The 112,245-nt window shown below is 40.8% G+C and overlaps 11 protein-coding genes across 15 annotated transcripts; 7 read left to right on the top strand and 4 right to left on the bottom strand.

Moving 5' to 3' along the window:
- Positions 1-1,534: 1,534 nt before the first annotated feature.
- Positions 1,535-3,003, bottom strand: cfap300 (cilia and flagella associated protein 300). Its single transcript, XM_072447109.1, has 7 exons — positions 2,861-3,003; positions 2,711-2,792; positions 2,575-2,644; positions 2,320-2,477; positions 2,075-2,247; positions 1,857-1,923; positions 1,535-1,672 (listed from the first exon to the last, which is right to left on the bottom strand). The coding sequence occupies exons 1-7, from the start codon at positions 2,962-2,964 to the stop codon at positions 1,541-1,543; spliced, it is 786 nt and encodes a 261-aa protein (XP_072303210.1). The 5' UTR covers positions 2,965-3,003; the 3' UTR covers positions 1,535-1,540.
- Positions 3,004-18,368: 15,365 nt separating this feature from the next.
- On the top strand, positions 18,369-34,456 carry tinagl1 (tubulointerstitial nephritis antigen-like 1). The gene is made up of 12 exons (XM_072447484.1): positions 18,369-18,410; positions 18,801-19,110; positions 21,213-21,279; positions 24,064-24,156; positions 24,241-24,355; positions 25,901-26,027; positions 26,218-26,368; positions 26,445-26,631; positions 27,472-27,517; positions 28,057-28,180; positions 33,025-33,070; positions 33,510-34,456. The coding sequence occupies exons 1-12, from the start codon at positions 18,384-18,386 to the stop codon at positions 33,666-33,668; spliced, it is 1,452 nt and encodes a 483-aa protein (XP_072303585.1). The 5' UTR covers positions 18,369-18,383; the 3' UTR covers positions 33,669-34,456.
- Positions 34,457-38,392: 3,936 nt separating this feature from the next.
- LOC140361700 (lens fiber membrane intrinsic protein-like) lies at positions 38,393-40,868 on the bottom strand. The gene is made up of 5 exons (XM_072447483.1): positions 40,671-40,868; positions 40,266-40,474; positions 39,372-39,521; positions 39,157-39,291; positions 38,393-38,812 (listed from the first exon to the last, which is right to left on the bottom strand). The coding sequence occupies exons 2-5, from the start codon at positions 40,438-40,440 to the stop codon at positions 38,751-38,753; spliced, it is 522 nt and encodes a 173-aa protein (XP_072303584.1). The 5' UTR covers positions 40,441-40,474; positions 40,671-40,868; the 3' UTR covers positions 38,393-38,750.
- Positions 40,869-44,057: 3,189 nt separating this feature from the next.
- ubqln4 (ubiquilin 4) lies at positions 44,058-49,293 on the top strand. Its single transcript, XM_072447481.1, has 11 exons — positions 44,058-44,267; positions 45,267-45,418; positions 45,515-45,660; positions 45,737-45,999; positions 46,110-46,268; positions 46,352-46,568; positions 46,645-46,784; positions 47,041-47,124; positions 47,426-47,541; positions 47,615-47,870; positions 47,953-49,293. Exons 1-11 carry the CDS (start codon positions 44,124-44,126, stop codon positions 48,103-48,105), a joined length of 1,830 nt encoding a protein of 609 aa, XP_072303582.1. The 5' UTR covers positions 44,058-44,123; the 3' UTR covers positions 48,106-49,293.
- A 673-nt stretch (positions 49,294-49,966) lies between these two features.
- Positions 49,967-51,675, top strand: LOC140361699 (ras-related protein Rab-25-like). Its single transcript, XM_072447482.1, has 5 exons — positions 49,967-50,228; positions 50,610-50,805; positions 50,875-51,068; positions 51,146-51,226; positions 51,287-51,675. The coding sequence occupies exons 1-5, from the start codon at positions 50,192-50,194 to the stop codon at positions 51,412-51,414; spliced, it is 636 nt and encodes a 211-aa protein (XP_072303583.1). The 5' UTR covers positions 49,967-50,191; the 3' UTR covers positions 51,415-51,675.
- A 7,563-nt stretch (positions 51,676-59,238) lies between these two features.
- LOC140361696 (zinc finger protein 385D-like) lies at positions 59,239-75,194 on the top strand. Of its 2 annotated transcripts, none has more exons than XM_072447479.1 (8): positions 59,239-59,711; positions 61,268-61,379; positions 68,127-68,234; positions 69,364-69,520; positions 70,618-70,857; positions 70,932-71,116; positions 72,165-72,266; positions 73,496-75,194. In XM_072447479.1, the coding sequence occupies exons 1-8, from the start codon at positions 59,665-59,667 to the stop codon at positions 73,745-73,747; spliced, it is 1,203 nt and encodes a 400-aa protein (XP_072303580.1). In that variant the 5' UTR covers positions 59,239-59,664; the 3' UTR covers positions 73,748-75,194. The 2 variants fall into 2 exon arrangements, with proteins under 2 accessions (XP_072303580.1, XP_072303581.1); XM_072447480.1 differs by having other exon boundaries at positions 59,240-59,711; positions 61,264-61,379.
- A 4,843-nt stretch (positions 75,195-80,037) lies between these two features.
- On the top strand, positions 80,038-83,158 carry sgo1 (shugoshin 1). Of its 2 annotated transcripts, none has more exons than XM_072447478.1 (9): positions 80,038-80,159; positions 80,325-80,479; positions 80,580-80,788; positions 80,878-80,924; positions 81,014-81,099; positions 81,190-82,071; positions 82,220-82,390; positions 82,593-82,719; positions 82,793-83,158. In XM_072447478.1, the coding sequence occupies exons 2-9, from the start codon at positions 80,335-80,337 to the stop codon at positions 82,950-82,952; spliced, it is 1,827 nt and encodes a 608-aa protein (XP_072303579.1). In that variant the 5' UTR covers positions 80,038-80,159; positions 80,325-80,334; the 3' UTR covers positions 82,953-83,158. The 2 variants fall into 2 exon arrangements, with proteins under 2 accessions (XP_072303579.1, XP_072303578.1); XM_072447477.1 differs by having other exon boundaries at positions 80,042-80,159; positions 82,524-82,719.
- Positions 83,159-83,685: 527 nt separating this feature from the next.
- Positions 83,686-91,171, bottom strand: kat2b (K(lysine) acetyltransferase 2B). Of its 2 annotated transcripts, none has more exons than XM_072447475.1 (18): positions 90,842-91,171; positions 89,939-90,065; positions 89,453-89,598; positions 89,278-89,364; positions 89,014-89,195; positions 88,749-88,940; positions 87,978-88,081; positions 87,734-87,859; positions 86,829-86,962; positions 86,538-86,746; positions 86,332-86,458; positions 86,126-86,236; positions 85,794-85,937; positions 85,611-85,725; positions 85,495-85,525; positions 85,363-85,426; positions 85,201-85,285; positions 83,686-84,758 (listed from the first exon to the last, which is right to left on the bottom strand). In XM_072447475.1, the coding sequence occupies exons 1-18, from the start codon at positions 91,049-91,051 to the stop codon at positions 84,565-84,567; spliced, it is 2,388 nt and encodes a 795-aa protein (XP_072303576.1). In that variant the 5' UTR covers positions 91,052-91,171; the 3' UTR covers positions 83,686-84,564. The 2 variants fall into 2 exon arrangements, with proteins under 2 accessions (XP_072303576.1, XP_072303577.1); XM_072447476.1 differs by lacking the exon at positions 90,842-91,171 and adding an exon at positions 90,246-90,620.
- Positions 91,172-91,529: 358 nt separating this feature from the next.
- Positions 91,530-95,556, bottom strand: LOC140361692 (ras-related protein Rab-5A). The gene is made up of 6 exons (XM_072447472.1): positions 95,359-95,556; positions 94,279-94,488; positions 94,040-94,191; positions 93,554-93,676; positions 93,386-93,479; positions 91,530-93,291 (listed from the first exon to the last, which is right to left on the bottom strand). Exons 2-6 carry the CDS (start codon positions 94,442-94,444, stop codon positions 93,176-93,178), a joined length of 651 nt encoding a protein of 216 aa, XP_072303573.1. The 5' UTR covers positions 94,445-94,488; positions 95,359-95,556; the 3' UTR covers positions 91,530-93,175.
- A 2,459-nt stretch (positions 95,557-98,015) lies between these two features.
- Positions 98,016-100,529, top strand: otud6b (OTU deubiquitinase 6B). Of its 2 annotated transcripts, none has more exons than XM_072447471.1 (8): positions 98,016-98,273; positions 98,386-98,531; positions 98,605-98,703; positions 98,810-99,010; positions 99,083-99,203; positions 99,698-99,759; positions 99,837-99,943; positions 100,105-100,529. In XM_072447471.1, exons 2-8 carry the CDS (start codon positions 98,400-98,402, stop codon positions 100,181-100,183), a joined length of 801 nt encoding a protein of 266 aa, XP_072303572.1. In that variant the 5' UTR covers positions 98,016-98,273; positions 98,386-98,399; the 3' UTR covers positions 100,184-100,529. The 2 variants fall into 2 exon arrangements, with proteins under 2 accessions (XP_072303572.1, XP_072303571.1); XM_072447470.1 differs by having other exon boundaries at positions 98,018-98,269; positions 100,105-100,525.
- A 748-nt stretch (positions 100,530-101,277) lies between these two features.
- On the top strand, positions 101,278-102,995 carry lrrc69 (leucine rich repeat containing 69). The gene is made up of 8 exons (XM_072447474.1): positions 101,278-101,514; positions 101,624-101,750; positions 101,833-101,905; positions 101,979-102,174; positions 102,248-102,319; positions 102,401-102,502; positions 102,569-102,748; positions 102,850-102,995. The coding sequence occupies exons 1-8, from the start codon at positions 101,341-101,343 to the stop codon at positions 102,955-102,957; spliced, it is 1,032 nt and encodes a 343-aa protein (XP_072303575.1). The 5' UTR covers positions 101,278-101,340; the 3' UTR covers positions 102,958-102,995.
- Positions 102,996-112,245: the final 9,250 nt, after the last annotated feature.

Genomic DNA, 112,245 nt, shown 5'->3' with positions numbered 1-112,245 from the left:
GGGTCAGAAGGTGCAGTCAGGGGTCAGAGGGTGTGGTCAGGGGTCAGAGGGTGCAGTCAGGGGTCAGAGGGTGCAGTCAGGGGTCGGAGGGTGTGGTCAGGGGTTAGAGGGTGCAGTCAGGGGTTAGAGGGTGTGGTCAGGGGTTAGAGGGTGCAGTTAGGGGTCGGAGGGTGTGGTCAGGGGTCAGAGGGTGCAGTCAGGGGTCGGAGGGTGTGGTCAGGGGTCAGAGGGTGCAGTCAGGGGTCGGAGGGTGTGGTCAGGGGTCAGAAGGTGCAGTCAGGGGTCGGAAGGTGTGGTCAGGGGTCAGAGGGTGCAGTCAGGGGTCGGAGAGTGTGGTCAGGGGTCAGAAGGTGCAGTCAGGGGTCAGAGGGTGCAGGCAGGGGTCAGAAGGTGCAGTCAGGGGTCGGAGGGTGTGGTCAGGGGTCAGAAGGTGCAGTCAGGGGTCGGAGGGTGTGGTCAGGGGTCAGAGGGTGCAGTCAGGGGTCAGAGGGTGCAGTCAGGGGTCGGAGGGTGTGGTCAGGGGTTAGAGGGTGCAGTCAGGGGTTAGAGGGTGTGGTCAGGGGTTAGAGGGTGCAGTTAGGGGTCGGAGGGTGTGGTCAGGGGTCAGAGGGTGCAGTCAGGGGTCGGAGGGTGTGGTCAGGGGTCAGAAGGTGCAGTCAGGGGTCAGAGGGTGTGGTCACGGGTCAGAGGGTGCAGTCAGGGGTCAGAGGGTGTGGTCAGGGGTCAGAGGGTGCAGTCAGGGGTCAGAGGGTGCAGTCAGGGGTCAGAGGGTGCAGTCAGGGGTCAGAGGGTGCAGTCAAGGGTCAGAAGGCGCAGTCAGGGGTCGGAGGGTGTGGTCAGGGGTCAGAAGGTGCAGTCAGGGGTCGGAGGGTGTGGTCAGGGGTCAGAGGGTGCAGTCAGGGGTCAGAGGGTGCAGTCAGGGGTCAGAGGGTGCAGTCAGGGGTCAGAGGGTGCAGTCAGGGGTCAGAGGGTGCAGTAAGGGGTCGGAGGGTTTGGTCAGGGGTCAGAGGGTGCAGTCAGGGGTCGGAGGGTGCGGTCAGGGGTCAGAGGGTGTGGTCAGGGGTCAGAGGGTGTGGTCAGGGGTCAGAGGGTGCAGTCAGGGGTCGGAGGGTGTGGTCAGGGGTCAGAGGGTGTGGTCAGGAGTCAGAGGGTGCAGTCAGGGATCAGAGGGTGCAGTCAGGGGTCAGAGGGTGCGGTCAGGGGTCAGAGGGTGCGGTCAGGGGTCAGAGGGTGTCCGGTTTGAGGACCACAGGATCTCATCTCTGCTGTTTGCAGACGATGTTGTCCTGATGGCTCCATCTACCAGGGAAGACCCAGGACACGCTGGTCCCTGGACACGCTGGAGGGACTATGTCCCTCGGCTGGCCTGGGAACGCCTCGGGATCCCCCCGGAGGAGGGGGAAGAAGTGTCTGGGGAGAGGGAAGTCTGAGAGTCCCTGCTTAGACTGCTGCCCCCGCGACCAGGCCCCGGATAAGCGGAAGAAGATGGATGGATGGACATTATACAACGCATCAATCGAACGTTATGATTTTCAACAAATCAAAATGAAAAATCTCCAATTCCATAAATGTGGTAAATCAATGTCACATGCTTTTTTAAAGGGTCCACAATCAAGTAGGCAAAGTTTTGCTCATCTTCACGTCGTCCAGGGAAAAAAGGCTCAGACTCATCCTAGACAAAATAAACATTTTATCATTTACGCTACAATATTTTTTATCATGTCCCATTTAATGACAACAATAAAGACCACATTCATTCATTAAGTGGCTCCATATGACTGAAAAATGACCCACAAATAATGAATAATTGACCCATGACGATAAAATATTACAATATGAAGGTATTTGGCACTTACAAAAGCAGTTACTTTGAGGACTGTTGACACGACACTGATCTTTTTTGTTTCTGGATCTTTCTGAACACTTGAAAATAGGAAAAAGAGGAGGGTAAAACATCACATCACTTTGATGTAAATCTCTACATACATATTGATGATAATAATCCTAACCCCGAAAGGGAACAAGCGGTAGAAAATGGATGAATGGATCTTAATGACATAATGAAACAGTCCACCTGATTAGATCTTTGTAAATTTGCTTTGTGGTGCTGATGTAAGGCTCAATCGTTTCTTCGTTCTGACACAGCTCTCCTCCAAGACACAGATGCTTGAATAGTCGGAACAGAAACTCCTGGCGCTCCTCTCGGCCGATCCCAGAGTAGTGCTCGGACTCCTCATCAAGCAGCATCTGCAGAAACATACAGTGAAGGTCATGCACTGACAAGTCGACAGGTGCATGTGTTTAAAACCAGATACTGACTTGTCTTAGTTCATCATAGTCAGGGTGGACGTCATGGAAACACTTGACTATATGTCCACTGGGCCTCAGGATGCCACAAGAGTAAATGGGGTCAAACAAATCCATGGAGACCTTCGAGCAAGGCACCATCTCCACTTTAACAGACTCTATGGGTTTCTCTGCACAAACACACGAAACACACATCAAAAACATTCCACGATGGTAGTACAATATCCTACTATCAATACGGCGGGATTTGTAAAGCATGCCTCATACCAAGAGGCCCCCAGGCTCTTGACTCTGCCTTCTTCAGACTGGACATCACATTAGAGTCAGTGAAAAAACACTGGAAATACAATAAAAGATAAGCTGTGATGAGCTGTTAATATAAATATGTTATAGACTCACTCACAAGGGCAAATCCTTCACTGTTGTAGGGAAAGAAGCTCTGGTCAAAACTAAATGTCAGAGCAGACAATCTCCCCAGCATCGACCTGTGAACATGAACATATTAGCCTCAAACATCAGGGTGAATATAACTTAGCCCTTTGCAGTACTTTACCATTTCATCAACAGTGAAAGCGTCTCTCTGTTTTGTAGAAATGTAAACTTCTTGGACGGAAGAGATCTGAAAGTGAAAGTCTTCTCGAACTCGCATCCTGCCATGTTCAGTTTAGCTAGTTTTTTGTCACAGAAGTTAGCAAACACTTTAAGAAAAACACTGACAGTGAATTTACAATTAGGACTGACAGAGGAATCAGTAGCTAGTTCGTCCAAAAACATAAGTTTTGAAACGAAATCTAAAAGAGCAGTTCCTGTGTAAAGCAAAAGAGAAGAACACTCTTTGTACACGTACTATACTGTGTATGCCTGTTACCATGACAACACCGTAGTCTTGAAGTCTTGAAGTAGTCGGCTAATGCTAGGTTAGCTAACGCTGGTTTATTTTTAAAACATGCATATTGTTGTGTAGGTTTCTAACAGGTTACCTTAGATATTCCCACATTATACTGTATTATTCTGCTGTATTTGAATATCACGTGTTCATGGATATAGTTGACGGTCTCTAAACAATATAATTTTCTGCCACTTGAGGGCGACAACACGCTTTGGGGGAGAGAAACCCAAAATAAAGTCTTGTTTCCTTGTTTGTATTTGCCAAGGTAAAACTGTATTATTGAATTATTGTACCCGTGATTCCTGAAATTTCTTGGTTCCTCGTGCTACCCTTATGAAAGTATAGTAGAAGAACTCATTCTCCAAGAATATACGGTGAGTGGATAATTATTTTATTTTTACATAATCAGTTTCAGTTTTTTTGCTTTTTTCTTGTTTTTATTTCTCTCGCTCCCTATTTTCGATTTTCATAGGTTATCATCAGTAAGAAGACACCCTAAACATTAAAATATTATATCACATTAAATGTTTTTGCTCTCTTAAAGGATCTCTAGACAAATTCAGAGACAATTCAGAGGCCACTTATTTTACTTGGATATTTATGATTTTTATATATACATATTATTCTTCATATATGTAGAATTTAACCACACAGTGTCCACAATCCCCACTAGTGGTGCCAAAATTTGGGAATTTCATATCAGGTCATCTCCTAAGAGACATTTAAATAACCATGTTATTATTGTTTTGATTAACATAGTGACATAATAGACTTATTAAAGCGAGGTGTTTGCATTCTACATAGATTGCCGTGTGGTACATTAGCAAAACTGTAACCTGGTGAGCACGGAGTCTCGGCAGGTGAGAAGATGTTAGAGGGGAGGAATTTGTGGGCGTAGATAGTTTCATTATAATATCTTTCCATGACACATCTATTACCAAACTGTAGATTTTCCAAACAATGGCTGGTACACATGCCTTTTACCACTTCAAGTTCCAAGAATCCTTTTTGTGCAGAAATTTGAAACTGAATAATAACACAAATCAAATTCCTTTCTTGTAATGATTTGTTCCAAGTAAAACATAGCTTGTAGAACTTCTAAACGTGTCTTGTTTAGCTCCCCCTGAAACGACATAAGCCTTGTAAGATCAACAGTTATGCAGGCATGTATTTTTTCCGGTTTTATGCCACTTTGACGATGCACAGGTACTTTTTATATTAAAATGCGGTTCATTTAATCTTCCATGAGTTGAGCTTTATTCAGGAATGTTTCACAATATTGCATTCAACTTAATCTATCTTGCATTTATTCAATTACAGGTGTTGCTCAAAATTACCTTGAAAAACTTGCATTCTGACAGTGAGCAGGGGCGCCTCTCCACAGATCTGACCTGCAACTATGCCTGGTGCCGTCACATGCTTGCCTTTATTAAACTACATAGGTTTGCTGCCAGACAACATCTCATGGAGCAATTGACAGACCTTCACCAGAAACGTTACATAGTGCCATTTTAACATAAAGGAACAATAGTCAATGTGGACCTGGCAAACTTAGGAAAAGGCTGCTTTTTTTACACAATGAATGAATCAATCTCTGAACAGTTGCCCAATGATGTAATGACTTCCTGTACAATTCTGTTCAGGTCAAACCCAGTATGAACTCACGGTGCTTGAATGGGCCTTAAGTTGTGATAACTTTGATCTGTCTGATTCATGGCGTCCGCTTTGAATAGCCATAGCCAAGAAAATAGTGCCAGTATTTTCTTTTTCTTTATTTCAGTGTCCTTCATTTTTATAGTACGCTTTTGCAGAGGCGCTGCATCCCATTAGGCATACCAGGCAATTGCCTGTGGCCCCAGGCCACTAGGGGGCCCCCGCGAAGCCACCCGTGCGCTTAATATATGGTTTATTTCTGGTTGTGCTTACTGACCGCGAAGATTTTTTGTGTGGTACACCGTGGTAGGGCCCCCTAAGAATTTCTGCCTAGGGCCCCCACACTCCCTAGAATCGCCCCTGCGCTTTTGTACTTTTTACTTTGGGAGTGTCTACAGAGCCGCGGCGCGCGGCCGAAACTGCCATGTTATTTTGTGCCGCGGCTCCTGAAACTGCTGCGCTATTTGACCGCACCGTTTTAGACCGCGCCGGGTTAAGGTTAGGGTTATGGTTATGGTTATGGTTAGGGTCAGGGTCAGGGTTAGGGTTAGGGTTAGGGTTAGGGTTAGGGTTAGGGTCAGGGTTAGGGTTAAGGTTAGGGTTAAGGTTAGGGTTAGGGTTAGGGTTAGGGTTAAGGTTAGGGTTAGGGTCAGGGTTAGGGTTAAGGTTAGGGTTAGGGTTAAGGTTAGGGTTAGCCATGAGGCTATATGGCAGTGCCGCAGTTCCTGAAACTGCTGGGCCATTTGCACGGCCTTTTCACTTCCACTTTTTCACATGTTTTACATCAAATAGACAAAATACCCCCTCTCTCTTAACATTAAATGGAAACAATTTTGTTGTGTCTCCATCAACTCTTGCAGCTTTCCAATTCTCTCTGCTTTTCCGGTATTGTTTAATTTTGATCCTTGCTCTCTGTGATAGTGTATCTGAAAAACAACAGAGTAACCTTGTAGTAGCACGTCACAGCACAGGCGTTTGGATGAGGGAGGCTGAAGACCAGAGTGATAGGAGAGGACCAGGAATAGTTCATTATGTACATGCGAATGACCTCTTCCAGATGCTATCAGGCAGGAAAGGCACTGATGATGGCTTTTGAAAGGTCAAAGGTCATGACCAAAATCAGCACATTATTTTCACAACGTTCACTGAGATGTAATTGGCTATGCCATGGGTCAAATGCAGACCACACATTTCCTTAATGGGACAGCAAATTGTACCTTAACCTTAACGTGTTGTTAACTCAGTTTGCCATCTTAATAAAAATTGACATCCCTATTTTTCAATGCCTGATCTTGTCAGCTAAGCAGGGATGGGCCTGGTTAGTACTTGGATGGGTGACGACTGGATTGCCAGGTGCCACAGGGGGCGTCAGACACTTTCCCCACCTTCAGAGAATGCTGTGGATGAAAGCGTCTTGTGAGAGTGACTGTGGCACAACGTATGCTCATCAGCCCATGGCTACAATCTGGTGTGTTTCCAGCATTTATACTATGTATGTTCATTAACTGTCCCCACCAAGTAAGCAAATACTAATACCAAATGTCTGACGGTAATTCTAGAATAAATCTGTGTGGACAAATGCACATCCTGTCCTATCCTACTCCTCAGTCATGACCTTTTTAGACTATAGCCTTCGTTCCATCCTCACTAACACTGTCTCATCTCAGTCTGAGACTCTTCTGTTCTGTTTGGTATGGTTTGGTCTCGGTCTCTGTGGTAACACTGTGTACACTACAGTAACATGGTGCTGGATGTTCCACATGTGCAAGGGAATGTGACTGTCACCCTCTGCCAACCTCCTGCAACACTGATAGACACAGCAGTGCTCTTGTGACAGTTTAGGAGACTCAACATGTGCCTGTGCTCTCACTCTCTCTCACTCTCTCTCACTGGTTGAAAAGCTTCTACAGTCACAAGTGAACCTGGGCTGCAGGTGTCGGCGATAGAGGACACAAGCCATGCCTCATGTGAAAGCTCAGAACCTCCAGGATTCTGCAGTGAACTGGTGAGGCTTTGACACAAAAGTCTGCTGTAGGTGCTGGGGTTTTAATAGTGAGTGTTAAGGTTATAGATCAATTATAGAAAGGTTTTTAGGTTTATTTTCTGATGGTTTTACTCAAAGTCTGACTGGATATTTATCTTTAAAACCAAAACACCAAATGAAAACATGAACACTTTTACATCATGTTAAATGTTTTTGTAAGTACATAAAAGATGAAAGTTTTGAGTCATCCAGGCAAATAATTACTTCTAAAGAGAATTGAATAAACACAGCCGGACTTACTTTTTTTTTTAGTTTTTAGCAGCCAACAGTTTTGCTCCCAACCAGGAGGCTTCTTCAGGGTTAATGTTGGCGACTGTGACTCCCCACGTCTACATCAAGTGGAGAGTTTCTTAGGTCCCAAGTCCTTGTGTGTCTAACCAATGATAAACAGAGCGTAGGTGAGGAGAGTGCTGATGCTGCCGCCCCCTTAGTTTCAGGGGACGCTCTCAAATCTGCCTTCTGCTCCAAACCAAACAAATCTCTTCCTCTTGGCCTTGATGAACTCTCGATATATTTATGGAAAAGGGTTTATTTAGGAAGTAATTCAGCATGCTTTAACGCTACTGATAAAAAAAACTAAAAAAAACACAATTTGAGTTTTCTAATGTTTTTGTGTGTAACTTTCCACAGAGGTCATTTGAAAATGTAGTCTTTTGAATTATCGACCTGGTAAATGGATGCGAAAAGTGTGCGGAGTGGGTTGACAGGTATTGACTGATGACTGGATCCTTTGGGGATGGACTCAGAGTGCAGAGGATGGGACCACCTGAGACCCTTTATGTGTTTCTAAGTAAACAGCGGGGGTCGGTCTAGATTCAGAAGACTGTGGAAAATCCTACGCTTGTCGCCCACCGGACATTTGCACATCGATGTTTCTGGCAGGTACGGGATGTACAAGGAGGAGAGTTGTTGTTTTGTTCATTTTTAAAAACAAGAAACCGCGCGATGTTGTTGCTCCACACATTTCGACAGAGCAGTGTAGCATGGGACCAGCATCAGGAAAACCCTAAACAGCTACAAGTCTCCACACGCCACACCCTCCACTCACAATGCAATGCAGCCAGAACTGACTATGTACTACAGTTGTACAGTGTTCCAAGAAATCACTATGTAAAAACATGCACTTACTGACAACAGGTAAATGCAGTGATACAACAAACCATTTGAGGTGTTCTATAGGTTATAAAGATCAGCTGTGTGCCAGGGAGTGAGAAATGATTCATATTTATTAAGCTGGTGCAAAAAGAAAGAAGAAAAGAAGTGCTGAGTTTAAGTTTCCAAAACAACCTTGCGCAAATGCAATGCTGACCTTATTGATAATTGTTGAGATTTCTCATTTTATGCTGACAAATGAATGATTCAGAATTCATCACAGTCTTCCGGAAGTCACTGGTTTCACAGTCAGTATGTCTGTGTTGGCAGACGTATTGATTTTGTGCATATCTGGGGTTATAGTATTTGAATAATATGGTGGATGTGTTTGCTTTCTGCCAATAAAGGCTCAATTATTACCAGTAATTTGGCATTTACTACTTGTATTATAATCAAACCAGCAGACAGACCTTTTCTGTAACATAATGCTTTTCCACATTTAGGGTACATCCCTAAACTAGAGCTTGAGCGAGACTCTGATCCGAGCAGAGGATTACGCCGAGAAAGACAGTTGTTTAAATGCATCTCACATTCCTCCTGGCTGTCTCTGCGGAGATTATGGGTGTCCTGAACAAAAAGAAAATTGTGTTCTCAAAAACAAGTGCTGTGTGTCGTATTTCCTGCTGCAAAAGGAGAAAACAAGTATTACATCGATGGGAATGTGTCCCACACGTCTGTGCCGATCATCAACAAAAGCGTGTGGGTGATTTTCCACACACTCCAATGATCCTGCTCAGCAGTCGTGAGTAGAGTAGCCAAAATTCCTAGTCAGTAAGAGTAAAGTTACTTTTCCGGCTGAAGTCGGATCTCAAATCTATTAAATATAGATCTTCAGCACTAGTTTCTTTAAAACTATATTCCTCAAGTTAAGTAGAAGTGAAATGTAGAGTCCAAAATAATTACTCAAGTATAAGGGTAAGAAAGTATTTAGAAAAAAATTACAGTATGGGCATTTGGATTTAAACTGATTTAATGCAATCAACACAGACAAAACATGAAATAATGGACATATTCTGATATTTCCAAAAACAGAAACAATAATTCCAAAAAACAGTTCATATCTGAGTGTGAGGAGAGCAACATTCAATGATTCAAATAACCTTTTTGTCACTAATAATGACTTCACACTAAATATGACTGAAGTAGAAGTAAATGTATATGGTCATAAAACTACTCAAGAGATCTACAATGTCTTCAAGTCACTAAATAAAACTGCATTCTTGCTGCCTTTGCATGTCACTTCACTTGTTGTTGTTTTCCAGGAAGAGCCCTGTCCACTCCTTCAGAGGGTCAGTCCCCAGCAGACCTCTCCCGCCTGACCCGCTCCAGCTGAGGAGCATCATGGGAGAGTATGATGTCACGGCCTGGAGACAGAGCCGGATTGTGTACGTACATCCCACACGGTGTCCATCAACGAACCATTTCCTGATGAATCCCACTGCTGATATGTGCATGCAAGGCTTTTTTCTGTAGACCCTTTAAAGCTTTATAAACAAATACATTCTAAATTCAAGAATGGAAAAAAATGGAGTCACAAGGGAAGTAGAACATCATGTGATTTCAGTGCAGAAACTGGGATTAGCCACAGAATATCACAAAATACGAAATATTTATGTGGTTTTGGCAAATGAAAACCTCTCACTATCTGTGCCTGGTTGTGGTTTACATAATTTCTTTATTTAAATAGAGTATTAAAGGCAGCTTTTTCGATGAGACTGAACAAATTGTTCCCACAATCATTTATCATTTATCTACAGATATTACATACTTCACCCAGTGGTGGAAAGTAACAAAAAGTAAAATTTTACTCAAGTCATTTTCACAGTGGATAATTTTGACTTTTACTTCACTACAGTGAGGCCAGGTATCTGTACTTTCTACTCTACTACATTTTGAATTTTGAATAGGACTGAAAAGTAGAAAGTACTTCCATATGAATTAAAGGGTTATTTGTTGCACATTCATGGTGATGTTCTACATAAACACGGCTTAGAACAAACAAAACTGTACACAAAAATTAAGAAACTGATTTGAATTGCTACTGTTGTTAAACATCAACACAATTATTTATCCAAATCCCCACATTTAATGCATTTACAGTTCTCAGTTACATTTTGTTTTACTCATAATGTACATTTTTAAACTGGTGCTTCAAAACGTTTTCTTAAGTAGACTTTTTATGTGTTCTTACTTTTCTTGAGTATTCTTTATTTCCTGTATCTGTACTTTTCCTCAAATAATACAATTTGAACCTCTTGTGTTATGAGGGGTTTGAGTGCCCAAATGATCCCGGGAGCTATGTTGTCGGGGGCTTCAAGCCCCTGGTAGGGTCTCCCAAGGCAAACAGGTCCTAGGTGACGGGTCAGACAAAGATCGGTTCAGAAGGCCTTTATGATGAGTTCACGAACAAGGCCGTTTACGTCGCCCGGATCGGCGTCACCGGGGCCCCATCCTGGAGCCAGGCCTGGGATGGGTGCTCGATGGCGAGCGCCTGGTGGCCGGGTCTTACCCCACGGGGCCCGGCCGGGCACAGCCCGAAAGAGCGACGTGGGGCCGCCCTCCCGTGGGCCCACCACCCGCAGGAGGATCCATAAGGGGCCGGTGCAGAGAGATCTGGGCGGCAGTCGACGGCAGGGGCCTCGGCGACCAGATCTCCAGACACAGAGAATAACTCTGGGGACATGGAATGTCACCTCGCTGGGGGGGAAAGAGCCTGAGCTTGTGTGGGAGGTTGAGCGATACCGACTAGATATAGTCGGCCTCACCTCCACGCACAGTTTGGGCTCTGGAACCCATCTCCTCGAGAGGGGCTGGACGCTCCACTTCTCTGGTGTTGCCCGCGGGGAGAGGCGGTGGGCTGGTGTGGGCTTGCTTATAGCCCCTCAGCTCAGCCGCCACGTGCTGGAGTTTACCCCAGTGAACGAGAGGGTCGCGTCCCTCCGCCTTCGGGTGGGGGACAGGTCTCTCACTGTTGTGGCGGCCTACGGGCCGAACAGCAGTGCAGAGTACCCAGCCTTCTTGTAGTCCTTGGGAGGGGTACTGGACAGTGCACCTCTGGACTTGCAGACCGGGGTGGTGGTCACTCTGTTTAAGAAGGGGGGACGGAGGGTGTGTTCCAACTACAGAGGGATCACGCTCCTCAGCCTCCCGGGTAAGGTCTATTCCAAGGTACTGGAGAGGAGAATCCGACCGATAGTCAAACCTCGGATTCAGGAGGAGCAGAGTGGTTTTAGTCCCGGTCGTGGAACACTGGACCAGCTCTATACTCTCCATCGGGTGCTTGAGGGTTCATGGGAGTTTGCCCAACCAGTCCACATGTGCTTTGTGGATCTGGAGAAGGCTTTCGACCGTGTCCCTCGGGGTGTCCTTTGGGGGGTGCTCCGGGAGTACGGGGTCCGGGGCCCGGGGCCCTTTGCTCAGGGCTCGCATTGTTCATGTGTTCGCATTGCCGGCAGTAAGTCAGACCTGTTCCCAGTGCATGTTGGACTCCGCCAGGGCTGCCCTTTGTCACCGGTTCTGTTCATAGTTTTTATGGACAGAATTTCTAGGCGCAGTCAGGGGTCGGAGGGTGTCCGGTTTGGGGACCACAGGATTCCATCTCTGCTGTTTGCAGACGATGTTGTCCTGATGGCTCCATCAAACCCGGACCTGCAACATGCACTGGGACGGTTTGCAGCCGAGTGTGAAGCGGCTGGGATGAGAATCAGCACCTCCAAATCCGAGGCCATGGTTCTCGACCGGAAAAAGGTGGCTTGCCCTCTCCAGGTGGGTGGGGTGTCCTTGCCCCAAGTGGAGGAGTTCAAGTATCTCGGGGTCTTGTTCACGAGTGAGGGAAGGATGGAGGGTGAGATTGACAGGCGGATCGGTGCAGCGGCTGCAGTGATGCAGTCGCTGCATCGGACCGTTGTGGTAAAGAGGGAGCTGAGCCAAAAGGCAAAGCTCTCGATTTACCGGTCGGTCTACGTTCCTACCCTCACCTATGGTCATGAGCTTTGGGTAGTGACCGAAAGAACAAGATCGCGGATACAAGCGGTCGAAATGAGTTTCCTCCGCCGTGTGGCTGGGCGCTCCCTTAGAAATAAGGTGAGGAGCTCGGCCACACGGGGGGAGCTCGGAGTAGAGCCGCTGCTCCTCCACGTCGAGAGGAGCCAGCTGAGATGGCTCGGGCATCTGTTCCGGATGCCTCCTGGGCGCCTCCCTCGGGAGGTGTTTCAGGCATGTCCCACCGGGAAGAGGCCCCGGGGAAGACCCAAGACACGCTGGAGAGACTATGTCTCTCGGCTGGCCTGGGAACGCCTCGGGATCCCCCCAGAGGAGTTAGAGGAAGTGTCTGGGGAGAAGGAAGCCTGTGAGTCCCTGCTCAGACTGCTGCCCCCGCGACCCGGCCCCGGATAAAGCGGCAGAAGATGGATGGATGGATGGAACACAATTTGATATTTATTTATTTTATTTGACCACGAACAAAAACCTTTTCTGAAGCACAAATACAATTCTACGGCTAGAAAAAAGTTGATTAATTAACATTCATACTCTGTAAATAATAATAATAAAAAAAAAAAAATACAAATAATTAGTATTTAGATCTGGTATGTCAGTTAATCGTTGAAAATGTCGTTTTGCCTCCAGTCGCCTCCATTCAGTAAGCTAGAACATTTTGACATCGTATTTTAAAGGATCAACTCAAGGACCATACTGTGACGAAGCAAATACAAATACATCTCTTTTCATACAAAATATAGTGCTAGTGTCAAACTTGGCATCACAATTTAGGCCAGGGGCAAATGTACGAACCAGACACACCAGAAATGATTCAGGCCATCACAAACATTACTATATCAATGGTAATATAATCATATGTGTGGATTGGGAGTCTCTAAAAATATCCCATTTTGTCCCATGCTCACCAAAAGATCTATAGTTTATTTTACTAAGCTCATCTTGTTTGTCATTCCTTAAGTTTAGGATTAAAAAAAAACACCTTCATTTTGTGTCACAACTTCCATAGAATAATGTATGGCTCTCTCCTTGAGTTGGACAAATCTGCTTTTGATCTCATTTGTATGGCCTCTGTTGTTTCCACGTGCGCTGTCGGCCCCCAGACTTGAGTTTATTTTCGGGAAGTGACCCCCTAAAACAGAAGCGGCAGTGAGTATCTTGTATCTGGTTCCTTGTTCTGTTCTTTGTCACCAGCGTCACTCTTCAAACATCTGCAGGGCTTGTGAAGGCCTGAGTCACCGCGTGCGATGTAATGTACAGCCAAAGTGTGCGGATTGCAAAAGAACACTTGACTAAAAAACTGACTCACTTTTGGGATTACTCATGATTTGCGGTAATCATGTGACTTTTTCTGAATCAGGGGGTCTTTAACAGAAGGGTCCTCAGACGTAAACACCTACATACACATGGCGACAATCAAACAGTTATGCATTTACTGTTAACAAATGAACCCAAACTCCAGTGATCGTAACTAGGTAGTTATAGGTATATTATTATTTTACTGAGTAACATTTTGGATTGAATACATTGTATATTTAGTGTTGATTCATATTCAGAAACAGAAGTGTGTAGTACTCAGTTACTTTTGCTTTTTGAAGGAATTGTCCTTTTCAAAGTCGTTTTCGGACTGTATAGTTTTACTCCTCTTTGAGTAATCGATTGTTTGAAGGAACAGTCTCTTATTGAGTAAAGGTTTTGGTTCCTCGTTCAAATGTTGAGTAAATATAAGTGACAAAAGGTCTATGTTGACATAATGATTTGAACATTTGTGGTTCTTGGACTGCTCCTTCAGGTATGATGTAGTTTTTCTAATTTTTGTGTCTTTCCTTTTTAAAATACCAGATTCTTTGCATTATTTAATGTTTCTTACAGTTACATAAACTTCAAATCATTGGCTAAATCAAATGTTATGGCCGTACAGTTAGCCTTAAACTTACTAAATACACTTTTACTAATTTTATCTATTTTACCCAGCTCTGTTCGGAAATATATCTCTTAAGTGCATTTACAGGCGATCCACCTTGGCCACTATGCAAAATGACATTCTTTACATGTCAGTGCAACAGAGTGGGTCTTTAGGTAAACAACTCGTAGGTTAAAACTGTAATAAACATTGAGAAGGTGGTGACAATAAAACAGTAAACACAGCTTGAAGCGCTGGTGTTCAGGTGGTTGTGTAAGACGAGGGAAACCCATAATCATACCTTCATTGTTACCCAGAAAACACTTTCAATTTGCTCACTGAAAGAATCTGTCTGAGGACGTGTGTTCTGTCACGTCAGAAGTCACTGTTACAACCAAAGAAAAGGAGCTCAGTTTGTACTAAGTTTTTTAACAGTGTCACATTGCTACAGTTTGAACCTTGGTTTGTTGGTTGCTGTTTACAGATTCAAATTTATTGGTTCCGTTTCCCAACATCTCACAAGTGTTGCGCAATTCCATCTTTTTGACTTTATCAAGAGCATCTCATTATCTTGACAGTATTGCACATTCCATACATACTTATCTGCTTTAACATATTTCCTGTATCATGTTTGTAGCATGATAAATCATTCCTTAAAAATAAAAGTAATCAGCTTACTGTATTTAGCACTGAACGAAGCTGGTACATTTTGAAACAAGACCATTTGTCTGTCATTAATGAATCGGAAACAAACACTGAGCTTTTTTTTGTGATTGTTCTGACACCCGCTGTGTTACAGTTATTGATTCAGGCATCAGCTTATTGATCGTCTCAGCGGGAGGTCATTCAGAAGGGCAGCTGTGACTTCTGAACACCACCACGTCTGACTCCTAAAGTCTCTTAATAAAGGTCACATTTTATATTTACTTATTTTTGAGAGCGAGTAATATCCCTGTCGAATCTGGAAAACTCAGACTGCGGAAACATATCCAAACAACTGTCCAGGGATTCCATAACATTTCAAATATTTTCCCCATGCGCTTGCCAAAACCTCACCTCCAGAACCTTCTTCCAGTTTCTAGTGATTATAAACCTCTTATTTTCAAGGTGACGTTATGCAATCAGTAACCACTAGAGGGCCGGCCAGTGTCTCAATCATTTACAACGCAGGAAAATAAGTTTAAGTTTGTGAAGAGGGAAAGGTTGTGTGCTGCTCCTGCTTTGAGAATGGCAGTAGATAGTAGTATTTCTTAAGGGAAGTGTGGGTGAATTTGTGAGACAGGCAGACATTGTAGCTGCCAGGAACAGGACAAGTGTGTAGGGGTGTCAAGGGAAGGGGGGAGTGGTTAGTGCGCACTATAAAGAGAGAGTGACAGAGCAGACTGAAGGACACTCTGAGAAAGACCTTTTACCCTGGGACTTCACCTGGCTGTGACGTCTGGAACAACACACAGGGATTATAACACATACATTACATCAATTCAAGGTAAACTTTGGACTTTTCCCTGCTCTCTTCCCTCTGTTAGTTTGTGGGGCAGGTGCAGGCACTTCCCCACAGTCTCTATTCTCATGTTACCTCAATTATATTTCCCAAATCTGCTGCATTCTTGTCCTACTTTCATTGTTCAAACCTCAGTAAAGCTTTTACGGCTGCAACATTTTTACTTCGTGGGTGTGGAATATGAAATGTATTAAATATGTGCAGCTACAGATTGGAAGGTTACTGGGTTCAGACTTTTCAGCTTGTCCAGTTTGAAGAGCAGAATGAAGCTCACCTGCGTTTATTATTAGTTCATTGTTATACACGTTGAAATGGAAACTGTTGCTGAAATCCACTAAAAGGTGCTCTGTACATTTTCATCCCTTGTTGGCAAAAGGTGCCATGCTTTGTTTAGACTCGCCGAGACTTAATTCAAGACAATGTGATATTGAACGACATTGGAAAGAAATGTTATATTGATTCTTGCTATATTTGATTCTTGTTTTGTGCTTGTTGTTGGCACTGTATGCCAGAGCTGGAGTATTCTCTCTGTTTTCTAACACTTGTACATCCTGAGTGGTCATCTGTCTGGGACCACTGATATGACTACAGCTGCTCCATACATTGATGGGCCGTATGGTGGTCTGGCTTCGGGACACAGGAGGAGAAAATTAGATAAAATATCAAAGTATCATCTTTACAAAGTAGTCCTTAGATGGTGTGCTTCTACTGTAGTCGGGTTATTGAATGGTTGGGTATCTTAGTCAGATACTTACACACAATATTATTGCAAATGTCATGTTTGGGACAAGAGAAAGCTGTAGTTTGTTGTGCTCTGATGTGGATTGGATTTTCATGAATATATCAAATAAATACATCCCAACAATAGGTAAATGGAAATGCTGCTGTTTTTGTTGTTCAAACTCCTTGCTTGTAACACATGAGGAGGTATTAACTAAACCTTTAGCTGCAGTGTTTTGATCACCACGTGGGTTCATTTTGACCCGAAGGCCTCCGCATCTCAGCAACAGACTGGTGGGTGGTTTATTGCATGGCTGCTACGGCAAAACACTTGTTGTAAAAGGAAGAGACCTGCTCATCCCCGCTGCCATATGCCTGTTTGTGCATCAGTGTGAAGCCGTGTGTGTGTGTGGCTCTGGACTAAAGGCACAGTCATGCAGAAAACAGTCCGGCAAAGATCCCTTTTCCGGAGAACTGCTTTATGTGCGAGGTGCCTATTGTGCTCTGGGATCTGATTGGATAATTAATGATTTGATTTATGTAAGCAGTGGCCAACCTCTATTCATTGTTTGACCCTGCCCATAGGATCTGTATTTAGTGACAGGCCAGCACACACACAAACACACGTGTCCTTTGTTAAGGCTAAGTGGACAGAGATGGGCTTAAGCAAAGGACAGACACAAAAGAGACGTGATACCAAAAAAAAATCTGATATATTTGCAGTTCCGGCTGTAACAATGAATCAACTAATTGCAACTAGTCGACTATAAAGACTAATTGTATCGTTTTTTTCAGAAGAGTCATTGTTATCTGGACTATACAAACTCTAAAATACATACAAAAAGACCTTTTAATAACAAAGACAGTGATAAAGTTAACTCAAAATGTCAAGAAAAACAATAAACTATTATTCATAAATGTATCTATCTATAGCTAGAAACCTTCAATTTCCACATTTATTTGGTTGATAATTTATTTAGACAAATCTAAATGTACATCCATCCATCCATTTTCTACCGCTTGTTCCCTTTCGGGGTCGCGGGTGACTGGAGCCTATCCCAGTGACTTCGGGCCTTAGGCGGGGTACACCCTGGACAGTGGCCAACTTGTCGCAGGGCCAACACAGAGACACAGACATTACAGACAGTTCACGCTCACATTCATTCACTAGGGCCAATTTAGAGTCACCAATTTTTACCTAACACATGCATGTCTTTGGACGGTGGGAGGAAGCCGGAGAACCCGGAGAGAACCCACGGTAACACGGGGAGAACATGCAGACTCCACCCAGAGAGATCATGTGATGTTGGTCTGGTCCGGGAATTGAACCCATGATCTCCTTCTTGGGAGGCAAGAGCGCTAACCGCCTTTGCCACCGTGCACTAAATGTACAATAGTTGTTAATTAAAGCCCTATTTGCGGTTCTTATTTCAGCATTTTTCCTACTTTCCAACCAGGTTAGTGGTGTCAAGTGAATATATTGATGAATAAATTCATAATTGTGCACGATTAAAGAGTCCTTTCCACCAATAAGATAAGAAAAGATAACGGGACCTTTATTTGTCCCACAAGGGGGGAAATTTGAATGTTGCGACGCACAGTTCAAGAACAGCCAGATAATTGAAACATGCATTCAAAAATAACTATAGATAACTAATAATAAATAACAATTTAAATAAATAAATTCAATACAACATATGCTGCTCAGTGGAGTGGATAGAGTGGATTGCACATGTGCACTCCATGTGAACAATCCACAGCGTCGTGAGTTCGAATCCAGCTTCTGTCAGTTTGCTGCAATGCCCTTCCCTCTCTCATCCACATTTCATGCCATACAATCCTGTCTAATAAAGCCCACATGCCAATAAATACTTAAAAAAGAAATATAACACAACACTGTAAAAGTAGAATAAAAAAACAAAAAGACTGCTGCTTACTATTGTCAATTCCTGTTACAAGAAGCACAATCTTTTTCCGTTCAAATCTTTAATAAAGGTTATTTTGGACATCCCTTGACTGGCTAAGAACAGCTTGATGCAAAAATGGTTTATGGGGAGGAGTGTGTTTTCTTATAAAGCTACTGTTTGTTTTGGCTTCATTAAAGGAAACTTGGGGGGATAGCCCAGTTGATTATTTGGTCTCATTACTGCCAGCTTAGTTTAGGCTTATCTTGTGTTTGTGTATGTGTACTACCAGGCTACCATTTGAGTTGGTGTTTATGAAACTGCAAAGAATAAACTTGATGGTACGCTGGCAAAAGTCACGTCTATGCACCTACACAAAGCCTTTTCACATGCGGTTGTGGCAAGATCGTCATCCTGATTCTGGAGAGATTTTCTGTCTCGCAGCAAACAGTCTACAAAACGTGTTGGCCCAGCGGTTAGAGACGCGGACTCACATGTGTGAAGTCCTGAGATCAACTCCCGTTTTTGGCACAATACATTTTTTTTCAGGTTTAAACATTAAGGTTTAGGCGTTAGGGTTAAGGTTAGGATTAGGGTTAAGGTTAGGGTTAAGGTTAGGGTTAGTTCTGGGCTCCAGAATCGGAATGACGGTCTCGCCACAATCGCATGTAGCCTTTTCTATGGGAGAAAAGCCTCTTTACCACATTTAATATTATTTCTCTTCTTTACAGCTCACCATGAAAGCCGCCTTGTTGCCTGTGTTTGCGCTGCTGCTAGTGGCCGGAGAGGGTACTGTAGATAGAATTTTGTCCAGTAGGACCAAGAGGGAGCTGGCGAGCCCGCTGCACACGGGGGGCATCAGGGACCGCTATGGCTCCTACTGTCAGAGGAGAGGAGGCTGCTGCCCGGGCAGAGACGACATGTGCACTGTCCCATATCTGGACACCATCTGCTACTGTGACCTCTTCTGTAACCGGACCGTGTCCGACTGCTGCCCCGACTTCTGGGGACACTGTCTAGGTGTGCAGCCTCCTTTTATTGGTAAGAAGTGACAATATATAATCAGTCATTTTTCAGGGTGACATTGTATGTAAAATAGATGTTTTTATATGCTTTTAACCTTGTTGAAATTGAATAACCGTAACCTTGTTACAACCGTGTTCCTTCATCATATTCTTACTCAAAGTTGTAGTTCGATAGAATCATGTATGTTTGAGTCATCCTGTGTTGTCCCACAACTGAGGCTCGAGTGCTCAGAAAATTTTGATTGTGTGATTGTGTTGTGACTCTGAGTCATACACATTAAAAATAAAAACACATAAATCAAAGTCTGTTGCTTGCTGCGGTGAAATGTCCCGATGAAAAGGCTGTCAGTGAACCAAATAATTGTACTACATTTTAGAGCAACATGGATACAATTTAAAATGGTGATATGCCTCCTTGGTCCAGACCACTACAACTGAGTATTTTTCTACAATGGAACACTCCTTGACAAATGAGGTATTACACTGACTCCTGAGAAAAATATTTAAAATACACAAGTCTGGGCTTCGGAAGTATCTACTGTTGTTCTTCAGGGGCAATTCACTTTTTTTCTGTAACCAGAACCATTTCAATTGAAAGATAACATATTCTACCGGAGAATGGAGTGGAAGCCTCGAAGAGCTCTACCTCACAAAGGCAAACATAATTGTTGAACCAAGATCCTTTTGTCTTGGAGTTACAGTGTACAAAATACTTGCAAAAATTAAATAAAATTTTTTTCTTCGCCTGTTACTGACACTGTTCCTAAAAAATCTTAATGCCAACCACTGCCAATGAATACATTTTTTGGGTCCTGTGGTGGATGTAATAAAACCCTTTAAAACAATGTCCAGGTGCTCAGAGTTACTTTATGAAACACCTCCACCTTATGTGGATTCAAATTGTTGAGCGTAAAAGTGCCAGATTTTTTTAAATTTTAAAACAAATAAGAATATAATTAAATTGACCTCTCTGTTAAAAAGACCCAACATCTCTGCAGCAATAATTAATTTTATTCTGCAAACTTTCATTGTAATGGTTAACATGCAAAGGTGTAAAATGTGAGCTCCACCTGAGCAGGGAGAAGGAACAGTGAGTTTCTTATTAACCCAGGACAAGGGGAGGGGGGTACAGAGGGATGAATAGAGGTCAAGCTAAAGAATTTGGGCTATGTGGAGGCAGAGACACCAGGCCTGGGACGGGTGACACCGAGGTCCCGGCAGGTATGTGCTTCTATAGACGACAAAGAGGTTCAAAAGGCGACACTTTCAATGAGCATATTGCACATCATGTCCAGCTTTGAAGAGAGACAGGGAGATGGTGCTGACCTACACAATAAGTCCTTCTTACAAAGACTGACCACATTATTATTATTCACCCATGTGTAATTGTGTATTCATAGTGTGATTGATTTAACTGCTTATTACCATTGTGAGAAATGAAACAGTTACCATCATATCAAATCACCTGTTGAGTGCCAGAGAATTATATGTCTACAGACTCTATCTGGCACTCTAGTATTTTACAGTGAGTTGTGATTGTCCATGACAGCTGTACGCCATAAATCCCACTTTGCCCGGCCTTATGTTATGGGCTAATCATATATGCTGTCTGTAAATTCACACTGTAACAGCATGCACTGAATTCTTTAACAAATTTACACCGGCTGCAGCCCAGACTATAATTCATTTCATAGATAAAAGTCTGTCACCAAGTCTCTGCTGTTTAGCCAACTTATATGTGTGAATCAGATAGAGTGTCACAGGTCAAATTCCCTCCAAAGGAATGTCTATAGCTGAGTCACAGCCGCCACGTCACGTTCTGAGGTGAAAATGGACTTAATCAACAGGAGGCGAACATTTCCCAGTTTAATTATTGATGCATTTGGAGAGCTACATTCTTGCTCTTCTCAATAGTCAAAGGTGAGCATAAGCTGGTTAAAGCATGGAGGAAGCCTGGGAAGGCAGGAAAGACCCTAACGCCACATTCCTACTGAGGATTATGGAGCTCAGAGCTTCTTAGAGCTCATATATTTTGTGTGTACACTCACACTCAGGCCAACACATTCACATACAGAAGAAGAGCTATTAAAATTCAATTGCTTTTTTTTGTCTCGTCAGGCACCTGCGAACGAAATGGAAACAAGTTCTCATCAGGACAAACTTACAAAAAGAACTGCAATTTATGGTAGGTAAATACACCTTTCCCCTTCATGTCTCTTAATGCACATAAAACCTAAATGTTCCCACAAGTGAATATAGGTCCAGACAAACACAGTAACCTACATGACATATTCTGGATTTGACATATGACCGGTCTAACATGTGAAAAACTCTATTACTATTACTCTATTCTCCGCCAGCTGCAGGCGTCTGTGTAATAAAAAAAAAAAAGCTATGAATAAACAAAATAACTTGTCCCTGATCTCTTTTTATTCTTACATATCCCTTTTTGAAAAATGCAACTATCAATATAAGTATACTTATTATAGTAGTATTACATTCAAAGCACATAGCATGACACACAGGACAAACAACGCTGTCTATTGAAAAATGGAAGCTAAAATAAAAACCTGTAATTGTTGAATTATGATTCTTCTAAGTGGCTATAAACAATAAATGATACCTTTATAATTCCCCAACAACAGTGTACCATCATTTTCTAATTAGTTGTCCGTGCAGTCAGGTCAGGAGAATCTTCTAACCATTTCTTATGTCTGTCTAAAAGGAAAGCTAAATGTTCCTCTAGTGAACGTTCAAAAGGACGAGAGATGAAGTTAAGAGTTAGGACAGACAAATTGCATTCCTCACCTGTTTTCTCGGTTTTCTGCGGTTTTCTCATTACAGTGTCACCGAGTCTATGTCTTTGATTTCAAACGGTAGTTTCTTGTTGGCTTAGTATGTATTCGTACGCATTAGCAGTATTCAAACAGAAGCAGAGTAAGGCTGTTTGCCAGGGCATGTCTAAACTAAACTGTATTGACCCTCAGCTCTTCAGCTCCTCACACGGTTCAGCTGTCGGACTGTTGTAGCTGCCCTGTGTCAAGCTAAAGGCTGGAGACATTTTGAAACAGATTTGAGTGAAAGGCCCTGATGGTTGTGCAGATAAGAGACAGATTGGAAGTGGCTCTCATAGCGATTTGATGGACTGCAGGGCACCAGCTGTAGTGCTGGAGGATAGACTTGTCAAGATATTCGCAGGTTAGCGGAAGGAAAAATCTGTTTATGTGCCAACTCCCCTTTTGACTTGCCGACAAAGAGGTCCCTGCACAAGCGCTTTCACACAGACTTACTAAAGCAGTACACATGGACACTTGAAGAATAGCACCCTGCCATTGGCACAAGGGGAGACATTTGCACTCCTACACTTCTTATTTCCCAAAAGGCTTCTCCTTTTCCTCTCATTAACTGGACAGAAACACACACGCTCCCATCTGCACTTCTGACACAATCCGACTGTCCAACAGTCTCGACAACAAAATATTCACCATGGATGTCAAGATTATTTGGTTAATTGATAATCATGAATATTCAGGACACATTATAATTGTAAGAGCAAAACATATTATAATCATGATTCTAATATGGCCCTCGGAGGAAAATAATTGCCCACCGCTGCTCTAAAGTGAACTTGAATATAAAAGGTTTTATATCTGACTGTTTATGTCAAATTAACTTGAATAAATCCTTCATAAAGTTTCACATACTGAAGATGGAGAATTTTACTGTTATTTGGTCATGGTATCAATAATTCCCACAATAATTGTAACACTAAAATTGGATATTGTGACATTGATGATAGATTTAAAGTTGTTAAATAGCCGGATGGCTGTTGATTTCTTTATGTACTTTTCACTGTTATTAAGCTTAAATTATTTGGGTTAGTAGCTGCTCAATGCATGAGGACTATTATTGCTCTTGCAGATGGATTTACCTTTAACAAAAATGTGATGAGGCATCACCTGATGATATTCCCTGAGATAGCATAAACAGTAGCATTCATAAAATACAAAAATGTTCTCTTCTGCTGGAACATTCCTGTCGCCTTTTCCATCATTATATTGATAGTGTGTGCTTACTTTTAAACTCAAACATGTGTTGCCATGTGAGCAGATACACCTTGTGTATCTGTGTATTATTTAAGTGAAATCCCCTGTATGTATTTCCCCATGTCCCAGAGGTGAAGTCATTGGGATGATCAAGCGTGACCTGGAATGTAAAATATGGCCTCCCGTTGTCCACATAGGCCTCATTACTCAAATTGCGGGCGCACTCTGTCCGTGTGCCTCTGTGAGTCTGTCATTACGCCTGCGCTCGTGTTAATTTATTATGCTTTCTGACCCGGTGGCGCTTTGCTGTGTGCATGCCTGCGATCTTCTGACGGGAGGGAGAGGTCAGGGGTCACTGTCTGTACCCTCTGTGCTACGGGAGTTACAGGGAGGTTTTGTGTGCAAACACACACGAGATAATGGATTTAGTGTGCCTGAAAAGGAAATTAGATCTGAGTGTGTGGAACGATTGATAAAATATGTCTGAGCGACGTTCTATAATGTAACAGGTGTAACAACAATGAACGTAATTGTTAACATGTGCTCACAGATGCCAAACTTGTAAACTGGAACCGTGCATTCATTGTAACAAAGTCAGCTGTTGAGGCACTCACATCACTTCTTGCTATTTTTAAATACACCCAATAAAAACAAGTAAATGTCATTGTTAATATCCGGCTCCCTTATCCACTTTGTCATCTCCCTGACTTCAGAATTTAGAGAGCTTTCTCTTGGCTAAAAATGGAGCGAGTGCTGCTGCCTTAAAAGGTTTCTTGTGGCCTTTATCCTCCTCATCTCCGTCTCACTCTCTTTCCATTATTCCTTCATTTTGGAGGCAAACTTGGCTCATATTTAAAGTTGAATATCCCCTGGGTGTTTGCATGAATTTAACCCATCACAATGTTTTTGTGTGTCTTTTGTAGTACGTGCGGTACGACTGGACGCTGGGAGTGTGAGCAGAACTCCTGTTTGATGGAGGCGGACATGATCCAAGCAGTAAACAGAGGGAAATATGGGTATGGGCCATACAGCACTTACAGTGATAAGATCTATTGTACACAGAAATATTATTTCCTGACTTCAATGTCCTCCTCTTTCAGGTGGAGGGCTTCTAACTACACTCAGTTTCATGGCATGACACTGGATGAGGGCATTCGCTACAGACTGGGCACACAGAGACCCTCCAGGACTGTACTAAACATGAACGAGATCCAGGTATTTCACATTTGAGTATTATATTCTATTTACTTTAATACTTCCCAAATATGTGCAATTTTGGAAATCCGCTATGAACAGAATTGCAACCTTTAAGAAACAACTAGAGAATTTGTCTCTCCACAAAATGAAGCACATTCCACAAAGATGTATGCAACTGCAATGCAATTTACTTTAGGGGTCAGTTGCAACATAAAATAATATTAGTGCAGCCAGGAGGCATTGCCTGCTTGAGTCAAGGAAGACAATATCCTTCCCTCCTTAGGAAATCACAGTTCAAGTATTTCCCTTGACTAAATTTCTCCATAGGAAACACCCTGTACATCACAAACACACCCATTTCTCCAACACTCTTCACTCATGCAGGATTATTTACGGCATTTTGTAGAATTGAATCAAGCAGACTTTATGTATTCTGGGCCCTTAACCATGTACATAAAACACATACATTTTAGCACTATATGTCCTGGTACAGCATGGTATTAACGATGATGTGCTGTCATAGTCAAACTTGGAACTGGCCTCTATATATGAGTAACTTGTACACAGTTGTTGACCTAATTCTAAAAGAGAGCAACATTTTTCACTTAATTATGGTGGCTCCTGAGCAGGTGACTGCCTCTGTGTCTGGGCCCTCAGTCCACTGTGATCCATGGCGTCTCTGTTTACATTGCGCCCAGACAGATTACATAAGACAGACACGGAACAGCAGACAGAAGATAGAGGGGATGGTGGCAGGCATAAAGAGCAGCCTCCTCCTATGTCTGCACCTCCATCTCTGCGTCGCACATGCTCCTGACTCTCATGACACACCGCGGCCTCATCCTTACTTCCCAGAACTCCCCTTTTTTACTTTCCGACGTCTACAAGTCCCTGTGTAACTACATCTCAATCCATTCTCCTTCCTGCGCACCTCTTTTGAAATGGCCCCACTTTGGATCATTTCATAAGACTCCTTGCTGTTTCGTCGTTAGCTTTTGTATGCTTTGAGGCTGTGTTGTAAGACTAAGACTTCGACCTTTCACCTTTTGGATAGTGGCACATTCCTTTGTCATGTATCAGCTGTCCGTCTGGCCTCGGCATACTTCAGAAGGGGACGTCCGTTTTACAGAAGCGTGCGCTCTGTTATCACACATAACTGAGAGATTAGAGTTCACCCAACCTTAAGCGGAGATTAATGAACAGAGTACGTTTGGCATTTCTAGAGTCATGTGAGCCATATCATAATGAGGATTTATCTTCACTGCATATATAATAGAGACATTCTCCCCATCTTTGAATAGAGTCTCCAAAAATGGTAGCAACTATGGAGATATCTGGGTTCAAAGGTTGCTGTCAATTCCACTTGCTCACAGATTGACAGAAGGCCAAATGTTCCTAATTGCCTGTGAATAACCCCTTTCTGCTCACGGCTTGATTAACATGCTTATGCAATCAGCCCATGAGCCAACCGATGTGGCGCAAAGAAAAGGACCAAATAGTCCATGGTAATCCAAGCTTAAACTCTGACATAGAAATTAATAAATGTCATGGTTTATCTTTTAGATGAACATGGATCCCCAGAGTGAACAACTTCCGCTTTATTTCAACTCAGTTGAGAAATGGCCCGGAAAGATTCATGAGCCACTGGACCAAGGCAACTGTGCAGCCTCCTGGGCCTTCTCCACTGCAGGCAAGTTATGAAACAGTGAATTTAAAATGGGGACAATGAAGCACTTACCAGTACGTGGATTATCAAGCACTAACTTCTTTTGGTCAGACGGGAGTGTTTTGTTTTCCACCACAGACTTAATGAATATGGATTGTCTGACAAAACATTTAAATTAAGATGATGCCATTAAAATACTTCTGCTCTTCATTAGCTGTGGCCTCAGATCGAATCTCAATCCAGTCCATGGGTCACATGACGCCGCAGCTCTCTCCACAGAACCTGATTTCCTGCGACACTCGTAATCAGGGGGGCTGTGCAGGAGGACGCATCGACGGGGCCTGGTGGTACCTCCGTCGCAGAGGGTACACTTCACTATTAGCCATCCAAATCTGGGCTTATTGCACAGACAATTTTCTGACTTTTGCTCATGTTTTACAGAGTAGTCACTGAAGACTGCTACCCCTACAGCCCACCTCAGCTGTTGCCCGCTGAGGTGGTCCGCTGCATGATGCAGAGCCGCTCGGTGGGACGAGGGAAGAGACAGGCCACACAGCGCTGTCCCAACACACACAACTACCACAACGACATCTACCAGTCCACTCCTCCATACAGGCTCTCCTCCAATGTGAGTAATGCATCCAGCACTTGCTCTGCCACATCCTAAACACTGTAAACACTGTAAACACTGTAAACAATGTAAACAATGTAAACAATGTAAACACTGTGGTGTAACGCTGCATTCATTAGACACTGTGCTCAACTACAATGTCATTCCCCTCACATGTTTTTCCAGTGTGGATGTTAGTCATACATTTTTAGTCTGTGAAAGAAAATGGGAACTTGTTAATGCAGCTCCAAAAGGCTCACATACATACATAGATACATAAGATACATAAGATTTAATGGACAGCAAATATAGACTATATAACTGTATTCTCTCGATTATAAATTCTTGTTTTATTCACGGCAATTGTTTCATTCTAAATTAGATTATTGCTGTTTAGCCTATCTACTGTTTGCATCTTGAATACTAATGCAATCTGCAGGTCGATAATCAGTTTATTCTTGTATCAAATCACTTTAATTTTGTCTTGCATTGTTATTGATAGACACTATTACTGACAACATTATTTCAGTAATACTTTTCCAACAATATTCATCCCCCTAGATTAATGATCTATCTATCTACAGTATCTTCCTCATTTAACTCACAGACACATCAATGTGCTATTGCTGACATGTCTTTTATCAGGCTGAATCCATCAAAGCTAATTGACGCTAACACTAATGCTCCTCACAGTCATTACTGCATATTGTTTGTGTGTCCCATAGCTCTGAGTCAATATACCGGGCATTAAAGGCAGGGGAGGCCCAATCTATTTTACAGTTAACATCTTCAGAGGCTGTTTTACTCCGCTCCACCTGTCTGCCATATACCTGTAATGAGCTTTATCTTGTCTCACAGGACATGGAGATCATGAAGGAGATTATGGATAATGGCCCGGTGCAAGGTAAGATGATCTGTTTGAGTGGATGCCTCCTCAAATATAATCGTATCTTAGTCCAAACAGCGCTCCCTCATGTAGTAGTGAGACTTGAAACGCTTGTAACTTTGAGGGTTGGGTTACAGGTCTGACCCTTGACGTTACGTTTGACCTTTGCTGTTCTAGTAGAACTGGCCTCATTTTAAACTTTTGACTCTTGACACCTGGTCAGAAGCCATGGAAGCATCAGGTGTGCAGGGTCAAACTGACTTTCCTCCACGGCCCGCCTCATTGTCTGCTGCCCATCTGGACCATTGTCAAGTCCACTTAAAATGCTGCGCAGCATTCATGTGTGTGTGCTCTGTGGGCCTTATTGTTATGCCGTGCAGAAAAACTTACTGGCTTCATGTCAAGTTCCTTTTTGACAAAGATGTGTGTGCATTGTGTGTTTAGTGGAAAGTATAAATGAGTTTTCGCTTCGGTACACTGTATTCAGATTGCTTTTCAGTGTGTTCTGTAATGAGTCGTTCCAATGTAGTACTGACTTTAACATTATGCTTTTCTAGCTATTATGGAGGTGCATGAAGACTTCTTTGTGTACAAGAGTGGAATTTACAAGCACACAGACGTCAGCTTCACAAAACCTCCTCATTATCGCAAGCATGGGACACACTCAGTCAGGATCATTGGGTAAGTTTGCTACAGAACAAGCAATTCATGACTTTACAGCCATTACATCCAACTAACCGGTTAATTTATATACTGTTTATTGGGCTACACACTATATATATTGTTAAAGATCGCAATAATCAATACCAAAACAAACTTGAAACACACAATATCACACCAAGTCCTTCGTCTGACAGAAATTATTAATGATTTTCCTCATTCAGTCTAAATTAGCCTTTATGTAATAGTTTGGTCTCTGTTGCATGACAGAGATTGACTTTATGTATTATATTTGTTTTAATATAACTGAAACAAATGTGTTGAAAGTATATTCAAAATTTGGAATCATTTCCAATATTTATCCTGTTCATGCCTTTCTACAAAGTCAATGTTTTGGGTTAATGAAATATAAATTTGTTTTCAGCTCCGTATTGTTGAGCCCTGAATGCACTTGTTCTTCCTGGAACAATTTATGTTTCTTCTTTGCAACTATGTTTATATGAATCGGGCAGTAATTGTGTCAACTTGACTACTTCTTACACTGTCATGACCAAGTACATAAATACGCCTCCTCCCCTCCAATTGTTTTTGGAGACACACCTTGTCTCCGCTCCTTTGTGGGCCCAGACAAACCCCTACTTCCCCCTGTCCTCCTCCAACAACCACAAAAACCACAAATATGCAGTCGGCAGACGTCTGACACACCTGGAGACCTCGGCCCCTCCTGTACACTCCTTTAATCTCACCTGCAGATGTTTAGTCAAGCTTACACTTTCTGGAGTCCAAAGAATGTAACAACATGTTTAACTTATTTATTTGTAGTTGCAGTTAAATCATAGAAATTGCATCAGAAATGAGCAGAAAAGCAGAAAAGTGTCTAAATGGTAGTCAAATAGCCGTGTGTTTGCTTACTCTGTCGCTGCCTGTCTTCTTGTGTTCACTAGAAAATCACATCTAATGACTTGAAATTCCTCGATGTTATGACTAAGTGCTTTTATCTGATTTGTCATTGATCAAGACAAAACACAGCCTTTTTAACCCTGCGTCTGTGTGATGTATATTTTATGGCATTCATTTGATGATAACGAGTCTTGCACAGGCTTGTTCAGCGTAAACACCGCAACTTTTATCCACAGACCTGTACTTACCTCGTTCAAATGACATGCTCCACAGCTCACAGTACTCCCAAAAATGTTTTCATGTAAAATTGTTTGTACATTCCCAATGTCTTTGAAAACTGCGGTCATAAAGCCTCTCCTAAAGAAGAGCAGTCTTGATGCCGCAGTACTGAGTCATTACCGGCCCATCTCTAATCTACCATTTTGGGGCAAAGTCCTTGAAAAGGTTGTTTACCAACAGCTCACAGATTTCCTCTTAATAAACAACTCATTTGATGTTTTTCAGTCAGGTTTTGGACCTCATCACAGCACTGAGACTGCTCTTGTCAAGGTGACAAATGACATCCGCCTGAACACTGACACGGGCAAAGCCTCAGTCTTAATTCTGTTAGATCTGAGTGCTGCTTTTGACACTGTCGATCATGGGATCCTCTTACAGAGACTAGAGGACTGGGTGGGCATCACTGGCACTGCCCTAAACTGGTTAAGGTCCTATCTGGAAGACAGGAAGTACTTTGTTGAAATTGGTAGCTGTGTCTCAGACCACATGACCCTGACCTGTGGAGTGCCCCAAGGGTCAGTCCTGGGTCCCCTTCTGTTCAACCTCTACATGCTGCCGTTAGGTCAGTTGATACGCAGTGAAAATGTGTCCTATCACAATGATGCAGACGACACTCAGATCTATGTTTCACTATCGGCAGGTGACTATGGACCAGTAGATTCACTCTGTCACTGCATCCAACAGATCAGTTTGTGGATGCAAAACAACTTTCTCCAGCTGAACTCAGACAAGACTGAAATAATCGTTTTTGGCCCACAGAAACAAAGAGAAAGTGTTAGCGGTCACCTCCAGAGTCTCGCTCTAAAACCTACAAACCAAATTAGAAATCTGGGGGTAATAATGGACTCAGACTTTAACTTTAATAGCCACGTCAAATCAATAACATCAGCAGCTTTTTACCATCTAAAAAACATTGCCAAAATCAAAAATATACTGTCAAAACCAGATTTAGAGAGACTTATCCACGCGTTTGTCTCCAGTAGATTAGACTACTGTAACGGCCTGCTCACTGGCCTCTCCAAACGAGTTGTAAAACAGCTGCAGTACATCCAGAACGCTGCTGCTCGGGTCCTAACTAGAACCAGGAAGTATGATCACATTAGTCCTGTTCTCAGGTCTCTGCACTGGCTCCTGTGGCTCAGAGAATAGACTTTAAAGCAGCTCTGCTTGTGTACAAGTCTCTCCGTGGCCTAGCACCAAAGTACATCTTGGATATGTTAGTGCCATATGAACCATCAACTCTGAGGACCTCAGGGACCGGCCTCCTGCTGGTGCCAGAGTCAGGACAAAACATGGGGAATCTGCGTTTCAGTTTAATGCAGCTAAAATCTGGAACAGTCTTCCTGAAGATGTGAGACAGGTTCTACTCTGACAATGTTCAAATCTAAGCTAAAAACACTTTTGTTTAGCTGCGCATACGACTGAAAGGATTTTTTTCTTTGCACTCTTCTCTTTTGTTTGTGATTTTATTAGTTTAGAAAATCAGTTGGATTGATAATTTTTAATTTAGTTAATTTTATTGAAGTTAATTTTTATCTTTGCACTCTTCTCTTTTGTTTGTGATTTTATTAGTTTAGAAAATCAGTTGGATTGATAATTTTTAATTTAGTTAATTTTATTGTATTTCTGTAATTTCTTTGTGATTTGAATGCATTTTTCCTGCTGTGTGAAGCACTTTGAATTGCCTTGTGTATGAAATGTGCTCTACAAATAAACTTGCCTTGCCTTGCCATTGTAGCAACGTCACCGGTATGTCTGTAAAAATTTAATGTACGGTTTCAAGTAGAGGGTTGCACAACAAAAGTATGATTCTAGGAATATTGTCACAATATCCATAATTCAAATTATAATTTGTCCTCTTGATGTGACTGACATCTAGTCTTTAGTCTTCCTAAGGAACACATCTCAGCAATTGCTGTAGTAATATCAAATTGTGATTTGAAAAAAAAAAACATTTTAAACAAGAATTATGAGCCTAAATATAAACTAAAGTAATACAATTATCACAGGTATTTCAGAACACATTTGCAGAGGTGTAAACCACAGGATTGGCAGAATTTGTACAAAATATCACCTATATGAAGAATATTTAGTTGGATGGAAACACAGTAATTGCAGCAATATGCTATTTTTAAAATTGCAACAAAATTTTTGTTTTGATTTGATTCCAAATCTGTCAACTCTAAATCCCTAAACCATATCTAGTGGTATGTTAACTTCAATTTATTGTTAATTTCACTTACAACAAAAAACAATAAAAGTGTTTGCTCAGACACATGCACTGGTTTAATTATTATATTATATTGTTAATTGCAATAATTTTGGTCACAATAATTGAGAGTTTAATATTTAATATGTTCCCAGGCCTAATGTTAAGTCCCAACATGCAACCTTTAATACAGTTAGCCTTCTGCTTCTTGCTCTTTGGGACAGTTGGCTGTAGACAGCCGTTTGAGCTCCAACCTGCCAACCACAAGCACCAGTTTGTTTGCTCAAAGTAAATCCCACAGCGGTGAATTCACTTAAGCCTGGGCCCTGGGAAAGTTTGTTAAAACTGTATTGAGGCGCAGTGTGGTGGAAAGAATATTGTCTGCCGTGCTGATCCCGTCCTGAACGCACCGGACAGAGACGGGGATCAGTGCCCCGGAGGAGAGGTCACAGGCCCACAGTCCGGTCTCCAGCTCCTGTTGTGGGCATGTGCCGTGATTGGAGGGTAGATCACCAATGAAGAGCCTATTCTGTCTGGCCTCACATGTGATTGCAGGTGCCTTTTTGAGTGAAACTAAAATTGATGTTTGATTGAAATTACAAGTTTTCCTGATTGACTGACATCATCTGTTTCTCTAGTCTGTTTCATATGATGTCAGACTGGAATAAAGTCACTTGATGGGTATAAAGTCACTTGATGGGTAGATGATTCGCTCATGTGCTGTGGTCCTTGGACTTGGCAAAACACCAAAACCAGGCTCACAATTCTCCCAGCATTCCTTTCTCTTATAAAAGATAACAAATGATTGGGCACCAGAAGTATCTTGGGAAAGTGAAGGACTCGAGTGTAAAAACAGGATGGCTTTGGGAGGTGGTTTTGATTATGGCAAGTAAAGAAATTGAGGCGTCTAAAAGTTGGCTACAGTTTACAAGAGTTATGACTTGAGAGCAAGGTATGATGGGAATGAATGGTCTTTTTTTGTTTTGAGGAGGGGATGCTGTTCTTGATGAGGGCAGAGGGGACACTGATACTATGTTGGCTTTTACACATTCCATATTAGGCGGTCAGATGTTGACAAGACTGAAGTAACTTCCGTGAGACCTCCTCCTTGCTTCCTGTTTCTTTCCGGAGCACGGAAACGGCACAGGAAAAGGGGAATTCCGTGTTCTTTGGAATGGAATTATGTGCAAGTGCAGCTCAGTGTTGTCCAGCCATAAATATCATGTTTTCAGGATGTCGATGAAGCTTTTTCCCAATCTCGGACATAATCGGACGCCCTTCCTGCTTTTATCTGTCAATAGTGCCAGCGTGTCCAAGGTGAACACATTCCAGGAGTGTCAACCAAGATGACGTTCCCTGGAAATCTTCTGAAGTTTAAAATAGGGCCCTAACTCTGACAGCTGTTTGATATTGACATGTTTCCTTCCTGATGTTTGTTCTGTTAATGTATTTAAACATGTTGTTTTTTTGTTTTCAGGTGGGGAGAGGAGAGAAAAGTTGATGGAACAGTACAGAAATATTGGGTAAGGATTCTATTTCCTTTTAGCAGTTTTCCCATTGTGGGACATACAGATGTTTTCTTAATTGTTTTATATGGGGCAATGAAAATCAAAATGTTTAATTATTCTACCTCTAAATGTTGTGAGGTTCAAGTATTGTGCAAAATTCGCCTCATATCTGCGGAGATTTCACCATATATAAAAATCAAATCAAATCAAATCAATTTATTTTTGTAAGGCCCAAAATCACAACAACAGTTGCCTCTGAGGGCCACAGGGAGAAATGAATCAACAATGTCTGTGGTGGCGATGGAGTCAGACAATGTTTGTGGTGGCGAGGGAGTCAGACAATGTCTGATAAAATAAAAATAAAAATAATATACTCTAGTTATATATTTACGTATTTTCAAAAGAACAACTCTGATATTGCCCACTTCTAACCCTGTATGCATTATCCTTTCAGATTGCAGCCAACTCTTGGGGAAAGAACTGGGGTGAAAATGGCTACTTTCGCATTGTCCGAGGTGAAAATGAGTGTGAAATCGAGGCATTTGTGATCGGCGTTTGGGGCAGAATTACAATGGAGGACATGCACAACCACCACCATCGCAAGCGTAAATAAGGACATTTTAAAAGCTCCATGAGACATTTACCTTCCGCCACACTGACTGAGGAGAACTTTAACAGGACAGTGGATGCGCCATGTTGCCCGGGATACAAGATCAACCCTCTTCACACCGTATTACACTCTGGGGTTACGAACAACTTCTCTTTCCACTTTAACATGTCAATCTTCCCTGCTTCCTCTGTAACTCAATGTTTATTGCTCCACAAACAACGCTTTTCTTTTCATCCAGAGTCCTCCACAGGAACATCCATCTCCCAAGACCAGAGTTTTAACTGGTAAAAAAACACCCTTACCTGACAAAAAAGCCAATTTAAGAAGGTCTGTTATGGGCCGTTGAGCTTTTCGGACTAAATCTATAAACCAGACAGAGGTGAAATCCGGGGGGGACAGTTCAGAGAGGAGGAAATCTGAGAGGCAGATTGTTAGACGTGAGACATAAAGCTATTAGGCACACCTAGGTCTAGAGAGTAACGCGATACTATGTCAGATATGACCTTTGTGGCATCAGCTGTCATTCAAACACAAGCACAGTTGTCTCTTTTGCTCAATTTAACACTCTCCGTTCAGTTAACTGTAGCTCGAGGCAACGCTTTCTGACACTATATCGGAGAAACACAGAACCTCAGTGCATTTGAGTGCAAGATTTTCACTTTTGACCAATAACCCAACGGGAAGTCTTAAATGTTTTTACTCAATTCAATTTAATGTATATTATATGGCACAGTTTTGACAAATTGACTGATCATTTAGGCAAAAAACATCAAAATAAATTCATAAAATGCCAGGCTGTTTCATTCTGAACATGTTTTGGACCACAACTTGATCTGGCCTAATTCCAACTCATTTGAATATATTTAGGACAAGATGCAAGATTTTCATGTTAAAAAAAACATTCAATTTATTGCTGTTCGCTTGTTAACAGAGTTATTTTGTATATATTGTTGTTTTTGGTATCACAGGAGAGCTTTTTATCTGTCTTTGACCACTGCTGCTAAAGTCAGTCTATCTTCATGTGTCCTAATATTTCAAACATGTTAAATCTTAGATGAACTAGTTTGTTTGCAAACACGCGCTCCCGCTATAACTGTTATTGCTGGAAACATTTCTTCCCTTTCACAGATACTTGTTTCGTTTTTATTGGAGGCTAATTGAAGTCTCACCTGGCGTATCATTACCACTCACTATAAATTACACATTCGCTTTATAAGTTCAAAACGCCTTGTAATTTCTGTTAAAAACTGCCTGTTCCTTAAAGCTTTTTAATAGTTTTTCGAGATACTGTGCACAATCGTGTGTGATCAATTTTGAATGTTGTAGCTTTAGCGGTCACACATTTCCAAACCATTTCATGTCAATACTGTCTGATAATATAGCTTTGTGGTGTTTATTTATATATAAAGGTAATTGTATGGTATGACCTATAGCAGAAATCATTACAGACTCAGACCAAAGCTGCATCCTCCATCTTTTCATCCAAATGCAATGTAACACAGTGACATTTCCATTATACTGGTATGTTATTATATTGCGATGATGACAACAGGATCAGTAGCACAGTTACATTACAGCGTAGCCTTTCGCTCGCTACAGTTTTTATTTTTCCATAAACCGTAATGTGAAACAAACCACTTCATATCCACTGACTTATTTATAAAAGATGTAAATTATATGCTTTTTGTCTTATTTCTGTTCATATATTTGTCAGTGATTGCGAAACACACAAAATAAACTCAAAACCCTGTAAAATGTAATATACTTCTCATGCAATACAAAATGTTCTTCTATTTTCTATTTGCTAATATTTTTGGGTCGGTGAGGCAAAATGGGCGACGTGTGGAGGATAAACCGATTCGATGTGGCGGGCCGGACACAGTTTGTACAAGAGTCTGCTTTGTCAGCTTTTCCTCTAGTGAGAGCAATAATTCAAAACATTCGTCTGTGGATGTCTATTACAGCCTAAGATGGAGAAGATGCTATTAAGGTTTTCTATTCTAAGTGGCAATTTTATAATAAATATCAAAAGGAAAAAGCACAAATATAACCTGATTTATTTGAGTTACTGGACACTGGAACGTTCTACAATCTATCAAAATCAGCACATTAGAAATAATACTTTCACCTGACCCATCGCTATTAAACATTATAGGCCAATGTTGTGATGTCGTTTGAAGGATACATGCTTTGTAAGTCCTTGGAGAGAATTTGAGTTTTAATCCCGGTTTGCATGCCGTTACAATCTTTCAGATGAAAACAAATGTTTCAGCTTTTTGGTACATGCAACATTTGAGGACTTTTTCCCATTAAAAAAAAAATGTTTTACTACTGCAAGGGCCCTAAATCTTAGCATTCTGAAAGGATACAAAAATAACAAACACATCCAAAACAATGTGATGTCACGTCCAAATCACGCCCAGTTATGCTTCTCAACAATTATTTGAAAAAGAAAATTGTGCCCAACATTGAAATTATATTGAATTACAGTTGTTTTTTATCTCTTTGGAGACAAGTGCTACTTTCCAATACTTGCTACCATTGAAGTGCTCCAGTTTTGAGTTTCAAGAGTGTTTTATGTGTATTTTAGCGTTTGTTCAGTTGTTCAGTTCCACACCTGGCTGCACATATGTCCAGAAGGTGAGAGTGGACTGGAGACTCCTCTGCGCCTGTTTGAAGCCAAATACAGGTTACTTTAATGGGCCTTATTAGGAGCAAGTCTGAGGGTGAAAACTACCAGGTCCGTTCCAGAGCTGCTCCTGCTCGGGGGACTGACCTTCACCTTGCATTCCTGCATCTGGTAAACCTTTAATGAGCACTGGGCATGTACTCTCCAAAACAATGGCACAAATATTTTCCACCGTGAATCTGAAGTAGACTCTAGTTAAAGCGGTTATGAGCACATGTCCCACAATTAAAAATTCCAGGTGGATCTCAAATGCAGGGGTGGAAAAAGCACTTTGAAGTTTGACATTTGGGACCAAAAAGATAACTTTTTACAACATGAAAATGTGTTTGTATGTTGGATCAGTGGCTACATTTACATGGTAAAAAAAAAAAAAAACTAGGAGTAATGAAATATCTGTTACATCGGGTCTATAATCTTTGTCTTTGCTATTGTAGTTTGCCCCTGCTGTATTTTTCTCATAAACACGTAAGCATCAGTGTGACAGATCACAAAGAAATCTCTCCTCAGATTTAGCTGTTCACGAGTCATTAAATACGTTTGATAACTCCAGAAAATAGATAAAGATCAGATGTATGTGTGCATAAACATATCCATGGTTACTTCAATAGTACAATATGGTTCTTCAGTACACTGCCTCATTGTTTGGTGTACTTACCACCACGGTTACAAGGACTATAATAATAAAAAATCAAAGTAAGGTTTCTTCTTCCCAACTACTTTTTTCCTTGCAAACAATGTTTGAAAGCACTACTTCTCATTCACAAGAAAGTAGAGCGAAATGCTGGGTTACAGTATTTTAGTTGGACAGGATGGATGTGAATGAAATGGGGGCTGAGAGAGAAGGGAGGACATGCAATAAATAGTTGCAATTGGGAATCGAACTCTAAGAGGGAATCGAACATTAAGGCCTCAGTGTGATAGAAATATTAAATACTAGGTTCTGGCAAAAGCTCCACTGCTCAACTTATCTCACACAGTAGTTGTGTTGGATCCACTTCATACACTTGAAGCCGGGAGCAGGTCCAGTGCAGTCTGTTCTGTTTACATTTCCCTCATTGTTTTTGCGTCATGCACAAAGCAGATAATTTATTACTACGGCCACTGCCTCCTTAGTCCATTCCTCTCAGATGATCACCCAGAGGAAGTGCTTATTAAAGTGAAACAATCAATGTCCAACACTCCACCCAGGAAGTGCCCCGGTCCAACAAAGTCTTTATATGCACTTTGCTTTTCTCATAGGGGACTTCAACAAACATTATGTGAAACTAGAGGTGGGAATTGAAAGTTAAAACTAAATAAACAAAACAAATTAGTGAAGCATAATATTCTTGACTCGATTGAAAGGTCGTTTTATTACGCCATATTACTGTGACCACAATGTAGTAACAAGGATACTTATACTGCCACCTCTGACTCGACACCGTCTAGAATAAATAACTATTTTCATATATTAGAACAACAAACTGAATTACCAACAAAGGAAAATGGCGTCAGCACACACATTTCCTTTTACAAAGTACTTCAGTAGACCTATTTAGTTACTCTTTTACCACTGTCTATTTCTGGAGGCAATGCACCCTAATCCAGCGCAGCAGCCCACATATGGATCCTAGATCCCTGAAGGCCCCTTATCAATATGTCATGTTTTTCCTTTAACTTTTAGACCAAAATATATTAATATAATTGATCTATTTTAAGTAGAATTTACAGTTTCAAACCAAATATAATTTAAATCTCAATTATTTGTTGTGGACAACCTTTAAGGTCACTATATCTCTGAGGTCCACTTTGAGAACCACTGCATAATCTAATCAAATGTGTAGCTTTTTTGCATCAGGGCAGACATAGTAACAGTGTATTACCTTTGATGTGTGCTCCCAACTGTGTAAACAATAGTCCAACTCTCACAAGACTTCCTGCATGTATTTTTCATAACACAATAAAGCCCATTCCTCAGGGAAAATAGCTTGTTTGCAGTGACTCAAATTATTCTTCCTGTTTATAACTATAGCAAGAGTTATAGTAATAGAAAACAGCATCCATATCTTATCCTTTTATTGATATACAATCCTAATATTAATATTATTTTCATGTTATACCAATTATTATTAAACAAACCTTTCAGCGAAATACACGTTTTTACATTGGTAAGTGCTGCCACCTACTGGTGACTTATTTAAATAACACAGTAAACTTCATGGAATAGAATTGCCTCCAAAAAATACTGAAATAAATAGATAAAAACAAAGCAGAAAATATTATGAATGTCAGATACTTTGGTCGTCGGCAAACACACACTTCATCTCTCATTCTCTGTCGATCAGTGCATGCTTTTGTGTTTGCCCATTCTTTGGCAATGTCCAGTTTCAAATACAAATTACGCACTTCATCTTGACTCAGCGTGGGCTATTTCCTCTTCTGCACTCACGCATTCTGTAGGCACAAATGTAGAAAATACCTGCCAAAGAAAACAGGAAACTTCATTCAAATCGACGAGACCAAAGGCACATGTCATGGGCAAAATGTGTTACTTTGGTTTAAATCCAGATCATTGTTTGAATCCAGTAAAAGGTGAGGTTTTTAAATAAATCAATTAATTAAATAAATTGGTAAATGGACAACCAGCATAAGTGATTCAAAATGCATGTTTAATAATTAAACTTTGTGTCCAGGTCTAAGCTTATCCTTATCGTTCCAAAATTGCTTCTACTTTTCATTGTTTCTTCTTAGTAATTTAGGGAACACTTGTCTATGACTTTTGCACAGCAGCGTTGTTGTTGTTGTTATTGTTGTTGTTGTTACCTGCAAAGAAGGTCATGAGCATGGCCACCCAGCCCAATATGTAGGACCAGGAGAAACGCCAGTCACCAAAACGTCTTCCCAGGAAGTTCACTGTCACTCCGGTGTAGATAGCCATACCCAGCAGAACAAAGAAAGCTGGAAACAAAAGAGGAAAAGGTGATGCAAAGTGAACTGTAGATTATGTACCGGTATACTGGTGGTAATATGTGACTTACTAGAGACAAAAAACATGATTCCTGCAGCAAAGGAACGGTTGAATCTCTCGAAGGAGGAGAAGTGTGAGAAGGACATGATGCCAGCGATGATCCCAGTGAAACATGTTATTCCTGAGAGGATCATGAAGGCCCTGGTGGCATTCCAGTACGCTGTCAGAGCAATGCAAAGGTTTGGTGCAATTATAACAACAGTAATCTCTGCTATTGTCTTATAACGTTTTATCATTTTGTGACACTACACACACAAGGGCAACTAAACTGCATTTTGATGTTAACACCAACTCCAAATGACCAAAAGACTATTCATAGACCTCATAAATTAGGTAGAATAAAAACGAATATATTTTAAATGTTAAACACAAAAAGTACAAAAAAGAAAAAAAAAAAAGACTTTCAGATAGGGCTGTATACCTTTAGTTGGTTATCAAGCAATTAATCAGTCAGTCGATGGCATATGGGTCAACATAAACTTGCATTAGTCAATAATCATTGGGGGGGATTAAAAAGATTTATATTCAGTAGCAGAAAGTAAAAGGCATGGAGTTAGTTATCTTGAGATTTGGGTGTACGTTTTAAAGTTTAAACTGACTTTTACACTGTTCACTAATAGTCCTGTGGTCTTGTCAGGGCACTTTCAAATCATAGAGATATTTAACAGGTTTATGCCAGCGCCCCATGGCCGTTTTGATCGACCAATCAAAGGAACGAGCATATCTTTAGTCGACCAAGCATTTCTTTAGTTGACTACAGTCCGATTTCAAATCCTGGTACAACCTAGGGTTCTAATACATTTGAAGACAAACTAATGGATAACAGAGACAATGACCCTAAGGAGACTGTGGCTAATCGTCATGATAAGTGCATCTCCATGATTCTGCCTGGACAGTGGCTTACCTATGCTGTCCGTCTGCATGTAGCACTTGTTGGCCATGCAGTACCTCCACAGCCCCTGATGCGCATAGTTCCCTGAGACACGGTACTGCATCCAGTAGTCTGTCGCTGTGCAAACCACCAGCAGGATGTTCCCCACTATGGCACAGAACAGGCCCCCTCCCATGAAGCTGTACATCTTGAGCTGAGACAACTGGCCCACCGCAGAGCAACTGTTCAATACATAAAGGTGTAGTTAGTCTTAGTTTTTTTTTTTTTTTTCAGTCAAAAATAGCAGAAGAACAAAGAATTGGCATATAATTGTACCTTTTCCCTGATTGGTGCATTAGTCCAAATGTAAAACTCTTCTTACAGTTTTAAACTTTCCAACCGAGCACCAAACAAACACAGTGATTTGTTGTGCCTTACCTTGAATATGAAGCGCACCTCTCTGCTGTCCACCTTTCTGAGGCAAACACACACAGTGGAGTGTCAAAAGAGCAGTTTCTCACTTGGACAATACTATGACCAGAAGTTGTCCTCCGAGCGTTTCTGTTGATCACAGCAAAATCCTTTGGGGTGTGAGCTGTGCCTGAATGAAGCAGCCCGGGGGCCAGTGCATGTGATCTATGGGAACACAGAGCAACACTGGTCTATGTGACGTTATGCTGTGTTTTGTTTGTTTGTTAACAGTGTGCTCCAGAACTGGGGATGTGCAGAGGTTTGCACTGCATGAGTTTCAATGCATAATGCTGAAATAGACACTATGCATTGAGTGCTCTCTGAGCAGGGACTCAACGCTACCCCCTACCTTTACTCTTATAATTTGTATAGTTTTTCCGATTAAATACTTAACAAATATAGCCTAAAACAATTAACAGTGAAACAGTGATATCGGGACAGACAAACAATATGCAAATACATAACTATCTAAACAACAGAAAAAGGTGCATTATATAACTTTCTGGGGGGGGGGGGGGGTGTTCCACAGTATTATATACATATGTATAATATTTATTAATTCGATTATTTTACATTTAGACTTTTATTGAGGCTACATTGATTTGTATTGGCATGCAAATACAATTTGGCATTTTAATCTTCTGGCTCATTTTGATCCTTGAGGCATAATTATGCACAAAAAGACTCTGATCATTAAGCAACTATGAGCTGTCTACTGTCTTTGATGAAGTCTGGAGTCAATCCCGATTTTTTAAAGCTGTCCCTGTAGCGAGGACTGTAATAACTTGATATTTAGATGTTTGGATACTGGTTAGCTATTACTGGGTGCCGGGTCAGGACAGCATCTTATGTTCGGATGAGTGAAAAGAATGAGGAGACACAGCGACGGGTCAGGAGATTTATTGAACCTCGCAGGTACACCCACAGATTTCTTCTTGTCTTTCTCCTTCTCGGATTCTGCTCTGATTCCTCCCTGATCCGATTGTTGTTGTTGTTGTTGTTGTTTTTGTGTTACTTTTAATGGTGATTGGTAGCCAACTGAAAAGGTGCATTTACTGCCACCGAGTGTAGTTGTATTCTTTATTCTTAATTCGTGTGTGTGCGTGTGTGTGGGTGTGTGTTTAATTCTTAATTCTTTGGACTTTGGACTTTGGACTTTAACGCCAAAGCAATGGGAGGAGTACTTTTACGGACTACGACAGAGTCTGAGGACTACGAAACGTCTGAGGAATAAAGTCTGGCGGTAATGCAACACTCGGATGCCAACCGCCATAAAACAACAACAACAACAACAACAACAACAACTTTGGACTTTATTCTTTAGACTAGAGATCTACTGGATTGAGTGTGGACGACACTACAACAACGCTCTTAACTCAATAATCTTCCAATTAATCCTGTGTTGTATAAGTAAGTAACTATAGCCTTACATGATCCTTGTGACTAGATTGTAAGAAGATTCAGCAGATTGAATTCCTGTTTATTATTTTGAAATCATAAAACTAATTCAGTTCTCTTTCATATGCTGTACAGTGAATCAGCACATGCTCAACAGTTTCTGGCTCTTGTCAGTGACCACACAAACCGGTAGGATGTTTGCCTATCCTTCTCAGCAACCAATTGAGTCTCTCTTCCCCCGCATTCCTGCCCATGGATCTTGCATGGACCAATACTACTTTGTATCTGATACAGATGCCGTCCAGTATCACAGATTCCAATAGACCTGCGAATGTTTATACACATGACTCTTAATAATAGGCTTGATTTGAGGTTTGCTTATTTCAGCACATCAATTGATGGCCGCCCCGACATGGGCAGGAACCCAAATGAAGGAGACCTTCACATCCTTCCTGGACAGAGAGAGCGTCAGATGGAAGATAGAATATCCTGTCTGCAATCAGAATTTCCAGATTTAATGCTTTGCAGCGCAGAGAGGCTGTCAGAAGCTATCACAATGTTGTGACACTGTAAAGAAGATTCAGCCCATTCCATCACTAATCGTATCGCTATGAGTTCTGTGATGAAGACGGAGATGATCTGTTATCCTCTTCTTGACTGCTATCTCTAGGTCAGGTAAGAAATAAGCAGCGCCTGTTCGCTCTCTCAGGATCCTTAGATCCAACGATATAAATAAACACATCATCAGAATACTTATCAATGAGCTCTTGAACAATGAACAGTAGTGTCTTTTTAGTTTTTCCTTTAAATTTGTGATGCAAACTAGTATCAACAGAAGGATCTATGGTTGACAAAGCCACCAAAGGGTTCAAGTTAAGATCACTTGTGCTGTTGTATTTCCTACCCAGCTAAAACAATGACATCCTAATGATGTTTCCCACATATTCTAAGAATTTCCTTCACTGGGTGTGTACTTGTATGACCTTGCACATTTACCCAGAAAGCTAACATAAGCTTTAACTTCCTGATCCGTAGTGGCATTTCTCCCAATTCAACCTGCATTGAAGCGACAGGGGAAGTCTTATAAGTCTTACAGCAGATATGCAAGGCTTGGGCTTGCTATACATCAAGTTTCTTAAATTTAGTTTCAGCTAAAGACATGTAAGCAATACAGCCATAATCAATAGTTGCTCTCATAATAGCTCCCCAGTCCTGGCCACATAGACAACGCAGCAGATTATTCATCTTTTTGACTTTATCTCTCACCTTATCAATGTGCTGTTGCCATTTCAGCTTCTCATCAAAGATAAGTCCTAAGAACCCCACTTCCCTTACCCGTTCAAATACTTGCTGACGTAGTTTAAGAGTCATCCTTATGCCGATTAAAGAAACAAATCGCTTGAGATTTCTGTACAGACAACTTAAATCCCAAATTCAGAGTCCACTGCTCAACCTGCTGTATTGCTCTTTGCATTCTCTTCTCAATAAATCAAATATCTATACGCATAAAGGCTTCTTCCAACAGATTGATCTACATCTTTAAGGGTGTCATTAATCATGACATTGAACAAGATAGGGCCGCTAACACTTCCTTGTGGAATTCCATTTTCTATCTCATAAACCTCAGAGTAAACTGCCATATCTGGTTTGAATTCGTCAGCCGGACTCCTTACCCAGTTAAATAACTTTCACTTCACTTCACACCACACTTACACAATTTGATAAGAAGCCCTCCCTTCCAAACTATATCGAAAGCTTTATCCACATCAAAGAATACTTCAATCACTTTTTCTCTTTTAGTCTTGGCAATTTGGATTTCAGATTCTAAACATAATACAAAATCCAGGGAATTTCTGCCCTTGCAGAAGACACTCTGGTAAGTGGAAAGCAAATTCTGATTTTCCAATAAAAACACACTAGTGCATGTTTGTCTGATGTTGGGAAAAAGGAAAGAATAAGTCGTGTGAACTTTTCTGACCCGGAAGCTGACGCAGACCGAGCTGTTCCATCGGCGGAGTAAAGATGGCTGACCAAAGCGCCGCAGATCCTGGAAATAACAACAATAATAAACCTGAAGCTTCAGAAGGAACTATCATCAAGGTCACAGTAAAAACCCCAAAAGATAAAGAAGAAATCGCCATCGCCGAAGATGCCTCCGTCACGCAGGTTTGTTTGTTTCACCGCTGCGCCTCCGACGTGCTCAACGTCATGCTGCTGCCCACAACTTCACAGCTCTGCTAACTAGCGTGTTAGCATCTTTCATCACTATTACCGGCTTACTAAGACTACTTGGGGTTACGAAGATCGCGTCTTGTGAAAGTATTATTACTTGTATTATTAATCTCTGGCACTCTATAACACTGATTGTATCAAATACAAAGTTACAACGATGAGTATATTTTAGTGGCTAGCTAACGTTATGTGGCTACATAGCTATAGTGCTAACATTAGCTTTTTAACGAGCCAGACTGCGAAATCCGCTAAAGCCAGAATGCTACAAGCTAATATGTGTCTAAAAGGAGTGTCAGCTGATGAGCGGCATATTTGTGGCTCGTGGTTTTGCAGATCGTCTGAACTGAAAGAAGAAACGTTAGTGATTGTGGTTATGTAGTTGATCTGCGATTAGTATTGGGCAAATGCACCGTCAAAGCTTGTTCAGTCTAGAACATTCTAACTGAGTCATACCATTTTTCAACATGGAATAAACTCCCCAGGGTCACTGTCAGTATGACAACCAAGTACAGCCTCATAGTAAGAATAATGCCACTGCAGTCTGGTGTACATTGGATGTACGCTTATATGAGATCACTTGCTGTTACGCATTAGTTATTGTATTAGAAGAAGAGTGCAGTTGTAACACACGTGCCATAAAGTTGATGTTGAGAAACTGGGCCTCTGTTTATTGTCACAAAAGAGGCCCATGTCAGCCCCCGTAGAGTCCTTCAGGACGCCTTGAGTGTGCTGTAAAAACTACACAAAGCTGTTTCCATTCAGACCAGTGAAATATGTCTTACATACATAACAAATGTAAAATGAGCGTGTTGATAAATTATTTACATCTTAGATTATTTTTTTGAGATGTACTGTTTGACACAAAATTTTGAGTATTGTCTTATCTGTGTTTGTTGAAGTTACTAATTAACGAGAACAAATCTGTTTTTGTAGTTCAAAGAAGAGATCTCAAAGCGGTTCAAAGCCAAACAGGACCAGTTGGTGCTGATTTTTGCAGGGAAGATCTTGAAAGACGGTGACACTCTGAGCCAACATGGTATCAAGGATGGCTTGACTGTTCATCTAGTTATCAAAACAGCCCACAAGTAAGTGTAATACATGTTTGCAGGAATTTAAGAACTTTCTCTATATATATATAAGCAAAACTGTTGAACAACTTTGTTTCTAATAACCCTTTGAAGGTCTGGAGAAAGTAGTACATCAACTTCAAGCTCTTCTACCACCCTGGCAGGCAGCACCTCAACCTCCAGTCCAGGAACAAACCCCTCTCCTACAACAGGATCTACAGGCTCTGCCCCTCCACCAACACAGACTCCCAACATACTGAGTGAGACACACTCAATGGTCTCATTGGACTTTCCTAGAAAGTACATTGAAGTGATTATCCATTACTTCTTTTGTAGGTGGCTTTGGAGATCTTTCTAATTTGGCTGGACTGGGAATGGGTTCGGCTAATTTCATGGAGCTGCAACAGCAAATGCAGAGGCAGCTTATGTCCAACCCAGAAATGCTGTCCCAAATTATGGAGAACCCCCTGGTCCAAAACATGATGTCCAACCCAGACCTGATGAGACAAATGATAATGGCCAATCCACAGATGCAGCAGCTCATGGAGCGCAACCCAGAGATTTCACACATGCTCAACAACCCTGAACTCATGAGACAGGTACTAAACAATCTGCCCACTTTCAGCTTCCTTACTTTGAGACTTGGTTCTACAGTTTTTTGGTGATTGAAGCTGTTTGTCTATGTTTTTATTTAATATTGTCATTGTAGACTATGGAGTTGGCCAGAAATCCAGCCATGATGCAAGAAATGATGCGGAACCAGGATCGAGCTCTTAGTAACTTGGAGAGCATCCCTGGCGGCTACAACGCACTGCGCAGGATGTACACTGACATTCAGGAGCCCATGTTCAGTGCTGCCAGGGAACAGGTAGATGTGAGATTTTTTTTATTTTTTATGGTACATAGAAAAGGTTAATTTTCATTCATATCTCATCAATTTTTTTCTTTTAGTTTGGGAATAACCCCTTTTCAGCTCTAAGTGGAGGCTCTGACTCTGGAGTTCAGCCATCAAGAACGGAGAACCGCGAGCCTCTGCCGAACCCTTGGGGGCCGCCAAATGCGTCGACCACCACTGAGAGTGGTACTTCAACAGGAAGTACAAGCTCAACTGGTACCAACCCTTCTGTGTCCAACCCTCTGGGTATTAACGCTGCAAGTCTTGGCAATGGTTCGTTAAGAGACTGTTATGAGTTTTTTTTTTAGGTCATTAAAGGTCATTAAATTGTTATGTTTGTGATTTGCAGGGATGTTTAACAGCCCAGGGATGCAGAGCTTACTGCAACAGATCTCTGAAAATCCACAACTCATGCAAAACATGATGTCTGCCCCTTACATGCGCTCCATGATGCAGTCACTGTCTCAAAACCCAGAGGTGGCCTCTCAGGTGGGGGAAAAAACACACACAAATTAACCAGTATTTGTCCCTGTTATGTAACTCACAAGCAAACAAACCAACCAAACAAGGTCATTTCAAACATTTGTATTCTTCAGTTGAACAGTTTTCAACAAAAACCTCACACCGCTAATGTGAAAATTTAGCCAACCTTTACTATGAATATTTGCATTTTATTACCATTCTTGACACAATTAGTAACAACTTTTTATTTTCTCTTTCTTAACTACTTTTGATGAACCTTCAGGTATTGATGAATAACCCCTTGTTTGCTGGAAACCCGCAGCTGCAGGAACAGCTTAGAGCTCAGCTGCCCATCTTTCTTCAGCAGGTACTGCACACATTGGAGTCAACGAAAACACAAAGCAACAAAGCGTTGCTATCTAGTGCCACTTCCCTTTTCACAGTGAAGGAATTTGAATCCGGTTTCAGATTTGCACATTTTGAAGAATATATATATAAAAAATATAAATATAATATTTTTTTTACATGTCGCCTTCCTGGATTAAGACTTTACTTTAATTTTGACACAAAGTTTATTTGGTCCATAGTTACAATAATCGTTATTTAAATTTTTGCACACACAAAGAATATTGTTTTTACTGGCCATTATTCACATGACTGTATTTCAGATGCAGAATCCTGAAGCCCTGTCAGTGATGACTAACCCTCGGGCCATGCAGGCTTTAATGCAGATCCAGCAGGGTCTACAGACGCTTCAGACAGAGGCTCCTGGACTTATGCCCAGGTAAGAGCTGAGGCTCCAATGTTTAACAGAGAAGATGAAGTATAAAGATCCTAACATTGTTGTTTTGGTTCAGTTTAATGACCGGTGGGATTCCTGGTGTTCCGTCCGGTGTTCCGTCCGGTGTTCCGTCCGGTGTTCCGCCTGGTGTTCCGCCTGGTGTCCCGCCTGTTGCCACGCCTGTTGTCCCTCCAGTCCCATCAGGAGGCGGCATGGCCACAGAAAACCCCGCCTCTTCTCCCAGCAGTGCAGGAACGAACAGTGCCCAGCAGCAGCTGATGCAACAGATGCTCCAGATGTTTGCTGGAGGTGGTGGAGGCACAAACCCAATGGTATGTTTCCTCACAAACACAATGTGTGCACTGGTTGCTTTCATGTGTCTCTGTTTAATCTTGTTTTGTAATTTCTGTGCAGAGTGTGACCCCGGAGGTTCGGTTTCAGTCCCAATTGGACCAGTTAAGTGCTATGGGATTCATCAACCGTGAGGCCAATCTGCAGGCCCTTATTGCTACTGGTGGAGACATCAATGCCGCTATTGAGAGACTGCTGGGCTCACAGCCTTCATAAAGATTCACAGCCCATACTGACGCACATGCATACATACACATTCAGCATCGACAGAGAAATCAAGAGAAAAATCAGCCTAATCCCCTAATCATTACAGAAGAAACGGGCAGGATCTTAACCCTCCTCATTCTGGTCTCCTTACAACATTCTTGTTTCCTCTTTGGAATCATAAAAAAAAAACTGTCCCAGAGATGTAGAGCCGGACTGAACCACTGTCACATCGAGAGGTGTGAATGGAGCCAACTCATCTCCTGTCTTTGGACCATAACCATTTCTTCTTTACTTTGTTCCCATTTCCAAACAGAGTGGAGTTTTGTACAAGTGCTGAGCTGATAGAGATTTGGTAGATGTGATTGACTGTGTTGATTACTGCACCTAACCAGTGTGAGGCAGTAGTTGGCATAGATGCAGATATACTGTAGCAAGCTGCAGTGTGGAGGTCTGCTTGTATGAAAGGAGAAATTAAACATACACAGGTGACATTTTCAGACATTACTGACCTAACCCCTTCATTTATGACATAATTTTCCCTCTTCTCTTGAGATTCTGCAAACCGTTCCCTATTTATTATAAATGCTCTGGAAATGACACCCCACACTTTCTTTGAGTTGTAATCTGTCATTCCATACAATGTGCCCCCTCAAGGGCACCCAGTGTCTTTCTCTTCTTGGGCACTTTGCCTGTGCCTTTTGTCCTCCCTGCCCATAGACAACTTTCATGATTGGCATTCCCTACTTGATTTTGAAAACATAACATGTTCCTAAAGAGTTCACAAGTTATTTGTGATGTCCAAAATCAAAGAATGCTTTGAGAATGACCACAGAAAAAAGAAGCTTCCTTTTAATTTTAATCTGATTCTTTATTTTATTTTTGTGAGGTGCAGTTGGTACCTATTACCTAGCAATTATTTACAATTTGTCCTGCTTAAGATAAATGTTAAAATCAACAAAGTATAATATTAATGGAAAATTGAAAGGCTTGAACAATTCTGTTTTTCAGTATCAATTTCTAGTTTGGTTTTACTTTTTTCTTTTCAATTTCAGCAATGTAGTTGTGGTAACCTTGGCAACTGCTTCTATAGCTTTGCTTTGTCTGTTGACCTCAGCTGAACAGACCATCTCCCAGTTGAACATGTTGAAACTAACTTTTAACAGTACTGTACTAAAAATAAAACATGATCAGAAATGGTGTAAGCTTGTGTGTTTTTGGGTGATGATTTGAAAATTACATTTAATCAGCAGTGATTTTTAAATTGGCAGTAGCCAGACTGAAATGTCTCAATGCTGTTTATGGATTACAACTTTTTTTAAAAAACATAGGTAGTTTTATTTGTTGTTTCTCACTTGTGTCCTGTGCTCCTATCATTAATTTATTTTGAATGATTTCTAAAAGTGCAAAATGTAAATGGAATGGTTATATGAGGGTTAAGGATTAACCCAGGATTACTTCTATACTAGACCTATATGTATGTTTATGTATAGTTTACTGTATCTTCTATATCGCTTTTCCCCTTTGTCCGTTTGGCCCTCAAAATGGCTAGAACATTTATGAGTGTTCCCTAGTAAATGTGTCTCTAAACCAGGAAACAAAATATTTGTTCAACCTGTTCATCATTTTCAAACCTTAAAAAATACATTGAACCTTCATACAAACATGTTTTTGTGCCGGTTATTGTAAGCTCAAAATGGCTGCACAACACTCCATTGCACCTGCTTGGCGAGCTCTATTGTCATACTACTGAATAGAGGCTGTAGGCAGAGTGCAGAGGGTGGATCACTGTGGTTTTACCTGTTGTACCTGCTCTCTCTCTCGCTCCTCCCCGTCCTGCAGGTGTCAGCTGATGAGGGCTCGGCCACAGCTCTCTGCCTTTACCTGCCTGTACACTTTCCTGTCCCGAATCCACGCACAAGGAAGCAACGAGTCGCGCTGGTGGTGGGTGCAGCCCAACCTGTTTTTAGAACTCCATTTTCACCTTGCCTCTCTCCAGGCCAAAGGGGGGACGAGGACGAGGACCCACCGGTCCTATTTTTAATTTGGGATAACTCAAAGTGGCCAACATTCTTGGGCCTTATTCTAGGAATACAACATGAGTTCAGATGAGTCATACAACTTTGTCTTCAAAGGTAAGTTTAACTCATTACTGGCACAAAGAGCATTTTAAACTTACACATTTCACTTTAGTTAGTTAAGGCTTTGCTGCAAAGTTTAGAGGAATATAAGGAAGTGTTCATTGTGTGGCCCTTTAAGTGAAACACTACCTGTTGCTACAGGAATGTTTTTAATAAAACATCTCTTATGTATAGCTAGACTTGTTCTTTCCTCCACGATAACAATAGTAATTCCTATCATTCCAAAGTGTCAATGCTGGCTACACGTGCCACTGAATCTGATGTCGAGTTAAACGCAGCACTCCTAATCCCCACCTCCATTGTAATCTTCTTCATTCCAACATGCAATAATGTAATAGTCTGGACATGTTAATCATGTCTGGTGTTCTCTTTCAGTGGTTTTGATTGGAGAATCAGGTGTGGGCAAAAGCAACATCCTGTCTCGCTTCACCAAGAATGAATTCAATCACGACAGCCGCACGACCATTGGAGTGGAGTTCAGCACCCGCACCGTGCAACTGGACAACTTCACCATCAAGGCACAAATATGGGACACAGCGGGACTGGAGCGATACAGGGCCATCACCTCCGCGTGGGTATTTACCAAAACACACCCATCACCCTCTACAAACACAAGGTCATAAATGTTGTCTCTGTCCAGGTATTATCGAGGAGCAGTGGGGGCCCTTTTAGTCTACGACATAAGCAAGCATTTGACCTATGAAAGTGCTGAGAGGTGGTTGAAGGAGTTGTACGACCACGCAGACCCGCACATTGTGGTGATGTTGGTGGGGAACAAAAGAGATCTGGAAAATCTCAGGACAGTCCCGCTTGAAGAGGCGCGGGACTTTGCAGGTCAGTGGAGCTACCTTTTTAGGAATCTTAATGCACTCCCATATTTGCTCAAACACTCCTTGTTTCACCCACTGCAGAGAAAAGAGGCATTATGTTTATGGAGACCTCGGCACTGGACTCCACAAACGTTGAAGCTGCGTTTCATGAAGTTCTCTCAGGTACATGTTTATGAGTCTAAAACTATAATGCAACTTAAATTAACACATTTTTCTCCATAGCTATCCATAAAAAGGTAGCCAGCAGAGAGGTCACCCGTGGTTCAATCAGCGCAGTAACTCTCTCCAGCCCGATCCGATCAACAAGCCAAGGTCAAGAGGAGAGGAAGCCTTGCTGCAATAGCTCCTGATGAACGGAACAAGCAAAAGTAACGCTTCAGTTCAAAGTGTCTTCACCTGTAAAGTGTCTAACGGGACAGTATGTTATGTGTAAGGGAGATGAAGAGAGACCAGATGGAAACCACTGTTTGAATGTACAATAGAACAGTAGAGGCACAGCTAGTCAGATAGACATCGATTTTTATGGTTTTATATTTTTAAACATAATTTGTGGATTTATAAAAGCATGCATAAAAGCACTGGGATTTACTTGCAATAAATTATTTATAATACTTTTTTGTACGTGATTCAATGTAAAATGCAGATCCAGTCCCTTGTTCCATACAGCCGCCACATAAATCAGTGCAAAGAACTAAACCAAAATGTTTGGGATTTTATTGTGTCAAATTAGATTTACCTTTCACCTACAGTCAATGGAATGACAAACATGTTACATTTCACATTCAGGCTGAAACAGTTTTCCTTTTTAGCTTTTCTAAGCAAGTTCTGTTTTTATTAAAGACATTTTCACTACATTTGGTATGGTAGTAAGAAGTTCTGATTCAATGTCTATTTTCAAATAGATAAAGTTGTGGAAATATTGCTATATGATATATTTCTATTCATAATAACTATAATAAAAATGAATTTTTGAATTGTTTCGTTTTGATGGAAGACTTGCGACCTTTTAGTAACAATCTGATGGAATAGAATCAATCTCTTGCACACGATGTTGTGCTTATGGTTATTGTCTTTAAACAAGGAATTTCACAATTGGCCCTATTTTTTCTTAAACACTAGCAATAAATATGACATAAAAAGATTATAATATTTGGTTTTGATAATAACAGATGTATTAAAGGAGTAACCTGGACCTCTGCTAACTCTTTCACTGCTTGTCCTGTAGATGGCAGTGTTTGTTTGTCACATTATTGTGAGTTTGACAATAACATGAATATGATTTGATTCTCGATATAAACACACTTAAGTACTAATCCTTTTATATGGTCTGGTAGTTTGATCTTGTGAGACAATCGGACATATGGCTGTGGCAGACAGAGGATCAATCTGAAACACTGGAGGTTAAAGTCAGTCTGGACAATGATGCTCCACAGATGTGCACTCAGCGTTTCTGCTGGATATCACAGCGCGAATTAAAAGAGCCCCCCTTATAAAATTATAACAAAAGCCAGAGAATAGGCTTTGCTCACTGGCTCAATAAATGTTTTATTATTTCACTAATAAGAATATATGAGCCGACCTGAGAATTTGACTCAATCATCCACAGTGCCTGATACAGGACTATCTTATTTTCTTTAATTAAAAAAGTTGTTTTAAAGATTGTTGCCCGTGGCCTTTACTGGACAGGAAAGGACAGAGTGAAATGGGGGGTGAAAGAGAAGGGAGGACATGCAGCAAACTGTCAAAGCCGTAATTTGATCTCATGACATGCAGCACCTGGAGCCTGGCATATGTGCTGTGCCTTAACCACTCAACCCCTGGGCAGCACCGGTTACTATTATTTTAATAAGCAAATACTCTATGATGCAAACAATATAGAGTTTGCCTTTCGATGTAGCAGGCCGACATTGTGAGTTAAGGGTCAGACACAGTCACAGTAAAACGAGAATATCAGCCCTTTGCAAGTATTTTTAACTAACTTTTTTTGTCCACCTGACAATCAGTGGCTGAGGCTATAGCCTGCACATAGCCTAAGAATATGTTTCTTTCTGCATTATTGTTGCAAATCTAAGGCTCTAAACATTTGTCCAGCAACTAAGAGCAAGTAAAAGATCAACTGACTACTTTTGAGCCTTAACCAGATCACCAGAATATTTTAAAGCGTGAGTTGAGCTAAATATAGGCTTCTCTGTGCTGCACAATATGCAGATACAGGGCTAAATGCCTTAGCGTGTGGCCTGTGTTCCTCAAATGCATCTATTACTTATTATTCAGGAGAATTCTCATAGTCCTTTTAAATCTGTGTCTAGTCCTTGTTTTGACCTTTAGTGTCCATGTGGAGAGCATTTCCCCCCTGTGCTGACATGTGGCGCCTGTAAAATGTGTCGACAGCTCTGTAGTTTTAAGTGGAGAGTGCCATTACTCCTTTGCCCCTGCACCATGAAGCTGTTTACGATTCCTCTTCTTTCTCCTTTTGTGGGTCAGTGGGACGTCCTGTCTTCCAAAAGTATACATTCACATAACATCTGTTTGTTTTACCATCATTGAGTGTTTGTGACCGTGACATCAATAAGTCTTGCTTTAAAGTCTTTTTCACCAACATATTTGTATGCTGCATTTTTTTTTCTCCTGGATTTCTGCTCACAGACCTTTTTCCACTTTTCTGATGTGGCTTTGGGGCTTTGGGTGCTTGTTTTTGGTGTTGATCTTCACTTCCTCAGTTTGTTTGTGGTGTTGTCCAGCATATGTGATCATCAAAGCCATGCCAGGCCTGCAGAAAGCTGCTTCCTGTTCATATGAATCTCATTGGTATGCCACACATTGCACTGCATTTAATAAAGAATTAAAGTTTAATATGAATAAATAATGACTAAAGAAATGTATCTGTTCACAAGCTGACCAGAATGTGGACTGTAATTTATGATATAACCTATAATTATAATAATAATGATTATATAATAAAACATTTTTAAAATAAATAAAACTCACTCCATGCCTTTTTCTTTCAACCCAGATGCCATCGACCGATTAATTGACTAAACGTCTAAAGGTCTACAGCCATTTTGATCTTATTATCAAACAAACCACAGTACTGGTTTGTAGCTGTAATTGTACCAAATAATGCAAGTGGGGCTGTTGTATTACTATTATTATTAATTTTAACGATATAATAACAATAATAATAATTATGATGATGATTATTAGGAATAAAACATTTTCTTACGCCCAAAATAGTTCTGAAGTCAAGTGGGATGGTGGTGTCTGTAACACTTTACTGAACTCAGTCTCAGTATTGAGCAACAGGACGAGCCCAAAAACATGGTAATGTTGGGCGTCCTGGCAATTTCTCCAGCAGCTAAAATTTCCTTGTGAATAATGAGCCCTTTGACGTGGTCTTATGAAGAAACTTGTTCAACAAAACTCCCTCCAAACATGATTGTGGTTCTCCATTGAGATGTACATACACTTTCCCACTCTTTGTCTGTCTAAACAAAGATCCTTCTCTTTCCCATTTACCTTTGGTATATATAGTAGAATGACTGTCCAGATGAGTAATTCCTTTACCATCAAATAATGGCGATATTTAATATACTTGAGAGCTTGTGCCAGCAGCCCCATTCCCCTTTTGGTCGACTAATTGAAGCACAGAACGTGTCTCCAGTCGACTAGCATTACTTTAGTTGATTAAATCATTGTCTTGGTCTGCATGGTTCAGTAAATACATTTCCAGTTCAGTTGGCAACATTCATTTTCACAAACCCCAAAATATACGTCAAGTATTTCTAACCCTTTCTTTCTTTGTGTGGACGATTGTTCTAAAGCACAAATGCAAAGGTTTTCTTGAGAAAACTCTGGCTCACGGAGCCATTTTCCTCAAAAACATAATTTCTTCAGATATTTCACCATTTTATTTCACATCTTATTCTCCTAGCGCTGAGGATAACAACGATGATATTTCCATGTGAACCGGCATCATTACATAAATAGACTGAAGTCAATGCACGCTGATTACCATGGTGATGTTGTTATGGTAACTAATCAAATAAAGGGGTGAGCCATCAGTGAGTCGACAATCTGGACTCCCTAAAATGTGAAGTGGAGCTACTGGAAAATGCATTTATCAATCTACTCCCTGTATCTTTGTGGATTCTTGTGTTCAACTGCATCTCTGACTTACTTTTGTACAACATCCTGTGGTGCTGCCTGTTGACACTCTGTTGGAGTCACTACATTTCCTTCCCGCTGAAGTAATTATACAGGTAAAGGCCTGGGCCAAGAACCTGAGAGGCTCAGCGTCAGTCCAACTAACATAATATTACATATCTCAGTTTCCATGGCAGCTTTGTGTTTGTCCGTCTGCCCGGCTCCAATCCACAGGTGTAAAGTAACTCAGTGGGCCATTGTTTAAGTGTTGCAACTCGAGGAAGAGAAGTGTAATGAAGATTGTCATTAGTGTGTTATGGGATCCGCGGAATAGGATCAAGTTTGGAAACTGTGCATTAGGATAATTTGAACCACTTTGAATTGTACAGTATTAACATGAACCAAGAAACACTTCTTAGACCTGGAGTGTGTATGTGTATGACATGTATGGACTCTTTTTCAAACTTACTTCCAAAAACCTCTTTGTAAACTTTGTCAGTCAGTTTTTGGTAAGTCGATCTAGGAATGATGTTTTAAAAGGTATTTTTGTTGTTGAATAATTAATACGTATAAAAAAGGTGTAAAAGACAAACAAACAAACAAACAAACAAACAAACAAACAAACAAACAAACAAATAAGCATATAAATACACACAATACATGTGCGTAATAATTTAAAATGTAACTCAAGACCATTTGCAAGAATTTGGGTTAAGGATAACAGATTCCATAATTAGATCATCATTTTCATTCCTGGTCAAACCTCTGTAACTTTTTAGTACAGGTTTTCATTTACAATGTTTTAATTTGTGACATTTTGACATGCATCACACAGTGTCGTCATTTTTCAAATAACCCCACAAAAAGTACAGGGATGTGAGCGAGGGATAGAGGGTAGGTGAAAACAGTCATTTCACTCAAACATGCAAGAATAAATCAAAGTACAACTACTGGTAATGATGGGGAAACAGGAGGTTAAAATTAGTCCCCTTTAAAAATGATCAGTGCAGAAGAGATTGATTCTTTATTTGAACAAATTTAGAACATTCAGGATCTGGAATTAGAGATTTGTTTAACCTCCTCAAAGTGCTGCCTGTTACTACAATACAGTGGGTTCAATTCTTTGTTCAGTCATGTGTGAAATTGGCTTTTAGTGTGTTTGAAAAAAAATCTTGCTTGTTGACCCGTTTGTGCAAAATTGACCTTAAATTTCACCTTTGAGACATTTTTCTCCCTTGTGACATGACGTGATTCGTCTTTGGCATGTAATGCACCTGACTGCGTAGCTCAGAGCTCAGGAATTCAAACAAAGTCTCCTCTGTGGCACTGGAGAGATGTCAGTGCTGATAGAAGTAAAGCAAAGAAAAGCCCAAAAATAATACCACCGGGCCCTCCAAAGGGATCTGCTCTTTCTCACTGAGACTCAAAATGTCTGACAATTCAGAAAGTGACAAAAGCGGCGTTAAATTGGGTTCATGAGTCGATCTTTCCATGTGGTCTACAGTCTTTGGTTCCATGACTGAGGGTGGAGGATAAGACCGTGTGAAATATAAGCCAGCACTAACACTGTAGATGCTCTTCTCATGCCGAGCTGCTTCATTGGACCAACTCATCATCACCCCCTTTTTACCCACTGGACCTCACTCTGCAACCAATTTCCTTCCCAAATTACTCTGAATTACTGGCAGCTTCACTGGCCTCATTATACCATATTGAATCTCTGTAATGTATATTAACAGAGAATGTTTTTACAGCATAAAATGGTTGTCATATTTTACACTGTGCCAACTGTGGACTATTAAATGTACTTTATATTTGGAACTAAAGTGGCTTTTATATTGTGATTGGAAACCTAGTCATTGGTCGCTGAGAGAAGATAACAAGCTTGTTCTGGACTGGCCTGAATATTATTTTATCTAAACAATTTATTAACATCCATGTATGAATCCATGAACTCAAATTAGATTTTTGAGACATGTGGCGTATATAAAGGCACACTATATTATCTCAGTATTCAACACACTGGTTGAATATTGAAGGAGCAGGGAGAGCACATTTTGAGGCAGAGAGAAAGAGCTAAAGTCTAAGTTAACAATGCTTGATCGCAAGTTGATTTGTTCATGTGACTGAGCTAAACCATTGAGTGTTAGTGCAGATCAATACAAGAAACTATATATGTAGATAGTGCATGTAAGAAAATGTAAAATGGTTGCTCCTTTTTGCGCGTGCTTGGAAAATTGACAGATTGCATCAATATGATATAGAGTTGAGTCAAACCATCATTCAAATTACTGCATACTTGCTTTGGAAAATGTGACAACAAAATAGTCTGTGATAACTTGGACCAGAGCCACTGCTTCATCTTATTTTCTGTCACCGTGCCACGTGATGTACCAACATTTTCCTTGCCTTCCTAGAGTTAATTGTATATTTTTGCCTGCTCTATATTTACTTCAACCACACGTTTTTCTCTACTTGAAAAAGTTTAACAAAGAAGTCACGTGTTTTGAAGACAGGTGCATGAAAAAGGAGAAAATGTGAGCCGGTGTGAAGACTCTGCACTTCGTCTTTGGCAAACCTAACCTTGGCAGTGTCTGACCACAAGCATGTTTCCACTACGGCGTGGTCCAGAGAATTTGGCTGCATTAGGACTTTGCGTAATGCAGGTTTTAGGTTGCACTGCTGGATACAGTGGCTGACTGTGTTAAATGACAACGGTTTTACACCCAAGCCAATATGTAGTCATCACAGTGCAGTTTCTCAGGCAATTATGTCACTAGGTTTTTAAGAATGCAAACGATTGGCTGACGTTTGTACGTTTGCAGCTGTTGCAAACTTCAAAATTCTGACTTCTCTCACATTAATAATAACTGACTTTGTATGGTTGACTATATTTTTTGTAAAACACTCTAAACACTGTAAACACTACATTTTTGCAGTTTAAAAGACTATTGCCATTCAAAATTTAAAATGTGAATACTTAATTTTTTACACATATATGAAACACCATCATCAAGAACAATTGGCAAAAGAAGCCGGTAGGAAATCTCATGTTACTAAGTGTAACCAGTGGAATCGGATCTCTGACACATGGATCCGGCACAATGATACACAAGTAAGTCAGTTGTATTCTTGTCCTTTAGAGGAAATTACACAGCTCTCTGCCCTTGACCCATCTGAACAGCTCTGAAACAAGCGGTCTGGAGCGTTGGGCAGGTTAGATCTCCAAAACCTCAGGATCAGGAGGATTCTGGCCTGGAGAGCTGAAGAGATTCGATTGGCACCTGGAGTGTACCCTTCTGTTCTACAAACTAAAACAACGGCAAGGTTCAAACTATCCAATTAAATTGTGAGTATCTGCTGCATTTCTAGTTTTTTTTGTTAAACCATACTTTTCTGTACACAAACCTAGTTAACCAAAGGAACATTTGCTCTTCTGTCTGAAGCTACAGCGAGAAGAAGCTGATTGAGATGCATTTTAGGCGTAAATCTCTGAGGAGCTGTAGTTTGTGTGGGAAAGCATGTTATCCAGTCTCACGATGAGAGGGAGAGCATGCAGAACTCTCCAAGTGTGTGCAAAAAATGGACTGATATGAGCGCGCGCGAACCACTTTCAAGTATGAATACGCACGCGCCTGTAAAAATAAAGTGTGTGCGTGCACGTATTTGGATGGAGTTTGGATCTAAAAATACAGCGGACGCGAGAGGAAAGGGGAGAGGATGGCAGAGCCTTTAAAGAAACACATAGCCGTTTGCCCTGGGAGAATATTATGGGCAAACGGCTCATCTGTGAAGCATTCAAGTCACTTTAAAGGAGAAAAAAAAGCTAACCGCGGCATCGGCCACGCGCTAATCTGTGGCGGCACGGTCCGCTCATTAAGACCACTTCCGTCTCTTTGGTAAATTAAAGTCACGTTGCTGTTTAACTCCAGGCAGAATTACGGGAAAGTCGGTACGAGGCAGTGGTTTGGAGGGTGTGTGTGCGCGCGGGGCGGGGGTCCAGATGTGAGCGCGCGCGCCTGCAGTCTGCGCTCCTGAAGAAGCAGAGGAGGGACGCACGCGGCAGGACCTGAGCAGGACCTGAGCAGGATCAGAGCAGGATCAGAGCAGGACCTGAGCAGGACCTGAGCAGGATCAGAGCAGGATCAGAGCAGGATCAGAGCAGGATCAGAGCAGGACCAGAGCAGGATCAGAGCAGGACCAGAGCAGGATCAGAGCAGGACCAGAGCAGGATCAGAGCAGGACCAGAGCAGGATCAGAGCAGGACCAGAGCAGGACCAGAGCAGGATCAGAGCAGGACCAGAGCAGGATCAGAGCAGGACCAGAGCAGGATCAGAGCACGACCTGAGCAGGATCAGAGCAGGATCAGAGCAGGACCTGAGCAGGATCAGAGCAGGACCAGAGCAGGACCAGAACAGGACGCACAGCTCCAGCCCCTGCGGAACGGAACGCACTTTATGGCACATGAAGCGGGATTCTCCAGCTGCCGCCGTCATGTATTTAGGTACGTAAGACCGTCTAATAGCCGTAGGTAGATCATTTGCTATGGCACAACCGCAGTGGAGACACTTGTTGATATGTTGGCTGTTTTAAGTCACCTGCTCCTCTCTCCGTGCGAAACCACGACCGCATCTTTCCTCACAACACAACGCCCACGTCGTTTATTTTCATGCCGGGATAGAAATGCTGTTCTCCGTTCAACTGCAAAACTAACGACACGTAAACAAACCAGGTTGTTTGTTGCTCCAAATAGCCTTCTTCATTTGAGGACAATTGCGGACAAATTGCTTGCATCAGTTTGAAGCTTGTGCAAGTTTGGGGTTCAAATTTGGCCTCACATCAGGATCAACTAATGGTTAGTCACGTGATTGCGCCCCCCACTTTCGAGCAATAACTTCTTTCTTTTCCAAAAGCAACCTAAACATTGCTCGGTCAAATAAGGTAACGGGCAATCAGTGTAATGGCATGGAGGATGGGCGTGTAGTCGGTCTGATTAGGCTGATTACACGCGCACTGGTCCCGAATCAAACTGTAATCAAGCTTTTCGCAAACCAACAAGCCTCTGCAATCAGGACATGAGCAAGTAAACAGCACTAATCGCACTTGGGTTAGTAATGAGCTGTCTTTGGCAATTGAGTATTTTGCCACAACAGCAAGTGTCTGGGTCCTTTGATGTCCCATAGTTCCATAGTACAGTCCATTTGCAGCGTGTTCATGGGGTTCAGCTTCCCTTTAGAGAGCATTTTCCCACTCAAAAAGCTATCACCTACAGTATGTTTTTTTTTTTTTTTTACATTGTTAATTGCTATGGCAACAGTTCTGATTTTTCATCATTCTGAAACCCATTAGACAAGCCTAATGCCTGTGATCTGATAATTTACAGATATTTCAATGACGCATACAGTATAGTCCACCATCGGCGCTCTACAGACTGTGGAAACTTTGATTGCGTCTAGTCTTGTAAATTGTTTATTCCTGTGGAGTAGTCAGTAATGAGCTGCAATAATTGACAAGCAAATAAACCAGGGATTTCCCACAAATGTTTGTTTGAAATATAATGTACGTGATGGATGTCGCTAAGACCCTTAGTTATATTGAGTACGATTTATTTGATGAGAACTGCAGCCCTGGGCCACGTTTGGAGTGTTTTTATTCCATACACACGCTGAAAATATTAGAGAGAGTTTAGTGAATTATAAACCATGTTTTACATCTTATGCGATGCTGAAAATAATGAAAAACATGTGACCAAAGATGCGTTGGAGGTACTGGGCTATATAAAGAGGCTATGATGGAAATAATCAACTTTTGCATGTGGAGTATGAGTTCAACTTGAAAACAAAAACTTGAAAAGTAAAACTAAATATTGACTGAAGAATTAAAGGGTAATATTTGCATTTATGAGACATCTTGGATGTATAAAGATCCTAATATTTATTTTTCTGTTTCTTCACAAGTCCCGAAAATGTTTCTCAGGTTTATTTCTGTTTTGCGGTTCATTAGCACATCCTGTCGTTCACCATCTGGGCTTGTCTCTTTACCTGTGTTGTCTCCAGGTAGTGTGTGCCACAGCGCTCTGCCCCAGCTGCTCCGTCCCGCTGTGGGCAGGACCCAAGCCCCGGACCCCCTCAAACATCTCCTTCCCTTCCACCTGCTGCCAGCTTTCACCGATGTGAGTCTGTGATGCCAATGAAATCACACTTTGTTTTCACATACCAGTATGTCACACCATTCTTTTCAACGTGCAGATGTCATAGCTCTGCACACATCTTTAGCTATATATGGATGTATATGGAAATGCATATAGCGGCGTGGCATTTCGGTGCACACAGTGGGGTGGGGTCCTGAATATTCACACAGAGGTTTTGTGGGCGCTGTCTGCCTCTGTGTTTGCGAAGGGTTGAAGGTGCAGACAACTAAAAGCCCAAAGGAGAATTAATATGTCAGACATGGCTAAGGGGCCACTGCCTGTTTTGGAAAAAGCTACAGAAATGTAAAGAAGTGGAAAAAACTGCACTTTCACCGGGAAATATGGAGTCTCTCATACTAAAGCAGAACTAACCAGGATTGTTAGTGGATTTTCCAGGCAAGGAAAGTATATGAGTAGCGCATAATTCATACACAAAGTAATTCAAAGTGCTGTACAGAACAGCAAAAGATGCATCAAATCACAGTGCAATGAGATAAACATAAATAACACTCTTTTTTCACCATCGTTTTTAATTTCCTGTGATCTACTTTAGTTTTGCAACTTTGGCTAAGGATGGCCCAGTCCCACTGTTATATCAATTTGTATTTGCCATGCTTTGTTTGATGACAACCTTATATTAAGATGGAGCTCTGCAGCACTCAGATGCCATTAGATGGAGAAAAGTTGTTATTTTCATGTGGATCTGTAATGTTCAATGGGACCGTTCAACCAGTTTTCCAATCACACAAGTCAACAAATGCCCAGAGTGTATAATTGCAACTTTAGAAACTACATATTTTTCTATAATAAAACCTTCTCTTGTCAAGATGAAGTACTCTGTAAGAGCCACTCACTCAAACTCTGAAGAACACTCGAAGTGAAACTGAGGATTTGTTCTGCCTTCTCTTTTTATTTTCATCTCATCTATAAACCATGACTTGGACCATTTTAGTACAAAAACATCAAGATACAAATTGCTGGTCTTGAAAAAGGGATAACGATTGATATATATGCGTTTAAATAGCAAGTCTTTCTTTGTGAACTTTTTTGATCCTTGTCAAAAAACACTTTCTCACCCGAAACACAGGTCTCTCTCTCTCTCTCTCTCTCTCTCCCTCTCTCTCTCTCTCGCTCTCTCTCTCTCTCTCTCTCTCTCTCTCTCTCTCTCTCTCTCTCTCTCTCTCTCTCTCTCTCTCTCTCTCTCTCTCTCTCTCTTTCTTTCTTTCTTTCTTTCTTTCTTTCTTTCTCTCTATCGCTCTCTCTCGCTCTTTCTCTCTCTCTCTCTCTCTCTCTCTTTCTCTCTCCCTCTCTCTCTCTCTCTCTCTCTCTCAGTCCATCTTTCTTTTTCACCTTGGTGCTTGATCCTTGATCCTTTTCCAACAAATATTTCTTATACTGCTTTTTTCTCACTTTACGACTTTAAGACGTCCATATTTGATCAGAAAAAATAAGCACAAAACACATGATATAAATTACAACTTTCTCTCATGTTCAAGTCTGTCCATGCACATTTTTGCACTCCTGTCTTATTTATAACCACCGTCTCCAACATATTATTTGGTTTGTTACTTCTAAAAACAACAGGCATTAAAGATATAATCACTGAATGTTTGTACTCAAGTGAATGTACAGTTACATAACTAAAAGTTGTGAAAAAATGTAAATATATGATTATATTTCTGTGATGTATTTTATCTGCATAATAGTGATATGACCATATTTGTATATTATCTGCATCATTAGTCTAAGAGAAAAACAGCATATGTGACAAACTGCATTCGTGAAGGTGTCGGGTAATGTTTACCCAAGGCTTTATCTCTACAGACTGTAAAAGACAAGTGCCTTGATGTGAAGCTGACCAATGCATGCCACACAAACGTCTGATATTTCTGTGTCGTTTCCTATTCTAAGTTGAATTGTGTTATCTGTGTGTTAAGGAATAGCATTGGTGTATGTCTAATTCCCTGACAAAAGTTAAGTACGCAGTCAAATATTACTATATTTACTAGTTCAATTGAACCGTTTCAGTATAGTTTTAGTTCAACCTGTTTAACCCAAACTTGATTAAATACTCAGTGAAATAAAGTTGTTTTAAACATCAATTTGCATATTCCTTGAGCTCTGGTCGATCAGAGCAGGCGATGCAGTTTCTTGAAATGTTTCTAGGCAACATTGAATCAGGGAAGTCATCTAAAAAATCCATGCCAGACCAAAAATGAACGACTTGTTAAAATGTCGGCATGTACTGTAGCCGAGCTGCTGTACTTTGAGCAGTGCATTAGCTCTGGTGGAGTTCAGTGCAGTAAGTGGGCACACGTCTGAACTCTGGCCCTCTACTCTCTCTAAAAATGTGTTGCTCTGTTTTGTTTGTGTGATTGCTGTTGTGTTGTTGTGTGCGCTCCACCTCTGTAAAGAAAATAAATATAAAATACTTTGTTTGGTGCCCGCATTTTGGGGTTACTATGGTTACAGTGTAGGACTGTAATCTTGACGTGTCTGAAACAATCCGTGTGTGTGCTTTTCAGTTGTTGTTAAATTGACTCAATGTTCATACGTTATTAATTATAATACAATTGTTGACACATTTGACAGGTAGAAATTCTTCACTTAATCACGTCAAAGGAAATTACTGACGGACGGTTGATTACACTTCATTGAGATGTGGGTTTTCAGTTACATGTTAATTGCCAAATAGTCAACTCTTGTCGTGTATATTCTTCACATTTTCTAAAGAATGTGTTTTAGGCAGTGTATTATAAATAGCAGTTGTAGAGTAGAAACTGTAGTGCAGTGTTTTATATTTCAGCATTTGGTGGTGGAATTAGAATGGAGCAATAATATTGCATCAAACAAACTTCTAGGAATCCTCATCTTCATTCAGGGGAGAAATCTTTCTACAATGATATTTGAAATGTCACGTTTAAAGAGTGGTTACAGTGGGAATAATTCAGTCGAGTGAAATTGTGTCAGGCTGACTTTGCCCGAGTCTGTCCCACGGAAGAGGGGGGCTGTAGTCGTGTGGTGTGCGTCTACAGGGGGCGCGTCTACAGGGGGCGCTGAAGGTGACTTTGATGAGCGAGAGCAAACTGGGGGTTGAGAGCAGCATATGGAGAGGTGAGAGAGCTGTCTCTGAAGGGAGACGCAGAGGCACCGCCTGGACCTGAATGTGAAGAGGAATGTCTACAAAAGCTCTTTAGATGTCCATATATGGAAGTGGAAAAGCATGCACATATTTACAATGCACTCAAAATCTCTTCAGTACAAAGGATTGGTCCTATGTAATGTCCTTCATGATATGGATACTTTGGCCTTGACCCTTTACGACAGCACTGACAATTAGTAAAAATAGAGCAGCAAGTTCTTACCATATTGAAAATGTCTTATTTTTCACCAGGATATAAATCATTGATTAGTGTATTTTTTAAAAGCTGTTGAACGTTGTTTTGAAATCTGTGTAATGCACATCTGTTTAGCAAGAATCATTACTTTAAAATGATAATTGAATTGCTGATACACTCTTCTTTTAGGGCAATACTGGCAATATCTCTTTTGGATTTTTGTAAAAAAGATATTTGAGGTTGACACAAATGTAAATAGATTAAAAATAACCACAATATACTCAATAGTCCAATTTTGCACATTTTCCAAACATCTATTTCAACCTTTCATATGACTCATTGCTTACCCCTACAACTAACAAAATATTTTTACTTGACCTGTGTCTACTCAGCTTTAAAAGGCTCACTTCTGTTGCTTCAGAATTCAAAAGTACTTTTAAAAATTGTAGCGAAGAGATCATTGTGTACTTGTCATCACTTTGAATTGCACATGTATTGTTTACCTTCCTTTTGCTTCTCTGTTTGACTCCAGAACATGTCACACGTGAGATGTAGTCTTATTTTGTTCTCAAAGCCGCTCTACATGTTTCTCACAAGACTAGTGAAATGAAACATATCATTATTCTGCACACTTCTTTCTGATTTGCTCTTAGCTCTTGCAGACCAACCCGTAATTGCACATAATATAGTACATTGCCAGCTGCTGCATTTCAATACAGTGCAAGTCTGATTATTGGAGCCTGCATTTGTTTTCTTTCACCGCTTTTGTTAGCTGAGCGTGCATGGTTATTGTCATTAAAGACTCGGGCAGGTAGTCGTTAATGCTGTTGGAGTTGAAACAGGAATTACATTTGAAAAGTGAGATTTATCGCCATCGAATTGTAACTATCAGAATAGTCGTCATCAGCAAATCACAAACACTGCAAATATTGAATCAACATGATTTCTTCTGCAAACAACACAAATCCAGTCTTATCACGTGCCAAACCTGCTAACCTTGTAGTTCAGACCTCTGCTAGTGCTTGTATTAGCTCAGAAGTCTTCTCTCAAATGTTAATGCTCCTGGACGTGCTTAAAATGTGCTCTGAACAAAATTCTTTTAGTCTTTATACATCTTGTTTAAGGCCTAACGAACCATTTAACGTGGTGACTGTGTTTAAAGGTGTTTGTGCCGCATGTGTTGTTATTGGGCTCTTTCTTAACTCCGCCTTTCATTACCAACTGGAAACACCATTAGAAGGATTAGTGTCTTTACTGGAACCACTGTAAATGTTAGCTGTGTGTCGGTGATTGGTTACAGGGGCTACAGCCACACCAGGGTGGGCTCAACAAACCACAGTTAATGTTTTGGCCAAATACCTGCCGGTTCTTCTTCGGGCACTTTATTTTTCCACTTCTGATGGTGTAAACAAGAACCGACTTTCAAACAGCAAACATGACTTCCATAAGCTTTTTAAACACCTACATCAAAGCCAAAATAATTAGGATCTTGTGCTTAGATGTAGAAGGCAGGCTCACTTAAGCACAGCTACATAGACACAAATTGAAATAACCTGGGTTATTAATATAATATACCAAAAAAGACTCCTGCAGTGTCATGTGAATTTAAATATTTGTGTGTAGATATTTAAAGGGACTATATTAAGCAAAACTGACTTGTAAGAGCAAAAAAACCAAGTGTTTTCGCTTCTAATTTCCCTTCTAGAGGGTTTATCTAGAGGGATTCATGCATGTTTAAGTAATTGCTCTAAAAATCCCCATTTTCTCATATGCTTTAATTTACTTAACTGTCATCAGATTTTTAAAATTGGTGGTAGACAAAGGATTCAGCCGTGGGATTCAGCAGCGTCATGTAGCCATTTTGTAGCCAACAGCAGTATTCACCTGGATCTGACCGCTCTACCAGATCCATGTGTTGATGTCGAGAGCAGGATTCAGACTGCCGACCTTCAGATCAGAAGACGAGCACTCTCAGCTACTGTCGCCCAGCTCAAAGTTGAGCTTCAGTATCATTCAAATGTGAAAAGGATTGTAGAGTTTGGGCGGCACAGGACCTTTCTGTGTCTGCATAGGTTTCCTCCAGGTGCTCTGGTTTCCTAACCAGGCAGATTGATCTCTGTCTCACTCTGATTGATCTCTGTCTCACTCTGTCTCACTCTGAATTGAGTTCTACTGGGAAGGCTCCCGCCAAAAGCTGATAGGTTGAAGCATCACAACTGTAGAAGTTGGTATTTATTGCTGCATTTATTGCACGTAGCCTAAGGTGCTGTACTTTTTGCAAAAACCTTCAATGCTCTTTGTCATGCACATAAAGTGCTGTATGCATTGTATTAAATGCTAAATGAGTTCTTATAGATTGTGCTCACAGGTTTGTGTTGATCTGAGCCACTCCTTTAAGTGACTTTCAAAGATTGTGAAGTTGGGCGCCTCCCACACAGAAGTCGGCAGATGTACAACAGAACGTTTTGACCTAAAGTAGTTTTTCCATTTGACAAATTTCAACATGATCTTATTGACGATAACTGACTCGAGAGTGGAGATTTATAGACAGCTTATGCTGAAATAGTTCCCACTGTGGTTATCAGTGTCCTTCTGCAGCTATCAGCAGGAACAGCAGCAGAGTTTGGCTGCGAGTGCACAGTGGGCGGAGTCCGTCTGGGTCAGTTAAGGTCGAGCTCTGGGGCACTTCAGTGTTTGCACTGACTTGTAGATACTTGATCAAGTGGATCACACCTCTCACCACCAGCTCCATAAATCTGTGCTGTTCATTTCATCAGTTTGACTATTGGCTCTCACTCCTCTCTTCTCTTTCGCCTTTCCCCAAAATTGTTATTGGAGCATTCACTTAGTTTGTTGGTTAAGATTGATCCAAATGTGGTTTACTTTTGCTCTTTCTGTTTGTATAATTTAGTTTTAGGTAAGATATCTGTTTAACATAATACATTTATGGGGAAAATGCATGACATGGTGTTATATTGTTTATAGTTATATACAAAATCATTAATAAAACTATTGCAATATGTGATATGGCTGTTACTGCAATATTGATATTATTCAGATATTTAAATTTACTCTTCAGTTATAATGAAACAAATATGTTTATGCCGTAATGTTTGTCAATCTCTGTCAAACTAAAAACTTAGAGACAAAAACAAGATCAAATCAAGGCTAATTTAGACTTTTTCAAGGTTTTAATTTCAAAAACTGTACATTTCTGTCGGAAGGAGGACTTTGTTGCAATATTGATTATTGCAATAGCCAATATTGTGACATCATTACTTTTGCGATACATTGTGCAGCTCTAATGAACAACAATTCAACTGGTAAAAGCATAACTTGTTTGTTTCTGGTTCGGACAATGTTTTTGAATCTGTGTTTAATTTGATTTCAGATGGACTCGGTGCACAAAGCCCTGCTCGGCCCCAGCAGGGCCCTGAGCTCGCCCCTGAAGAGGAGGCACAGCTCGTGTGGAGTGTGTCGGCTAAAGTTCTACTCAGAGGTGGGCGGGGCTCTCTCACACACACCTTTAAAGACACTTAAAGAGACTTCACCAATGCTCTTTGTTGTTTTACTGGTTCTGTGAAATTAGAACAGGTTTATGTAATGATTTGTTTCAACAACATAATTATTGTACTACTATGTACTACGGCCTCACCCAGAAACTGAAATACACAGCAGTAGTGTGTCTGCTCTCTGTCTCCAGACTTGTCACGTTTTAGAAGAGTGAATACTACTCTGCCTTGTGTGGTACTAAGTTCATATCTGAGCTTATACAACTTGAACATCACATTGATTATGTTGATGAAATTGAGCAAAAAAAGCAACTCATCATAATAATCATAATTAAAGATCTTTCATGTAAAAAACAAAAAAAAACAATTTATTTTCTGCTATTATTTTTCAGATGTTTATTACAATTTTATTTGCTTTGATATTAAGAATTTGTGTATTGTGTTTTGAAATTTTATATATGTATCCATGGAATTTCCCTTGGATCAATAACGTTTGTCTAAGTTGTAGCTAATCTAATACAATTCTTAACATTTAGCCAAAAAATAGACTAAAATAAATGCATGTTTTTTCCTCTTGATTGTTTTTATTGCTTTGAAAAACTTGCTGTGTTCTTAAACTTGCTGTGTTCTTGCTATGAGCGAGCTACATCTCCACAAACCTGACTCATATTTGGCCTGGAAAATGTGGTTTTAACTTCATGCAGGTGACGTGCCACCTCCATAAAGTCACATACTGTTTCTTTGACAAATATTTCTGTACAAAATCCTATAGGTTATAATGAATAACTTATTATATTTTTCACTAATCACACAGGCAGATCTGACGTGAATTGCCATATAAATCCTAATATCCCATTTAACAGACTCTACATCCATTGCTTTACGTAAGACGGCCTTTTTTTTCCACAAACCTTTTATCTCCAAATATTTGAATTTCAAATGTACCCAAATGTTATTTCAGGGCAAAAATTCAATACAGCGTAATAGGATTTTGTGTGTTCCCTCTGATATTATGTAAGCCTTAAGGATGGCCCGCGCTGCAGATCGTTGTGTTGCATTCTTCAAAAGTGTCTTCATCCAATACCTCCGTGTGTATTCCCTGTTGTTTGCTCACAGGGACAGGCGTCTTCTCATTACAGTGGCACCAGACATGCAAAGCGGATAAAAGCGCTGGATACCCCCGACACTAAGATTGGGACCTCTGAACCTGTCGCCAAGGAAACCGCATCCCAAATCCTGTCGTGGCCCTCCAGCTCCGTCACGGCGTCAGGAGGTGTGTGCGTGTGACAGCCAAGGCATCACAAACATACACAGCTCAGACAAAGTCACGACTGTTAACTCTTTGAAGTGTTAAATCGCCCGCTGCGCTGCGTTTCGCCGTGGAGAGATTAAAGCAGGGCGCATCATCTCCTCGCCCGCTCATGTCTCTATTTACTGACCCCATTCACTGCCTCCTCAAGATCAAACACTTCCAAACACTATATTCTGCTGTTGAGCGCGCCAATGTGTGAGCAGCGTGTTCTGTCTTAAGCCACTGGAATACACATAAGCCAAAGCATAATGTCCGTGGGGTTTAGAGTGATCAAAAAGAAAAAAAAGGACCGCCAAGTAAAATATCCAATATTGTAAGTCATAAAAAAGTTTAAAGAAGAAACAGGAAGAGTCATGCTAACTGAAACTAACCCCAGAATTCAAGACACCAGGTAAACATTTTTCCTAAAGTGGCTTTTTTGATTTGAGCTAAATTGTAATGGCTGAACAGTATGGTATCTCCTTTTGCTGAGCAGGGTCCTCTATAAGTATGCATTATTTTTAGTCAGTTTTATTCTTCTTCTTGTTCTACTTTTTGTTTGTCCTCGTTTAAAGAACAGAACTACTTTTATCTTAAAAGAGACATAATATATGATTCATGCATGTTTGAGTGATCGTGACTGTCCTGCATTCACCCATTCCCTATTCCTCGTACACTGCTTATTACTTACTTTGTTCAACATTTTTTGTGTATTGTGAAAGCAAATACAAGAGATGTATTTTAGAAAACAAAGGGTTCAAAAATGCTTTGAGGTGTTTTCTCAAAGTATGAAAGAAACAAAACAAATAACATTTTTCTTACTGCTTTATTTTTTAAAATGTATTTTTGCAGTGGAAATCACACAAACATAAGGCGTGCCTGTTTCTAGTTTTCAATTATACCAGCCTTTTTTCTTTTTTTTTCTTTTTACTTATCGTGGACATCATTTTGAGTTCCTTCAGTTGACAATCACTGCTTTCAGATTAACAACAAATGTACACAATACCATTGTACCATTGTACCATCACATCTCAGACAATAAATTATAAATTGTTAGTTTTTTTGGGGTGTAATTGCAGAGCCATCCTCCCCAGCCCGCTCCTCAGATGCAGCGCCCTCAAGCTGTGGCTCCTCAGACATTTTAACCTCCACACCATCACTTTGTCCTGGAGCACAAGACAAGGAAGCTCAGAAAAATGAAGAACTGGACGCGGCCCCGGACGACGAGACAGAGGAGGAGAAGGCCAAACGTCTCCTTTACTGCTCGCTATGCAAAGTGGCTGTCAACTCTGCCTCTCAGCTTCAGGCTCACAACAGCGGTACGAGATTTACAAGCGCGTAGAATCACAGAGAAATGTTAACTGCTTGTGATTGACTTCTGGTCTCACTCAAGGCACAAAGCACAAGACGATGTTGGAGGCCAGGAGCGGTGCCGGAGCAATCAAGTCCTTCCCGAGATCAGGGGTCAAGGCAAAGTTAGCAGCTGCGGCCACAGAAGCTTCGACGGGACTGCAGAACAAAACTTTCCACTGTGAGATCTGTGATGTACACGTCAACTCCGAAACTCAGCTCAAACAGGTGAGAGACGAAGGCATTTTTAATCATGCAAAAGCAAATTCTGAGAGTTATTAAAAGACAGTTCCTTCGTACAAATGTCAAGCAAAATGAACAGGATATTTTCAGCTATCAATCATATTTCAAATAATATTCTTGCCTGAATGAATTGTTTGCCAGTACAGTTGTTTTGTTTTGGGTTTGACTATTTCTTATTATAACCCAATAAAAAGGTAGATGACGCCAAAAAATACTGTTGCTCATCCTAATGTCATTTTTATATTTGTTTGCCAACTTTATGAATATGTGTACTTTAAAACATCTGGGTCTCGTTGCTCCCAGTCACAGTTATTTGGCCGGCAGAGGATTCCATTCCTGATGCAACCAACCATATACTGTGAAGCAATGTGTATAGTCTACTTCTTTAACAATATTAACTCAAAGGGATGATGATTTTCTCATGGTTGCTGCTATTTCTTCACACGTTTACTCAACACGGTAGACAGTTAACACACAATACGAGAGGAACAAACAACCAAACAGACTTGGCTTTGATTAATTCGCAGTCTGGTGACTCAAAAGCATTAATATACCCATAGTCACTTTATCCACCAGGCATCAGCATGTGCAAATCAGACCCGCCACGATTTTATGCCAAATTACATGGCAAAGATCTCGCACCTGTCGCGGTAACCGAGTTCAAACCACATATCCCTCAAGATAATGAGCTCAAAGCCACTGTAAGCCAGGCCTCTTTCTGAATATGATGTTCCTGCCCGTGACGGGAATGCATACATCTCTCCCTGTTTAAAAGTTAACTTTGACCAGGTGCTCATGAATATTTAGGAGTTTGCTTTTGCCTCGTGTGTGCCGCCATCTGCTTGTGCCCATCAATCAAATCAGAAAACATCTCCCGAACACGCCCACATGCATTTTTGCAACCCTACAGAATGACGCATATTACAGCAAATAGAAACTGTTATTACACTTGTCTAAATTTGTCTTGTGATTATGCAGATTTGATATTGTGAATTAAAATGTTCTGGTTTTCGCTCTCTCTCTCCCTCACCAGCACATCAGCAGCAGGAGGCATAAAGACCGGGCCGCGGGTAAACCAGGCAAACCCAAGTTCACTCCGTATTCTCCCGGCCACAGGAACCAGCAATTTCAGACTGTGAGTAACCTGTGACCTTTCACCCAACACCCGCTTGCAAAGACAGATTCTGCTCTCAATGGTCCGTTCCAAGATTTGTCTGAAGATGTACTGTTTGGATTTTCATTTTGGCATTGGGGTAATAAGCATGATTTATGTTTGCTTGGCTGGACTAGCTTTTGGGAATAAGTTGGAGATATTTACTCCAGCCACAAGGGGGCATGACACAACTTTTCCATTATGTTGTTTGGCTTAGTGGCTCAATCACAGACTATGTATAAAGTGGATACTAGTTCCAAATAGGAAGTGAGTCTGGCTTCCATTCACTTTCTACTGAAACATCTGCACTTCTCCCTTGCTGCTGCTGTCAGGCTCAACATTCTGGCTTTAAAATGTTTGTATTAAAAAACCTCTTCATGATCCAGGTGTTTCAATTTTGCTATTGCTTTTTTGTAACTCAAGATATGAACAATAATGGCCGCTCCAGCTGCCATTATTGTGATTGACAGCTTGCACGGCTTGTTGCTGAATGCCCAAATAAGGGGCTAATTTGCGAGCATTGATTTTGGTTTAATTAGCTCCTACCGATTAGTTTGACAATATTACATCCAGTTCAGTCTATGGGCTCGATGTATCTAGCATTTCCCCCTGAACTAATTTAGGCGTACAGACTGAAGATGTCTGGATCTAACTGTTTTCAAAAGATTATGATAGATTAAAGTTATACTAGATACTAACTCCAGCCAGAAGAGGTAGGGATGGTAGGATAAGATTTTTACAGTTTGAATATATAAAATCTTGACTGTTTAGTGTTCAACTGGGCATTATGTTGTGACGATTGCGAGATAAGCCCAGTGCAGAATGTTCTGTCTCCTACATGCTTTCACACATCATTTGTCAGGGAACTAGAAACAGAACCAAGCTGTCCAACACATATTTGCAAAGACAGATGCAATCCCCTACGGTCCATTCTAACAGTGGATAAAATACTTTCACTGCTCTATCTTCACCGTCCTCCTCTGAACTCTAGACATATGCTATTGTTCCAGCATTTTTTGAAATCGAAATGTCAGATAAACAACTTCTGATTATAATAAATTCATAAATATTCTCTCTCCTCAAATCTACAGTCACCATATTCGGTTGGTAATGTATTTTAAAAGTCTCAATGCACAATAGGAATAAAAATGTGACTAGTTTACTCCTAAAATTATGATAAAATATAATAAACTTGTCCTTTCTCCTTTTAGATCCAATTGGCGCTGAGGAAGAACCAGGACCTGACCAAGCCCCTGACGTCATGTCTCCTCCAGCGGCAGATCTCAGTCGCCGCGGCTGCCATGGCGACCACGATGCATCCATTCCCTCTCCGTCCCACTCCAAACTCTGCCCCTGCGCTGTTCCAGACCGCGGCCCTCCCCCACCAGGCCGTCCTGCACCCCGCTCCGCCCCCCGGGACCATGTGCTCCACGCACGGGCCGGTGCTGTTCGCTCCATTCTGACAAAAGCAATAAACCACTGCTCCGGACCCTCTGCCTGCCACTGCTCCGGACCCTCCGGACCCTCCGGACCCTATGCCTGCCACTGCTCCTGCCACTGCTCCTGCCACTGCTCCTGCCACTGCTCCTGCCACTGCTCTGGACCCTCTGCCGTCACGAGAGCGGACACGTGCGGACCCAGAGTGGAGGGACGGCAAGGTCACCAGATGCAACAAGGAGAGTGTTTTAGGAACAAATAAAATACACAGGTTGTAGACATCATAATAACTCTACTTGTCAATAATGCAGCTAATGTGAAAGAACAACATTTAAACTATGAATTTCCAAGTTTAGTTGGAAATGTGTTGCTTAATTTATCCAAACAAATGCCATGAGGAAGTTAAGTTAAGCAAAAAGAAAACAGATCCTGTATCTAATAGTAAAAAGTCAACATTTCAGTGCTGTTATTATTATTATTATTTTGTTTTGTTTTATTCTTTTCTATAATCTCATGAACGATTTTTTAAGAAAACATGGTATTCACTGTAATGAGCTTTTAAACATTTTTATAACAGTCATTGGTCTACTCTTGACGGATTGATCTGTGCGTGGTTGAGGCTTGAGTGCTCAGAAGATTCCTGTTTTCACCTACCCCCTATTCCCGCCCACATCCCTGTACTTAGTTGTGATTAGTGGAATAGTTAAGACTTCAAGAGATACATGTTCTAAAATGTCCCGTGGCCGCTTTTCAAAAATAAAAACAAGTCATCTGCTGTTTGCTATGATCAAATTTCACTTTTGCTGCATCTTAAATCTACACACTTTTGAACACTTTCTATTATGAAGTTGTTGTAGAGCAATGTTGCAGTTTACAATGAACAAAATGCTAAATGATGATCTACTTATGTGACAGTTCTAATACTAAATATGTTACTGTTCCCTCAATAGGGTTTCACTGGTTGGATTGATTTATTTATAGATCTGCTGGTTAAGGTTTTCCATCAACATCTGTGGATTCTTTGGAAACCATAGTAAAATCATGTAACTATTTTTTCTTTATTGTATTCTGATGTTCTCAGTGAGTCATGTTGCCTCTAAATAAACATGTGCATCACAGTTCAGGTGGGTGTGTAAAAACCTTGTAAATTCAGTATGTGTAATTATAATGTATTTCTTTATTACCTGAACATCTCTGAGTGCGTTGGCTGGCCACGGAAGCTGAATTACAGTCCATAATCATAATAATTGATTGTTTGCTAAAGAACGCATATAAGGAGCTTTAAAGTGTGTCACCATATCATATTCTAAAGGTTCTGATGATGTCTTTACCTGTGTATTTTAAACCCTTCTCTGCACATGACTATCAGTGGTAAAGAGAGCATGGCTGACTTCTGATTCAAGAAGTTTATTTTACAATCAAATGTTTTAAAATATATCTATATTCTATAAACATTTAAATAAACATGGAATACTGAGGTGATGTGGGTCCCATTTTAATTCTTGCCTAATGCAGTTAAAGGAGTTCGACTGTTGCACTTCTGCTGCGGCTCTGCCAAAACAGCGTGGCTTCAGTCAGACTTAATCTCATTTCAATCCTCCTTCTGAAACACCAGATAAAAAACTGTAAGCTTATTTGATTTCATGCTATTCATTTTCAGGACGAGATTATCTGTTGCCTCTAGCTTTTCCAGATAGAAACCAGATGCACCAGAATTATTTATCCCATAAAGGTGAGGATGGTTTATCAGTCACACTTCACTTGATGACAACATCCATCCATCCATCCATCCATCCATTTTCTACTGCTTCCATCCATTTGTTCCCTTTCGGGGTCGCGGGTGACTGGAGCCTATCCCAGTGACTTTGGGCCTTAGGCGGGGTACACCCTGGACAGTGGCCAACTCGTCGCAGGACCAACACAGAAACATAGACATTACAGACAGCCATTCACTCTCACAACATATTTCTTTAAATGTGTTAAAAATATAAAATATGTTTAAATGTACATTATTTGAGAGCCTCTACTCTTACAATGATTATAGTTTTGATCTTTCCGTGACCTCTAGATCTCTGCTCCTCCGTAGTCAATGCCCCGACACTAAACTGTATTAATACATTTTATATTTTGGTCTTTGCTCCATGCTGCCGTTCCAGAGTAAATATTTCCAGCAGAACCCTATTACCAATCAATCAGTGCACAAGGATTCTCCCTCTGTCACAGTTGTCTTCATTATTATTATTATGAATGGGGTGTTGATTAAGAACATCTGTGTGTGGGACGTCCCGTCTCATTCACTGTCAGGGTCCAGGCCTCCCTCTGTGGGTCTTTTTCCACTGTAACATGGACACAGATAAATAGACATCCATCTCAATGGTGGTCCATGAGCTCCATGTTTAGGCGGCCCATGATCTCCATGTTTAGTGCTGACTCTGGCACCAGCAGGAGGCCGGCCCATGAGCTCCATGTTTAGTCCTGACTCTGGCATCAACAGGAGGGTGGTCCATGAGCTCCATGTTTAGTCCTGACTCTGGCACCAACAGGAGGCGGCCCATGAGCTCCATGTTTAGTCCTGACTCTGGCACCAGCAGGAGGCTGGCCCATGAGCTTCTCAGAGTCCGAGAAGGTTCATAACATGTAATTTTGTCATAATAGACATCTTGTATGATAAACATAGATTTCTTTGTCCATTTATTTTGGGTGTTTGAGTTTCATAAGAGTTTGTTATCGAATGACATTTGTGTTCTTGACCAAGGAAGTTCGGTTTTTGCCATTGTTGCAATACATACATTTTACGAGGAAACCACATCAGGATCAGATCCGAAATATATGCACAAGGGGATGAAAAGCCTTTGTGCTTCAATGAAGCGAGAGAGAATTTACACCTGAACTAGAATTTGAGCTGCCCGGACGTTCCTAACTTTGCATTTGAAATGGTGTCTATATCCACTATGTTTCCTTTCCCCTCCCACAGACTTGGCTTGTTTGAGAGTGCAGCAGTTCAGTGAAGACAAAGATGGGTGGGCACAGCCAGTGATGCACTGGTGTAAACAGCAGCTGTGCCGGAAGCCTAAGTTAAAAGTTCAAATTGTGGTCCATCATTTCCAGCTCCCTCCGCGCTCTGCTGCAAAAGCTGTGGAGATTTTGTCTGTTCTGTAAAAGGCTCAATGGGGCGTTCAAGTGCAGCATGTAAGACACAAAGTAGAACGCACAAGCCCCACTGAGAGACCATTTCAATCCTGCTAAACTATGATGCATTGTGTTTTCTAACAACTCACATCATCAGGACCAGGGCTTCAACAACACTGTTCCTCGCACTCTGTATCTAAAGCTATTTCAGTCCAGTTGAACCTATACAGCCAAAAACACTTCCTTTCCCCATTTTATTATTCTATGTTGCTCCAAAGCAAATCGTTTTGATATATGATCTATACATTCAATTAACTACATTTTACAGTAAACATTCATTTTTCTTTTGGAGTGCAGCTATGATAATCTGATCTTTTATATGTTTGTTGTTGATTGTTTTTCATGCACATTTTGAATAGAAAATAGTTTATATTAAAAAAATGCTGCAAAATGAGCTGATCAAAAATTGAAATGGACCAAAATGTATGTTTTAAACTTAAGCAATCAGATCTAAAATCTAAACAAAGAATTAAATAATACTTTGCATTAGACATGTTTTAACACATTTTTGTTTTATTTGACATATATCGTTATCGGGATACTCCAAAAAAATTGGAGAAATGTATTCTTATCAATATTGCTCCAAGTTTCACTGTCTTTCTGCTGCAGTTACACCAATCAAGGCAGTGGAAGTTAAGACTAAATATAGCTTGCTTTAATTAGAAGATTTGCAGCGGAATAATGTAGGTTAGCGAGAGAACCAGAAACATTTTCTCACACTTCTCAATCAGACAAGACATCTCTGATCATAATAAGAATGTACTGCTATACATGTAACACATGTATATATACACATATATATTCACCCAACCAGAGCATAGGAACAGTTCTCTCATGCTGCTTCCATGAGTGTTTGGATGGTAACACCAGTGTTATGGTTTCATTAAGATACATTGTGGCACTAAACACACGAGATTTTCCATATTTAAAAGTGTAGCTGTGTATGAATCTGGCACAGAGGAGACGAGGGTGGATTAGAGTTAATACTTTTCATCTGGAAGGGAAAATAAATGAGCTGGTGAGCAGAGAAAAAGATGAGTAATGATGTGATTAATATTATATTTAATGAAAACCACAATAGTTAGAGACAATGCTGTTCATCTTTATGCAAGTCCTTCAATACAACAGATCCCAGTGACAGAGACATTAAAAATCAGTCTATTTAGCAGCACCAGATGGTAAGCTTAATATGAACGCATTTATTCCCAAAATGTCAGCTCAGTGGCAAAACACACAGTTGATGTTATGTAAATTCATTAAGTATATTTCGGTTCAGTGTTGGACACGCCCGAACAGGGTGAGAACAGAGAAAGATCTCTGCCAAGGCACTGGTGCTGCTCGAATGGCAATAATGGGTCATAGTCTAAGAAAATATCAGATCTCTTATGTCCTATCCAAGGAATACTCTTTGGTCACATAAGAATACTGCTATAAATTTTGACGTAACTTATAGAATGTTTGTTTTTAATACAGAAAACTCCACCTCTATAGACAATAATATTGCTTTTGCCACTAAACTGCCTAATCTTGTAACACAGCTCACTCTTTGTCATCTTGCTTGATTTGGCGATGATAACATTCCTACCTGGAAGCACTCAAGTGTCTCAAAAGCATTCATTTGAAACTGTACTCAAAAAGCTACTGTTAAATCTGAGAAAAATAAAACGTTGCAAATGACTGAAGACATGACTAATATGTTTCCATGCTGGGCAGTAACACTTCTCCCTGTGACTGTAGAGAGAATAATAGCCTGGGCAAACAAAATTGATCTTATAATTGAAAACGTGAGTCATAATGTGCTGCTGTAGCTCACTTAAAACAGACCACTAAAACACTCACTCACACCCTGACCTATTCTGAGTGCAGAGCACGTCTGTTGTGTGAAGAGAAAGAAAAAATAATATTCTAATTGTTAAAGTTTTACTGAATCTGCCACATCTTATGGTACAGAGGCCTAATGCCTCTGTACCATAAGATACCTGTGTAGTGGTAGATTCATTTGGTTGCTGGTGAATAATTAACTGATTTGGTTATTTTATTTTGAATGTGACGCATGTCATTCCCACTAATGAAAGATTACCAACCCTTAATAATTCAACGGTTAATATAGATATTATGGAACAGTAATGCAGTATATTTTAGCCATTAAAATGCAATGCCTTTATTATAAATGGATTATTCCTGTTTGGTCCTCTTGGAACGCTTTGGGGATCCCGACCCCTAACACTGCTCAAAGGATGTTCTAATCTAGGCTATTGGGCCTATATAAAATGGCATACTCCATACACACCAATTGTATGTTAGTTTTTATACGCTTGTATGTTTTGAGATAAATTAAACCACTGATTGTAGAAAAAGCTTCAGTTGTAGTCATCTGGACTCAGTTTGAAAAAGTAGACGTTTCGACTCTCATTCAAACTGAGTCCAGATGACTACAACTGAAGCTTTTTCTACTATGGAACACGCCTGGACGAATGAGGGATTACACCGACATAAACCACTGATTATTATTCAGGAATTATTTTTAGATGCAGCAACAACTGTAGTACTATGTGAGCCTGAGGTATGATTGACGTTTAGACTTCAGACCTGGTTGTGCTGTTGGGCAGATCTAAACTGTCGTGTGCTTCCAGCTGATGACAGTGTGGACACAGCTCTCTAACACACTCCACTGGATGTTGCATAGCAGTGCACTGTGCTGTGCAGGGACGTTGGACTTTGACTCAGGAAAAAAGAGATCACAACGAATTGGTTAGTTTTTGTGGAAAGGAATAACGTTACCTTTGAACCCTTGCCTACCATTTATGCAGGTATGCATAAATGCATGATGGCTAGCAGGACCAGTCAGGGCTTTAAATGTGTCCTTGAGTGTGCTTCACAACCTTTTTGGCAAGATTCACAAACTTTTTCAGAAAGGCCACTTATTAACAAGGTAAACATATGGACTGACTGCTTTTGTTTCATTGACTTGACCACAATGACGAAGTAAAAACTACATGTTTATTACCGCCCTCTAGCGACATGTATTTATTTATTTTGCCCTCTGGCGACAGCTAGGAGTAATGCATACGGAAATGACGTGTCAGTTTCCACCAATCAGCTGCCGCGTCCTACAATTCGAACGTCAACTGATCGAGAGAGGCGGATGTGCTCCGAAATAGTACGTTTGTTTTGGGTCTTTAAAAATCCCAGAGACGCATTTCCTTTGACGGGTTTAATATTTCTACAGTTGGACTAATAACAACCAAAGTGAGTGCTATTAGTAATCCAGTAATAAAGTCTATAGACGGTCTAATTTAGGGGTAAGTTATACTTTTGGTCTGTCCCAGCATGAAACATCCTGCTAATCATGCTTTAGCATGTTCACTTTTGCAGTGTGGATGGTTATGTTCACATGAATTATGTCTGTTACAGATTCAGAAAAATGGTTAGAGAACGGGTGATGAAAAAGTCTTTCCAGGAAAGTCTGGAAGAAATAAAAGAGAAAATGAAAGAGAAGCGGAACAAGCGTTTAGCCAGCGTCTCGGCACCAAACCGAGGACGATCACGAATGATCACCAAATGCAACAGTGAGACCAAACACACCTTTATGATTATACGGATTATATGAATGTAGGGATCAGACAGATGATGATGGACAGAATATGTGACATGCATGTGTTCCCACAGGTAGCAGCTCCACAAACACAATCTTGAAGGGAGTCCAAGAGAACAACCAAGCTCTGGCTGTGGCTTTGCAGGCCGAGAAAGAAAAAGTGAGACTGGCTAATGCCGTGATTCTGCAGCTGAAGAGGGAACAGCAGGCTCTGTTTCTTCACCTGCTTCTGCTTAAAAAGAAACTCAAAGAGCGGGAAGCTCTTGCTGCAAACTCCTCAGGGGTACTGTATTACTCTCAAATATGAACAGTTTATTCCATAATGATACATTAATTTAGTAGGTCATCAAACTGTTCACGTTATTTTCACAGAACGCTTCTTCAAACAACATTGTCCCAACCATAAAAGAATCACAAAGGTAACTTCTTTATATATACTTTTCAATTGCAAATAATTTCCTTCATGACCGGTTTTTATTGTAAGAATCTGAATTTTAACTCATTTAAGGGTCAGTGATGGTTACCATGACAGGACGAAACATAATAAGAGCATTGTTGAGACCCCTCCTCAAAAAAGCTCCCCTTTGTGTGCAGGTACATCTATAGGTTTACGATGTTTTACTCTTGCTTTTTAACATTACTCTTGTTTTTAATTATTATTCCTGTTTATTTTTTTAAAACAAGAAGGCAAACCAGCAAGGCTGCCATCGACTGTGGGAGTCAGACGCTGTCAAACAGGCAGAAGCAGGAGACGATCTGACCATGTGCAGGAACTTAAGATGATGAGTGAGGACTCTGGTGCTTGTTTAGAGATTCTAACAGCCAGTCCTATTTGTAGTGAGAAGGCAAACCAAACACAAACTCCTCTGTCTGAAGAGCCAGTGTTAAAAGAGCCTAATGAAGAGTTCCAGCACTCAACACCTGAACCTGCTCCAGCTAAAAGCATCAAGCAATCACAACCTGGCAGGAAACTGCAGACCAGGGCCAAAGCAGAAGTGGCTCAGAAGAAACCGGATCGTGGGCGTAAAGCAGAGCGAGGTCCTTTAAAGAAACCATGGGAAAATTCCAAACCAAGAACCCGCTCAAAGAGTCGGGATCGTTCTGCCACACGCTCGAAAACTGCCCCTGCACAACAAAACAAGCTGAACACTTCACTGGGATTCAATGACACGTTTGATTTTGAATTTGAGGAGGCTGTTCACGTTACACCCTTTAGAGCAAAAGCAGAAGATGAAGAGCCAGAAATACATATTTGTAAAGAACCGGCTAAAGAGTCACCAGTTGTGTCCACAGGGAAAGATTCACTGTCACTACCATCTTCTGAATCTGAGGACAGTCTGTATGTCCCACAGAAAAGCAGGAAAAAACAGGTGTCACCTGAAAACGCAAAGGCCATGAACACACGCAGAGGCAGACCATCAAAGAAAGTCCGAGGGAAAGATGAAAACGCATCGCCACACAAGGAGTTAAATGGTGAGAGCCCTAAGGTTGAGCGGTCTCATACTGAAGAAATCCCCCAGTTGAAGTCTCTTGAGAAGGAAAGAATTTATGAAGGAAATCACGCTGGTGAGTAAATTAGCATTGTAGTGATTGTTTGTAGTTCTTTTCAATTCTTATGCTATAAAATAAATCTCACACATGGCATTTTTGTTTGTAAATACCATATATTCAACACTGTGCTTCATATGATTCCACTTTTTCCTTTACTCTTTAGATCCCATAGAAGTGGGCATTGAGGACCACTGCCTTCCCCCTGTCAGTCCTTTGGTTGAAGCTGAAATAAAGAGAATTGATGAAGTCCTTTCAAATTTTGGAGAATCTTCTAATGACAACTCTGCACTCCTAACTGACCAGACGCCACAGAGAGTGAAGTCATGCAAAAGACGTGAGTCATTTTTGAATCTTTCTCCTTTACAATCCCACCAGGTTTCCTCAGTCATCCACTGCTCTGCACACTGTTCACTTTTAAGTTCACCCGTGCCATAACTTTACCGCACATATTCTTCACATTTTCACAGGTGGGCTTGGTGTAAGGCCTGTTGGGCGGGGCTTTAGTCTGTGTGATGTGACAAATCTGTCGCCTGCAGCCTATCGGAAGATCCAGCGTGGGGGATCTCGACTCTCGGACGTGCGCTGCTCCACTCCAACTCAGGGCCCGGCTCGCAAACGCCGCTGCACCATGACTGTGGACTACAAGGAGCCCTCACTCAACGCGTCAGTCTGCCTTTTGTACTGCTACTGTCTTAACAACCTTCAAAATATCACCAACACATTTCTATCTTTACAGGAAACTTAGGCGAGGGGACAAGCACACGGATGTGGAGTTCCTACGCTCGCCTATTTTCAAGCAGAAGTCTGGAAGAAGGTCCATTCAGTCATCAAGAAGCTCCATGAAAATGCAGCAGCCTTTTGAAAAATATAACGAGTCATTTGTTGGCTGTCGATAAAGGCAGCTACTTCCTCCATGGACTAGATTTAGCATCAGTGGTTTTAATGTTTTTAATGTTTTTTATTTCACTCTCTAATGTGACAACTTTTTATAAACTTACCTGTACGCTTAGTAATATGCTTAAATTCAGCAGGTAGTCTCGTCTGATCTGAGGTCGTAGTCGAATGGAGCGGGGCCGCGAGGGTTAGGGTTAGGCGTGGCCGCACCGGCATGTATTTAATGCTGTGTATTATCGACGCCAGTGTTACGATTACTGTGAGAAAAATCATGATTTAACAATTATTCACGATTATTGAAACTTTGGCTAAACAACAGTGAAATCTTTAATTTTCTTTCATTCTCATGGTCTTATTTTACTGTTTGTGAATGGCTTTATGAACTCTCTGAAAGATAATAAATGTTAAATGTGCTGAAAATACCAGATAAATATTTTATTTTTAAAAAGACATAAATAACTAACAAGTTTTTTTGGTTCTAACGATTATATTATGATTATATCGATTCACCTGATACTCTTGCCATCCCTAGTGTGCATTTGTCTTAGTGTTTTGATGCTTTTATGACATCCTGATAATCAGAACATGTCATATATAAATGTAGTTTTGAGTGATTGCAATATTTGGTTTTTATGTGTATTTCTGAATCACAATTACCGGTAGATGTATAGTAATTTCAGAAAAGTGTACTTAATTCATAAAAAAGCTGTATTCGTTCTAAAAAAATGGCACACATAGCTGCACTTGTGTTTTATTCAGTCTACAAAAGAGGCTAACATTATGCCAGTAAAACTACTTGTACAAAGAGGATGAAATATTTTTTCCTCGACAAACATTCTAAATGTCTTTCAAACGTACAAACAGATTTTGTCCTCATTATAAAACAGCAAAACTACATTGTATTGCACAATGTATAAAGTTCAATCTCCTTCTGCAGAACAAAAGACAGAAAAATAAATTAAGACCATGTCTTAATCATAGTTAAATTACAGCGCATAAATAATAAACTAGTCTATTAAATTAGCATTTAGTCAATAGTGATTAGTCTTAATCAACAAATTTAGCAAAAAGTAAAAGACAGTTAAGTAATTCTTGAAAAAATAAAAGTGCTTTATATGCAAACTGCCCTATGCGGTTTACTGAGAATAATTTTAATATCTGGAACTAAAAATATATTATATACACCTTTCAAATATACAAGGGAATATTCATTTCTGTCAATAAAATCTGTACAAATTTAAAATATGTATATCTTCTTTTTGGCAGGATGAACTCACCACTGACAAATATGATCTTTTTACACAAACAGAACATCTCAGCCAGGCCAGATCTGTTTTAACACAAACAGTTTAAGATGGGCTAACGACATGTATCCTGAGTCAACTGAGACTTCTATAAAGGGCTGGAGACTGAACTACTCAAGTGAAATGATTATTACCAGTGTTTCCAATACTGTCAAAATGGACTTGAAACAAGAAACATCTTCTTTTGACATCTACAGTCTGCTGGTCATCTGGGAGGCCTTACCTCGTGGCAGGTGCTTTAAACAGTTATTCATCCTCTCCAGATCTCCTTAGGCACCTTCAAGCTTATTATGTCCCATTGTAAAACATGCTACTTCTCAATGAGTCCTGCCTCTTTGATCTTGGTGTAGAAGAATTTCTCCAGTAAGTTGGCGCACTTGTAGTACTCGCTCTCCGGGGGATTGTACTCTCGACAGTTGGTGAAGATTCGCTGCATGTCCGCCATGAACAACTTACGCGTAGTGTAATATCTGCTTTTTAGGCGCTCGCTCATAGTCTTGAGATCTGAAAAAAAGTGATTATATATGACTTTGTTTACTCGTTAGTATCTCTGTCATGACTGGATCGATTAGCATGAAAGTTCAATGTTCAATGTCTTCTCTGAAAAAAGACAATCAACTAAAATAATCTTTTTTTTGGCCAGTAGGTTTTATTAGACAGGACAGCTGAGCATGAGATGAGGATGAGAGAGAAGGGAGGACATTCAGTAAAACTCAAACTCACAACACTGTGGCCGGCTGCACTGGCATGTGTGCTGCTGCTTAATCACTCCACCACCGGGCAGCACAAGGTAATAAACTGAAGTATTAAAAAGTAAGCCCTTACTATAACGGCCACCCTTGTGGATTTCTAATATTTTTGATTTTTGCATAAAGGTTGCCATGAATATAAACGGCTCACAGTAACTTATCCAGCTCATTTTCAGAGGTTCGGGACTCTAACGTACCCATGGGAAAGCGGATGACTTGGTAGTACCCAGGTGCTTCTGTTTTCTTCACAGGCTCCATGAAAGGCCAGGCATTTTGGTGACTCTAGGAGTTAAAAGACAAATGTAAGACTTATAAGCATATAGTTAATGAACAGTCTAATGTCCCCTATAATATCAGACCTTTACGTGCTGGAGGATGGTCTTTAACGTGCTGTACAGTTGATCCGGGTCCTTCAGTTCCTTCCTATGTCAAACAAGAACATTTGTAAATCTTGTCTCTAGAGCTGCTTAATGGGCTTAAGTAAAACAAACCCTTTTACAAGTGGCTTCCAGCCAGTGTCACCTGTTGAAGAAAAACAAAATATAAAATATGGATGTTGTATTTTAATCTATTAGAGAAATATTAAACTGTGAGTAATGAATCTTACGTATGCCAGGTATGCTTTCAATGGGAATTTGTCGCACACCTTCCTTAAAGCAGGAAAGTCCGGGGTAAACTTTTCTGATCTGGGCCTGTTTCCTTTCAATCAGTTTCTTTATTATCTGAAGACAGAGAAGTTGGATATTCAGACAATGGCATTTATATGTATATTGTTAATAGAATAATATACCTCTTTTTGCTTTTTAATGATAACAGAGAACTCAGTGTAAGGGATGCTGGGGTTGAGCTCACAGCCCATTAAAGTGGCACCCTCATAGTCTTTGATATACCCCACGTATTTGGCCTTAGGAACCTTTATGTCTTTTGAGAAACCCTAAAGGAATGGGAGAGAAAGAAAGGAAGGAAAGGATTGATTAGATTGGCACAAGAACACAGCTTCTTTTCTTTACAAGTCATGGGAGATATCTAATTATAATTTTCATCAATATGGTTAAAGCGAGGGATCTAAAATGGCTCTTTGGAGAACAAGGCCATTTATAAAACAAATTAATTCTTTTAAACCTGTTTTTTGAAATAGCCAATTGCATATTCATCAGCATAGGTGAGGAAGTTGAGGATTTCGTGCTTGATGTGGTATTCTTTCAAATGGTTCATCAAATGGGTCCCATATCCCTATAAGACAAAAAAAAATAATGATAAAAATAATAATAACTGATGGTGTCATTTCTATAAAAAACAAAACATCACTTGAACTAGGGATGTCTTACTTTGACTTGTTCGTTTGACGTGACGGCACAGAAGACAATTTCTGTAAAACCCTGTGAGGGAAACATCCGGAAGCAGATCCCACCAATGACCCGACCATCTTTAATTAAGGACAGCGTCTTGTGCTTTCTGTCAGAACATACATAACTGAGAAAACAGCAGTAAAATCAGTGGTAAAATCGTCTGCCAAAACAGCGGCTCTACTCACGGGTCAAAGACGAGCCGTGTGATGTACTCCTTGGGCATTCGGGGCAGCTGGTGCGAGAACACATTCTGCAGGCCCACCAGCCACATCAGAATCCTCTTGTTGGGTTTTTGGTTCAGCGAATTCCCAATGACGTGGAACTCGATCACACCGCGGCGCTCCTCCAGACGGGCCGCCTCATCTCGCGCCGAATGAGCAGACAGTAAAGTGGTCTACAACAAATAACACACATTTAAGCCCTACACCAGTCAATAGTACATATGAAGGTTTACAGTTAGATGAATGGTAATTTACCTCAGGAATAGCAGCAGGGTCTGTGATGGTTGCCATGACTTCGTTGATTAGCTCCACGGGGATGTCTCCCATCACTCTGAGCCTCTTGTTTTCCTCATGAATGAGCGGCTCTGAAGCTTTGCGTTTCTCGCCAACTGTGGTTAAAACACAGATAATGCATGACTACGGTAGGTAAATATACTAATATACTACAAATGGTTATAACAATAGCATTATATAGCTAATAGTGTTTTTCTTTCATTGAAAATAATGAAAGGTCAGGAAGCTGAATCTGGATGAACCTAATCACATGTTATGCCATGCTGTACATTGAATTACACACATTCAGAGGCTGTGTGGCCTTATTTGGGTTCCAGGAGGTTCACACATTAGCTGTTTTTGTGTATAAAGTCATATGTAAATGTGCCCCTTGCTACTTAAATGCGCTGACGCAGAGAGCAGAGGGTCATTTTGCCCTGCGCTCATGTTATTCATCTTGGGATTAAGAACTCACTGGGGAAAGAAAGCATTTTGCTCCTGCAGCTTCAAGTGGACTTGAGGTTGGTAGAACTGGTCTCACTTAAGGTTTTTTTGAGTGAGTTTAAAAAATAGAGAAATCTCAGCTTTTAACTGTAAACTTATTTGTTCTTAAACGTCTCTTAATTGTGTAAATGTTTTTTATGATTTGTGTGCTGTCGTCTTTTTTACTTTGCCCTAGGCACCCCTTGAAAAAGAGGTCTCAGTCTTAATGGGTGATCACCTGGTAAAATAAAGGTTAAAAAAAATAATAATAATAGATATTAAGTAGAGGACAGAGGCCACAGTGAGTAAATACCAGTTACACCTCCCTTTATGGACACTGTATGCTTTGTGTTACTATGTTACTGTCATTACATTCTTTGAAAACGAAGGGCTAAAATTGATACCTGGGTTTGGCTCCAGAGCAGATGCTGGCTTACTGGCTGGACTCACACTGCCCCCGGTGGACAGATCTACAGAGACAGGGCTGGTGCTGTAGTACAATGGTCTGGTGACTGGGGGTGCACTAATCACTGTACAAATACAAAACAAACCATGTATTTCTCCATTACATAATGTTAGGACTGCATTAAGTTTACAGAAGAGTGTGTATCCATGGCTGTGTTTCAGATAAGCTCGTGTGTGCAGTACCTGTGTGGACAGGTATCTGCCCTCCTGAGGCTCCTGCCAGGAAATCTTGGCTCCAAATTGGAGAGTTATGACTGTACACCTCCTCCTCCAGCATTGACAAGAACCTTGAAACACACAGAACTCATGACTATATTCATGCGGACCACAAAAAGTTGAAAATAGGTTGTGTTAATGTGAGATTAACACTGAGTAGAGGATAATTCTGTTAAATGTCAATTTCCACTTCACTTCATTATGCCTGTCCACACAGATTTTGTATTAATTTTCTTCACTTAAGCTATCTAATGCATCTTCAAAACATAAAAAGATCATTTTAAATTGTTTGGGATGGTCCAAATTTATTCCACCCTTCCCTAAAGCATTCCAAGCATACTAATCATTTATGATATATGTACATTTATGATTTTTTCACAACTTTCAGAGGTCAGATTCAGGGTTTTGCCATCACAGCCACAGCTAGCATAAAAAGGTCTATAAAAAGATGCCGACAACACAGAGGCCTCATTTTGACCCTACAACATATTGTACTGTGGCAAAACAAACTTGACTTTAATGAAAAAAGATAGGACACAAGTACATCCACTTTTTTTGCTACTTAACTGTGTATGTGGTGTTTTAATAGCACTCTCTACTGTGCAAAGCCTAAAACAGAGTGTGTGCTACTGCCTGTGGCCAATACATTTCATAAGGTCTCAGGTCTGTCACATCACTCGCCTCTGCTCTGATTAGATTCTTGTGAAATTAAGTCCTGGTGGATGTCACTGTTCTTACTTAGGGAAATGTGTGAGAATAAGTGTGCGTTTCTCTGGGGGATGCTTGTCTTTCTCCTGCCGCGCCTGCTCCAGCAGCTGCTTCCTCATCACAGTGAACACCGAGCGCAACAGTGTCCGGCCGAAGATCTGCGTCGTCTCGTACCGGGGCAGACTGTCACAAAATTGAGGCACGTTGCAGTAGCATAGCCACCTGAGCAGACAGAGCAAATATAATGCCAACGTTTCACAAAAAGTTGTGATGTGGTTTCTGAGAGTGGACATACCTGGTGTAGTTTGCCTTGTATCCAGCTGCGTCATCATTGGGCACCCGCTGACGCCTCTGGGATGGGGTCTCCAGCTGCCAGTAGTTGATTTGGTTCAGGAACATCTTTGCCAGCTCCACAATAGTCTGACGCTCCTTAGAAGGAAGATGGCTGAATTTGTATTGGACAAAATTGTTTACTCCCTACAGCATGAGAAAAGAAGAGAAGAAAAAGGTTATATTCTTCATTGAGTTGTGTCTTCATTAAGTAATATGTTTCTGTTACCTGCTCTATACTAGGCCTTTCAAATGGAGGACTTTCCTGTGCTTCCAACATAGGCTTTCCCATCAACAGGATGGATTTCCTAAGCAACTGACATATAAACAAATAGACTTTAATCAACCTTATTAGATATTATGCACAGAATGTCATGTTATTTAAAGTAAAGATCAAAACTTACTTTGAAAAGGGAAAAGTAGACTTGTTTGGTGTCAGCATCCTCTTCTTTGTGAACACAGGTGTAAAGATACTCCACATCCATAACAATACCTAACAATCTGTTCATCTCCTCCTCGGAAACATTTTCAAGATGAGTGACGTGGTCACCTAAGCAAAGGCGAGAGCACACTATTTATTCAAATCAAATCAAATCAATTTATTTTTGTAAGGCCCAAAATTTATTGAAACCCAAGGAGAAGTTGAAAGGCCCATAAACAGTTTAGGGCTGTAGACAACTAAAGAGATTAAACTTAAATAATCTGTTTCTGTATATTTGTATAAAGAAAATCACTGGTAAACTGCGTGTTCATCTCAAGATATATCACTACGTCCCTTCTCCTTTCTGCTGTTAATAATAAAATCCTTAAATAAAACATTTTGGTCAGTTGACCAGTTAATCGACTAAAGGACTGAAGGTGAATAGTGAACAGTGAATCAGGTGATGTACCCAGTGTGTGCGAGCAGCTACGGCAGGGCTCCTGGAGGTTGACAGCGTTGGACTGCTGATCAGTGCGAGGGGGCGTGGGGGGTGGGTTCTGACTTTTCCAACCATTACACTTACAGGCTCCTTCAGCCTGAAACACAGTAAAACACAAATACATATAATAACTTAATAAAAATAATATCATTATTGTTATTAATAATAACAATAATATTAATATTAAAAAAATGCACAATCTTTACATTTTTATAAATCATTTGTGCACTGGTAATTTGAGTGACCACAGATATGCGAGGTATCTAGGGATATTTACTTTATTAATAATAGCCTTCTGCATCACGATTTATCTGCGTGACAGCAAATGACAAGAGGCTGTCACCGTCAGCTGAGGGCGCCTCTGCGCATGCGCCAAGAAGAACAACAAACTCCGCCCCTCGCAGCAGCTGTCACCATTGTGCTGTCCCCTGTCAAAACAAAGAGTCTGTGTCGCATCGGCTGCACACAGCCTCACAAATGTGCTTCTGGCTGCACTGTGCATTGACACAGCTGACAGAGGCGCTAAGGCCCCCCAGGGGAGAACTACACGCCCTCTCTGTCACGTACACTGCCAAATCCCCCCCGAGAACAAGCAGCGGTGAACCAATGTTTACGTCCACCAACCCCCACCACGACACAAACAGGAACATATCATCTGGGATGGTCTGCAACCAACACCCCACCGCCCAAAAGTGGCACGTAAATACGCTGTTATTAACTTGTTTAGCTTGCGTTACCCAAATTCAAATATCTAAGCGCTATGGCTTCCATTGCTTTGCTTGCGTTGAGAAAAGTCTTGCAGCTTATCCCGCATCAAAGCTCCCTTCATAAAGCAGAGGTAGTAACAACTGTCCTCTGGGGACCAATGCGTACTTTGCAGGATGAATAAACTCCGAGTTTTTCCAGTTTCTTGGGTCGGGGCGATGAGCGGAGCTGCGCCTTCTTCACGGCGATACGAGCGGATCCTCCAGCGGCGCCGGGGCCCTCGGTGCTGCCTGTTCCCCCGGCCCCCGGAGCCGCCGGCACTGAGCCCGCGGCCCCTATGGCCGGAGAGCCCTGCTGAAAGCCCGCACTGTCGGCCATGGTGTCCCCAGTGCAGACTGAGGGGCCGGGCCGTGTAGATCCGATTTGCAGCCCGCTCTAGTCCAATACTGGAGGATCAGACATGGCGCTCATCCTTGTTTTCAGTTTCTCATTGTAGGCCCATTTTCAGCCGCTAGGGGGCTGAGAAGGAGAGGGCCACAGGATATCACAAAGCAATAGAATTCAGAGGTCTAAATACTGTAATTCCATGGTCCCAAGGTCCATGTGAAAAACACAATTCAATTAAATCATCAAAACAGATTGTGAAGGCAAAATTAAGTTTGAATTGATTAATAGCATATATATAAATAGCACACGTCATATTTAGCAAATTGGAATAAGTAAATAAAATACAACCAGAAATTATAAGCAGTCACATTTCCAGAATTAATTTGGTAGTAATGACCAAATTATATCAACAATTATCTTGTAAAATTGAAATGTCCACAGATTCACACAAAATTAAACATTGCATGTCTTTATAATGTGTTAATAAATTTATTTACGAATCATAGTTGTGCCGGTTTCTACAACAGTCACAAATATTAAGGAACACTGGAGATCTTACAAGCAGTGTTCAGGTCCACATGTGCTGGGCACCAGAATACGACTAGAAAAAACTTGTGAGATGCAAGAAAGATATCGGGTTAAAAAAAAGAAAAATGAAAAACTGATTTTTTTTCTTTTCAGAAAAGTGTACAATACAGACCACTAAATAAATGCTATTTCATTTGTTATATCACTACATACAGTTATAATACAGACCACCACCATTTGTGGAAAAAAGAAAGCGCAACAGAAATCAAATCTGTCTAGCCAGTTTCCAATCACTATACATTTTTTTTCTTTGGACATGTCCCGAGCAAGCATTAGTTCTGTTACAGGAAAATTAAAAAAGCAGAGTACACTGCAACACCTTATTTACAGTAGATTATTTATATATTTATATTTATTTATATATATATACTTATTTCACACTGGCTGTAAATATGACAAGATATATTCATGAGCATTGTTGGTGCAAGGCATGAGTAAAACATGTATTGTGTGAATACATGTAAACCTTTTGTGATGGTGCAAAAATATGTTATAATCAAAGTACAAGAGAATGGGCCCAACAGTTTAAAGATGCTGTAACAGACGTTTATGCAGCAATGCAAAGACAGTTAGGTTGAATCATAGTTCAATGAGACTTGATAATGTGCAAATGATTGTGTCATAAATTTGATCTAATAACAGCCAGTGCCACTTTAAACAGAGTCAGCTTGCAACAAATAACAGTTTTTGCTACAGGACAGGACATTGAGCCATTTGAATTCAATGTATATTGCAACTCCCCAACTGTCACTACTCTACCATCCTCTCGTCATACGCAACACACCGCTTTGTCCAAAAGGCAGAAACCAGGAGTGAACAGGAGTGAACTGAGAACGGATTTTTTAGAGTCCAGCAGATGCATCGGTCCAGAAGACTTTCAGACCTTAATACTGTGAGTGATTGCACAATGCTATAAAGATGGAAATGAAAGACTGTCCTTGGAGGGATCTGGATGAAAAGAAGTCCTACTAATGATCAAGAGAAACCAAGGATTTAGACTTGAGAATCTTCATGTTTCAGTAAAAACAACTTGAAAAAGTCTAGGTTAACAGCGTTCACTCCATTCTCTACTCTGGATCTGTGCACATCTTTCTAACTTATGTTAGTTAATAAAAAGTAAGTTTATAATATCACAAGAAATTAGCATACTATAACTGTCAAATCAAACATTTTAAGAATGCAGTAGTAAACAAGTAAACAAAGAAAAAGATATCTACACATGGAAGATGTTGAAAAGTTGGGGCCCCAATGTCTCTGTCCATGTGCAGCTAAACCGGGCAGATGAAAGATGGTGATGTGACTCATCGCGCAGCAGCAAAATCAGAACGGAGCAAAGGAGGCAAAGACAGCAGACTATGAGCTGACCTAGCAACTATACAACAGGGGTATTGAGCTTTTTTCCTCTTTTAAACGTAAAAGAATTTGAGATAAGACTAACAAGACTTTGAAATAGTAACTGCAGTGGCATTGGTGCATGGGCTGCATCATTTACTGTTGTAAAGGTTGTTTGGTAAGGCATCCTTCGTGTTAGTTACTGCAGCATGGAGCCTTGGCGGGCTGTGCAGCTTCCGTAAGGTCCACTCCCCGGTTTCGTGCAGTGTTTGTTCCAACAGCCTGAGGTTCACTCTTCGGTAATCTCTTAGCTGCAAATCAAAATTAAACAAATAAACGTAAAGAAAAACACTTTGTCCCTGTCACATATACAGGAATTATATGCATTATTTAGGAGGCACCCACCAATAGCCATAAATATCTCATTGACGTTCATAGATGTCTTGGCTGATGTCTCCATAAAAAGTAAGCTGTTGTCATCGGCGTAAGACTGTGCATCCTGTCAGAATATATGTGATATAGTAATACTTTTCTTTCAACCACGCATTGTCAAAAATAAGGAATTTCTCTGACCTGGAAGTCCACGGCCCTTTTATTGGCCAGATCTGCCTTGTTGCCCGACAATGCAATGACAATATTAGGACTAGCCTGTCTTTGTAGTTCTTTTACCCAATTCTTTGCCCGAGCGAATGATTCCTGATGAACAAAAGGCATTGTGCATTCATACATTGTTGGTATGTTTTCTAGAAACTCAAAGCAGCTGGAAAGTTTGATGGATTAATCAGTCACTAACACTTAAAAATACTGGGGCTGACTGACAAGAATGGCTGTCTAACCACCAACCACAGCCATTTCCACAATCACATTCAAATATGACATTGACATTCATTCAGTGCTGGCAGAAAGGTTCCAACAGTCAACATTCATGTTAATGACAAAAATCTCCAATGACTAAGGAACAGAGGAATACTTGAGTTGTGTGGTTTGCTGCATTTGTATAACAAAAGAGGGACAGAAACAGATTAAAGATAGATTAGCAACAAGGCAGTATGAGCATACCTCATTTGTGATGTCATAGACCACTATGGCTGCTTGTGCACCTCTGTAATACATAGGCGCCAAACTGTGGTAACGCTCTTGACCTGCAGTATCCCAAATCTCAAACTTCACTGTTGTGTCATCTAGACACACTGTCTGGGTGAGAAAGGCGGCTGAAAAAAAATTAAAACAATAAAAAATGGTTTAATAAAACACATTTATTTTTTGAATATTTGCATTTACTATAGTTGGGCGCTCACCTCCTATTGTGCTCTCTTGGAATTCATGAAACTGCCCCTTGACAAAGCGCAGCACCAGGCTCGACTTTCCAACGGCTGACTCACCCAGAAGCACCAGCTTAAACTGACAGATTTTGTTCCCTGCATTTGGTCCATTAGGTCTTGTCGCTCCTCCTCGATTGGCCATGACCTTCACAGATCACCTGGTGTCCTCAAACCTCGCTTTTCAGACTGCATACATTTGTCAAAAAGAAAAGTAGACAATAATAAGTTATTTCATTCACAGTTTTTTTTGTTTCAGATTAAACTCTGTGACATTGCAGTGGACTAACAAGTACCATAGGAAACTTTATGTTTACCTAAATTGACAGAAATATATCTGTATATACAAACAGACAGACAGGAGCATGGACGTGTGTACTTGCACAGCTTGCTTGCAGTATTCTAACTAGGGATTCCTTCACTACCTAGCCTTAATTGGTAACAGCAGATGGCTGTTGTTATTACACAGTGCCACTTTGTGCCTCACAGTACACAAGATTCTTGAAGGAATTTTGAACAGTGAACAAAATGATCAAGAGATGGGTATGTATGATTACTAGAAGATGGAACACGCACTGGACTATAAGTAATTTGAATACAATTAAAGAAATGATTCGTTTTGGTTTTTATGGCAATAGGTCCATGTGTTAATGACAGGACGCCATTGTTGTTCTAACCACAAGCGGATACACTAAATTGATAGAGATAGAGTTTATTAAAAACAGTCCATCATAAGTGACACAGATTGAAGCCAAGCATGTGTCGTGTTGATGTGTATAACCCACTGAACATATATGAGATGAGATGCTACTCCTCCACCCACTAAGTTAACCTGACTGCACCCTTTTATGCATCACGTATGTCCTACCACAGGGACACCCGTCAACCCGAGAAAGAAAGAAAAGCATCACAAACGTCTTCCCGTATGTTTCTTAATAACACAAAAAGCAGCACTAGCCCAAAGGCAGCTAGCCGCTAACCTCTCCCCGAAACTGACTGGTCGAAGCGTTAGCTTTAGCAGTGAAGCAGCTAGCCTCAGACTGGTGTCAAGTGCGCTACCTGAGAGCCAGACGACGTCCTCCACTTCTACCACTGACGCTGGAGGATGTATAAGTGTAAGCCAGAGTATTTGGACGCTACAGCGTTGGAAAAGTCAGGAAAATTATCTCAACAATGCCGTCACGTCTTCTCCTTTCTTTCTTGTCGCAACTTCCCTTTAGAACCAAAACACAAGAACTTCCGCCCTCTCTGCCACGTCACACGGCGTCTGCCTCTGGAGAGCTACGTGCGTCTCTGGCGTTCATTTCATTGATTCACGATCTTCTGCCGATAATATAATACATCCATGTCTTCTGCGTGGATTTAGGTTTAGTCTGCACGGGGTAAAGAGGAGAGATAGCCAACCTCATGTGCAGAGTATCTACAGAAAGTATCACACACACACAAACATACACACAAGGCAAGTTTATTTTTAGAGCACATTTCATACACAAGGCAATTCAAAGTGCTTCACACAGCAGGAAAAATGCATTCAAATCACAAAGAAATTTCAGAAACACAAATACAATAAAATTAACTAAATAAAAAAACACCTAGCCAAATCCAAATTTATCGGCAAAAAAATAAAATAAAAAATGGTAAGGTGTAAATAATTTAAGACATAAAAGAGAAGAGCGCAAACAAAAATCCTTTCAGTCATATGCGCAGCTAAACAAAACTGTTTTTAGCTTAGTTTTGAAAATTGTCAGAGTAGAACCTGTTTCACATCTTCAGGAAGACTGTTCCAGATTTTAGCTGCATGAAACTGAAATGCAGATTCCCCATGTTTTGTCCTGACTCTGGCACCAGCAGGAGGCCGGTCCATGTTTAGTCCTGACTCTGGCACCAGCAGGAGGCCGGACCATGTTTAGTCCTGACTCTGGCACCAGCAGGAGGCCGGTCCATGTTTAGTCCTGACTCTGGCACCAGCAGGAGGCCGGTCCATGTTTAGTCCTGACTCTGGCACCAGCAGGAGGCCGGTCCATGTTTAGTCCTGACTCTGGCACCAGCAGGAGGCCGGACCATGTTTAGTCCTGACTCTGGCACCAGCAGGAGGCCGGTCCATGTTTAGTCCTGACTCTGGCACCAGCAGGAGGCCGGTCCATGTTTAGTCCTGACTCTGGCACCAGCAGGAGGCCGGTCCATGTTTAGTCCTGACTCTGGCACCAGCAGGAGGCCGGTCCATGTTTAGTCCTGACTCTGGCACCAGCAGGAGGCCGGTCCATGTTTAGTCCTGACTCTGGCACCAGCAGGAAGCCGGTCCATGTTTAGTCCTGACTCTGGCACCAGCAGGAGGCCGGTCCATGTTTAGTCCTGACTCTGGCACCAGCAGGAGGCCGGTCCATGTTTAGTCCTGACTCTGGCACCAGCAGGAGGCCGGTCCATGTTTAGTCCTGACTCTGGCACCAGCTGGAGGCCGGACCCTGAGGTCCTCAGAGTCCGAGATGGTTCATATGGCACTAACATATCCAAGATGTACTTTGGTGCTAGGCCATGGAGAGACTTGTACACAAGCAGAGCTGCTTTAAAGTCTATTCTCTGAGCCACAGGAGCCAGTGCAGAGACCTGAGAACAGGACTAATGTGATCATACTTCCTGGTTCTAGTCAGGACCCGAGCAGCAGCGTTCTGGATGTACTGCAGCTGTTTTACAGCTCGTTTGGAGAGGCTCTAAAGTCTCTAAATCTGGTTTAGACGCTATATTTTTGATTTTGGCAATGTTTTTTAGATGGTAAAAAGCTGCTGATGTTATTGATTTGACGTGGCTGTTAAAGTTCAAGTCTGGGTCCATTATTACCCCCAGATTTCTAACTTCGTTTGTAGGTTTTAGAGCGAGACTCTGGAGGTGACCGCTAACACTTTCTCTTTGTTTCTGTGGGCCAAAAACGATTATTTCAGTCTTGTCTGAGTTCAGCTGGAGAAAGTTGTTTTGCATCCACAAACTGATCTGTTGGATGCAGTGACAGAGTGAATCTACTGGTCCATAGTCACCTGCCGATAGTGAAACATAGATCTGAGTGTCGTCTGCATAATTGTGATAGGACACATTTTCACTGCGTATCAACTGACCTAACGGCAGCATGTAGAGGTTGAACAGAAGGGGACCCAGGACTGACCCTTGGGGCACTCCACAGGTCAGGGTCATGTGGTCTGAGACACAGCTACCAATTTCAACAAAGTACTTCCTGTCTTCCAGATAGGACCTTAACCAGTTTAGGGCAGTGCCAGTGATGCCCACCCAGTCCTCTAGTCTCTGTAAGAGGATCCCATGATCGACAGTGTCATAAGCAGCACTCAGATCTAACAGAATTAAGACTGAGGCTTTGCCCGTGTCAGTGTTCAGGCGGATGTCATTTGTCACCTTGACAAGAGCAGTCTCAGTGCTGTGATGAGGTCTAAAACCTGACTGAAAAACATCAAATGAGTTGTTTATTAAGAGGAAATCTGTGAGTTGTTGGTAAAAAACACACACACACACACACACACAGACACACACAGACACACACACACACACACACACACACACACACACAGACACACACACACACACACACACACACACATACACAGGGTGGATTCAAACCGATAATATTGATTTATAGACTTTATATTAGAGCCACAGTTGTTATTATTGCCAACAGGTGGCAGTATAGCAAATGGGCATTGAACTTGCGATCAAAAAACGAAGAAAATACAGTTTCCGCTAAACATTTCCGGGTTGGATCGTCCTACACGTTTTTATTGAAAATATGATTTCGTCCACAATGAGGTTTATTATTCTATGAACATTTACCCCTCGAACCAGTCGTGGTTGTATTCTAAACTGTGGTATTTGTCGAAGTAAGTAGCGGCATCAGCCATGGCGGAGGAGAATGTGGATTCTACAGAGGAGCTAATTGGAAAACATCGCAAGGAAAAGAAAGAATTACAAGGTTGGTACGTTAACTATTTTCAATATACGAGATTCAATTGTTCAGAATGAATAGGTATAGTATAATATGTACGTTTTGGATGCTCTTATTCACTAAACTGCCGTCATTTTCTTCAGCAAAAATTCAGAGCATGAAAAATGCTGTCCCTAAAAATGACAAGAAGAGGAGAAAACAGATGGCTGAAGAGATTGCAAAGCTGGAAGCCGATTTGAACCAGAAGCACGAAGAAGAGCTCAAGCAAGTCACGTCTTCTGGCATTAAAGTAATTATTTGGTTGATTTTGATGTATCACTGTTTAAAATGCGTTATGAAATAAGAAAACAATTGTTGATTAGGTGGAACAAGTTACACAGGAAGTTGAGACTTTGACAGTGGACAATGAATCACAAGAAGAATCAAAAGAACTTCGCCTAACCAAGGCCCAGAAGAGACGGGTGAGTTTTTTGGCTTCTATGAGTTTTATAGCGTCTATGAAACTATTTGGTGGATGCATTACTAAATTTGAAACACTTGGCATGATTGTTGGCTCGTTCTTTTCAGGACAAGAAGGCGGCCCAGGACAAGGAAAGGGAGAGCAGAATTGCAGAGGCCGAGGTAGAGAACCTTATGGGAGAGAGGCACCAGGAAGGCTTGAAGCTTGCACAGAAATTGACTCAGCAGCAGCTTCAGATCAAAGAGATTTCCTCTGATGGTCACTGTATGTACCGAGCCATTGAAGATCAACTGTCACAGAAATCACTGGTATGTTTGAGCCAATCATCTTTTAAAATGACCATCTATAATTATTGTTACACTGTTCATTTATTTTTGCAGTCTGGTGGAGCCACGAACGTAAAGGAACTGCGTTGTCGTACTGCTGAACACATGAGAAGCAACATGGATGACTTCATGCCTTTCCTCACCAATCCAAACACTGGTGATTTGTTCACAACTGGTAAGACCTGCCTCACAAATGCCTAATTAACTGTCCAGAATTCAGCTGCTTGCAGAAAACCCCCTCTGTCAACCACATATCTCACATTCTTAAGCAACCCTGCTGACTTCCAATCAGATTAAAAATACAATTTAAAAAATTTGCAGCACACATTCAAGATAATTTGTCATCGTCTCTGATGTCCTCTAACAAAAGCAGGACAGTAAAAGGACCAATCCAAGTCTACATCAGAATTAAACTGGGCTCAAATCAGGACCAAATAAGTCCGACTGTGACTGCACTCTTAGTGCTGATGTGGACTTGATCTAGTCTAGGTTTGGTTTCAGATTTAGTCCTGGTTTAGTCCCAATTTTGATGCGCTGAATGTACATCCTTAATTTAAAAAGTGTCCAAACTAAATACAATGAAACTATTAGCATTATTATGATGATTACATGAAACAGCAAATGTTTTTGTACTTTATGAAATTAATATGAATGTTTTCGTTTCCATAGATGAGTTTGAAAAGTACTGCAGTGATGTGGAGCACACATCTGCATGGGGAGGTCAACTGGAGGTGGGTATAATTTCTTCAGGGATAAACTATACAGGAGTCACCAAGTTTGGATAATTTTAGTGTATGTATATTTGCAGCTGCGGGCTCTGACCCATATTCTTCAGTTGCCAATAGAAGTTGTCCAGGCAGACTCTACAACTCTAAAAATCGGGGAGGAGTACAACGGAAAACCTATAATTCTTGTGTAAGTTAAAACATTAATTTTTTTATTCATTAACTCATTCAAATACTTTTCATATTGATATTATGTGCAAGTTAGGGGTTTTAGAAGTTTTGGGTTTAACAGTTTATGGCTTTTGAGACATTATATTGTCCTAGATGATTCATTACATTGTACTTTTCCAGCTACATGCACCATGCCTATGGACTGGGTGAGCACTATAATTCTGTGGAGAAGCTTAAGGAACCTGTTGAAGACACCTGAAACATGCAACGTAACACCACTGAAAATCCAATTGTGTCTGTAATTTGGCACGTTGCAAAGACACTGGTGCTGCTTCCAAATGGTGGTGTCATCTGTTACAGAAATGTATTGTTTGAGAAGACATTTCACTAGCGTCATGGCATTGCCTACTTCACTCTGGCTCTGCTTTGTACCAACAAGACGAGTGCACTGAAATGTAACATTAGCTTATTGTTCATACTGTCTAAAACCAGACTCTTAAGGTTGATGGCATGTCCATGGCTAATTGGTTGTTGCTGCACCCTTGTACTTGATTATATTGAAAACTGTAATTGATAATGTTATTAACATAAAAACTTACAACGCTACAATGTTTTTATTTATCGATAAACAAACTATGCTCTGTGATTGAAAGGAACACAACAGACTTCTTGTCAGCGTAGAGTTGATGCAATTGACGGTACAGTAATTAATAGCACTGAAAATACATGTTAACAAATATAAATTCAATAATGGCTAGATTTTAAATGATCATTGTTAATCACAAAATGCTTTAAACATGCATTCACTTATTTTTATTACTGTGTTGAAAGCATAGGTTGGTACTCATTAGTTACATTAGCTCGAACTTTTTAAAGAAATTGTACTTCTGAGTAGTTTTCAGACAATATTTTACTCCTACTTAAGTAATATATTTGACAGTATTTCCTTACTCTTACTTGAGTGACTCTTTCCACTGAGACTAAGTCACAAGTGACGTAAGCTAATGTAACACTTTATGTTGACCATTTTAAATTATTTAAACATTTGTGTTTATTGCATTGCTCAGATATTAGATTTTCTCATTTTTGTGACTTATCGTTTCAAAAACTGACTTCAGATTATACCGACCCCAAATACTTTTCATTGTCTTACGTAATTTCTTAGACCACTACTTTGTACTTCTACTTGATAATAATGATTATATTAATATTCTAATGTGACGTTACTCTTACTTGAGTAACATTTTTGGCTCCTCTACCTACCCTTGGTTAAAAGCTTCAACTAGTGGAAATGAATAAAACTTAAGTCAATCTTTCAGTGCTCTTTCCTGTCAGTGGAGGGCGCTCTTGTACCACAGAAGTCTCAGGGCGTCCGTTGTCATAGAAACGTGTCATCGCGCCAAGCCCAGGTTTGTTATGGCCGAGTCTGTGGTTAGAGCCTGCTATGCCCGGGCAACTTCTTTGAAAATGAGCTCCAAAAACCTAAAAGAGGTGCCCCCAAACATCTCCATGTTACCACAGCTTTTAGTTTTGCTGCTGAATAATAACCACATCTGCACTTTGCCTGAGGAGCTGCTCCTACTGCCACACGTGCGTGTCACTATTCAGCTTGGAGGATTGCCAAAATAGTCTATTTTACATGTTTTACACGGCGCCCAGGTTTGTGATTAAATATTTCTCACTTTGCTACCCCTGTTAGCTGACTGAGCTGAATTTGGGAAATAATACCTTTAAGGAGATCCCCGCTGTTGTGAGCCATCTGGAGCGATTGAAGAAGCTCTATTTGTACAGCAACCACATCAGCACAGTGTCATCTGAGGTAATAGGTGAGTTTCACTACAGTAGCTCCACCTATGTTATTTTGTTTTGTTTTCTGATAAAAATTTATAATGCATCCTTATCTTGAAGGTTCCTTGAAAAACCTCTGCGTGCTCAATTTAAACCACAATCACATTCAAAGGCTTCCCTCAGAAATTAAAAGGTTCTTCCAGTATCTACATGCATCGTTCTTCTAAGTTGCTAAAAGTACTATTCACTGTGTTTGCTGTCTTTAGTTTAACAAAGCTCCAGTGCCTCAGTCTGGCTCACAACAAACTGGAGGACATCCCTGCAGAGCTGGGTCATCTCATTGAACTCACAGAGGTCAACTTCACACACAATTGTTTGTCTGCCCTTCCACAAGAAATCTACCACTGCAAACAACTAAACAAGATACATTTAGCCAGGAACCAACTCAACAGCCTCCCTGAGGTAGGTGACAACATACCTTTTGTACTTTGGGTCAGTTATTTTTCTCCTTTATTTTGGGCTTTGACTAAACCAGGGGATTCGAGCACTAACCAAACTGCAGGTCCTGGATGTGGCTGGAAATATGCTGTCCATGTTCCCTGCAGAGGTACATATACTTTTGTAATCATCGTCACTGTGCCATCATCCACATTACATGGCATTGAACTGTCCCTTTATGTTTTTTTAGTTTCACCATCTGCGCCTAAAGGAGCTTTACTGTGAAGGAAATAAGTTTGTTCATTGTGAGCCAAAGCCTTCAGTGCTGGGACAAGAGATACTTTCCTTAAAGGTTGTTTCTTAACCTTATAATTTCATACAATCATAACCATTCACAAACATCTATTGTGGTCCACAGGAATTGGTTGCCAGGTTTGTTCTACATGAAGACAGAAATAAATCCTCGTTGGTCCATAAGACCCTTCCTTACTACCCAAGCCTCATCATCCTACTGGCCAAAGGCAGTTACTGTGCGCTGTGTCATGAACCCATCCTGACTACATGGCTGGAGGGTGTGCATTTTGTCAACCTCCGGAAGGTTAGTGTTCTGTGCCAGATCCACTCACGTTTGTGTTTAAACTTGTGCTGCTTTGTGAAACTGTTTGCTGTAATGCATTCACCATGTTGTCTGTCTGTTAGGTAATGAAGATAAATAAGTCACTGACTGTTCCAGTGCGGGCCCTTCTCTGCTCTTACAAGTGCTTCAACGCTGGAGGACACGCTTACTATGGTGTGGTTTCAGCATGATGCACGGTACTAATGCAGAACTATTATATATTGTTCCATGATGCTCAAATCTGATGGGACTGTTGTTGTGGAGGTACATTGGCTCTACCTGCCCCATCTCCAGCTCCTCATCTTCTCAGGCATCTGTCCAGCCTGCCACAGCCCAGAGAAGGAGAGGAGAGAGAACTTCATTTTGACCAAATTAATTTCCCATCCATGCCTCTGGAGCTCGTTGAGATCTGCTGCGGCTGTGGCTGCTGTGCGTGTCTACTGAGTCGAAACCTCATGCATAATGCATCAGCTTTAATTGCAAACCCAGAAACTAATGACTTTGGACTGGTTAACAGCAGGGGAGCCATACATCTCCAGCAAAATGAATGAAAAATCAGCTCGGAGCGGAGAAAAAAAGCGGCCTGGTCCCTAATTGATGAATAATTGAAGCGGCGAGCTACAGGGCATAATTGTGACATTTTGTTTCAATCAATTTCCAAGTGGTGTGGGCGAAAGTGCACTTAAAGGGAAAGGCAATGACAATGAATGAGAAAGAGTGCGTTAGTGAGAGCAGCAGTGATGGAAATGGACGGTGAGTCTTCAGTCTTCACAATGACATTTTCAGAGCAAAAGACCCCTGTCTACAAGGCCCCGCCTTGTCAGACCAACTCTTTTCACCATTAGTAACAGGACATTTATAGTCAGGCTATCTCATTTAAAGTCTTACTCTGTTCATATTCATTAAACATATTTGACATTTTCATTGGATAAATCACAGATGTGGATTGACTTTTATAATTGTACATTACTGATATTGTCTTATCTAATGCAACAATGTCTTACACTAAATATTAGCAGGATTTGTGAGCTCAAAAGTTCTACTCTGCTCTGTCTGTTGTGTTGCACTCTCATTCTGTAGGCCTATATTGCACTCAAAATATCACAGAACTCCTGTTCCTCTTCCTCAGCTTCACACTTTTCTCATCTCAGTAAACAGCCCCCTGTGATTGCCTTTTCACAGGACAATACAAAATCATCCTTAAAACCATGTTTGATTGACAGCCATTGAAATGAGGAGCCGACGTCCTCAAAGGAGCCAGGAGACACGCACCAGCAGACTGATGCTCTGTGTGTAAAGGCGCTTGTATATTCTTGTCATGCCACGCTTATGTTAATGTGCCATCTCTGGCTCTGATATAATTACTGTGAGAGGATATTGCCTTTGGTGCAAGTGTGCGTCGCGGATGACAGTGGCCACCTCGTGGGGTGGAAAAGAGTACAAGGATGAAAAGAACCAAAAGCATAAATCCTCATTTAGCATGCTCTGTGATAAAGAGAGTAATGTTGGCAAATTTGCTCTGCATGATGTATGGGGTAGAGCCACCTCAGGTTCATTACAACAGCGCTTTGTTACAGAACACACCATTTGTTAGCGCCCATTTAGCTCATCTTGTCATTTGAAGAACGGCTTACAATGTCTTCTAGGATTATTTAAATGAGTTCACATGCATACCTACCATATGAAACACATTTCAATAAAGATAACTTATAGCTACCTTCTAGTTCATGGGTGAAGTATTTCTCCATTAAGTCATTACACTGTATCTCACAATGATAAAGAATGACAAAAACAAATCAGTTGTCAGTTAAGAGTGGAATTCTTATATAAAGTCACATGAATCAACTCCAAAACTGACTTTCCCCCTCAAATTACTGCCCTCTACAACCTTTTTACACAAGGCAATATTTTATTTACAGAAAATTATCATTTGTATTTGCATATGAAGAGTGTGTATTTGCATAAGATTACTTTGATTTTGACTTGAGCTGACAAGTTTTCAGTGCCGCACTATTAAATGCCGTGTTGAAGAATTATAAAAGCGTAACATTGTTTGCTTGTGTTCAAATTTCAAACGATTTACCTAAAATTATTCTTGTAGTAGGTTGGCTTGTTTGACCACTTGGCTCAGGTTTGGTTCTCACTAACCTCTTTTCTCTCCTCAAGGTGCTATTAAAATGAACTGCATTGATCCCTGAATTAAGGAACCTCAAACATTCAATAAAGTGAGAAACAGCCAGGAGTACACACCTCTCCAACCTGTATAGTATCTATTGTTGTACATGACAGATCTTGGTATTGAGCCACTGGCAGAGAACCAAGGCACACAGTCAATATTGGTGTGTAGCAATTTAGCACTAGGGGGCAGTGTGTTTCTCTGCTGAGGGACTCCAGTGTGGCCAGGAGATGCAGTGAAGCAAAGCACATGGAGATACGCCTGATGAGAGACACAGATAGAGGAGCTAATAAAAAAAGCAAGAACAATGAAATGTTATTGGAATTCAAGACATAATTGAAATCTTGGCATCAGATCGAGGGCTGAAACACATCTATGACAGTTACATCAGATCAAAATCAGCACGGGGAAAGGTGAATCTTTATGGCAATGCATTTTAATAGGGAAAATAATGACAAAGACAGCAGGCGTGCTATCAACTAATCGCAATGTACAGGAACGAGATAAGAGGAATGTAATGAAGATATGAAAATTTACACATACAAATATGACATATCCTATAGAATAAAAAGAACATGTGGTTTCAGAGTAAAGAGGAATTTCCATTACAGAGTTGTCCACATGAGGAGATGTTTCAACAAGCTCGACATGTTCTTGGTCAGTACCAACACTCTGAAAAACACCGCGTCTGCACATGCAGAAAGATAAGGCCACTAGCTTTTCAAAAGAGCTAGAAGAAAATCTTTTTTTTGATGAAATGTGGTCATGTGTCTAGACAGTGGTGTAAAATAATTCTGCCAGCCTGGCATACATTCTTGATTTGACCAGTCCCAAGACATGATAAATGCAAATCAATAAGCAATTCACCTTTTCACTTAGAGACATTATAAAGAACAAAATTAAGATGATTATATAAAATTGTCTTGAGTAATGACTTGATTTAGTCCGTCTCCATATTGATATTTGACAGAGGCTGAGATGAGCTGGCTCTCCCTCTAAACCTGTTTAAGGGTCACGTAATAGAACTGAAGCATGCAGGACGGGGCACAGCGGGCGTCCTGGGCAGCACCAGGCAGCAGCTGCTGTGGTGTTTCTAGAGCACACAGAGCCTGTGGCGCTGCAGGCTCGGCTGGACAAACATCTGTCAGTGATGTGGTCCAACCAGCAGCAGCCTATTGTCCATCAGGAATATAGGTTAACATCTCTGTCCCACTCTGCTCTGGTCTTTACAAGAGACCTTACTACAATAAAATGTACTTCATTTTTTTCCTAAAGAATTTAGATCACATATAATTTAAATGTAGATGTCCTTGAATGAGCACACTGGCTTTTAACTTTTGATGTAATGTTGTTGTATCCTTAAAGTGCTCAGGAGATGTTGGACTAGGGATGTCCAGTGGTTTTTCATCAAGGGCCTTATATAGAAATATATACCAAGCGGAGTGCCCCACATCAACTTTTAAGGTTCAAATACGTTGCATTTGTTTGATGTTTTAAGTGCTACCACAACTAAATTCAGTTTAGTTGGTAGATTTAAGATTTTACATCCTGGCTGGACATGAGCAGCAGATGTGACATACATAGAGGTAATTCCACAACTTACCTAGCAACCATACTGTAAACAAGGGCCAACATCCACAGAAATTCCATGGTTATGATTTGACACTAATTGATACTAATATATGATGACACATTTGTTTTGTAAAATGATTGTTTAAACTGTCAGAAAATGGTGTCAGTTGTGTGTAAATTGTCCTCATCGATGGAGCGTTGTTTGTTGATGACATAATTTTTTAGAATTTTCAACTTTTGTTGAAACATTATGTTGCAGAACTCCTGTGAGTTTTCAGAACTCCTGTGAGTTTTTCAATTTTATTTCAGCAACTGCCACTTTGCTGACTACAGGGACTATTCCACCATACTAAGTAATAATTAGAAAAACATGAGAATCTGTCAATTTTTGAGTTCCCTGCCATGAACTGCAACCCAGATCTCTCTGCACCAGCCCCTTACGGATCCTCTGGCAGGTGGTGGGTCCATGGGAGGACGGCCCCACATCACTCGTTTGGGCTGTGCATGGCCGAGCCCAGTGGGGAAAGGCCCGACCACCAGACGCTCTCCGTCCACCCCAGGATGGGGCCCCGGTAATGCCATTGTTGTAGCACTCGTCATAAGGGGCTTCTGAACCGCTCTTGGTCTGACCCGTCAGCTAGGACCTGTTTGTCTTGGAGACCCTACCAGGGGCTTGAAGCCCCTGACAACAAACCTCCTGGGATCATTCGGGCGCTTAAACCCCTCCACCAAGTTAAGGTCACGGTTCAAGGAGGGGAGCAGTTGAAGGAGGGGCCAATCTACGTGGGACACTGAATCACTGAGACAAGATCGTGGATACAAGCGATCAAAATGAGTTTCACCGCGGGGTGGCTGGGCGCTCCCTTAGAGATAGGGTGAGGGTGTCTTTCCCTTAGAGATAGGGTGAGGAGCTCAGTTACACGGGGGGAGCTTGGAGTAGAGCTGCTGCTCTTCCACGTTGAGAGGAGCCAGCTGAGGTAGCTCAGGCATCTGTTCCGGATGCCTCTTGGGTGCCTCCCTGGAGAGGTTTTGGGCATGTCCCACCGGGGAAGACCCAGGACAAGCTGGAGGGACTATGTCTTTCGGCTGGCCTTGGAACACCTCGAGATCTCCCCGGAGGGAGTTGGAGGAAGTGTCTGGGGAGAGGGAAGTCTGCTTAGACTGATGCCTCCACGACCTGGCCCTGGATTAAGCGGAGGAAGATGGATGGATAGAAAGACACTTCACCCACCAATTGCACAGATTGGCCGCCTCACTTCTGTGTGGGGTGAATGAATAATGACTACAGTGTAAAGCTTTCACAGCCTTGTCAGGATTGCACAGCAAAGGTAAGCTGTTATTATTTTTGCCATTACAGTGAAAACAGCAACTACAGAACAACATTATATCATTATATCATTACTACATGAAACATGAAAGCTAGACAACAGAACAAGTCTAAATAGTTTTAATTATCTAATTGACTTTCATATACCTCATGAACTTGACATCAAATTTCACACCGTGGGTAAGACCTTGGTTTTATGTTGAGAATGACAAGGACCTGCTGCGACGCATAAGGCAGCAATTGTAACCTTGCCAAGATAATAGAGCAAACTTTACTAGCGCTACAGTGTCAATCAAGTCTGTCTCTCCGGGAACAGGGGTAAACATCCCAACAGAACGTGCAAAAAGTTCATATCTGATAAAAGACAGCTGTTTGTGTGTTGTTGAGAGGAATCCAAAAATACAGTTTATTTGTATTATTAGTTCTGAAATATCTTTGAGGGGCTGTCAAATCTTTTTAAAGGAGTGCAAAGATCTCGAAATCTCATAAAACAAAATCTGTCTTCATCAATAACAGATCAGGAAATAGAAGTGAGACTTTTTTCCATTTCCTAAAATATGCTGAGATTTGATGGGAGCAACACATGCTGCAGAAGAATGCGCTGTACTTTTTGTGTAATATATTGGTTGCCATGACCTTATAACTTGCCTGGGACAGATTTTCATGGTGGTTGTGCAGTGGTTAAGATTTTTGCCTCACAACCAGACGGTCCTGTGTTTGAATGCCAGACAAGGACATGGTCTATGTAGATCTGCTCCTGCGATTCTGCTTTCTGCAAAACTTCCAAAAATGTGTTGATCAAGAGTTTGGTAGATACAACTTATAATGACAAATAAAACATTATATTTTTTTTATCATGAGTTCTGCAGATGCTCCAATCATTGTCTCAGTTTGGCTCTTATCCAACTTTACTAAACTAAATGTGCCCTTGTTTCCAGAGAATTCTAAAACCACGTGCCAGAATTTGTTATTAAGTGGTTCTTATGCCAGATCTGAACAGTGATGGAATTCATTTTACTTCACTACATTTGAGAGCAGTTCCTTCTTAAAGTAATGTAAAGTAAAAAGGACTTTTCTATTTACTTTTATTATTTTTTAGCACGTTCATAGTCGAAGTTAGCGTCCCAACTTTGAGCAAACAAAAATATACCAATTAAAATTCAATTGTTTCTATTAAACAAAAATCAGCAACTTTGACGCTTTATGGTTCTCAAAATCTGTCTGCAATGCATTTACCATTTATTCTTTGTCATTTTTTTAAGTTATGTCATACGTTTCCTTTTATTTTTGTAACGTTTTGCTCCTTAACAAAAATGAATTCTTCTTCCACCACTGGCTCATTAGTGGTATTATTATTGAGTATTAGTTCAATTATCTTATTTATTTTTGATTTACCCGTGGTAGTATCACAATGTTGTTAGTGTGAAACTAAAGAGGACAGAACCCCCACCAGCTCAGAGTGAACAGAAAAGAGCAGCGTGTAGCTCCGTGCCCACTCTGCCCCTTCATACCCAGCAACAGATGGCCGTCTCTCCCACAATGCTGTGCGGCCGCAGATGCCAACAGACGAGGTGACAAACACTCTGCAGGTGCCTGTCCCTCTGTGGGCCGGCCCGCGTGTTTGTGTGTGGACGCTGGTGGGCACAAAGAGCATCCTTCTCGCTGAGAGAGGACACTGTAATTGATAGCCCTGGACAAGCAGGAGGAAGGAAGCGCCGTCATATGTTAAATGGATGGGCTGGCACAGACTGTTGGGGACAGATGCACAAAACTCAGATGCTCATTATTGGAGGAGAGCAAGTATCTGTCTGGTGTCTTAAGACTTTATGTATGTACGTAAAAGTGCTCGAAGAACAAGTGGAGAATTTGTCACTCGCTTTCCTATGAAAATGCTTTGCCAGGAATGTTCCTATAAACATATTCATTTATTCAGTTACAGGTGTTTTTATTGCCAAATATATATATATATAGATATTCATTGCTACGTTTTATGCCATTTTGTGGAACATTTCAGACAAAGAATAACATTGGCATGGAGAGTAGAAAGTTATTCACATATTCATCTTAACAGACAAGAAAGCCGCTTTAAAGCCACCCAGAGAAACGGTGCAGCGTTGACGTGTTGGTGTAAATATAAAAAATATATAATCTGATTCTCTATAGAAATTATTGGAATTCCCGCTTAATTGAAAATACTAAACCAACGGGAGTGCCAATCAGAAGCAGTCAGAAATAGAAGTGGGCGTGGCAGAATAAGGTGAATAAACTTATATTGAGCTCCTTTAATAGAATAAATTCAATCAAATTATTTTATCTGGAATCATTACTGTATATCTTAATATAGTTATCACACATTGCATTGTAATATATGGAAGCGCATTGTACTCACAGAAAAAAATAAAATAAAAAATATCTTGTGTATTGCGCTTTGACAGCCAGGCCCTTTTGAAGTATCAGACCAATTCCACAAAAATATTCACAAAAAGCTCATGTTGTAACAATAATACCTTCTTAGAATAGTTTTGATTGAATTGAAAATTTATGAGATAACTAACTCGTAATTGTGGGATAACAATCAGAGATTTTTAAAATGATTTTTCTTTGTAAGAACTCTGCTCTTCCGTATGATGCTATGAATGACAATTTATTTTCCTTGCCAACTGTACGTCCAGACATGTTCTATCGTATTATTCAACAATCATGCCCACTTTCAAGTTCTCCACGGTTCCGGCAGTACATTTTTCATTGATTTTTTCAAAATTAAAATAGCACTTGTCAAACTTAAAATATGGCAACATGTGTAATAACAGTGCATTATAAAGTTTCACAAATAGATTTTAAATCAAATTATTCATCTTGTGGTCATGACTTATCACATAGCTGTTTAGCCTTGAGCAAGCTATAAACATTTAATATCTAAAAATGAATTGTGGAGTTCCATCACTTAAATATGAATGCAGGCCCTTAAACAGATGTTTATGTCATGTACTGTAATCCAACATCTTCCCCCACCAAGTATTTATTTTTTTAGTGTTTTCAATTTCATATTGTCTTAAGTACAGCCTAAGTCAAAAACAAACCTGTAGATATTATTGTGGATTCATATATGCAATGCACTGCTACTTTACTTTGTCTCAACTAGTCTGGAAACTTCTGAAGTGTACATCGAGTAGGTCTGTTTCAAATGTCTCAAGACAATCAATATATTTCCTGACAACAGCAAAACCTCTTTATGTATTTGCAGTGCGAGCGTCTGTTCCTGAAGCTCAGCCGGCCGATGTCCGGAGCAGGTGTGGAGCTTGGCACAGAGCAGCAGAGCCAGGTGAGCGGCTTCTGGCCAGGTGCCCTCCAGAGGCCCCACACTGACCACAGTCCAGATGGCAGCGGCAGCAGACACACATGCACACACTTAGTTCTGAGGAATAAAAATCGTGCAGCATTAGGAAACATTGTGGGCCTCCAGTGAGTTTGAAGTGAAACGCTTAATGTGTTTTTAGTGTATAGCTTAGTCCCACAGGCCGAGGCGCTCATGCAAAACACAGCTGTATACCTCCTGTCTGCACATAAATGCTTCTCACATCCTCGAGTGATGATAATCTTCTAAAGCTTTAACATATCAGCCTAAATATAATCCACTACATAAGAGGAGTTTGTCTATACAATGCACTTGATTGTCTAATGTTACTGTTTTGCCAACAACATGGCTTTATTGTTTCTTAAGTCCATGGAGACAAGCAGGTAGCAGTTTAAGGTCTTATTTATAAAGTGAGCGTAGTCACAGATATTTTATTGACGTCACTTTGAGATCTATAAAAGGTTTTTCAGGAAAGAGGCAGAAGGCAATTTGTGATCTGACAGATGAAAAGTGAACACATTTGAGTTTTGTTTGAGGGAATTCAATGTTATAAATGATACTCCAGATCTGTGAAAAGTTCAGTTCAGTTTATTTAGTCATATGACACATATTTACAAGTTTTGTGTGACCAAATCAGGCGGAAGCAAAAATCTTGTGGGCCCAGTATGCATCTATTTGCATGATACAAATTACCTATTTGATTTAAAGAATAAGAGTTACATCTGAATATTACGCAGACATTTATTCATTCAGAACCGTCTTGAATGGTCTGAGACTTTTTAAATATAGGTAAATTACATGCTTTGATTTCTTTACCAACATTATTCCATAACTGAGCCCCAAGAAAAAACAAACATCTTTGTCTAAACTATTTTTTTAAACATTAATCCTCTAAATTTAACACCTTCTGGGAGAGTATTCAATTTAGCTTTAAACATTATTTGAAGTACTTTTAATTGGCAAGGTCTTTCAATTTAACGCAATTTGATGGAACAAATAATGGATTTGCATATTTATAACATCCAACTTTACTTATCAGGTGTATGGGT

The sequence above is a fragment of the Eucyclogobius newberryi genome, unplaced genomic scaffold (genome assembly GCF_026437365.1).
Source record: "Eucyclogobius newberryi isolate DKJ021-1_F unplaced genomic scaffold, fEucNew1.0.hap1 SCAF_16, whole genome shotgun sequence".
Lineage (NCBI taxonomy): Eukaryota > Metazoa > Chordata > Actinopteri > Gobiiformes > Gobiidae > Eucyclogobius > Eucyclogobius newberryi.
Note: the sequence above shows the minus strand (reverse complement) of the source record. Positions and strands in the feature narration are given on the sequence as shown.

Excerpts from the sequence above, each read along its gene's own strand:
- cfap300 (XM_072447109.1), bottom strand. The coding sequence starts at position 2,964 with ATGGCAGGATGCGAGTTCGAGAAGACTTTCACTTTCAGATCTCTTCCG. Across the intron at positions 2,793-2,860 it reads CTTTCACTGTTGATGAAATG|GTCGATGCTGGGGAGATTGT; the intron begins GTAAAGTACTGC and ends TCATGTTCACAG. Across the intron at positions 1,673-1,856 it reads TCCTCAAAGTAACTGCTTTT|GATGAGTCTGAGCCTTTTTT; the intron begins GTAAGTGCCAAA and ends TATTTTGTCTAG.
- tinagl1 (XM_072447484.1), top strand. The coding sequence starts at position 18,384 with ATGAAACTGCAAAGAATAAACTTGATG. Across the intron at positions 26,028-26,217 it reads CTGGGCCTTCTCCACTGCAG|CTGTGGCCTCAGATCGAATC; the intron begins GCAAGTTATGAA and ends GCTCTTCATTAG. Across the intron at positions 28,181-33,024 it reads CACTCAGTCAGGATCATTGG|GTGGGGAGAGGAGAGAAAAG; the intron begins GTAAGTTTGCTA and ends TTTTGTTTTCAG.
- LOC140361700 (XM_072447483.1), bottom strand. The coding sequence starts at position 40,440 with ATGTACAGCTTCATGGGAGGGGGCCTGTTCTGTGCCATAGTGGGGAAC. Across the intron at positions 39,522-40,265 it reads CATGCAGACGGACAGCATAG|CGTACTGGAATGCCACCAGG; the intron begins GTAAGCCACTGT and ends TTGCTCTGACAG. Across the intron at positions 39,292-39,371 it reads AATCATGTTTTTTGTCTCTA|CTTTCTTTGTTCTGCTGGGT; the intron begins GTAAGTCACATA and ends TTTTGTTTCCAG.
- ubqln4 (XM_072447481.1), top strand. The coding sequence starts at position 44,124 with ATGGCTGACCAAAGCGCCGCAGATCCTGGAAATAACAACAATAATAAA. Across the intron at positions 44,268-45,266 it reads AAGATGCCTCCGTCACGCAG|TTCAAAGAAGAGATCTCAAA; the intron begins GTTTGTTTGTTT and ends CTGTTTTTGTAG. Across the intron at positions 46,000-46,109 it reads ACCCTGAACTCATGAGACAG|ACTATGGAGTTGGCCAGAAA; the intron begins GTACTAAACAAT and ends TTGTCATTGTAG.
- LOC140361699 (XM_072447482.1), top strand. The coding sequence starts at position 50,192 with ATGAGTTCAGATGAGTCATACAACTTTGTCTTCAAAG. Across the intron at positions 50,806-50,874 it reads TACAGGGCCATCACCTCCGC|GTATTATCGAGGAGCAGTGG; the intron begins GTGGGTATTTAC and ends GTCTCTGTCCAG. Across the intron at positions 51,227-51,286 it reads GTTTCATGAAGTTCTCTCAG|CTATCCATAAAAAGGTAGCC; the intron begins GTACATGTTTAT and ends TTTTCTCCATAG.
- LOC140361696 (XM_072447479.1), top strand. The coding sequence starts at position 59,665 with ATGGCACATGAAGCGGGATTCTCCAGCTGCCGCCGTCATGTATTTAG. Across the intron at positions 69,521-70,617 it reads CTCCGTCACGGCGTCAGGAG|AGCCATCCTCCCCAGCCCGC; the intron begins GTGTGTGCGTGT and ends GTGTAATTGCAG. Across the intron at positions 72,267-73,495 it reads GGAACCAGCAATTTCAGACT|ATCCAATTGGCGCTGAGGAA; the intron begins GTGAGTAACCTG and ends TTCTCCTTTTAG.
- sgo1 (XM_072447477.1), top strand. The coding sequence starts at position 80,335 with ATGGTTAGAGAACGGGTGATGAAAAAGTCTTTCCAGGAAAGTCTGGAA. Across the intron at positions 80,480-80,579 it reads AATGATCACCAAATGCAACA|GTAGCAGCTCCACAAACACA; the intron begins GTGAGACCAAAC and ends GTGTTCCCACAG. Across the intron at positions 80,925-81,013 it reads ACCATAAAAGAATCACAAAG|GGTCAGTGATGGTTACCATG; the intron begins GTAACTTCTTTA and ends AACTCATTTAAG.
- kat2b (XM_072447475.1), bottom strand. The coding sequence starts at position 91,051 with ATGGCCGACAGTGCGGGCTTTCAGCAGGGCTCTCCGGCCATAGGGGCC. Across the intron at positions 86,747-86,828 it reads ACCCTGCTGCTATTCCTGAG|ACCACTTTACTGTCTGCTCA; the intron begins GTAAATTACCAT and ends TATTTGTTGTAG. Across the intron at positions 86,459-86,537 it reads ACACGGCTCGTCTTTGACCC|AAAGCACAAGACGCTGTCCT; the intron begins GTGAGTAGAGCC and ends ATGTTCTGACAG.
- LOC140361692 (XM_072447472.1), bottom strand. The coding sequence starts at position 94,444 with ATGGCCAATCGAGGAGGAGCGACAAGACCTAATGGACCAAATGCAGGG. Across the intron at positions 93,677-94,039 it reads TCTATGACATCACAAATGAG|GAATCATTCGCTCGGGCAAA; the intron begins GTATGCTCATAC and ends TTTGTTCATCAG. Across the intron at positions 93,292-93,385 it reads TGAGATATTTATGGCTATTG|CTAAGAGATTACCGAAGAGT; the intron begins GTGGGTGCCTCC and ends TTTGATTTGCAG.
- otud6b (XM_072447470.1), top strand. The coding sequence starts at position 98,197 with ATGGCGGAGGAGAATGTGGATTCTACAGAGGAGCTAATTGGAAAACAT. Across the intron at positions 99,760-99,836 it reads CATGGGGAGGTCAACTGGAG|CTGCGGGCTCTGACCCATAT; the intron begins GTGGGTATAATT and ends GTATATTTGCAG. Across the intron at positions 99,944-100,104 it reads GGAAAACCTATAATTCTTGT|CTACATGCACCATGCCTATG; the intron begins GTAAGTTAAAAC and ends GTACTTTTCCAG.
- lrrc69 (XM_072447474.1), top strand. The coding sequence starts at position 101,341 with ATGGCCGAGTCTGTGGTTAGAGCCTGCTATGCCCGGGCAACTTCTTTG. Across the intron at positions 101,751-101,832 it reads AGTGTCATCTGAGGTAATAG|GTTCCTTGAAAAACCTCTGC; the intron begins GTGAGTTTCACT and ends CTTATCTTGAAG. Across the intron at positions 102,320-102,400 it reads TGTCCATGTTCCCTGCAGAG|TTTCACCATCTGCGCCTAAA; the intron begins GTACATATACTT and ends ATGTTTTTTTAG.